General features: G+C 45.7%; 1 protein-coding gene across 6 annotated transcripts; it reads right to left on the bottom strand.

The window, feature by feature from the left end:
• Window positions 1-74,292: 74,292 nt before the first annotated feature.
• On the bottom strand, window positions 74,293-143,228 carry PRDM15 (PR/SET domain 15). 6 transcript variants are annotated; one of them, XM_040423033.1, is made up of 25 exons: window positions 143,117-143,228; window positions 139,770-139,815; window positions 139,404-139,497; window positions 133,856-134,009; window positions 133,027-133,279; window positions 132,812-132,931; window positions 118,856-118,954; window positions 117,727-117,954; window positions 114,891-115,065; window positions 114,454-114,629; window positions 113,151-113,245; window positions 109,344-109,431; window positions 102,252-102,419; window positions 99,837-99,955; window positions 99,107-99,238; window positions 98,892-99,026; window positions 98,020-98,183; window positions 97,723-97,802; window positions 97,517-97,636; window positions 97,197-97,337; window positions 85,785-85,868; window positions 84,792-84,967; window positions 83,355-83,429; window positions 77,257-77,463; window positions 74,293-75,103 (listed from the first exon to the last, which is right to left on the bottom strand). In XM_040423033.1, the coding sequence occupies exons 2-25, from the start codon at window positions 139,804-139,806 to the stop codon at window positions 74,594-74,596; spliced, it is 3,630 nt and encodes a 1,209-aa protein (XP_040278967.1). In that variant the 5' UTR covers window positions 139,807-139,815; window positions 143,117-143,228; the 3' UTR covers window positions 74,293-74,593. The 6 variants fall into 6 exon arrangements, with proteins under 6 accessions (XP_040278967.1, XP_040278971.1, XP_040278968.1 ...); XM_040423037.1 differs by having other exon boundaries at window positions 97,206-97,337; XM_040423034.1 differs by having other exon boundaries at window positions 143,130-143,214.
• Between the last annotated feature and the right edge of the window lie 951 nt (window positions 143,229-144,179).

The following is a 144,179-nucleotide window of genomic DNA, read 5'->3' as shown; positions in this document are numbered from 1 at the left end:
GACATCACCAGACGCTGGGTTTCATCCCTGGTGATGCTCTGCCAGGCCTCAACTGCAACTGTCTTCAGTTCCTGCTTGTTCTTGGGGCATTTTCCCTTCAGTTTAGTCTTCAGCAAGTGAAATGCATGCTCAATCGGATTCAGGTCCGGTGATTGACTTGGCCATTGCAGAACATTCCACTTCTTACCCTTAAACAACTCTTTGGTTGCTTTTGCAGTATGCTTTGGGTCATTGTCCATCTGTACTGTAAAGCACCGTCCAATGAGTTCTAAAGCATTTGGCTGAATATGAGCAGATAATATTGCCCGAAACACTTCAGAATTCATCCTGCTTTTGTCAGCAGTCACATCATCAATAAATACAAGAGAACCAGTTCCATTGGCAGCCATACATGCCCACGCCATGACACTACCACCACCATGCTTCACTGATGAGGTGGTATGCTTAGGACCATCAGCAGTTCCTTTCCTTCTCCATACTCTTCTCTTCCCATCACTCTGGTACAAGTTGATCTTGGTCTCATCTGTCCATGGGATGTTGTTCCAGAACTGTGAAGGCTTTTTTAGATGTCGTTTGGCAAACTCTAATCTGGCCTTCCTGTTTTTGAGGCTCACCAATGGTTTACATCTTGTGGTGAACCCTCTGTATTCACTCTGGTGAAGTCTTCTCTTGATTGTTGACTTTGACACACATACACCTACCTCCTGGAGAGTGTTCTTGATCTGACCAACTGTTGTGAAGGATGTTTTCTTCACCAGGGAAAGAATTCTTCAGTCATCCACCACAGTTGTTTTCCGTGGTCTTCCGGGTCTTTTGGTGTTGCTCAGCTCACCGGTGCGTTCCTTCTTTTTAAGAATGTTCCAAACAGTTGTTTTGGCCACGCCTAATGTTTTTACTATCTCTCTGATGGGTTGTTTAGTTTTTTCAGCCTAATGATGGCTTACTTCACTGATAGTGACAGCTCTTTAGATCTCATCTTGAGAGTTGACAGCAACAGATTCTAAATGCAAATAGTAAACTGGAAATGAACTCTGGACCTTTTATCTGCTCATTGTAGTTGGGATAATGAGGGAATAACACACACCTGGCCATGGAACAGCGGAGAAGCCAATTGTCCCATTACTTTTGGTCCCTTAACAAGTGGGAGGCACATATGCAAACTGTTGTAATTCCTACACCGTTCACCTGATTTGGATGTAAATACCCTCAAATTAAAGCTGACAGTCTGCAGGTAAAGCACATCTTGTTTGTTTCATTTCAATTCCATTGTGGTGGTGTATAGAGCCCAAAATGTTAGAATTGTGTCAATGTCCCAATATTTATGGACCTGGCATATATATATATATATAATTATATACAGTCATGGCCAAAAGTTTTGAGAATGACACAAATATTAGTTTTCACAAAGTTTGCTGCTAAACTGCTTTTAGATCTTTGTTTCAGTTGTTTCATGTTATGTAGTGAAATATAATTACACGCACTTCATACGTTTCAAAGGCTTTTATCGACAATTACATGACATTTATGCAAAGAGTCAGTATTTGCAGTGTTGGCCCTTCTTTTTCAGAACCTCTGCAATGCGACTGGGCATGCTCTCAATCAACTTCTGGGCCAATTCCTGACTGATAGCAACCCATTCTTTCATAATCACTTCTTGGAGTTTGTCAGAAATTGTTAATTTCTAACGATAATTTGTTTTCCCTTAGTCCTAACAGCAGCACAGATGGGGTTAACTGCCCCTGTGGACTGGTAGGACCGGCAGAATTTTTAATGAGCCCAAGAACCAATAAACGATCTTCAGCTCCCTGAAAGGGAGGAGATCACCCCCCAGTCCACCGTGTTTTTAACAAGCATAATGTATTTAGGGTGGGATATTTGTGTGCTGCTGTTAGGACTAAGGGAAAACAAATTATCGTTAGAAATTAACGATTCCCTTACGTCCTACCAGCAGCACAGATGGGGAGATAGCAAGAAGAATCCCCTAGGGAGGGTCCTCATGCCTGGCAGAACTAAGAACTGTCTGCCCAAAAGCCGAAAACTCTGCCATCCTAGCATCTATCCTATAATGGGAGATGAAGGTTGACTCAGAGCTCCAGGAGGCCGCCTTACAGATCAACTCTAATGGGAGAAGTCTTCTCTCCGCAACAGAGGTGGAGACAGCCCTAGTAGAATGGGCTCTCACAAACTCCGGAGGATCTAGGGATTGGGAGACGAAAGCCTCCCTAATGGTCTCCTTGATCCAGCGACTAATGGTAGCTTTAGACGCTTTACGGCCTTTAGACTTACCAGCAAACAGGATGAGGAGATTCTCATCTATCCTGAACTCTCTGGATCTATCCACATAAACCTGGAGGCACCTTGAAATATCCAGCGGGTCTCTTGCTGGAGTATCAGAGGAGGAGGCTGAAAACAAAACTGGTAAAGAGATTACCTGGTTGATATTTTGGAAGGTAGGCACCTTAGGCCTGAAGTAGGGTAAAAACTTCAGTAGTACTCTGTCCTGTAAGAAGATAATATAAGGGTGAATTGCAGAAAAAGCCTGCAATTCAGAGATCCTTTTGGCTGAAGCTACAGCCAGAAGAAAAACCATCTTTAAAGTCAAAAATCTGAATTCCACCTCCTCCAATGGCTCGAAGGGGGGAGATGCTCGCCCCCTGAGCACTACTGAAAGATCCCACTGGGGAATAGGTTTCAGTATAGTAGGCTTTAGTCTTTCAGCTCTCTTCAGGAAGTGTTTGATGAGTTGGTCCCGAGAATGTGGCCTGTTGAGACAGGCCGAGATGGCACAAATTTGTACCTTCAAGGTAGCTGGAGAAAGACCTCTATCTAATCCATCTTGAAGGAATTGTAGTATCGCAGGAAGGGGCGGACTGACTTGGAAAGCCCTTCTATGTTGGGAAGGGACTGATCAACCTCCAGGCTGTCAGGTTGAACCTGTGCAGATCTGGGCAGAGGTGAGTGTCCCACGACACCAGGGTCTGCTCCAGGGGGAGTCTCCAGTATTGTCCCCGACTTATCTGAATGAGCTAGGTAAACCAGGATCTCCTGGGCCAGAACGGTATGATGGCTATTACCGAGGCCTGATCCTGACGGATTTTCATCAATACCCTCGGTATCATGGAAAACGGAGGGAAGATGTAAGCCAGCCTGAACCTCCACGGTATCGACAGAGCATCTATCGCCAGGTGGTTGTCTTCCCTGTACAGGGAACAGAACCTCAGCACCTTGGTGTTGAACCTGGTTGCCATGAGATCCACCTCTGGCATACCCCATCTGTGAACTAACTGCCTGAAGATCTCCGGATGCAGAGACCACTCCATGGTCGGTAATCCTCGACTTAAGCGGTCCACTATCATATTGAGCGAGCCTCGAACAGGAGTGGCAGATAGATGGGAAAGGTTCGTCTCTGCCCACCGAAGAATTACCCCGATCTTTGACAGAAGGGGCAATGATCTTGTGCCTCCCTGCTTGTTTATATAGAGAACCGCAGTCATATTGTCTGACTGGACTTTCACTGCTTTGCCCCGGATTTGAGGGGCGAAGTGAAGGAGGGCTAGCCGGATAGCTCGCATCTCGCGAAGATTGGAAGAGAGACGTCGCTCCAGAGGAGACCAAGATCCCTGTACTGGGGATCCGTCCAGGTGAGCGCCCCAGCCTACAAGGGACGCGTCTGTAGTCAATATGACCCAAGCTGGTTGGGTCATAGACTTCCCTGCTGGTAGCTGAAACCACCATCTGAGGGAATTCCGGGTTTGACCGGACAGGGAGCACAGGGAATCTAGCCCCGCAGGGCTGCCGTTCCAAAAGTGTAAGACCTCCGACTGAAGAGGACGGAGGTGCCATAACGCCCAAGGGACTGCGTCCGCAGCCGCTGACATGAGCCCCAGCATCTTCATGAGAGTCCGGATAGAGACTCGACGAGGGACAAAAAGGACTCTTGCTAGGTCCTATATCCGTGCTCTCCTTTCTAGAGTCAACCAGAGGGACATCTCCACAGAGTCGACCACGAATCCTAAATAATGGATTGAAGTCGATGGGCTCACATTCGACTTCTGACAGTTGATAATCCAGCCCAGGCGGAGGAGAAAGGAGATTGCGATCTGAAGATGGTGGGTAAGGACCGGAACTGAAGAGGCTATGAAGAGCCAATCGTCCAGATAAGGAATAATAGTCAGTCCTTGAAGTCTCAAAGCTGCCACCACCGACACCACCACCTTGGTGAAGATAAGGGGGGCGGAAGAGATTCCGAAGGGAAGCGCGGTGAACTGAAAGTGCCTGCGAACCCCTAAAATCTGGACCGCGATCCTGAGGAATTTCCGGGAAGCGGAATGGATCGGGATGTGAAGATACGCATCCTTGAGGTCCAGAGTAGCCATGACGTCCCCAGGGTTGAGGATATGGCTGACTGACCTTATGGTTTCCATCCGAAACCTGGTTTTCCTTATAAATCGATTGAGGAATCTCAAGTCGATGATCATCCGGAGATCTCCCGTCTTCTTGGGAACCAGGAACACTGGAGAATAAATCCCTAGGCCTCTCTCCCCTGCCGGCACCTCCTCCAGGGCTCCCTTGGAGATATAGTCCTGAATATAAGACTCTAGGATCTTTTGTTTGGCAGACCCGAAGTTTCGCGTGGCGATGAATCTCTCTGGGGGGAGGGAGATAAGATCTACCCGGTACCCGGCAGAAATTATATCCTGAACCCAGGGGTCTGCGATCAACTGGGCCCAAAAGTTTTTGAAGTGGGAGAGACGGCCCCCCACGGGAATCTGGGGGAGGGGTACGGGAAAGTCTAGAGGAGATACTGCAGGGGCAGCAGGGCTTATCCAAGAGCCTCGAGGAGGCCCATAGTCAGGAGGGTTTTGCCTCCCTGGTGGGTTTGCTGGAGCGTCTCGAGAATCTACGAGACGCCCCCCCCCCCCCCCCCCCATCTCTGCGCCTAGCCTGCTGTCCTGAACGGCCTCTGCCCTTCTTATCCTGTCTAGGGCGTCCCCGAAAGGGCTGCTGGGGGAGACTCTTCCCTTTCTTGTCGGAGAGTCCCTCCATGATCTTGTCCAATTCGGACCTGAACAGCCTATCCGGTTCAAAGGGGAGCCCACATAGATTAAACTTGGACGCGTTGTCCGCGATCCATGGTTTCAGCCATAGTGGTCTACGGGCAGCTGAAACTAGAGCCATAGTTTTGGCGGCCAGTTTCAGCTGCATCTGGGTGGAATCACACAGGAAATCCATAGCCAGATTGACTGACTTAAAAGTTGTCAAGATGTCGTCTCTAGAAACGCTCTGATCAAAATAGCAGAATTAGAAGCTACCCACAAAAGCTCCTTGACCTCTGATGTCTTCAAGGAATTGACTGATCTGAGGAATGAATTAAAATCTGTTCTGAACATGAAAGCAGCTCAAGCCTATTTACGACTCAGGCACAAACAATATGCCCACGGTGATAAAGGCAATAAGCTCATGTCTACTCTAGTAAAAAAACAGATCCAACGTTCCTTCATCAGTCAATTGGTTGATGATAAAGGTAAGAAGCATACCTCATCCTCTGGAATAGCTGGAGTCTTTGCTGGATTCTACCAATCCCTCTATAACATTAGACCAGGAGATCGAGAAAGGGATAATACTCTTAGATCCCAATCAATGTAAGCCTTCCTAGATGCTCTTGATTTGCCGGTAATTCCTGAGGATGCCAAAACTTCTTTAGTAGCCCCAATCACCTTGGAGGAACTGAGCAGAATTTTAGCCACTGTCCCCAAAGGCAAAAGCCCGGGCCCTGATGGGCTACCTGTTAATTACTACAAGAAATTCTTTCCCATTATAGGTCCCCATTTAGTTAAGTATTTTAACTCTTTGCTTTCAGGAGCCCTACCAGCGAAACAAAATTTAGAAGCTTATATAGTGGTCATACCGAAACCGGATAAGAACCCCGAATCTCCAGCAAGTTATAGACCGATTTCTCTGCTTAATGCAGATTTGAAGTTGTGGGCAAAGATCCTAGCCCATAGGGTGGCTCCGTTGTAGCCTGAATTGGTGTCTCCTGAGCAGACAGGCTTTGTGGGGGGTAGGGAGTGCAGGGACAGCACATTTCGAGTTTTGCAAGCAATTGATTATGCTCTGAAAAATGGGACCCCTCTCGCTCTGCTCAGCACAGATGCTGAGAAAGCATTTGACAGAGTGGATTGGGGTTTTATGCAGGCCGCCCTTGAGAGGTTCGGCTTTCCCCAGATCTTCATTACTGCTGTGCTCTCTCTGTACTCCTCCCCCCATGCAAGAGTACGTGTTAATGGGATATTATCCAACTCATTCCCTATAACTAATGGGACTCGGCAAGGCTGCCCACTCTCCCCTTCGCTATTCATTTTATGCCTGGAGACGCTGATCCAGGCAATACGACAGGAAGAGACAGTGGCGGGACTACAGGTTGGACCGGTGTCGCATAAAGTGGCGGCATTTGCAGACGACATGCTCCTACTATTGTCTAAGCCCACTGAAGCTTTCCCAGCTTTACTTGGTCTGTTGGAGACATTCAGGGACATGTCTAATTTTAAGATAAACTTTACCAAATGCAACGCTCTCGCCATTAATCTCCCCCAAAGTACCGTTTCTAATTTAGCCGCTAGTTTCCCCTTTAAATGGGCTACTACACACATTAGTTATTTGGGAATTAATATCACCTCTAAGCCCTCGCAGCTTTGTGATCTTAACTATACCCCTATCTTGACAGAGGTTAAAAAACAATTAGAGGAATTGCGTATTCCTTTCATGTCCTGGCTGGGGAGGGTACACATGATTAAAACCTATGTGCTCCCTAAAATACTCTATACTATACAGACACTCCCGGTATATATTCCCGAACAATTCTTCATTACTTTGCGCAAAACTCTCTCTTCCTTTATCTGGAAAAAAACCAAACCCCGAATATCTCATAATATACTGACACGCCAGAAACATAAGGGTGGAATTGGATTGCCAGACTTTAAATACTATTATCTATATCCTCCTTCCTTCGATTACATTCAGAGATATTAAACCCTAATAATCATAAATTAGGTTGTCAAATAGCGAGACTGGTTCTCACCCCTGCTGAAATAGCTAAATTATGGAAGGGCAAGACGGCCACTGTCTCACCCACACAATGTAATCGCTGGGTCTTCTCCAATTCTTCACCTTTCTACCAAGGGTTACTTACAGCATGGCAGAAACTGTCGTATCTGTTTGGTCTCCAGTCACACCCCTCGCCTTTAATGCCGATTAAACTCCTACCATATTATATGCTAAATGGTTATTCGGACACATATAACATGTGGCCGCGACTAGGTAACCATACTACGGGTGACATACTTAAAGACAAACGTGTACCACATGAAGATGATATTCTGGTGCCGCTCAAGTTGGATAGCTGGTCCACATTACATTATGCCCACTTTAGTTTTTTCTGTAGGAGATACCTAGATATGACCCACACTGACTATCTCCCCTCCTGGTACGATGTCCTATTGACTTCAGTTTCACCAGTGAAAAAAGTTCTGTCGTTTATATATAACAAAACTCTGGAACCTGGCTCCGAGACCACTCCATCTTTTATTTCTCAATGGGAGAAAGATATGGGTGCCCCTCTAGTGGCATCGGACACAGTGGAAATCCTCCGTCACTCCCACAGCTATTCTAGATGTGTCCGTATACAGGAGAACTCTTACAAATTAGTAACCCATTGGTACCGAGCCCCCGCTATATTGCACAAAATGGATCCCACCGCTTCCCCATTTTGCTGGAGATGCCACAATGATGTGGGTACTAACTACCACGTGTGGTGGACATGCTCGGGAATCACTGGGTTTTGGGAAATGGTGTCAAAGGACATTGTCTATTTGTTCTATAAGCACTCCTTTGACTCCCCAAACAGTCCTCCTGAACATACCAACTAAAGATTACCCTCTTTCCAGGATTTCGCTGATTCCGCATCTAATAGCGGCAGCTAAAGTCCTTGTCCCACGTCATTGGCTCTCTACCGAGCCTTCGTCTAGGAGAGAGTGGTTAGACAGAGTTAGAGAAATATGCAGATTTGAGGAGCTGTCCAGCTGGGAAACTTTCACCTACGATAGATACCTTAAACAATGGGCGCCTTGGTTTACCTGGTGTGTCTCGAATGGGTAAAATACATAAATCTACCCTACCGCTGTGGTCTTCCGATAGCTTTAACAAATGTGCTCCTATATATTGTAACCGACCTACCCCTTCTATGTCTTGGGGACATTGCTCTGCTAGCTTCACCTTACCAATTGCAGAGATCCTGCTTATCCCATACATAATGTGATACAAGTTGTGTGTGTTTTGATTTTTGTTTATTTTATGTTATGTTTGTTTGTTTGTTTGACCAGATGTATCGGTATACGTTGTGTAGGGTAATAACATTATCTTGCATGATGATGCATAGACACGCTGTATGTACACAAACTTGACTGTATACCATGTAATTACTTGCTTGCCTCAATAAACAGAGATTTGAAAGAAAGAAACGCTCTGATCCACGTCTGTCTGGATCTGATTAAGTTTAGAGCGTAAGAAGGAGGCTACTTCCGTGGCCGCAATGGATGTCGATGCGGAGGCAGCAGCCGCCGCGTAACCCCTTCTAAGGGTGCACTCTGCCCTCCGGTCTAGAGGGTCCTGCAGACTAGACCCATCGTCTGCAGGGACCAGAGTGCGCCTGGACAACTTGGCTATAGCCATGTCCACCTTGGGAACGGAACCCCACGATTCCACCAAGGGTTTAGCCATCGGGTACATGAGCTTAAACTTCCTGGTAAGGACTGGGCCTTTTTCAGGCTTTCTCCACTCTGTGCGCATCACAGAGAGAAGGGTCTCATCCGCTCTAAAGACATGCTGTGTCCGTCCGGCGGGATCGGAGGACTCCCCTATGTCAACATCCTGGTCCCCCGACCTGATGGACTTCAGCAACTTCTGCGTTTTCTCTGGAGGAAAAAAGCAAGAAGTTAATTCTTCTTCCTCAGAAGAAGAACCCACCGAACAGGGAGTAGGTCTCTCGACCGGTGCAGCCACTTCCATGGGAGTCTGAGAGCCTCTCATTAAGCAGGCGCACCACTCCCTTAATGGAATCATCCACGTAGGTCTTTGTCCACTGGAACATCTCTTGCATCGTGGGTTCCGTGGATGCCTGTGTGCGACAACTCTCACACCTTGAGTAAGGGCAGTTGTTGTCCAAAGGTGTGTTACAATCGTAACAGGCCAAATGCTTCCTTTTGGCCCCGGACTTCCGCTGATCAGAATCCTTAGGGGAAGCCATAACTGTAAGAAAAGAACAAACAGGTCATAACACCTACAAACACCAGGTGGAGGTGAAAACGAGACCATATGGGCGCCCACCAGCACTGAAGAAATAGAGCTGTTAAGAGAAAAAAAACCAAGCCAAGCAATATATTACTAGAATATATCAAAGCACAGGGAACTCTGGAGCTAGCTTGTGAAAGCGGTGCAACCAGAGCAATGAATGACAGGCTCTGGGCGCTTAAAAAGAGGAAGCCCCGCCCCCTGGTGATCAGAACCAGCCCAGAGAAGTAATAGAGCCTATATCAGGCTCAGCTTGACCCTATATGTCTCCCCAGGCTATCCTGAACATTCAGGATGTTTATAAGGAGAAGAAGAATCGAGCAGTGAGATTTAGAAACCCCACCGCATCGGATACGAAAAACCGGAAGTGACGTAGCGCACCTGGTGCGCGTCACTTCCGGAAGATGGCGGCGCCCACGGTGCCGCACACATGCGGCAAGGAGAGAACGGGACACCGCAGAGACGCCGAAATCCAGGCGGAAGAAGAGGGGAGGGGAGCCACCCCCCCGACGGTACCCTGTACAAAAAATAGCCGCGATAACGCCTAAAATAAAGGCAACAAAGATTTCCTAGATTTAAGGAAAAAAAGAGCCCCTCAGCACTCTTCAGCTCCCTGAAGGGGAGCGACACGCCAGTCCACCTGTCCAAATGACAGAAAAAAACACTGTGGGCTGGGGGGTGATCTCCTCCCTTTCAGGGAGCTGAAGATCGTTTATTGGTTCTTGGGCTCATTAAAAATTCCGCCGGTCCTACCAGTCCACAGGGGCAGTTAACCCCATCTGTGCTGCTGGTAGGACGTAAGGGAATAGTGGGTTTTTGTTTGTCCACCCGCCTCTTGAGGATTGACCACAAGTTCTCAATGGGATTAAGATCTGGGGAGTTTCCTGGCCATGGACCCAAAATGTCAACGTTTTGGTCCCCGAGCCACTTAGTTATCACTTTTGCCTTATGGCACGGTGCTCCATCGTGCTGGAAAATGCATTGTTCTTCACCAAACTGTTGTTGGATTGTTGGAAGAAGTTGCTGTTGGAGGGTGTTTTGGTACCATTCTTTATTCATGGCTGTGTTTTTGGGCAAAATTGTGAGTGAGCCCACTCCCTTGGATGAGAAGCAACCCCACACATGAATGGTCTCAGGATGCTTTACTGTTGGCATGACACAGGACTGATGGTAGCGCTCACCTTTTCTTCTCCGGACAAGCCTTTTTCCAGATGCCCCAAACAATCGGAAAGAGGCTTCATCAGAGAATATGACTTTGCCCCAGTCCTCAGCAGTCCATTATCCATACTTTCTGCAGAGGATCAATCTGTCCCTGATGGTTTTTTTGGAGAGAAGTGGCTTCTTTGCTGGCTTTCTTGACACCAGGCCATCTTCCAAAAGTCTTCGCCTCACTGTGCGTGCAGATGCGCTCACACCTGCCTGCTGCCATTCCTGAGCAAGCTCTGCACTGGTGGCACTCCGATCCCGCAGCTGAATCCTCTTTAGGAGACGATCCTGGCGCTTGCTGGACTTTCTTGGACGCCCTAAAGCCTTCTTAAAGGGTTTCTACCACTTCATTTTCACATAATTAGCTTTCAGACACTAACAATCCTAATATAATAGCTTTTTGTGCAGCTGTTTCGCTAAAAAAAGAACTTATATTGATATGCTAATGAGCCTCTAGGTGCTATGGGGGTGTCATTAGCTAGGTGCTATGGGGGCGTCATCGGTATACCTTCACAAAATGCCGCCGCCCAGCGCGTCCCTCCAGCCCGCCCATCTCCTCCGGAATGCGATCGTCCCTGTGAGCCAGCGGACGAATTCTCGCGCATGTGCCGTGCGCGTCTGTATTCGGCGCATGCGCAGTGAATGTCTGACCGCTTCCCTGCTCAAACATCTCCACTGCGCCTGCGCCGATGACGTCATAGTGCTCCGAGGAACAGGTGCAGTGGCGATGTCTGTGCAGAAAGCGGTCAGACATCCACTGCTTATGCCCATAATACAGACGCGCACGTCGCATTTGCGAGAATTCGTCCGCTGGCTCACAGGGAGGATCACATTCCGGAGGAGATGGGCGGGCTGGAGGGACGCGCTGGGCAGCGGCATTTTGTGAAGGTAGACCGAGCCTCTAGGTGCTAATGACGCCCCCATAGCACCTAGAGGCTCATTAGCATATCAATATAAGTTCTTTTTTTAGCAAAACGGCTGCACAAAAAGCTATTATATTAGGATTGTTTGGTAGAGCAGACACTAGCGGATTGCTAGTGTCTGAAAGCTAATTATGTGAAAACTAAGTGATAGAAACCCTTTAACAAGAATTGAACCTCTTTCCTTGAAGTTCTTGATGATCCTATAAATTGTTGATTGAGGTGCAATCTTAGTAGCCACAATATCCTTGCCTGTGAAGCCATTTTTATGCAACGCAATGATGGCTGCACGCGTTTCTTTGCAGGTAACCATGGTTAACAATGGAAGAACAATGATTTCAAGCATCACCCTCCTTTTAACATGTCAAGTCTGCCATTTTAACCCAATCAGCCTGACATAATGATCTCCAGCCTTGTGCTCGTCAACATTCTCACCTGAGTTAACAAGACGATTACTGAAATGATCTCAGCAGGTCCTTTAATGGCAGCAATGAAATGCAGTGGAAAGGTTTTTTTTGTGATTAAGCTAATTTTCATGACAAAGAAGGACTATGCAATTCATCTGATCACTCTTCATAACATTCTGGAGTATATGCAAATTGCTATTATAAAAACTTAAGCAGCAACTTTTCCAATTTCCAATATTTATGTAATTCTCAAAACTTTTGGCCACGACTGTACACACACACACACACACTAATATATATATATACACACACATACACCCCTTGAATGACCAGTAGGCAGGTCCCAGTATATATATATAATCAGATAGGTATGTATGCCCCTGTATTTACATACATCTGTAATTACAGCGCCGGAGATACGCGGTCACTTCAAAGGCTGGAGGATCAAAGCGATCCTCCGCCTGGAAGCGCAGGCTGGTGCTGTGACGTCATATCACCGCGCCAGCCCACATGTACTTGCCTGCAGTACAGAAAATGCTCGGGGGCGAGCGCAGCCGGATTTAAATAGTCCGGTGGCATAGCGCTCAGGAGTTGAGCCAAGCAGCCCCAGCAAGAATCATCCTCTTGAAAATGGGAATCCATAAGCAAGAATTAACCCCTGGAGGACGAGCATAGAAGCGAGCATTAATCCCTGGCTGGCTGATTAACCCTTTCCCTACCCCCTAGACCAACGAGCATTAACCCCTGCATTATCTCCCTCTTATCTCCCACTACCACCAGTCCCTGCCATAATCCCACTTCAGTACCACTAATACCTTATCCCTGCTATACCCCTGTATCCCAGTTTACCCCTGATTGCATTTAACCCTTTCTACCCTGTACGGACAGCTTTTAGTTAGGTTTAGGAGGGTGCTGCTATTATGTGTGTGTGAGAGTGTATGTCTAGATAGATTTTGGGGTGGAATTGTATAGTGTTAGTGTATATAAGTTGTATTATAGTGCTGTTAGTGTATTACCGTGTGCATGTGTAAATATATCATAAATAATTGACTGTAGACTTGTAATTATTTAATAAATACCTTATTGTTCGAGCACGGTTTTTAGTTCTTTTATCGCCGCCGTAATTCATCGCACGCAGATCAGGAAAAAGAAGAGCAACCAGGAAGTTTACAAAGAATAAATAGGCGGAGTCAACAATAAATGATTTACGCCTATTTATGAATATTGATATCAAAAATATTAATAATCCGGCATTGCAGTATAATTAATGCCGGATCCGGCACTAATACATTTCAATGTAAATTAATGCCGGATCTGGCATTCCGGCAACTGAGCCGTTCAGTGACTGAACTGATGATATCCTGAATGGATTTCTCTCCATTCAGAATGCATGGGGATAAAACTGATCAGTTATTTTCCGGTATTGAGCCCCTAGGACGGAACTCTATGCCGGAAAAGAAAAACGCTAGTGTGAAAGTACCCTGAAAGAGGTGGGCCTTCGTACCTGGATATTACTTACTCAGAACAGATAGGATCTGGTGTAGATTTCAGGTATAATGAATAAATGTACCCAGCTGACATGGGGCTGCACCGTCGTCCACTTTTCTGTAAAGTGGCGAGTGCTGTGTAAACCGTACAAAAAGTTGCAAATTTTGCAAGCTTCTGAAGCTAGAAAGCTGGGGTAATAGAGGTGGGCCTTTGTACCTAGTAGAATACTTTGCTGCCCTCTGGTGGCGGTGACATTACTGTGCAGGCCCATGAACCAGCATTTTACTGACATCTAGTGGTGAATTTAGTTGTTACACATAATCCTAAATACCAGTGACAATTCATGATATCGCACCTTGGGATGCTGGGGCTCCCGCCAGATACTTATCGCCCAACACACAGTGCTCGTCATGGGACAATCACTCTCAGGAGGAAATGTTGTGAATGGCCATTTATACAACTATGAGGTTTTCCCTCCTTGCGACCAAGGAGCTCCTGTTTTGGGCAACACCAGGAAACCAGAGACTGATCCCTGAACGTCACCTCTGTGATCGGCTTAGTAAGTCTCTTTGCAATCAACATGGGTAACGTTCAGGGGTAGGAATCACAGAAAGGAACAGTTCATTAATACATATTCCGTAATGACAGGGATTCTACATTAACATCAGAAAATTCTGGATACCAGCAGCCCCCACTATGGGATGCTCACTGAATACACAATTATATTACTTCATTGACAATCCATATGCAGTGAGCTCCCCCTAGTGGTGGCTGCAGGTATCCAAAATTATTGTATTTAGCTACGAGAAGAGAAGCAGCAGATGTAAAGCTCTGGCCCCCTTTGAAGACATTTTAAAGAGGACCTGTGTAATGGTGCAAAACCCCAAACAACCAGACAGAGGTTAAACAATAGTGGATTTATTAAATAAACAGCAGTACAGTCCAAACCAGTAAGCATATACAGGTAACCAACCCGAATAATAACCTGTGCAGGGAAACACCAAGGGGTCAGCCAGCGACCAGGCCAAAGTTCTTATGCTCAGTATTAGTCTGTGTAACGTGGTACCTAGGGATGAGACGTCAGGATTTCCAGGGTCCGATCCAAGGTCATACACGAGACAAACTGTTCAGCAAAGATGAGGTATCCAGAGGCAGTCTCTAGAGATAAATCGAGGAAGGCCGAGGTCATGCACAGGTAAGTCTGGGAGAATATGAACCGCAACATGGGAAAACAACAGTGGGCACTGACCAGCCAGGGAGATCACCTGCAAGGATTTTTGCCGCCCTAGGCAAGATAAAAATTGCCGCCCCCCCATATCAGATGATCTGCCCATATCATGACATCACATATGTTCCACCCCTTTCTCAGCATTTAAATTAAAAGTGAGTTATATGTTGCAATAAAGCCCCCTATTAAGAATGGTGGAGAATAAATACCATAACTTAAGTCATAGCTAAAGAAACAAGCCTGTGTATTAGATTGTTCGCTTACTCGTAAATTTGGCAACTTCATGGTTTCTTACCCAAATTAAGTTCTTTAGTGCAAACAATATTACTGATTTGTAAAAAAATTATCTACATCAGTTATGCTTTCATTTAAGCTACTTTGACCTTAAATTTAAAATTCACTTTTAACCCTGTAGTTTTTGGTTCAAAACACTGACAAAATGCACTAAAGGCCATAATGTAAAATAAAGTGCAAATTTAAATTGTTTAATACATAAACATTCAAAAAAAAGTGCAATACAACATAGAGTTAAGAGAAAAATACATGCCACACATTTTTATTATAGTGGCATACTTGCATAGTTTAAGTGCAACAATAGAAATGGTATGGTCATTCAAATAATTCCAAACCCTTAGCAAAATAAATATATAAATGCAGCATACAATATAAGTGCTAAACAACTTTGTAAACAGCTTCAACAACTTAGATAACTTAAATAGCAGTTATTCTATCTAAAAAAAAATTAACTTATTCTTGCTTTGGCATTCGCAAAGTCCTTCAGTAATGATTCAAAGTCAATCTCCTGTGCCGTCCGATCCTCAATTGATATCATGGCAAGTCCCACAAGCCGTTCTTGGGACATTGAGGACCGCAGATAATTTTTTAGAATTTTTAGCTTCGAAAAGCTTCGCTCACCTGTGGCAACAGTGATTGGCAAGGTCAACATAATACGAAGTGCAATTGTCACATTTGGAGCAAATCCATTCCTTACTGCATAGGCCAAAATATCAACAGGTGTCATCGTAGGTTTTATCACAGGAGCCAAGACTGCAAGTTCTTTACACAGTTGCCTTCCATCTACATCAGACTCCGTTGATTTTTCATTGGTTAAGACATTCTGCAATTCCATACAGAACTTCAGGAGTTCTTTTTGCACATCTTTTAGCTTGCAAATGTCATACAAAAATTGAAAATGCGTGGAATGAAATTTGAGCTGTTCATATCTTTCATGTACAGATTTTATTGTTGTGTCTAATATTGTGAAGAAACATTCCACTTTAAATTTATTTTTAGGATCTAAGATAGGGTCATCTGGAACCTCATACAAAAACCTCCAAAAGAACCACACCGTCTCAGCAATCAGGTACACTGTGAGAATACAAGATAAAAACAATGAATACAAGATAAAAACAACAAACACATAATAGGATAAAAAGCACAATTTATAGAAAAGACTTGAAGCTAACAGTCTCATTGAGACCTTTAGGGATCTCACTCTTAAGCAGAACAATCCACTTGGTCTCCAATTGCAGGAGGCACTTCTTGATATCCCCACCACGACAGCCCATGGACACCCTATCAATACCCATACATTGTAACCCACGAGGGTCCCCCCTGTGGTGGTCCCTAAAGTGCAGGGCTATGGGTTGAAACTGGGTCAGCTCATCCTGTGCAGTGGTAGCTGCCTGGCGAATTTTGCTTGCGTGTTCGAATACCCTAACACGCAGCTCCCTGGTGGTCATTCCGACATACAGGAGCTTGCAAGGGCAGGTGATCAAATATATCACAGATGCAGTCCTGCATGTGATATGTTGCACAATGTGGTACTCACATCTGCCCTCGGAATCCCCAAATGTGGAAGACCGAACCATGTATCTGCATGCCTGGCAGTTATTGCACTGGTAGGAGCCCCATTTTGGCCTTACTTACTACCAAAGATGTACGATGGCGAAGGGGATACATAGTGACTACTGGTGAGCAAGTCACCAAGATTTTTTGAACGTCGCCATGTCACCTGAGGATAGTCACGAAGCGTGGCCCGCAAATCATTGTCTGAAAGCAGTATAGGCCAATGTTTAGTGAATATTTCACGTATTTTTCGCCACTGCATGTTAAAAGGGGTGATGAATCGACAGCTGTTATTGTCAATCTTAGGTCTATTACTGGTCAAAAGAGAGCCCCTATTTACAGACTTGGCACGTTTATAGCCCCTCTTAATGTCAACCTGATTGTAGGCCCTATTACGGAACCTCCTAGACAACTCCCCAGACTGCATCTCAAATTTCTGGTCGCTGGAGCAAACCCGTCGAAGACGCAAAAATTGCCCCACCGGAATGGCCCTCACTGTCAGTGGATAGTGTTCAGATTTGGCATGTAGCAAAGTGTTAGTGCAGGTGGGCTTCCTATATAGATCCGTGGGGACCCGGCCGTCCCTCTCCCTACAGATAAGTATATCCAGGAATTCCATCCTGACCTGGCTGTAGTTCCATGTAAGCCTGATGTTAAGGGTGTTGTTATTAAGTTGCTGGAGGAAGGACTGAAGCCGGCACTCCGTGCCCTGCCAGATGAAAAGGACATTGTCGATATACCGCGACCATGAGACCACAGAGCCATATTCCGGGAGATTCTGGACAATCTCTCTTTCCCACAGTCCGAGGAACAGGTTAGCATGAGAGGGCGCACAAGTCGCCCCCATCGCTGTTCCCCGGAGCTGTAGGAAGAGGCGGTCCTTGAATGAAAAATAATTGTGTTTCAAGATAAAGTCCAGAAGCTCAATCACAAACACAATAATGTCCGGATCTAGATTAGCCATACGTAAAAACTATTGGCAGGCCCTGATCCCGTGGTCGTGGCATATCGATGTGTACAGGGCCTCTACATCGCACATAACCAGCCACATGTCCCCCTCTAGCGACACTCCATTGAGTTTCCTCAATACATCAGAGGTGTCCCTGACATAGGACGGCAGGGTCTCCACGCATCCCCTCAAATAGAAATCCACAAATCTGCTGACACGTTCACAGAGACTTCCCACCCCGGACACGATAGGGCGCCCGGGGGGGGGGTTTGTAACGGTTTGTGGATTTTGGACAGCAGATACAGGGTGGGAGTCACTGGATGATCCACCACCAAGCCCTCCTTGAGTCGTACTGGCAGAATGGTTTTTTCTACCCCGGAGTCTAGAATGCAATCTAATTCGGCCTTAAACTTGGTGGTGGGGTTGCTATCTAAACGTTTATAGCAATCCTTGTCTCCCAACTGTCTAAAAGCTTCTTTTTCATACATCTGTGCAGGCCAGATCACAACATTTCCCCCCTTATCCGCAGGTTTGATCACAATATCCTTCAAATCACAGAGTTCTTTTATGGCCCGGTTTTGGTCATAGGTTAGATTTTTATGGCCATGATAGCCCACCAGCTGTTCAAAATCATGCTTTACCAGCTTGACAAAAATATCAACATTTGGGCACAGATATTTTTTGGGGAAATATTGTGATTGGCGGCACAGATGCAGAGGTATTTTGCTGGCAGATGGTGGTGCCTCTTGTTCATCTAGTAAGGCCTATAAATCACTGAGTGCCTGTTTCTCGGCCTCAGTGGTAAATTGGGCAGTACTATCACCTCTGCCAAAATACTTTTTAAAGAGAAGCTTCCTACCAAACAGCTCAAGGTCTTTCACAGCCGTAAAATAATCAAACTTGCCCGACGGGGCAAAAGTAAGTCCCTTTTGGAGGACCTGGACCTGTGTGTCAGTGAGCCTATATGTAGAGAGATTGATTACCTTTAGTTCTTCCTGTATCGTTTGCCTGTCGCCTCCATATTTCTGGTTCTCCTTTTTGGTCTGGGGGTGCTTGGTGTATGTTGGTTTCCAACTCGGTCTGTGCCGCCCTCCAGCACCCCCCGTGTTCCTAAAAAAGGATCTCCACATGTCTCGTCAGAGGTAAGTGAGATTCCTGATAGGGATGCTGTCACCGACCCGCTCCTATCCCGCCTTTGTTGCCACCCAGAGGTCACGCTACGTTTTTTCTGGAAGAGTAAAAATACTCCTCTTAACATTTTTGAGGAGTATTTTCAGCTGAGGAGGAGTACGAAAGTTGCGGTACTTCAAATACATTATAAATAGGCTTATATAATGTTATAAGGTGGCTATTTATGCAGGGAAACCATTACTAGTGTACTCTGGAGCTGTATTCCATGCATAAAGAGCAAAATTAGACAATTTTACATTTACCAAGCAAGGCTGACATCATACAGTAAATATAAAATGTAATGAATTTCTACCTTTCTTGAAACTCCAAATTCGTCAGAGACCTGAGCAGTACAGCATGCAAAACTCAACCGACAAAAGAACTTGAAGTAAACATCTTGAATTGTGGAACTTTAACTCAAGGCTGAACTTGAACTTGAACAGGTTGCTAAAGTCTCAGTCATAGCAAAAATTACAGGTTTGCCCTCCGTGATTTTTTTCTTCCAGAGTGCTACTGCTGCCTGAAAGTCAAAATTGCATTCCTGTGTTAAGGCAATTGGAGGTGCTTCTTCAGAAATTCTTGAGAGAGCTTCAAGATGTTTATCTGTTAATCTACTTCGTTTGCTTGATTGTATCCTGTTTTGTGTGGAAAATCCACGTTCACAGCTTGCAGTGGATAATGGTAGAGTAAGAGCTATTGAAGCCAGAGCGCAAAATTCTGGATACACTAGCACATTATCTACTTTATAAGAAAAGAGAAGCTGACAAAAGTCAGCCATTTTCATGGCCTTGTACCTTTTAAGAAGGTCTAACACTTCCACCCATTCGTTTCTTAAACTTTCTTCATTTGGAAGCTTCTGCTTCCGGTACACAAAACTTTTGAACAATATTGTTCAATGAGTCATCTTTTGAAATGACATTGGGAGCAGACATTGGGTTTAAAACTTGATCCAGATCAGATAAAATAGATAAATCTGTTAAATTGAATCGCTCACTCAAATTGTGTAATAAATTATTAAGAAACTTTTCCTTAACATTTTTTAATTCCACTTCAGATGTACTGCGAATGCTAATTTTAATCTCTCTGTAATAGCCTTCATTTGCAGACATTTGGGACATAAACGCTGAAAGATGCTTTCCTGGCGTCCCTTTCATATTTTCTAGTACAACTGTTACTGTCCTAAGTTCACTAAGTAAAACAGAAAAGTTAATGTCCCCTAACTGAAACACTCTGCTGGCTCTATTAATTACCTCCAAAACATCTCTAAGTAGACAAAGAATGGCAATAAAACCGTATTCTGAGCATCCTTTAAGTAATCCAGGTGCTCGGTCAGCTACTACACTGCGTTTTTTGGTAGCCACCAAATCAGTCAGAACTAAAATGACAGCATCGAAGCTGTCACGTAGAGCGTCAACTGCTCTTCCTAGAGAAAGCCATCTTATTGAGTGAATTTCTTTAAGCGAAATTTGATTCTGCTCTAACACTTTCTGCATTTTGCGTCGTTTTTCATGACGTATTGTAGAACTATTAAAATAGCAATAAAGCGCAGCAATGAGATGTTGCTCATTTGCCAACTGAGGAATCCCCTCCGATGCCTGTGATACAGCAAGTGCCAACCGATGCGCTATACAATGAAAAGGAAACATTATAGGAAACATTGCCTGTAGTTTTTTTCCTACACCATTGTGCCTGCCTACCATCACTGCTGCCCCATCAGTGGCAAGGCCTATGATTTTAGAAACCGAGACACATTTTGTCTCCAGAAACACTTTTAAGATGTTAACAATTGCATCCGATGAACCCTCTCCATGTAGTTCTAAATTGGCCCAAAAATGTGTATGTGGCACACCACTATTTATCGTTCTGACATAAAGTATCATTTTATGACGTACTGCAATATCGGTAGATTCATCAATTAATAAAGCAATACATGGACTTTTTTTTACTTCATCATCTATGTCGGATGCAAGTGCATCTGACATGACCAACTCCATCTCTGTAAGAGTATTAGGGTGCAGATTAATGTGCTTTTCTTTGATATCATTATTTCCTAATGATTTTATTAATGTCATTAGAGGTTTGAATTTTGATTGAGGCGTTTCTTCTTTTGCCATTGTATAAAGTGTCTTGAATACTGCCTCTTCTCCGGGGGTTACTTCATTGCATGCCACCAGAAATGGTTTTGCCACTGTATGTTTTTGTGAACCACCACACAATAAAGATGCTTTATGCTCTACTGTCTCTTCGTGGCGTAAAAATGTTGATCGCTGTAAGTTAACAGCACCACTTGTTGCCATGACTACTTTCATTTTTGCTTTCCTACAATTTTGACAGTAAGCACGTCTGGTTTGTTCATTATATTCAAGCCGGGCGAATTCACGTCTCCACTTATGTAAAAATTTGCTATGCATTTTATTTCTATTAAGCTCCACAACATTGCCACTTCCAGGCTCTGTGGGACTAGGACTCACTATACTACAGTCGTGGCCAAAAGTTTTGAGAATGACACAAATATTAGTTTTCACAAGGTTTGCTGCTAAACTGCTTTTAGATCTTTGTTTCAGTTGTTTCTGTGATGTAGTGAAATATAATTACACGCACTTCATACGTTTCAAAGGCTTTTATCTACAATTACATGACATTTATGCAAAGAGTCAGTATTTGCAGTGTTGGCCCTTCTTTTTCAGGACCTCTGCAATACGACTGGGCATGCTCTTATCAACTTCTGGGCCAATTCCTGACTGATAGCAACCCATTCTTTCATAATCACTTCTTGGAGTTTGTCAGAATTAGTGGGTTTTTGTTTGTCCACCCGCCTCTTGAGGATTGACCACAAGTTCTCAATGGGATTAAGATCTGGGGAGTTTCCAGGCCATGGACCCAAAATGTCAACGTTTTGGTCCCCGAGCCACTTAGTTATCACTTTTGCCTTATGGCACGGTGCTCCATCGTGCTGGAAAATGCATTGTTCTTCATCAAACTGTTGTTGGATTGTTGGAAGAAGTTGCTGTTGGAGGGTGTTTTGGTACCATTCTATATTCATGGCTGTGTTTTTGGGCAAAATTGTGAGTGAGCCCCCGACACATGAATGGTCTCAGGATGCTTTACTGTTGGCATGACACAGGACTGATGGTAGCGCTCACCTTTTCTTCTCCGGACAAGCCTTTTTCCAGATGCCCCAAACAATCGGAAAGAGGCTTCATCGGAGAATATGACTTTGCCCCAGTCCTCAGCAGTCCATTCACCATACTTTCTGCAGAAGATCAATCTGTCCCTGATGTTTTTTTTGGAGAGAAGTGGCTTCTTTGCTGCCCTTCTTGACACCAGGCCATCTTCCAAAAGTCTTCGCCTCACTGTGCGTGCAGATGCGCTCACACCTGCCTGCTGCCATTCCTGAGCAAGCTCTGCACTGGTGGCACTCCGATCCTGCAGCTGAATCCTCTTTAGGAGATGATCCTGGTGCTTGCTGGACTTTCTTGGACGCCCTGAAGCCTTCTTAACAAGAATTGAACCTCTTTCCTTGAAGTTCTTGATAATCCTATAAATTGTTGATTGAGGTGCAATCTTAGTAGCCACAATATCCTTGCCTGTGAAGCCATTTTTATGCAACGCAATGATGGCTGCACACGTTTCTTTGCCGGTCACCATGGTTAATAATGGAAGAACAATGATTTCAAGCATCACACACCTTTTAACATGTCAAGTCTGCCATTTTAACGCAATCAGCCTGACATAATGATCTCCAGCCTTGTGCTCGTCAACATTCTCACCTGAGTTAACAAGACGATTACTGAAATGATCTCAGCAGGTCCTTTAATGACAGCAATGAAATGCAGTGGAAAGTTTTTTTTAGGGATTAAGTTAATTTCCATGGCAAAGAAGGACTATGCAATTCATCTGATCACTCTTCATAACATTCTGGAGTATATGCAAATTGCTATTATAAAAACTTAAGCAGCAACTTTTCCAATTTCCAATATTTATGTAATTCTCAAAACTTTTGGCCACGACTGTACACTCAGTAATAGTACTACTGCTACAGCTGCTGGTGGTATCATCTTCAGCTAATGAATCAACGAGGCTATCATCATGTAACAGTGAGGGTGAGATCTGTGAGGGTGAGGCATTACTAGAAGAATTAGCATCCTGATGTGAGCTGTCTTGCTCTGTATCCTCATTCCTTTCACTACTTCCATTTAAGTGGGAAACTCGAGTGTTGCCTGCTGCACTCTTGTTAAAATATTTGAACAAGTCCACTTGCTTTTTTTTTTTGTGGAACTGGAATCCATTACAGTCAGATCTAAAAAATACATAAAATATGCTATCAGGCAAAACTTCTATCTAACTAAGTGTGCTACACCCCAATTGACTGTTCACTAACCTAGCAGAGGTGGTGGCAGTGGGTGAAGTAGGTGATGCCTCAGGGGGCAGCAGCAGCACTCTGGAGTGGAAATGGAACAAGGCAGAACCCGGGGTGACGGGCAGCAGTCTGAAAAACAAAACCAACCACAAAGTGGCATTAGTGATAGCGTGGGATACTCACATTATGCTATGCGCTATACACCCCAATTGACCTTTCACTAACCTGGCAGCAGTGGTGGCAGTGGGTGAACCGGTGAAGTAGGTGATGCCCGGCCGGGGCGGCAGCAGCAGTCTGAAAAACAAAACCAACCACGAAGTGGCATTAGTGATAGGCTAGGGGACGGACGGCGGTACTCACATTATGCTATATACCGCAATTGACCATTCACTAACCTGGCAGGCGGCAGTGGTAGGTGAAGGAAGGTGGGTGATGCTCCAGGCAGCAGCAGCAGCACTGTGGAAGGCGGCCAAACCACGGGGTGGCGGGCTGGAATCAGCAGTGGGTAGAACTCTGGCTAGTAGCTACTGGTAGCACTAGCGGCAGTGGATGGCACACCGAAATGGAAGATGACAAGGTCAGGTGGCAGAGGGTACTGCAGTGGTGGCATCAGATGGCACTCCAAAAAGGAAGGTGAAAGTGTGAACTGGTAGCAGGTAGCAATGGCACTCCGAAAGGGAAGAACACACGGTGGTCTGGGGGCAGGCAAGCAGCATAGATGATCTGGTAGGTGGCTTGGTGGTGATCTAACAAAGTGACGTCACATCCAATGATGAGTGGAAAGTTTCAACTCAGAGTACTACACATCTAAGCAAACGGATGCTAAAAATGGGTAGGAGTCGGACAATATGGCCTTTTAAAGGTTAATAAAAATTACTTCATCCACTTGCACACACAGAGCAGTGAAAGTGGATGAGGTTATTTTTATTTATTTTTTCTTACTCTAAGAAGACGCGTCACAGGCTGCAATAACCGCTGTGTGGACTGGCACAGGATTCCTGGAGCATCTATTCTTATGACTTTATGTTGCACAATTCCTCTGTTATTCCTGCTATTAGTTATGAAAGACTTGCTGGCAGTTTTCAGTGAAGGTCCAGATGGGGGTGTCACCGCACAGCCTGACATTATTCAATCAGTGCTGTCAACAGGTAACATCCAGCTGGACCCTTACTGCAGACTACTAGCAATTCGTTCATAAGTTCTAGTGGGAATAATAGAGGAATGGTACAATATAGAGTCACAAGAATTGACTCCCCATTCCCCAAGTCCCCAGAATTGTTATTGCATGGGAAATGCAAGTCGTCGTTACAAAAAAAAGACATGTCCCCTTCAAGTACATGATCGCTGGGGGCCCCACCTTGGTTACCATGGTCTAGTGTTCTCTGGGTCAAGTATGGACAGGTAAAAAGTGTTGATCTTGGGACAATCCCTTTAATTTTTGCTGCTGTTTCTGTGCCGCTGGTCTCTGGGGGGTTTGCCATCCATCACGTGGCCATTGCTGCCCTCCAAAGTTACGTCCTTGTAGATGAGCTCTCAGGTGGGTATGTCTGTGCCACCGGGGCTGTTTGTAGACTCTGAAGAGACCTGAGGCACTGGCGGAGCAGGACACAGACACAATGGGTGGTGGTGCATGCTGGTGCCAAGGGCACAAGTGAAAGGGCCGGGCACATACCTTGCACGGCCACAGTCACATGTTATGGATCTGGATGATGTCATCACGCAGTGATAACCACTGATCTAGGGAGCAGCAACCTTCGGCACTCCAGCGCTGCTGTGAAACTACAACACCCAGCATGCACACTTGCTCAGCTCAGATGTTCTTGTAACTCCCAAAGAAGTGAAAGGAGGATACTGGGAGTTGTAGTTTCAGCACAGCTGGAGTTCCAGAGGTTGCTTATCCCTGATCTAGAGGCTGTCATTTTGTTATGCTTGATCTTGCTATAATGGGGAGTTAGTTCGTCTTCCATGACCCTGTTGCCCTATCTCATGCCACAAAATTGCCACCACCGCTGTGGTTATTAGATTATACAATTTTATATCGAGTTCATGCACTTGGCAGAGGGACTGTATGTCCTGGACTGGAGGCTGTAAATGGCCACGTGCAGTCCTTGTAGCACCATGTGCCGCATTACAGAAGAAATCCTTATAGCAAACAATATCCCTAGTTCAGCGTCTGATGGAACATGCTGCAATAAATCCTTGATGGATTCATAAGCTGACAAGTGACATAGGTAGAGCGGGAGCCAGAGGTCTACAGGTGACAGGTCTCCTGTCAGTTATGGAGGTTGTATGGAGGTCTCCTGTTGAGTTCTATAAGCAGGCGTCTGAAGCGCTCAGCCACTTTGAGTGAAGACTGTCCCCCTAGACCTTCTATTGAGGCCGTCTTCAGTACCGCACCCAGCAGGGAGGAGAGACGGCGCTCGGCTGAGCGCTTCAGACTCATCATTAGAGAGGAAGGCGCTCAGATCCGGGACCCCCACTAAATTTCACAGCAAGGCCACTTACCACGCCACTCCGCCAGTAAGGATCGCGCGCCTCCTTCCTTCCTTCAGAGCGCGGTGTGCCATAAGCTCCGGCAGCCCACTCAAACTGACCAATAACAAAGCTCCTTACTGTAAGTAGCCTTGTTATTGGTTGTTTCAGGCATCATCGCTGCGCTGCCTGTGCCGTTCACTCCGCTCCCTGCGCTGATGAATGTGGGGAAAAAGTCTAAGGCGTATCGGTACGCCTTAGACTTTTTCCAGGGAGTAAAATGACCTGAACAGGCATCTATGACGCTTGTACAGGCGTTATTGCGACCTCTGTTGCCACCTGTACACTCTATTAGACTGAAAGTCCGTGAGGTCACGCTGGAATTTCTTGGATTTCTGTTCCTGGATATTCCTTTCCCAGGTGTCCAGATCTGACCCAAGTGTCAAAGTTATCAAAGTCCTGTTTATTGAGAATCTCTTGTAACTTCGCCTTAACTGTGTCAATTTCTTTCTCTGTCTGCTCAAGCGTCCCGCGGTCAAGCCCAATCAGGAGCTCTATCAACGTCCTAGAGCATTTATTAAGGGAATCTTCCCACCTCTCTGTGAATACCGCGTCAGTGGTTTCCAGGGTAGGAAAGACCTTGATCTGTAGACCCCTGGGAATGATGTTGCGACTCAAATAGTTTTCCAGGGCCGCCTTGTGCTTAATGCGCCTTTTGAGAAGATCCCTCATTTTTTGCTTCAAGTCCTTTACATTACGTGCTTCCGAGTCAGCAGCAGTGCCTTCACTAAATACGGAACCCAGTTTGGATATCCGTGCTACATCACGGTTTTTGTAGTCCATGAATCCTGAGAGTTAGACCAACCTATAAGAAAAAACTCACATACAATTTATAGATAACACTGGGGTCTAGTATACTATACTGAGCCAAAAAAAGAAACCAAACCAATAACCCATATTCAAATAACAAGAAATATATGACATAAGGCACATGGATAGAGGAGGGAGGGAGACCTCAGGTAATGGGGTCATGTACAACCTCCCTCACAAAAACCCAACTAACAGGGAAAAAGGGTCGCAGCCCTGGGTATAGAGCAGCATAGATATGTGAGAAGTGTGGGTTCACTCAAAGTGACATATAATAATAATAATATGTATGCTGCATGCATGTAAAAGGTAAGTATGATCGCACATAGCAGACTTGCCCACCCGGGGTGACTGGGATGGTCGCATGGAAATGCGGGTAGCCAGGTAGCTATAGTGCAGGCAATAACATCAAAGTAACAAACTAGCCGAGCATGGCACCAGAACATAAATTACCCATAGTATGCTGGACCCAGAGCCTGCGACCGGAGCTGCACCTCGACGCACGTTTCGCCTGGAGAGGCTTCATCAGGAGGTAAAGTAACAGACTGAGTTCGTCCTTAAATGGTGTGGTCCACCCTCGTGGGTTACAATGTATGGGTATTGATAGGGTGTCCATGGGCTGTCGTGGTGAGGATATCAAGAAGTTCCTCCTGCAGCTGGAGACCAAGTGGATTGTTCTGCTTAAGGCCTCATGCACACGACAGTATTTTTTCACGGTCCGCAAAACGGGGTTCCGTTGTTCCGTGATCGGTGTCCGTTTTTTCTTCCGTTGTGCCTCCGTGTGTCAGTTTTTTTTGCAGTCCGTCAGAAAAAAAGGTATGGTGAAAAAAATGAAATTTGATTAACTCCACCCAGGATACTGGTATAAATGAAGGGCACCTGAGTTTGGTTCTGTGGCCATTTTCTGTAGTCTTTCCAGAGTACAGAGGTTCATTTGGTTGCTTCTCTTTGCTGTATCACCATGTCGGATTCAGAGGAAGAGGTCTTACTGCATTGGCTTGTTTCTCGGCGATGGGGACAGCGCACTCCTTTGTTGGCTGAGGAACCCAGTAGAAGGCAGCGATTTTGGGTCCATCCGATTGTTTCTCAACGTTACCGGAAAGGACACTTTCATACTCTCTACAAAGATCTGCGGCTGCATCCTGAGAAGTTTTTTTTCCTACTGTCGGATGTCAGTCACTACATGTGATCGCTTGCTGTCGTCTCTACGTACTGTCCTTACCTTCATGGACACCAATATGAGGCGCAGCATTTCTCCAGAGGAAAGGCTCATCGTCACGTTGAGGTAAGCAATATTTTATGTTTAAATTTTCTTAAGTAATGTGCACTGCTTCCGTCAGGAGGAACATGTGTTAGAAAATGGCTGCTGTTAGACATGTGCTACTGTTTGCTGAAGTAACCTTTCTTTGGCCATAATGTTTGGTGATTTTTTTTATTTTTATTTTAAAACCGTTAATCCCTGACACATCACATCCCAATATTGAAGTTTGTTATTTCTTTTGTGCAAGTTTGAAACTTTAGGTCAGCTTACGTCCTAGAGACACTCCAATAATCCTCAGCACTCGCCAGGAGTTTGAGAAAAATGGTGATTTAATTAGTCAGTCAGCTAGGTTACAGCAGGCTGTAACCTGCCTGTCTGAGTGAATAACTCCCAACAAACTACTGGTGACTGCTGGGGATTATTGGAGTGTCTGGAAGAATTGGGACCCTCAGTCCAGATCCCTATCTGCGTGCACCACCCGGCTCGAAGCCTATATACCGGTCTGTATCCTATTTTGTCGGACTGTGGTGCTGCCAACCCTTGTGTTTTTCAGCGAACATCATCATCAAGCATAAAGTTCACATAATTCTGAAGTTGCACATAACTTTCTGCATTTCAAAGGGGCAAAACACAGTTGTTGCCACTTAGTTGTGTTAGTACTGCCCACACCCCACTAGCTGCAAGTGTTTTGCTCTTAGACCGAAATTCTAGATTTTGATTTTGGTTTAGTCAACAATGGACATAAGGCAGTGATGGCTCGCCCTTTACATAGTGAGTTTCAAAACTTCAACCCAAAACCCACATATTTCTGACTAAATGGCAACAAGGCAATTTAACAAGAATACTATAGTCCAATATCGTTTTATCTTCCATGATATTTAACATTTAACTATAATAGTCTGTCTACATTCAGTGCTGCCTGCCTGTTCATAGTGTGCCCTGTGCTGATGAATGGTATAAAAAGTCTAAGGCCCCTTTCACACGAGCGAGTTTTCCGCGCAGATGCATTGCGGGAGGTGAACGCATTGCATCCGCACGGAATCCTGACCCATCCATTTCTATGGGGCTGTTCACATGAGCGGTGATTTTCACGCATCACTTGTGCGTTGCGTGAAAATCGCAGCATGCTCCTCTTTGTGCGTTTTTAACGTAACGCAAGCCCCATAGAAATGAATGGGGTTGCGTGAAAATCGCAAGCATCCGCAAGCAAGTGCGGATGCGGTGCGATTTTCACGCATGGTTGCTAGGAGACGATCGGGATGGAGACCAGATCATTATTATTTTCCCTTATAACATGGTTATAAGGGAAAATAATAGCATTCTGAATACAGAATGCAAAGTAAAACAGCGCTGGAGGGGTTAAAAAAAATAAAAAATCATTTAACTCACCTTAATCCACTTGATCGCGATGTCGGCATCTCCTTCTGTACCCTTTACTGAATAGGACCTGTGGTGAGCATTAATTATAGGTCAAGGACCTTTGATGACGTCATCACATGGTACGTCACATGATCTTTTACCATGGTGAATCACCATGGTAAAAGATCATGTGACGTACCATGTGATGAGCGGAATGATGTCACCACAGGTCCTGTTGCTGCACAGAGATCAGATGAAGACAGAAGGAGATGCCGGGCCGCGAACAAGTGGACTAAGGTGAGTTAAAAAAATAATTAATTTTTTTTAACCCCTCCAGCGATGTTTTACTATGCATTCTGTATTCAGAATGCTATTATTTTCCCTTATAACCATGTTATAAGGGAAAATAATATTATTTACAGAACACCGATCCCAAGCCCGAACTTCTGTGAAGAAGTTCGGGTTTGGGTACCAAACACGCGCGATTTTTCTCACGCGAGTGCAAAACGCATTACAATGTTTTGCACTCGCGCGGAAAAATCGCGGGTGTTCCCGCAACGCACCTGCACATTTTCCCGCAACGCCCGTGTGAAAGAGGCCTAAGTTATATTGGTACACCTTCGACTTTTTCTAGGGTGCGTGTGCCCACAGACAGGGCCCTGAGTGCCGCCTCTGGCACCCGTGCCAGAGGTTAACCACCACTGACATAGGGTGTTTGAAATCATACGTGATTGATGTATCTGATGTTCCCTTTGTTTTTTTGCTGATTTTTTTTTATTTCCTTTTAACACAGATTCCTTGCAACTGGGAACTCTTTTGCATCCCTGCATTTTGAGTTTCTTTTAGGAACCTCAACGATTTCTCGGATTGTACGTCACACTTGTCAAGTCATCTGGCTGCAACTCCAAGAGACAGTGATGCCGCAGCCCAAGGCGGACGATTGGGTTCGGATCGCTGAGGGCTTTCAAATTTCAGCGCAGTTTCCAAACTGCATCGGGGCAATGGATGGCAAGCATATCCGTGTGAAGAAGCCTCCTCACTCAGGGTCCCGATTCTTCAATTATAAACATTATTTTTCGGTAGTGCTGATGGCTGTTGCTGACAGTAACTACCGGTTTATAATGGTTGATATCGGGGCCTATGGAAGCACTGCTGATGCTCGCATCTTTAGTGCTTCTAGAATGGGTGAGCGGCTTCGTGCCAACCAGCTTGCCCTGCCCGGATATGCAGGTCCGCCGGCTCCATTTGTCATCGTGGCGGATGAAGGGTTTGCATTAACTCCCCATGTTATGCGGCCCTTTCCAAAGCGTGGTTTGGATGTCAGGAGGTGTATTTTCTTTTTTTTTTTTTAACAATAGTTTTTATTGAAAAGGTTTTCATAAAAATAGGTTACATAATGAATGAATAACAATCACATGTACATATTTGAAACAAGTAAGATTAAGGCAAATGTGAAGCTTCCAAAGAATTAAAAGTTATTTCGCAGCATATGACAGATAATATTAAACCATGTAAAGGGAAAAAAGCTAGACAGGTACATATAAAAAGAGATAAGTACTTGTATAGAAGGCATATAAGAATGAGAAAAAACTTATAGTCTAATGGAAGCACTAGGAGGTAGTTTACAACTGCTATGGTTTAACCATACCTCCCATCTCTTTAGAAAGGAAGACTTCATATTCCTAGAAGATGCCCACAAACCTTCATATAAGCAGCTATTATCTAGGGATCTGAAAATTCTATTAATATTAGGAAGATTCCCAGATTTCCAACAAGCAGCAATTTTTAAACGGGTTATGAATATTAGGTGGCTAGCTATAGACCTAAAGTGACAAGGAAGGTCTATCAATCCGATAGACAAAAGAGCCATCTTAGATGAAGGTTTAATAGGGTAACAAGCTAACGATGAGATGAACTTAAATATTGAATCCCAAAGAACTTTAACACTCGGACAGTCCCACCACAAATGTAGAAAAGAACCTGGAGCCTGGCCACATCTCCAACACTCAGGAGAAATCTCAGGGAAGATTTTATTTAAGTACCGTATTTTTCGCCCTATAAGACACACCGGCCCATAAGACGCACCTAGGTTTTTGGGGAGGAAAATAAGAAAAAAAATATTTTTAACCAAAAGGTGTGCTGTGTGTTTGGTGGGTTTGGAACTAATGGTGGTCTGTGGATGGCTGACACTGTTATGGGGGGGATCTGTGGATGACGGACACTGTTATGGGGGGGATCTGTGGATGACGGACACTGTTATGGGGGGGATCTGTGGATGACGGACACTGTTATGGGGGGGATCTGTGGATGACGGACACTGTTATGGGGGGGATCTGTGGATGACGGACACTGTTATGGGGGGATCTGTGGATGACGGACACTGTTATGGGGGGGATCTGTGGATGACGGACACTGTTATGGGGGGGATCTGTGGATGACGGACACTGTTATGGGGGGGATCTGTGGATGACGGACACTGTTATGGGGGGGATCTGTGGATGACGGACACTGTTATGGGGGGGATCTGTGGATGACGGACACTGTTACAGGGGGATCTGTGGCTGGCACTGTTACAGGGGGGGATCTGTGGCTGGCACTGTTACAGGGGGGGATCTGTGGCTGGCACTGTTACAGGGGGGGATCTGCGGATGGCACTGTTATGGGCTGGGGGGATCTGTGGGTGGCACTGTTATATATGTGCCATCCACAGACCCCCCAGCCCATAACAGTGCCATCCACAGACCCCCCCCAGCCCATAACAGTGACATCCACAGACCCCCCCAGCCCATAACTGTGCCATCCACAGATCGCCCCCAGCCCATAACAGTGACATCCACAGACCCCCCCAGCCCATAACTGTGCCATCCACAGATCGCCCCCGCCTCCTTCCCCCCCCGCTGCCGCCAGTATACAAATATAAGATGTTCTATTCATTTATTGGTTATTAAACATGCCCCCTCAGTCCTATTACTACCTTACATCCTAATCGCTTCTGTAGAATTCAGGCAGCCCAAGCCGGGCGGCCGGCGCGTCTCTCACTGACGTCACTTGCCTACGCCGCCGGCTTCATTCAGGCACATGACAAGAGTTACGCTGCCGCCCGCCTGGCCTGCCTGAATTCTACAGATGCGAATAGGATGTAAGGTAGTAATAGGACTGAGGGGCCATGTTTAATAACCAATAAATGAATATGACATCTTATATTAGTATACCGGCGGGGCGGGGCTATACTACACTGACTGCACCGCCCCGCCGCTATTGCCAGCCCCCAGATCCTCCTCCCAGTCCCTCCCCGAGTCCCCGCTCGCTCCTACATCGCAGCTTGCGATGTAAAACGGCAAGCATTCGCCCCATAAGACGCAGGGGCATTTCTCCCCCATTTTGGGGGAAGAAAAAGTGCGTCTTATGGGGCGAAAAATACGGTATATAGGGGTTCTGTACCATCTATAAAGTATTTTCCTTGCCCCTTCTAAATGGTCAGAGCATTTAGACAGTTTGGATACGGAGGTGAAGGCTTCTGTCCAATCTGAGTCTGTGAGGACAGAGCCCAACTCAGAATTCCAAAGGTCCAAGGTATGTTGTAAGGGGTTTATGCATGACTCTTTCAAGAGTAGATAACCCTTAGTAATGCCTTTGTCCAAGTTTTGGGACATATGGATCCATTTTAGAAATGCTTGGTTATTGGTGTTATGGATAAAAATTCTTGGAGATTTTAGTAAGTGTCTTAACCTTAGATATTTATAAAAATCTGAGTTGGGGATATTAAAATCTTTATGTAATTGGGCAAATTCAACAAAGATACCATCCTTCCATAGTTGTTTAACTTCAGTAATGCCTGAATCTACCCAATTATTTAATCGTATGTCTGGAATGGCAAGTTCACATATTTTCAGAGGCATTGAAGATAATGAGGTAGGAATTAGCTTATCTATTCTAGCAATGGAGTACCAGGTGTTCAGTATTGCAGTCAAAGTTGATAATGGAGAGTTATTTTTGATACCAAAGGCCGCTGAAGCGGAAAGACGTAAATTTATGTCATAAGATCCCATAATATTTTTTTCTAATGAGACCCATTTTTTTGAAGTGTCGTCATTAATCAAATATCTCAATTGGTCAAGTATAGATGAGGCATGGTAATGTTTAACCACCTCAGCCCCCAGTGCTTAAACACCCTGAAAGACCAGGCCACTTTTTACACTTCTGACCTACACTACTTTCACCGTTTATTGCTCGGTCATGCAACTTACCACCCAAATGAATTTTACCTCCTTTTCTTCTCACTAATAGAGCTTTCATTTGGTGGTATTTCATTGCTGCTGACATTTTAACTTTTTTTGTTATTAATCGAAATTTAACGTTTTTTTTGCAAAAAAATGACATTTTTCACTTTCAGTTGTAAAATTTTGCAAAAAAAAACGAGATCCATATATAAATTTTGCTCTAAATTTATTGTTCTACATGTCTTTGATAAAAAAAAAATGTTTGGGTAAAAAAAAATGGTTTGGGTAAAAGTTATAGCGTTTACAAACTATGGTACAAAAATGTGAATTTCCGCTTTTTGAAGCAGCTCTGACTTTCTGAGCACCTGTCATGTTTCCTGAGGTTCTACAATGCCCAGACAGTACAAACACCCCACAAATGACCCCATTTCGGAAAGTACACACCCTAAGGTATTCGCTGATGGGCATAGTGAGTTCATAGAACTTTTTATTTTTTGTCACAAGTTAGCGGAAAATGATGATTTTTTTTTTTCTTTCAAAGTCTCATATTCCACTAACTTGTGACAAAAAATAAAAGGTTCTATGAACTCACTATGCCCATCACGAAATACCTTGGGGTCTCTTCTTTCCAAAATGGGGTCACTTGTGGGGTAGTTAGACTGCCCTGGCATTCTAGGGGCCCAAATGTGTGGTAAGGAGTTTGAAATCAAATTCTGTAAAAAATGACCTGTGAAATCCGAAAGGTGCTCTTTGGAATATGGGCCCCTTTGCCCACCTAGGCTGCAAAAAAGTGTCACACATCTGGTATCTCTGTATTCAGGAGAAGTTGAGGAATGTGTTTTGGGGTGTCTTTTTACATATACCCATGCTGGGTGAGATAAATATCTTGGTCAAATGCCAACTTTGTATAAAAAAAATGGGAAAAGTTGTCTTTTGCCAAGATATTTCTCTCACCCAGCATGGGTATATGTAAAATGACACCCCAAAACACATTCCCCAACTTCTCCTGAGTACGGAGATACCAGATGTGTGACACTTTTTCGCAGCGTAGGTGGGCAAAGGGGCCCATATTCCAAAGAGCACCTTTCGGATTTCACAGGTCATTTTTTACAGAATTTGATTTCAAACTCCTTACCACACATTTGGGCCCCTAGAATGCCAGGGCAGTATAACTACCCCACAAGTGACCCCATTTTGGAAAGAAGAGACCCCAAGGTATTCCATGAACTCACTATGCCCATCAGCGAATACCTTGGGGTCTCTTCTTTCCAAAATGGGGTCACTTGTGGGGTAGTTATACTGCCCTGGCATTCTAGGGGCCCAAATGTGTGGTAAGGAGTTTGAAATCAAATTCTGTAAAAAATGACCTGTGAAATCCGAAAGGTGCTCTTTGGAATATGGGCCCCTTTGCCCACCTAGGCTGCAAAAAAGTGTCACACATCTGGTATCTCCGTACTCAGGAGAAGTTGGGGAATGTGTTTTGGGGTGTCATTTTACATATACCCATGCTGGGTGAGAGAAATATCTTGGCAAAAGACAACTTTTCCCATTTTTTTATACAAAGTTGGCATTTGACCAAGATATTTATCTCACCCAGCATGGGTATATGTAAAAAGACACCCCAAAACACATTCCTCAACTTCTCCTGAATACAGAGATACCAGATGTGTGACACTTTTTTGCAGCCTAGGTGGGCAAAGGTGCCCAAATTCCTTTTAGGAGGGCATTTTTAGACATTTGGATACCAGACTTCTTCTCACGCTTTGGGGCCCCTAAAATGCCAGAGCAGTATAAATACCCCACATGTGACCCCATTTTGGAAAGAAGACACCCCAAGGTATTCAATGAGGGGCATGGCGAGTTCATAGAAAAAAAAAAATTTTGGCACAAGTTAGCGGAAATTGATTTTTTTGATTTTGTTCTCACAAAGTCTCCCTTTCCGCTAACTTGGGACAAAAATTTCAATCTTTCATGGACTCAATATGCCCCTCAGCGAATACCTTGGGGTGTCTTCTTTCCAAAATGGTGTTATTTGTGGGGTGTTTGTACTGCCCTGGCATTTGAGGGTCTCCGCAATCATTACATGTATGCCCAGCATTAGGAGTTTCTGCTATTCTCCTTATATTGAGCATACAGGTAATGAGATTTTTTTTTTCCGTTCAGCCTCTGGGCTGAAAGAAAAAAATGAACGGCACAGATTTCTTCATTCGCATCGATCAATGTGGATGAAAAAATCTCTGCCAAAAAAAGAAAAAGGAGGGGAAAGGCGTCTGCCAGGACATAGGAGCTCCGCCCAACATCCATACCCACTTAGCTCGTATGCCCTGGCAAACCCGATTTCTCCATTCACATCAATCGATGTGGATGAATAAATCATTGCCGGGATTTTTTTTTTTATATATACAAAGTGTTTGCCAAAAGTATATGAACACCGCCACCTCCTCAGCTCATATGCCTCGGCAAACGTATCTTTTACTGCAGAGGAGAAATCTCGTCTTGCAGCGCCGCATACACCGACTTGCGTGTAATCTGACAGCAGCGCAATGCTTCTGTCCGAATGCACATCAGTGCTGCAGCTGGTCGATCGGTTGGTCCACCTGGAAGGTAAAAAAAAAAAAATGAAAAAACCAGGCCGCAACGCAATAACTTTATTAACTTTAGAACAGAACATATTAACTTTTTTTTAAACTTTTTTACTTACCGGTAATTTTTTTTTTGTTTAGTTTTTTTGACCTTTATAGAATAAACCTCTCCTTCCCCATGGGACAATGTGCAAAGCGCAAATCGCCCAAAGATGTGGCAAAGTACGTTATGCACTTTATCCCAGGTGAAAGGAGAGGTTTGCAGCAGCTGTGAGTAAAAGGGCCCTAATAGCCCTGTGTGCCTGTCCTGTGAGATGCAATCCCTATGCTAGGTGTACCTGTGTGTGGTACTTCCGGAAACACTGACCAAAGCATAGGGCAGGGTGGTCAGGACAGTCAGGACAGAAATAGCGGGTGTCACGCCTTATTCCACTCCTGCTACAGACACAACATCTTTTTCGGGGTGACGGTTGGGTTGAGGTACCAGGAATGACACTGGGGAAATGTCGCTCGTGTAGACGGCTAACTACACTGGTGGATGGGGCCACGGAACCTCCTGGGTAAAGGAGGTTCTCGATGATCTCTTCCTGGAATTTGAGGAAGGATCCTGTTCTCCCAGCCTTACTGTAGAGAACAAAACTATTATACAGCGCCAATTGAATTAAATATACAGACACCTTCTTATACCAGCGTCTGGTTCTGCGGGAAACTAAATACGGAGACAACATCTGGTCATTGAAGTCCACCCCTCCCATGAGCGCATTATAGTCGTGGACACAGAGGGGCTTTTCAATGACACGGATTGCTCGCTCAATTTGGATTGTCGTGTCTGCGTGAATGGAGGAGAGCATGTAAACGTCACGCTTGTCTCTCCATTTCACCGCGAGCAGTTCTTCGTTACACAAGGCAGCCCTCTCCCCCCTTGCAAGACGGGTGGTTACAAGGCGTTGGGGGAAGCCCACGCGACTAGTTCGCGCAGTGCCACAGGCGCAAATCCGTTCTAGAAACAAATGCCTAAAGAGGGCCACACTTGTGTAAAAATTGTCCACATAAAGATGGTACCCCTTGCCAAATAAGGGTGACACCAAGTCCCAGACTGTCTTCCCACTGCTCCCCAGGTAGTCAGGGCAACCGACCGGCTCCAGGGTCTGATCTTTTCCCTCATAGATCCGAAATTTGTGGGTATAGCCTGTGGCCCTTTCACAGAGCTTATACAATTTGACCCCATACCGGGCACGCTTGCTTGGGATGTATTGTTTGAAGCCAAGGCGCCCGGTAAAATGTATTAGGGACTCGTCTACGCAGATGTTTTGCTCGGGGGTATACAAATCTGCAAATTTCTGGTTGAAATGGTCTATGAGGGGCCGAATTTTGTGGAGCCGGTCAAAAGCTGGGTGGCCTCTGGGACGGGAGGTGGTGTTGTCGCTAAAATGCAGGAAACGGAGGATGGCCTCAAATCGTGCCCTGGACATAGCAGCAGAGAACATGGGCATGTGATGAATCGGGTTCGTGGACCAATATGACCGCAATTCATGCTTTTTTGTCAGGCCCATGTTGAGGAGAAGGCCCAAAAAAATTTTAAGTTCGGAAACTTGGACTGGTTTCCACCGGAAAGGCTGGGCATAAAAGCTTCCCGGGTTGGCGGATATAAATTGTGTGGCATACCGGTTTGTCTCTGCCACGACTAAGTCCAAGAGCTCCGCAGTCAAGAACAGCTCAAAGAATCCCAGGGCCGAACCGATTTGAGCCGTCTCAACCCGAACTCCAGACTGGGCGGTGAAAGGGGGAACTAATGGTGCGGCTGAAGTTGGTGACTGCCAATCAGGGTTTGCCACCACCTCAGGGATTCTAGGGGCTCTACGGGCCTGTCTGTGCGGTGGCTGCGACGGGGTAACTACTGCACGTGCCACCGTACCAGATTCAACTGCCCTTCTGGTGCTCGCCACGTCACCATGTTGTACGGCAGTGCTGGTACTAGGTCCAGGGAGGGCTGCGCTGCTGGTGTATGCCTCACCACGTGATCCGGCAGCGACAGCCCCACTCTGCTGCTCTTGAAGCGGATCCTGCATAACCTGTGGTCTAGCGACACGGGGCCGGGTACGCCTGGTGCTGCCAGGGACCTCAACCTCCTCGTCCGAACTTTGGGTCAGTGTCATGACCCGGGTTGTATTCGAACCGGGATCTTCCTGGTCTCTTAAACCATAGCCTTACCTGTTGTGCTACAGAAGAAATCTAGACTTTGGGAATGTCCTTACCGTGTTCAACACTACATCATACTCTCTAGCTCCACCTGCTGCCAGCTGTGGACAATTCTCAATCTGGACAGCCTTTAAATAGGAAGTGAGGTCATCACTCAGTGCCCGTTTATTTGGATTTCTTCCCTGGGTGTTTTGACTTCTGTGATCTTCCTTGTATTGAACTCCTGCCTGATATCCCGACTATTCTACAGCCTGCTGATTTTGTACCTTGCCGCCAGATCGTGAATGACCTTAGCCTGCCTGACTCTTCTCCGGATTTTGATTGTGAACTATTTGCCTGACGACGCTTTGCCTGGATCTCAAGCACACTACTTCCACTTCGGACACTACCTTTTACAGGTACCTTACATAATAAACGGGCCACAATGGCAGTGGACCCTGCTGAGATTGTAAAGGCGATTACACGTCAGGGACAATTGATCGGAGCTCATGAACAGCATCTTTCTTCCCTGGACGCCAAGTTAGATGAACTTTGCACCCTGCTCAAATCTTGTTTGCCTGGTTCCTCTGCAACGGTGCCGACTCCGGATCCTATTCCTGCTACGGTCCAACCCGCCTCTTCTCTACCACCAAAACTTCCCTTGCCTGACAAGTTTGGTGGTGATACTGAGGACTGCAGAGGCTTTTTAAATGTTTGCCGTTTGCATTTCCGCAACAACCCTGCAACTTTTTGCACTTCGTCTGCCAAAGTGACTTTTGTAATTTCCTTGTTAAAGGGGAAAGCCCTGGCCTGGGTCTCTCCTTATTTGGAACGCAACGATCCTGTACTCCAAGATGCTGAAAAATTTCTGGCCTCTCTCCAGACTGTATTTGACAAGCCAGGTAGAGTTTCTGCAGCTGAGTACTCCCTCTTGGACATACAACAAGACACCAGATCTGTGGCACAGTATGCTATTGAGTTCCGTACCCTTGCTGCTGAAACAAATTGGGACTCAAGGGCATTACGTGCAGCTTTCCGAAAAGGTCTTACGGATCGCATCAAGGACGAATTAGTCTATAAGGATCTCCCAGAAGACCTTGAGAAATTCATAGAGCTGTGTGTTCGTCTGGATGTCCGGTACCATGAAAGGTGCCAAGAGAGACTTAGAACCCGCAAGTTTCCTAGGCCAGTTTACCGTTTGGCCCCTAACTTCCAAGCACCACCTCAGCCAGAACCTGAAACCTCTGTTGAACCCCAGACACCTGTGGAACCCATGGAGGTGAGCCGTCTCCACCTAACTGAGTCCGAGAAACAAAGGAGGCGTTCATTGGGCCTATGCCTGTACTGCGGACTTAAAGGACATTTAGTATCTGTCTGCCCCTCTCGTCCAGTAAAAGGCAGGGTCTAACCAGTGTTGGAGGAGCTGGCTTAGACCTTACAGGTAGATCCTCCAAGACCAAGATTACTGTTCCGGCTACTATCCATTTATCTTCTAAGCTTGTTTTCTGTGAGGCTTTTGTGGATTCCGGAGCTGCGGGTATATTCTTGGACTACACTTTTGCAAGAAAGAACAACATCCCGTTTGTTCCTAAGTCTAGACCCCTGAACATTACCACCCTGAATGGACAGCCCTTGGGAGATGGTATTGTGAAATTCGAGACTACGACAATCACCCTGCAGGTAGGCCTCCTCCACAAAGAGGAAGTCGTCTTGTCTCTTATTGATTCTCCGCTTCTGCCTATCATCCTTGGTTACCCATGGTTACAACTTCACAACCCCTCTTTTGATTGGGAGAATGGAGAACTAACCTCCTGGGGATCGTCCTGTCGTCTTCGCTGTTTGTCTCAACCCAAAAGACTTTCTGCTTGCATGTTGGCTCCTGTGACTATCCCACCTACCTTGCCTCGTGAATACCATGACTTTGCAGACGTATTTTGCAAACAAAAGGCAGAGGTGTTACCCCCACATCGTCCTTTTGATTGTACAATTAAATTGATTCCCGGAGCACCTCTTCCCAAAGGAAAGACCTACCCCCTGTCTCTGCCCGAACAAAACTCTATGGAGGAATACGTAAGAGACAACTTGGAAAGAGGTTTTATCCGACCCTCTTCTTCTCCAGTAGGAGCAGGTTTCTTCTTCGTTGAAAAGAAAGATGGGGGCCTTCGACCATGCATAGACTATCGGGGGTTAAATCAAATCACCGTAAAGGACTCCTACCCTTTGCCACTCATTCTTGAACTATTTGATCTACTTAAGGGGGCTGTTATATTCTCCAAGCTAGACCTACGAGGGGCTTATAACCTGATTCGAATTAATGAGGGGGACGAGTGGAAGACAGCATTCAACACTCGTAATGGACACTTTGAATATTTGGTCATGCCATTTGGCTTGTGTAACGCACCGGCTGTCTTTCAACGTTTCATGAATGAAATTTTTCATGATTTCAGCAACCGTTTTGTGATCATCTACTTGGACGACATTTTAATCTTTTCCAAGACTCTTCCCGAGCACATCTCGCATGTGAAACAGGTATTACAACGGCTTAGAGAAAACCGTCTTTATGCAAAAATCGAGAAATGCAGTTTCCATCAAAGCTGTATTCCTTTCCTTGGGTACATCATAAGTGCTGACGGTTTCCAAATGGACCCTCAAAAACTTTCCGCTGTCTTGCAATGGCCCCAACCGACCACTTTAAGAGGACTCCAAAGCTTTTTAGGATTTGCAAATTACTACAGACGCTTCATTAAGAGTTTTGCCTCCATTGCGGCACCCCTTACTGCCATGACTAAGAAGGGTACAAATTGCAAGGCGTGGTCTTCAGAAGCAAAATCAGCTTTCCAGCGATTAAAGGACATGTTCAGTAAAGCTCCAATCCTTCAGCATCCAAATCCTGACCTCCAGTACATTGTTGAGGTTGATGCCTCTGAGGTTGGAGCAGGTGCCGTACTCTCCCAGAGACAGCCAAAGTCTGGTAGAATCCATCCAGTAGCTTTTTTCTCTAGAAAGTTTTCTCCGGCAGAGATGAATTATGATGTTGGGAATCGAGAACTACTGGCCATCAAATTGGCATTGTCTGAATGGCGACATCTTCTGGAAGGGGCTTCCAAACCTTTTATTATCCTCACTGACCATAAAAACCTACTGTATCTTCAGACTGCTAGACGTCTGAACTCACGTCAGGCTCGATGGGCTCTGTTTTTCTCCCGTTTTAATTTTGTCCTTTCTTACGTTCCAGGGCATAGAAACAAAAAAGCCGATGCTCTTTCCAGACAGTTCGCTTCCTCTGAAGAAGATCAACCAGCCGAGCAGTATATAATCCCACCTCACAAAATTGTCGCACAGATCTCTACGGCCCTTTCCCAACAGCTACAAGAAGCCCAGAATCGTGTTCCCCAGGGCTTGAAGATACCACCAGGTCGCCTGTACGTAGCCCCTAGTCTCAGAAAACCTATACTCCTCTGGGCACATGATGGCGTGTTATCCGGTCATCCTGGTGTCACCATCACTCTTAAGACCTTGCAGCGTCATGTCTGGTGGCCTCGTATGAAAAAGGATGTTACTGACTATGTGGCTGCCTGCCCAACTTGTGCTGCTAATAAAGTACCCCGCACATTACCTGCTGGACTGTTACATCCACTTCCGGCACCTCGCCAGCCTTGGACCCATTTGACCATGGACTTCATTGTAGACTTACCCAAGTCCGAGGGCATGACTGCTATATGGGTCACAGTGGATCGCTTTTCCAAAATGGCTCATTTTGTGTCGATTCCGGGATTACCTACAGCGAAAGCACTGTCCACTCTTTTCCTTTCCCATATTGTAAGACATCATGGCATACCTACCAATGTCATCTCAGACCGCGGATCCCAGTTCGTTTCCCGATTCTGGAGAGCGTTCTGCAAGAAATTGGGAGTAACGCTCTCACTCTCTACCTCACATCACCCTCAAACTGATGGTCAAACCGAACGTATGAACCAGACCCTAGAAACCTACCTTCGACATTATGTCAATGCCTTACACTCCAACTGGTCTGAGTATTTGCCTTTAGCTGAGTTCGCCCTAAATTCCCGTTGGCACAGTGCTCTTCATACCACACCATTCTACGCAGCCCTAGGCTATCACCCTCAGACTTTTCCCCTACTTCAGCCTTCTTCTGGTGTACCAGCAGCAGATCAGCGGGTGAAAAATATTCTACTACATTGGAAGAAGATTCGTTTATTACTACGGAAGTCAGCAGGCAAGTACAGGCTTTTTTCCAACAGACGAAGACGTCATATACCTCCATATGTGGTGGGGGACAGAGTTTGGCTATCAACCAAGTATGTGAGACTGAAACAACCTTCTACCAAATTGGGCCCTCGATTCATTGGCCCTTACAGGATCATTGCTCGAGTTGGACCAGTTTCCTATCGCTTAAGATTACCTTCTTCTCTCCGGATACATCCCGTGTTCCACGTTTCACTCCTCAAAAAAGCTATTTTCAACCGCTACTCCAGATCACAACAGCTACCTCCTCCTGTTCTTGTTGATGGACAAAACGAGTTTGAAGTCTCCAAGATTCTTGATTCCAGAAGACAGGGCCGTGGCCTTCGGTATCTGGTTCATTGGAAGGGTTATCCTGTCACAGACTGCTCCTGGGTTCCAGCCAAAGATCTGCATGCCCCTTCTCTTATACGAGACTTCCATACCTCGTTTCCCACTAAGCCCCGCTAGGCCCCCGGAGGGGTCCATTGGGGAGGGGGCCCTGTCATGACCCGGGTTGTATTCGAACCGGGATCTTCCTGGTCTCTTAAACCATAGCCTTACCTGTTGTGCTACAGAAGAAATCTAGACTTTGGGAATGTCCTTACCGTGTTCAACACTACATCATACTCTCTAGCTCCACCTGCTGCCAGCTGTGGACAATTCTCAATCTGGACAGCCTTTAAATAGGAAGTGAGGTCATCACTCAGTGCCCGTTTATTTGGATTTCTTCCCTGGGTGTTTTGACTTCTGTGATCTTCCTTGTATTGAACTCCTGCCTGATATCCCGACTATTCTACAGCCTGCTGATTTTGTACCTTGCCGCCAGATCGTGAATGACCTTAGCCTGCCTGACTCTTCTCCGGATTTTGATTGTGAACTATTTGCCTGACGACGCTTTGCCTGGATCTCAAGCACACTACTTCCACTTCGGACACTACCTTTTACAGGTACCTTACAGTCAGAGAGCCACTGCTTTCCACAGGTTCATATTCTGACCCGCTAGATTCGTCAGATGAGGGTTCCCACTCCTCATCCGACTGGGTCAGAATCCTGTAGGCCTCTTCAGAAGAATACCCCCTGTTTGACATTTTGGACTACTAAATTTAGGGGTATTCCCTGAGACTACCCAAGAAAAAAAGCAAACCTGTCTTACAAAGGGGAGGCTAGCGAAGTACCGGAGGCTGCTGCGGTTGATAAAAAATATCAAAACAGATTTTTTTTATCGCCGCAGTGCGTGTAAAATGAATGTGCAGTGATCAAAAAATATATATTTTTTGTCACTGCGGTGGGGCGGGCAAACACTGCGTTTTGGGTGGAGGGCGAGCTAAGGTGACACTAATACTATTATAGATCTGACCGTGATCAGTTTTGATCACTTACAGATACTATAAAAGTACAAATGCTGATTAGCGATACGCTAAACAGCGAATAAGTGACTGCGGTGCGGTGGGCTGGGCGCTAACTCACGCTAAACTACCTAACCAAGGGGCCTAAACTATCCCTAAAACCTAACAGCCAATACTAGTGGAAAAAAAAAAGTGACAGTTTATCACTTTTTTTCCTTTCAATAGTGATTGACAGGGGCGATCAAAGGGGTGATCAAAGGGTTAATTGGGGTGCAGGGGGGTGATCTGGGGCTAAGGTGTAGTGTTTGGTGTACTCACAGTTCAGTCTGCTCCTCTGCTGGATCCAACCGACGAAAAGGACCAGCAGAGGAGCAGACAAGCCATATAACAGATCATATTTACTAATATGATCTGTTATATGACTTTTGATTGGATTTTTTGAAAATCGCCAGCCTGCCAGCCAATGATCGTTGCTGGCAGGCTGGTGACGAACTTGTTCTTTTAATTTTGCCGACCTGCGATGCGCATGCGCGGGCCGGCTTTGAGCGAAATCTCGCGTCTCGCGAGATGACGCGTATATGCGTGATTGTGCGCAGCGCTGCCACCTCCGGAACGCGAATCTGCGTTAGGCGGTCCGGAGGTGGTTAATAGAAGGAACATTAAGACCTCCTGTTTTGAGTGGTTTGTTAAGGATAAGTGCTTTCACTCTGGGTTTAAATTTTCCCCAAATGTTGCGGTTAATTAATGATTGAAGCTTGGTTATATATCCAGTGGGAATGGAAATTGGAATATTGCGAAACATGTAAATAATTTTGGGAAGAATGACCATTTTCAGTGCAGCAATTCTTCCTAGCCATGAGAGGGAGTCCATCCTTAGGTTATTTAAAGAGTCGTTAATTTTATTATATAAAGGCCAGAAGTTAACTTTGAATAGTTTGTTGGTAGGGAAAGCAAGTTGAATGCCCAAATATGTCAAAGACTCATCTGCCCAGGGAAATTTATATGAATTGGAAATTAAACGCTTGGAAGCCGGGGATAAACCTAAATCCAGTATTTGGGATTTATTAATGTTTATTTTATAGAAGGATGCTTTGCCAAACATGGAAATAATATCATTAATAGCAGTTAATGCCGTAGTTGGATTTGATGTTATAATTAAGACATCATCTGTGAAGAGACCTATACGATGATCTACGTCTCCTACTGGTATCCCTTTAATAAGCGGGGAGGATCTGATATGTTCTGCAAAGGGTTCCATTGCAAGAGCAAATATCAAGGGTGACATAGGGCAGCCCTGTCTGGTTCCATTCTTGATATTGAATGGGGCAGAGAGAAAACTAGACGAATATATAGAGGCACTGGGATTAGAATACAAGGACATAACTGCAGATAGGAAGAATTCCCCAAACCCAAACTTTTTTAAAGTTGCATAAATATAAAGTGTATTCTATCGAATGCCTTCTCCGCATCTAAGGATAGAAGCAGAGAAGGCGTCCGGGTGGAATGTGCCACATCTAATAGATCTATAAACCTTCTAGTACCGTCTGATGATTGCCTATTAGGAATAAATCCAATCTGGTCATTAGAAATTAAAGAAGGCAGAATGCTAGATAACCTTTTTGCCAGTATTTTCGCAAAAATCTTTATATCAGAATTTAAAAGTGATATGGGTCTGAAATTAGCCGGATTATCTGCAGGTTTACCAGGTTTTGGAAGGGTTATGATCAGTGCATTTAACATGTCTTTTGGAATTGATTTTTGTGCTGCTATTAAGTTAAAGGTTCTATTCAGGAAGGGGTTTAAAATGTGCAAGAAGTTCTTATAATATTCATTTGTAAGACCGTCTGGTCCAGTGGATTTGTTATTCTTGAGGGAATGGATTGCATCAGAAATTTCTGAGTGTGTAATTTTAGAATTGAGGGTTTGATTTTGGTTTGGCGTTAGTGATGGAAGGGAGATGCCACTAAGGAAGTCATTGATATATTCAGTATTAGGTTGGACAGTGTCAGCTGAACTTTCTAAATTGTATAGATTTGCATAATAGTTGGCAAATTCCTCTGCTATATGTTTGGGGTTAAACATTTTTTTTTTCCTTGAGTGTCATATAGAAAGGGAATTCTTGTTTTGACTTCTCTTTTTTTTACTCTATTTGCCAGGATTTTTGAAGCTTTGTTACCTTGTGAATAATGGTCTGATTTAATTTTACGAAGATGGAACTCATGTTTTTCATGAAGGTGAAGATATAGGTGATGTCTGGCTGTTTTTAATTTGCTAAAAATTTTTGGGTCTAGAGAAGATTTAGGAGATTCCTCTAGGGACTTAATGTCAGCTAATAATTTATACAAGGTTTTCCCTCTATTTTTTTTTTGAATAGCCGCATGTTTTAGTAGTACCCCTCTAATGAACGCCTTGTTCGCGCTCCATAATGTGGTGTCTGATATCAAATTATTATCATTAGTCATAAAATATTCTTTTAGTGAGTTCTCCACATCCGTACGAATAGAGGAATTTTGGAGTAATGAGTTGTTAAGTCTCCAAGGGGAGTATACTCTATTGTTATACATGTCATCTAATATGAGAGTTATAAATGCATGATCAGACCATGTGATATTGGAAATAGATACATCTAATACTTTTTGAAGAAGCCACTTATCTGAAATAAAGAGATCAATTCTAGAGTATGTACTATGCGGATGTGAGAAAAAAGTAAAATCTTTTTCATTTGCGTGATGAACCCTCCAAATATCAAGAAGTCCTTCCTGAAATAAAAAGTCTTGAAGGTGCGAGTTTTTATGAGAAGGGAGAGGGGCTGGGAGCCTATCAATTGAAGAATCAGGGCACATATTAAAGTCACCGCAGATCAACAGGGATCCCTGTTTGGAGTCCTGAGCCAATTTAATGGTGCGCTTGATGAAATTTATCTGATCAGAGTTTGGAGCATAAAGATTCACTATTGTGTATCTAGAGTTGTTTATGTCACAAATAATGATAATATATCTACCCTCCTTATCTGATATTATATTATGGCATTGAAAGGCAATAGTATTTTTAAAACCTATAATCACACCACTCTTTTTTTTAGTAGCTGGAGACATAAAAATGTGCGGAAAGGAGGGGTGACAGAATCTGTGGGAGTCTTCCTCATTAAGGTGAGACTCTTGAATGCAAATAATGTCAGCTCTCTGTCTTCTCACCTCATTCCAGCATGTGGAACGCTTGAAAGGGCTATTTAGACCCTTAACGTTTGCTGAGAGGATCTTTATACCATTACTAGCCATTTTAAAGCTTCAAAAAAACCTGCTAGAGTTACTAACCTGAATGCATACAAAAAAACAAGTACTAAAGAATAAAGTACCCAAATGTTACCGTTTGATAATTGAGGGGACCGTGGAATTGTACCTTTGTTTTCAGATATTTGATGAGATAGGGGTAGATCCCTTATATGTAACCTTGTAAAATAATAAGTTAAAACCATAAAAAATAAAGTAAGTAATAAATAACAATAACATAATAAGGGTCTAACAATGACCACAAAACTGTGATGTTTATCATTTAGTATGAGAGGCGTAAAGGAAACAGTGGATTAGGGAATATGAACACTTAGGTGGAATATGTGTTCTGAGAGGTAGAGCAGCAGGGTGTGGAACCCCGTAAGACTTGTAGAACTTAGCAATAAGCTGGAAAAAAAAACTATAGTTACTGTCCCGAACGGAAATCATGGAGGGTTTCTTCCTACTTTGGTCCATTCTGGTGTTAGGTTGAGATGCTTCTTATCAGGAGAGGATCTATTGGAAGAAGAGTTCATTGCTTTGTCTTTGGTCAACTTTAAGCAACATTTTGCAGGATTTTTAAATATGCTTGTAAAAACCTTCTAATACCTCTTTAAAATAAAAATTTCGAGGCAATTATGTAGCCTAATAAAGTGTCCGTACTTTAATTATTGTGTGTTTATCTGTTGTGAACAAAACTGGTAGAAGTGATCCAATGTGTTGTATAATAAAAAGAACATAAGTCTTTTTTTTTGGATTTTTTTTTTACTGTAAACCAATAAACCATCTTTTGATAAATAACTTTGTATGGCAGATTAATCAAAATGCCCAAAAATGCTTTTGTTAAAATTAGAAGAAAATAATAAATAATTACAAATCAAACAAGTCTCTCGTGAAAGAGCCAGGGGCGTAAGAAGATCCAGGCCGAACGTGGACGGGTTCTGGTGCACCAGCAGAAAACATGCCCACATTCATGGACTGGGCAAGGGGAGTGCTGTGTTCTTGGGACCCCTGGAAAGTTGGTCCGGCAGAAGGTGGACCATGGGTTCTATGTGTCGCCTGTTGAAAGGTGGTAGGCTGCTGAGTTGAAGCCAACGTAAGTTTTTGCAGCAACTGGTTAACTTCGGAAAGTATGTCTCCCTGGTATGGGAGTGAAAACATTTTAAAAACCAGTGCAACGGAGGCGATACAATGATGATGGTTTTGTGGGGGAACATGCCTCATAAGTGGCGCAAGCCCTCTTAACATTGTTTCTTCTTGTCCATCAGTCCTCCTCTGAGCTAGGAACTCGATGAGTCGGGCATCTATCATTTCCTGAGTTACTAGCTCAGAGGCAGACTGACGGACATTCCTCCTTCTCCTGGGCTCCTGAGATGTTTGGGGCCTTTCGTGTTCCCCGCCACCCGTTGCCATGGGTGGTTCAGTTGGCTCCACTGCTGTCGTTTCTTGTGGGCTTGACTCCGGTGAAAAAACGGCTGGCGTTTCTTCACCCCCCAAATCGGAATCGTCAGTGTCCTCTAAATTGTCCACACTCCTGTAGATTTCAAAAAAAGTTTAAATTATATAAATGTTTTTGGAAATATAACCAAAATACAACATCCTATTAAATTTGATATAGATTGATATGCCTACTATATATAAGGCCATGCAACATATATCCAAAAAGGAGTCCGAAACAAAAATTACCCAAATTTTATTAACCATTGATAAACTTTTGAGTTGGACTGTGTGGCAATAGCCTTTGTTTTTTTTTAAAAGAAATTTGGGGTGCTGGTTGGTAGGCTGCTTATAAACTTGCAGGTTACGAGCGAACCAACTGCAGATATTCTGTCCTTCTAGATGTGACCTACTCAAACAATGTGCCTCCATAATTTTGAAAAATCTAACTCCAAGCATGTCCTAATAGCTGGAAACACTCCAGACATGCTGGTAGTTGTAGTTTTAACGCAGCCTGAGTGCGGCAGGATGGATATGCCTGACGTCATTTAATCTGCCTCCACAAGAGCCGGGAGGAACTTATATTGTTTAAAAAACTAGAACAATGCTGGGAGTGCAACCCTGGTTTAAGTTACAAGTGGCTAATGAAATTGCCTTTTTTGGAGAATAATTTTAAAATAAAATTTTGTAATAATGTGAAAATTTGAATGGTGTGCCAAAAAGAAAACCCATATTTGAAAGAGTTAATCAGTACTGGAAAGATATAAAAACTCTGTTATATGTAATATAAAAATCATCTCTGGTACATCTCCAATTGAACTATAGAAATTTTAAAGGTGAGTTTCAAAATTCGCACACAATATCGCCTTATTGCTCGGATATTGGCACATTATCTGATTAGTGTGTGTCCCAACGCTCCAACGTCAAACTATTTATGGTGGACAGAGCACGGAGTGCTGTTTCCGGAGGAACACATATTTTACAGGGGCCATTCACCACCGTGCACTATTCCCCGCCTCTACCATAGAAGTGAATGGGAGGGTGGCGCACATGCACGACCCATGCCCCCCTTCATTTATATGGGTCTGACGCTATTAGTGGAACATGCACACAGCTATTTTAGGCATCCCCATAGAAAAGAATACAGGGATTTTGCGCAAAAGCAATGTGGCCTCCTTCTCTTTCATGGCTACGGTTGAAATATAGGTGCAACTCCCAGCGGTTAGACGTGGACCTGAAAGACAATGGCTGCATATCCTATCAATATGGTCCCATTTGATGAGATGAGTAAAAGCCTTTGGCAAACTTCTTCAAATTAACTTAATACAATGTGTCTGCATCATTTTGACATTTGGCACAAAAAAGGAGTTTCAACAAAGGTGAGTTGAGTTTTCAGACATAATTTGCAGATACATTGGTAGATCATGGCATCCTGTCTAAAAGCACCACCAACAAGCCAGAAATACTCCAGCAACATCATATCTAGCAGAACACACTTTGAATAAAGGTCTAATATACACTCACCTAAAGAATTATTAGGAACACCATACTAATACGGTGTTGGACGCCCTTTTGCCTTCAGAACTGCCTTAATTCTCCGTGGCATTGATTCAACAAGGTGCTGATAGCATTCTTTAGAAATGTTGGCCCATATTGATAGGATAGCATCTTGCAGTTGATGGAGATTTGAGGGATGCACATCCAGGGCACGAAGCTCCCGTTCCACCACATCCCACAGATGCTCTATTGGGTTGAGATCTGGTGACTGTGGGGGCCATTTTAGTACAGTGAACTCATTGTCATGTTCAAGAAACCAATTTGAAATGATTCGAGCTTTGTGACATGGTGCATTATCCTGCTGGAAGTAGCCATCAGAGGATGGATACATGTTCTCATTCTGTTTACGCCAAATTCGGACTCTACCATTTGAATGTCTCAACAGAAATCGAGACTCATCAGACCAGGCAACATTTTTCCAGTCTTCAACAGTCCAATTTTGGTGAGCTCGTGCAAATTGTAGCCTCTTTTTCCTATTTGTAGTGGAGATGAGTGGTACCCGGTGGGGTCTTCTGCTGTTGTAGCCCATCCTCCTCAAGGTTGTGCGTGTTGTGGCTTCACAAATGCTTTGCTGCAGACCTCGGTTGTAACGAGTGGTTATTTCCGTCAACGTTGCTCTTCTATCAGCTTGAATCAGTCGGCCCATTCTCCTCTGACCTCTAGCATCCACAAGGCATTTTTGCCCACAGGACTGCCGCATACTGGATGTTTTTCCCTTTTCACACCATTCTTTGTAAACCGTAGAAATGGTTGTGCGTGAAAATCCCAGTAACTGAGCAGATTGTGAAATACTCAGACCGGCCCGTCTGGCACCAACAACCATGTCACGCTCAAAATTGCTTAAATCACCTTTCTTTCCCATTCTGACATTCAGTTTGGAGTTCAGGAGATTGTCTTGACCAGGACCACCCCCCTAAATGCATTGAAGCAACTGCCATGTGATTGGTTGACTAGATAATTGCATTAATGAGAAATAGAACAGGTGTTCCTAATAATTCTTTAGGTGAGTGTATATATTCACATTGTGTGCAATGACATATACCGTTAAATAAATTTTTGGCAAAATAAAGACGACTTACGGTCTCATCTCCATCACAGGACGTAAAAAACGGAGCTGTTCGGTATAAATGTATGGCCTTTTTTTCGATGACCCATCTCCACTGTTCCCTCCGGAACTGGTCTCTGCAGCTATTCCACCGAACTTTGATGTTTTTAACTGTGAAAACAACCATCAAAAGTTATACAAGATTTGCTTGTCAAAAAAAAACAAAAAAACTAAACCTAAGTGTTCCTAAAAATATAACAATAATAAGACAAAAGAATACTGGACAGGACAGAGTGCAGTCGGGCAGTTGTGGGTGTAAGATAATGGTTGACAATTACTGGAAGGCGGAATTTATTTGAAGATTGTCTTTAAAGAATTGTATTTTCTGATATTGGAAGTAGACAGATGTTTCATCATCTATTCCAACATGGCACATGTGTCCAAACCTCCAAAAAAAAAACAGGCACAGTATACATTACAACGATGGCCAGTAGGTAAGGTCAGAACAGACATTAAAACATGGTGTGGCGTTGAAAAAAGGTCATGGAATTTGGAAAAAACATAGACACAGTGGCATACCGAGAAATGACTGGCCACAATCACAAATGTTAAATGGAGGCCCCCGTACCACAGAAATTTTTTGAAACACCTTCCTTTCAAGCCGCCTCCAGTCCTGTGGCTAGTAATGAGCACTCTAATATCTCTGGCCGCAGTTTCTACATGTTTACACACTGTCTATACTGTTACTGTATATATGAATGTGCTAAAACTGTTGAGGGGTCCCTGACAAAGTATTTAAATCCTCCTCGTCCTCCTCCCGGATAGGCCACTTCAGGGTGATGGTCAAAATGTAGCTGCTTCACCGGCTTCCCCTACATGTACATACCGCTAGAGCAGGGGTGCTCAACGTGCAGGCCTACAGCAGGGGATGGTGGGAGTTGTTGTTTAACAACAGCTGGAGGGCCGCATGTTGAGCATCCCTGCAATACACAATTAAGCCTTGCCTCAAAAGGAACATGATTCGGCAGTCTCTGAAGTACTTCACTATAGCATAAGGGACAACACAACAATCAAACCACAAAACGACATTGCTTGCACGTACCTAGTTCTGCACGACCTCGGTGATCCGCTTTATCCCATTCTCGTGGCTTGAAGCGACGGGCCACTTTCTCCCACGAAATTTCCTTCCGCACACGGTCCTGATACGCAGGGGACCGTGTGTCCCATAGCTCAGGCCTTTCATGGACCATAGTAATAAGTTTGTCCACATTCCTAGCTGTCACGGTGAACTTTCCAAAATATGACAGGGGGAAAATAGGTCTGTGCCAAATCACCTCACAAACAAGGCTTGCCAATCGTCTAGTTTGAACTTCCTGTCTTTTTTTTTTAATTGCTCAAAGGACTTGGAGACAGGTTTCCAGGCAACCGATCCGCAAAAAAAACGGACGCGGATGACCAACGGAAGGCTTAAAATGTGCATCCGTGATTTTTGCGGACCCATTGACTTGAATGGGTCCGCGAACCGTTCTCCGTGAAAAAAATAGGACCGGTCATATTTTTTTCACGGAATGAAATCACGGTCGCGGATGACAAACGGTGCCTTTCTACGATTATTCCACGGACCCATTGAAAGTCAATGGGTCCGTGAAAAAAAAAAAGAAAACGGAACAACGGCCGCGGATGCACACAACGGTCGTGTGAATGAGGCCTAAGAGTGAGATCCCTAAAGGTCTCAATGAGACTGTTAGCTTCAAGTCTTTTCTATAAATCGTGCTTTTTATCCTATTATGTGTTCGTTGTTTTTATCTTGTATTCTCACAGTATACCTGATTGCTGCGACGGTGTGGTCCTTTTGGAGGTTTTTGTGTTTTAACCCAGAGCAGAACATCTTTTATGGAGCAATGGACTTCGACTGTTTATTAACATCATAATATCTATCCCACAGTATGGGAAATAACTGTTGTTTCTTGTGTTCTGCTCTTTTAATAGGTTGATCATCCGTGCGGTCATATTAGTGGGTGGCTTTATGGCTCTATTATGGGTTTATTTTCTCTCGGCTCTGTGGCTAATCCGCTCAGGGCCTAATTGCACTATGCACTTTAAATGGTCCCATCATTTTTCATGATCATTATGCATTTTCACTTATATGGATTAATATTGCATTTATATTTATTTATTATTAATTTTGTGCACATGTCAGTATATGAAATATGGTAATATTATTATGATTGTTGTATTGATCACATGAATCTATATAATAGGGGTATGGGAGATTATCTCTCTCTTTTGATGCTTATGCATCCATACTCCTATCTTATTTAGCTATATTTATTTATTTTTGCACTCACATTATTTAATATTTTCACATTAGTAATATATTTTTGTTTTCGCGTAGCGCCATTACCCCACACACGGCATGGGTTATTGTTGTTATTATGATGATCCATATCTATTAAGGGACGACCGCATGGGTCCACCTTTCTGTTAATATGCCATTAGAGTATATTTACTTATATTATATTACTTTATTATATTACTTTTCAGGCTATATCAATATAGGGTCACCTATATTTAGGGCTCTGTATGTATTTTCAATGGAGAGTGATAGAAGTGGCATTATACTGCTCATCAAATATTACCCCGATATGCTGTACCCTTGAGTAGACACCATGCATTATTATTATCTTGCGCTCCTTACGTTCTCCATGCATTACCTCCACCTGGCACATGCGCATCGCACCGGTGCGCTGTTCGGGCAGCATCATGTGGGCGCTCCTATACCTGGCTTTCTGTGGGCCGGCTGACGCGCACCCGCGTGTCATGTGATCGGTAGAGATGGCCCGAACTATCCGACGGCGAACAGTTCCCGGCGAACATAGCTTGTTCGCGTTCGCCTCTGCCGGGCGAACACATGCGATGTTCGGTCCGCCCCCTATACATCATCATTGAGCAAACTTTGACCCTGTACCTCACAGTCAGCAGACACATTCCAGCCAATCAGCAGCATACCCTCCCTCCCAGACCCTCCCACCTCCTGCACAGCATCCATTTTAGATTCATTCTGAAGCTGCAGTCTTAGTGAGAGGAGGGAGACTGTAACTGCTGCTGATTTAATTGGGAAATCGATAGCTAGGCTAGTGAATTCAGTGTCCACTCCAGTCCTGAAAGACTCATCTGATCTCTGCTGTAAGGACAGCGTCCTGACAGCACCCCAAAAAGCCCTTTTTAGGGCTGCAACATTAGTCTGCTTTTTTTTTTTCCTTTATATACATATTGCAGTTGCCTGGCCTGCCTGTGTGTGAGGAGCTGCAGGCCCACAGACTGTAGTGTGCCCACTGCCAGTGCTCACCCCTGTCATTCCGTGTGGCACAGGACTTTGCTTAAAAAAAGGCACTTAATTTTTACACTTTAATCTAAGGTTAGTTGCCTGCCAGTGTGTGTCAGGCTGACTTCCACTGACTGTAGTGTGCCCACTGCCAGTGCCCACCACTCATACCGGCTGGCACAGGACTTTGCATAAAAAAGGCATTTAATTTTTACACTTTAGTGTAATTTCAGCTGCTTGCCTGCTGCTAGTGTGTGTCAGGCCGACTTCAACTGACTGTAGTGTGCCCACTGCCAGTGCCCACCCCTGTCATCCCGTGTGGCACAGGACTTTGCTTAAAAAAAAGGCACTTCATTTTTACACTTTAATCTAAGGTTAGTTGCCTGCCAGTGTGTGTCAGGCCGACTTCAACTGACTGTAGTGTGCCCACTGCCAGTGCCCACCCCTGTCATCCCGAGTGGCACAGGACTTTGCTTAAAAAATAGGCACTTAATTTTTACACTTTAATCTAAGGTTAGTTGCCTGCCAGTGTGTGTCAGGCTGACTTCCACTGACTGTAGTGTGCCCACTGCCAGTGCCCACCACTCATACCGGCTGGCACAGGACTTTGCTTAAAAAAGGCATTTAATTTTTACACTTTAATGTAATTTCAGCTGCTTGCCTGCTGCTAGTGTGTGTCAGGCCGACTTCAACTGACTGTAGTGTGCCCACTGCCAGTGCCCACCCCTGTCATACCGAGTGGCACAGGACTTTGCTTAAAAAATAGGCACTTAATTTTTACACTTTAATCTAAGGTTAGTTGCCTGCCAGTGTGTGTCAGGCTGACTTCCACTGACTGTAGTGTGCCCACTGCCAGTGCCCACCACTCATACCGGCTGGCACAGGACTTTGCTTAAAAAAGGCATTTAATTTTTACACTTTAATGTAATTTCAGCTGCTTGCCTGCTGCTAGTGTGTGTCAGGCCGACTTCAACTGACTGTAGTGTGCCCACTGCCAGTGCCCACCCCTGTCATACCGAGTGGCACAGGACTTTGCTTAAAAAATAGGCACTTAATTTTTACACTTTAATCTAAGGTTAGTTGCCTGCCAGTGTGTGTCAGGCTGACTTCCACTGACTGTAGTGTGCCCACTGCCAGTACCCACCACTCATACCGGCTGGCACAGGACTTTGCATAAAAAAGGCATTTAATTTTTACACTTTAGTGTAATTTCAGCTGCTTGCCTGCTGCTAGTGTGTGTCAGGCCGACTTCAACTGACTGTAGTGTGCCCACTGCCAGTGCCCACCCCTGTCATACCGAGTGGCACAGGACTTTGCTTAAAAAATAGGCACTTAATTTTTACACTTTAATCTAAGGTTAGTTGCCTGCCAGTGTGTGTCAGGCTGACTTCCACTGACTGTAGTGTGCCCACTGCCAGTGCCCACCACTCATACCGGCTGGCACAGGACTTTGCTTAAAAAAGGCATTTAATTTTTACACTTTAATGTAATTTCAGCTGCTTGCCTGCTGCTAGTGTGTGTCAGGCCGACTTCAACTGACTGTAGTGTGCCCACTGCCAGTGCCCACCCCTGTCATACCGAGTGGCACAGGACTTTGCTTAAAAAATAGGCACTTAATTTTTACACTTTAATCTAAGGTTAGTTGCCTGCCAGTGTGTGTCAGGCCCTCTTCCACTGACTGTAGTGTGCCCACTGCCAGTGCCCACCACTCATACCGGCTGGCACAGGACTTTGCATAAAAAAGGCATTTAATTTTTACACTTTAGTGTAATTTCAGCTGCTTGCCTGCTGCTAGTGTGTGTCAGGCCGACTTCAACTGACTGTAGTGTGCCCACTGCCAGTGCCAACCACTGATACCGGGTGGCACAGTAGCTTGCCGATAAATAAGGCATTTAATTTTTAGACAGTAGTCTAAATTCAGTTGCTTGCCTGCTGCCAGTGTGTGTCAGGCCCGCTTCCACTGACTGTAGTGTGCCCACTGCCAGTGCCAACCACTGATACCGGGTGGCACAGTAGCTTGCCGATAAATAAGGCATTTAATTTTTAGACAGTAGTCTAAATTCAGTTGCTTGCCTGCTGCCAGTGTGTGTCAGGCCCTCTTCCACTGACTGTAGTGTGCCCACTGCCAGTGCCAACCACTGATACCGGGTGGCACAGTAGCTTGCCGATAAATAAGGCATTTAATTTTTACACTTTAGTGTAATTTCAGTTGCTTGCCTGCTGCCAGTGTGTGTCAGGCCCGCTTCCACTGACTGTAGTGTGCCCACTGCCAGTGCCAACCACTGATACCGGGTGGCACAGTAGCTTGCCGATAAATAAGGCATTTAATTTTTAGACAGTAGTCTAAATTCAGTTGCTTGCCTGCTGCCAGTCAGTGTGTCAGGCCCTCTTCCACTGACTGTAGTGTGCCCACTGCCAGTGCCAACCACTCATACCGGGTGGCACAGTAGCTTGCCGATAAATAAGGCATTTAATTTTTACACTTTAGTGTAATTTCAGTTGCTTGCCTGCTGCCAGTGTGTGTCAGGCCCGCTTCCACTGACTGTAGTGTGCCCACTGCCAGTGCCAACCACTGATACCGGGTGGCACAGTAGCTTGCCGATAAATAAGGCATTTAATTTTTAGACAGTAGTCTAAATTCAGTTGCTTGCCTGCTGCCAGTCAGTGTGTCAGGCCCTCTTCCACTGACTGTAGTGTGCCCACTGCCAGTGCCAACCACTCATACCGGGTGGCACAGTAGCTTGCCGATAAATAAGGCATTTAATTTTTACACTTTAGTGTAATTTCAGTTGCTTGCCTGCTGCCAGTGTGTGTCAGGCCCGCTTCCACTGACTGTTTTTCATAAAAGGCAATTCCTGATATGGGACGTAACAGGGATTAAACTGATGAGAATAATACTACAGAAAATACCACTCATATCGGTGGAGGGAGCCAGCGTTTTTTTAACCATCTCCCCGTTCAAAAAATCTATTTAATAAATGGCCCCCAGATTGGGGATGTTAGAGGGATTAAACTGATGAGAATAGTACTACAGAAAATACCACTCATATCGGGTGTGACAGTAAATTGCACGGCGCAGATGCAGTCACCGTGGTTTAAAACAGAGTGGAGGGAGCCAGCGTTTTTTTAACCATCTCCCCGTTCGAAAAATCTATTCAATAAATGGCCCCCAGATTGGGGACGTTAGAGGGATTAAACTGATGAGAATAGTACTACAGAAAATACCACTCATATCGGGTGTGACAGTAAATTGCACGGCGCAGACGCAGTCACCGTGGTTTAAAACAGAGTGGAGGGAGCCAGGTTTTTTTTAACCATCTCCCCGTTCGAAAAATCTATTCAATAAATGGCACCCAGATTGGGGACGTTAGAGGGATTAAACTGATGAGAATAGTACTACAGAAAATACCACTCATATCGGGTGTGACAGTAAATTGCACGGCGCAGACGCAGTCACCGTGGATTAAAACAGAGTGGAGGGAGCCAGCGTTTTTTTAACCATCTCCCCGTCCGAAAAATCTGTTTAATAAATGGCCCCCAGATTGGGGAGTCGGGGACGTTAGAGGGATTAAACTGATGAGAATAGTACTACAGAAAATACCACTCATATCGGGTGTGACAGTAAATTGCACGGCGCAGACGCAGTCACCGTGGATAAAAACAAAGGGGAGGGAGCCAGCGTTTTTTTAACCATCTCCCCGTTCGAAAAATCAATTCAATTGACCTTTCGGGGACCCTTGGTGTTGTACGTGGCTGGGTGGAGGAAGAAACCTTCAATGACATCACCGGGACGTGGCTAGCTTGGTATCCAACCTTGTGCAAATGGGGAGTTTGCGGTTGTGCAAATGAACTGTTTGCGGTGCATTAAAAGGGGAGTTTGGTCTGTCAATGTCTGTGATGCGGGCGTAACCCTTACACTACCTGATCGATACAACATCATACCTGATCGTATACACACACTGGATGTTTTAAAGCACGTTATTCCAAACAATTTAGGAATGTTAGTTGATTTATGCCCTTTATGGATTAAAACCCGACTCTGCGTCCACTACGTAATTTTCCATGGGAGTTTTGCCATAGATCCCCCTCCGGCATGCCACAGTCCAGGTGTTAGACCCCTTGAAACAACTTTCTCATCACTATTGTGGCCAGAAAGAGTCCCTGTGGGTTTTAAAATTCGCCTGTCTATTGAAGTCTATGGCGGTTCGCCCGGTTCGCCAGTTCGCGAACATTTGCGGAAGTTCGCGTTCGCTGTTCGCGAACTGAAAATTTTATGTTCGCGACATCACTAGTGATCGGACTGGCGGGGGGTGTGGCTGCGCGATGTTTGGTGCGGCTCCCTCCTCCCGGTCTGGTCATGTGACGCGGTGGGGGCGTGCCTCGCCCGGCTTTGGATGCTGGGTGGCGCGCCTTTATGATGTCACGCCCTGCAACACTGGGCGGATGCGCTAATTATGTGCCGGCTGTGGACCACACCATTTAAGGACGAACTCAGTCTGTTACTTTACCTCCTGACGAAGCCTCTCCAGGCGAAACGTGCGTCGAGGTGCAGCTCCGGTCGCAGGCTCTGGGTCCAGCATACCATGGGTAATTTATGTTCTGTTGCCATGCTCGGCTAGTTTGTTACTTTGATGTTATTGCTTGCACTATAGCTACCTGGCTACCCGCATTTCCATGCGGCCATCCCAGTCACCCCGGGTGGGCAAGTCTGCTATGTGCGATCATACTTACCTTTTACATGCATGCAGCATACATATTATTATTATTATATGTCACTTTGAGTGAACCCACAGTTCTCACATATCTATGCTGCTCTATACCCAGGGCTGCGACCCTTTTTCCCTGTTAGTTGGGTTTTTGTGAGGGAGGTTGTACATGACCCCATTACCTGAGGTCTCCCTCCCTCCTCTATCCATGTGCCTTATGTCATATATTTCTTGTAATTTAAATATGTCTCAATAAATTACATATATTTTATATGTGCGCTTTCTCATCTTTTTTTTGGGGTTATAAGTATAATAGAATAATACTTGGCATCCTTAAGCAACCGCAGAATGCGTCTCTGTCTTTCTTTTGCAATTAAACCAATTAGTTCATTTTGAATGTCTTTTCCTAAATAATGATGATGAATTTCTGAATTCTGTATCTTTTTCAAGTGGTTTTGCATCACACTATCAAATGTTGCCATCATTTCGACAAGTTTCAAGTAATTTCCATTATTTTCAGAGTACAGCGTGTCACTGCTACCCCTGAAGGCCAAGCACTGCTTCCCAAGGTATTAAACAATGGCTACAAGGCGCTGAAGAACCTGCCGCCAGTAATCTTTGGTATGACTGGTCAATAGTACTTCCTGACCCAAGTCTTGTTAACAGTTCTGTCCAGTCTCCCATAGCAGTGAGGTGAGATGGAGAAACTTCATGTGTAGCCAGACACTGGGACACATTTTTCCAATCGTTGTAGCCTCCCGTTGTCAGGCTCATTTGCGTAGTTGTAAAGAGTTTACAACAGAAGCAAAATATTTTGTCCAGTCTAGGAGAATAACTAAGCCACTTTCTCACTTGCACTTCACCATTTCCAAGGCGCCGTCTACAGTGGGTTGATGTAAACCGTCTCTTGGATGCATCCTTAGGAAATGTAAAGTGCTCTTTTGGCTTTGCCGGACCTTTCATAATGATGGTTTCTTTAAGTGAGTTAGTAAGCGTATCGGGCCAGTCAGCTGGATCCAAGAAGTCTACCAGCGTGCTTGATGATGCTGATGTCTGTGAACTATCTTCCTCAGTGTGTGTATCACTTTCACTACCCAAAGAATGTTCGACCACAGTCGAAGTAGAAGGTTGTGGTTCGACATCTACAGCTTCGCGATTCTCTTTAGTTTTGCACTCCAACTCGCTTACAGCTTTTTGTACTGGATCAGGTTTAAAGAACTTATTTAATGATCCAACCATCTTAGAAGTGTCTTCTTCTTGGAGCCGTCTTTTCTTTTGGAAAGCAGCACCAGACAATTTCTTTCGTGCTGGTGGTGCAGACGTCTTGCTCAATTACCAAAATAACTATTGTAGAATAAATGTACACCAAAAATTATTAATATTCAATTAATATTATCTTTGATGATCATTAAACCACAATAATACTTGAAAATCATTTTGAAACCTACTGTAGATATGTGCGCGCACGTGTGTGTGTGTGTGTGTTTGTGTGTTTGAAAGAGGCAAATATGTGTGTGTAAGACTATGGCTTGCATGTATGAGAGAAGTTGATGTAAACACGAAAAAGTAAAAATGGAGAGAGCAAGCGAGAGCTAGCACCCCACATGCACAGAATCACAATCATACACCGTCACAACATAATTACACACACAGTCACATTACAAAGTCACATACAAAGTAATTCAATCTTCTATCTGGATCCATGCAACAAAATGTAATGGCGAGTTACTCCGTGTACCCCCTCCTTCTCGTCACGCAGGGTGAACTATTCCTATCGCCCCCTGTTGACACCCTACTGAAGTGACATTGTTTCAGCCTCAAAATACAGATTAGGCAACAGTACACAAAATAAATCCAGTTTTTAATTTTATGAAGCTTCTTAAAATCACCTATACTAGCAAAAAAACATTGAGATTCAGTTACACCATTAACCGTTACACCAGATTCAGTTACATACATTAAACTGTAGTGTTTCTGGGACTATAGTGTCCTTTCAATGTGAGGCAAATTAGTTTCCAATGTAGTATTAATAACTAAACAATTACCGTATGTTTCGCTTTATAAGACGCACCTGATGATAAGACGCACCTGGGTTTTTGAGGAGGAAAATAAGAAAAAAAATATTTTGAACCAAAAAGGTGTGCTTTTGGTAGGTTTTGAACTAATCGTGGTCTGTGGATGACGCACTGTTATGAGGGATCTGTGGATGCCGCACTGTTATGGGAGGATCTGTGGATGACGCACTGTATGGGGGGATCTGTGGATGACGCACTGTTATGGGGGGGATCTGTGGATGACGCACTGTTATGGGGGGGATCTGTGGATGACGCACTGTTATGGGGGGGATCTGTGGATGACGCACTGTTATGGGGGCGATCTGTGGATGACGCACTGTTATGGGGGATCTGTGGATGACGCACTGTTATGGGGGATCTGTGGATGACGCACTGTTATGGGGGATCTGTGGATGACGCACTGTTATGGGAGGATCTGTGCATGACGCACTGTTATGGGGGGATCTGTGGATGATGCACTGTTATGGGGGGGATCTGTGGATGACGCACTGTTATGGGGGGATCTGTGGATGACGCACTGTTATGGGGGGGTCTATGGATGACGCACTGTATGGGGGGATCTGTGGATGACGCACTGTATGGGGGGATCTGTGGCTGATGCACTGTATGGGTTGATCTGTGGATGACGCACTGTTATGGGGGGATCTGTGCATGACGCTCTGTTATGGGGGGGATCTGTGGATGACGCACTGTTATGGGGGGATCTGTGGATGACGCACTGTTATGGGGGGGGATCTGTGGATGACGCACTGTTATGGGGGGGGTCTGTGGATGACTCACTGTTATGGGGAAGATCTGTGGATGACACTTATGTCATCCACAGATCCCCATAAGTGTCATCTACAGATCCCCCATCAGATGCATCAGTGTGGAGGGAGGAGGCGGAGACACTCATGGTGGGGCCCGGTGCAGTGACTCTACTCTAATACACCGGGCCCCGCCGCAGCTGTTAAGTACATTCAATTTGAATGGGTCCGCAATTACTGTACTGTACTTACTGTAGTACCTTATGTATAGCATTAAGACGGCGCCGACCGGCAGCTCCCTCGGTCATGCGCCGCCTGCCGCAGCCCCCTCCTCATGTGCCGCCTGCCTGCTTATCTCACTTTATGAATGAACAGGCAGGCGGCGCATGAGGAGGGAGCTGCGGCAGGGGGCGCATGAGGAGGGAGCTGCGGCAGGCGGCGCATGACCGAGGGAGCTGCCAGTCTGCGCCATCTTAATGCTATACATAAGGTACTAGTACAGTAAGTACAGTACAGTAATTACGGACCCATTCGGATTGAATGTACTTAACAGCTGCGGGGCCTGGTGTATTAGAGTATAGTCACTGCACCGGGCCCCGCCATGTGTGTCCCCGCCTCCTGCCTCCACACTTATACTTCGCTGGCCGCGCTGTGCAGCATAGCGGCCAGCGAAGTATCCGCAATCCGCTTTATAAGACGCACGGCCATTCCCCCCCCACTTTTGGGGGGGAAAAAGTGCGTCTTATAAGGCAAAAAATACAGTAAATAATAAACATATTGCATTGTCTACTGACTACTTACCACCAGGACAATAAGATGAGCTGGTCTCTGGCTGCAGTCTGGGGAAGAAAAAAGCAGCTGCACCCCAATCCAGGCAGGTAGGAGCCCACTTCTAGTTCTGTCCCAGAAGGAGAAGGCACTGCACTGCCGCACTGGGGGTCGGGGAGGCAAATTGCTGGTGGTGGCCACCGTGGCCGGGGCTGGCTGCTTGGCTGCTGTTCAGTGTGCGGCCTTCTCTTCCTCCTTCGCTCCACCCCTCTCTCTGCATCACGTGCTTAAGGGTGGGAGGGGTCAGGGGGTTCAAATCAAGATCATTCGCTCCTCCTCTGCTCCACCCTCAGCAGCCAGAAGCCAGGTAAGCGTAAGCTAGCAGTTAGAATAGTCACTCAGACCACCAGAGAGACAGACAGCGGTGTCAGACTGTCACTGTCAGTGATAGACTGTCTCTCTGGTCTGCTGTGCCGGTGCGCCCCCGCCCCACCCCCACGTCTTCACTGAGGCAGCGGCTCAGCCTCTAGTCTGCCCTCTGGACTGTCTGGATTCTAAACTGGAGGAATCGGATAGCACAGCGGGACGCCCGGACAATACAAAAAACATGCATCATCTCCGACTTGGCGACTCCGATTCTCCGGCCGCCGGCTCAGCTCAGTGCTGCGCAGCCTGTGTCTGTGCCTGCAGCCTGTGTCTGTGCTGTCTCTGACATGTGCTGCGGCCGGGATTCTTTAGAGCGCTCAGCCGGCGCAGCATGAGGGGCGCCACCGGCCGGCCGCCACTGTTAACTAGTTATAACCAAGGTTTTTTTTTTTTTTTTTTTTTAAACCGCACCAGGCGGCGGGCCCCCTGCTAAATGGCACCCTAGGCGACTGCCTAGTTCGCCTTACTGGTGGCGCCAGCCCTGCCTGCTAGCCAATCACAAAGTGCCATGTGTCTATTCCTCATAGGTTATATAATGATCCTAATCCCTGACACTTGCGTGGCCTAGGCTGGTTCTAGTCACTTAACCCATGCTTGCCCTCTAATCTACTAGAATTTACGTACGGGTATTTTCCCCGTCAGCGGGCGGCATAGCGAATAAGATGCGCGTACGTTCGGCCGCTTATCCTTTTGCGAACCTCCTCTCAAGCGGTCCAGCAGGAATAGATGATCGCGTCGGCGCGGACGCCGGAACGGAACCTGCAGAGAAAACCGGAGACAGGACTGGCCACTGCGTGCCGCCACCAGTCCGGTCAATCTGCCTCCGAGACCCCGACGGTCTTTCCCTCCGGCGACCATGCGGACGCACTACCGCGTCTGCCTGCAAAGGAGTCGGAACCGAAGATTCCCCAGGCGACACGTGTGACCTGTCCCACTACTCCAACAGGGTCCCCCGCAGGCCGAGCCCCACGAGGACCCCTGGGGGCCCCAGTGGATCGCGGAACAGCAGAGTGTCTTACAACCTGTTAGCATGATCATCCCTATACTGCCTGGCAGGGTTGATCCTGCTGATTAACCACCCCCTGGATTAGGAAAAGTGTTTAAATAATTTCAGCGAAAATGTAAATTAGGGCTTTAGTGCACCAAGGGGCAGGCCCCATCCCCAGCAATTCTCTCACCCAGCCCTCTAATTGTACATCAGCTGCACAATTTATGCGCATGCGCAGTAAATCTGCTTTAGCTGAACAGATGCTTACTGTACATGTGCTGAAATTTGAGGGCCAGCTGAGAGGACGCTGATGTCTGGCCCTGTCAGTCAGAGGAGGGGGACATGGAAAGCAGACGTGCAGTGCGGGGTTACCTCCTGCCCCTCGGGGCACTGAAGTCCTGATCTACATATAGAAGAAACGTCTGTTTTCACTGGAACAGAGCAACAGAATTTCCTTGTCCAGGCATTGGTTTAATCAGCAGGATTGACCCAACCAGGTAGTACGTCCAATCCAATTGGGTTGATCCTGCTGACAGGTGCTCTTTAAGAAATGAGCCAGCAAAATTTTGGATATATTTACATACAAAAAAATTGGATTAAACTTCAGTATCAGCATTTTGGAGACTAGAAAATAAGGAGAGGACCCTGCTGCTGATGATACAGAAAATCCGGTAATCCGCCACATCCTGTCACCTGAAGAGATGTTGATGCAGAACCGGTCGCCACTAGTCCATGAATACAGCTAAGAACAAGTACGAGAGGGACCCGGGGCGAGACTGTCCCCAAGATGTGACAGAAATCGTGAGAAAGAATCGTCACCTCCGAGACCAAGCCTCAAAATACAACGTGATGTACACGCTGCAGGGCAGCACAGATCTCAGGCCTGATAGTTTGTTACAGTGTATCAGTGGAGGGGAAAATGTGCCATCTAGAGTCCAGTATACACACCTCAGCTGCTGCAGAACCTCCTAATACACACCTCAGCTGGTGCAGAACCTCCTAATACACACCTCAGCTGCTGCGGAACCTCATAATACACACCTCAGCTGCTGCGGAACCTCCTAATACACACCTCAGCTGCTGCGGAACCTCCTAATACACACCTTAGCTGCTGTAAAACCACCTAATACACACCTCAGCTGCTGCGGAACCTAATTGCTGGATAGGATTTCCCCTTTACTCTTCAAAATGAGGTTCTGCCGCAGATATGATTATTAAAAAGACATAATGTACCCCTTACTATAAATTATAAAGAACAGCATTCACCGCGGAGTTCTGTCACCTGTGTAACTACGGGGGGGCTATATCCCATATATAACGTCCAGTAATGCAGTGTGATGTAGGATTGATCAGATCGGACACAATGAGGTCGCTGCCCGCACGACGCTGCCCACCATCCACCCCCGGCCACGTATGTGTAACTACGTACATGGTGGCTCATGACATCAGTGTCACTTGTAAATCCGGCCACAGGCCAAACGAGGTGACAGATACAACATGAAGGAATGGGCTCCCGGCCAACATCAAAATGTGGCCACCGCTGCCAGCGGTTACACCACCACCTAAGGGCCAGTACATACACGGTGGCCTGGGCCCAGCCCGACCTCTCCATACACCCACTTAGCAGATGTAAGGGCCACCATGGCGGTAGGTACCTGGCATATAACTTCAGTTACAAGGGTTGAGTCCCAGCGCTATAGCAGGTGCCATGTATATGTGGTGTAGGGAATGGGACCGCTGGAGAATCACCTGGATAGTACTTACCCAGAACAGATAGGAGCTGGTGTAGATTTCAGGTATAATGAATAAATGTACCCAGCTGACATGGGGCTGCACCGTCGTCCACTTTTCTGTAAAGTGGCGAGTGCTACAAAACGTTGCAAATTTTGCAAGCTTTTGAAGCTAGAAAGCTGGGGTAATAGAGGTGGGCCTTTGTACATAGCAGAATACTTTGCTGCCCTCTGGTGGCGGTGGCATTACTGTGCAGGCCCATGAACCAGCATTTTACTGACATCTAGTGGTGAATTTAGTTGGTACACATAATCCTAAATACCAGTGACAATTCATGATGTCATAAGCAACCATTACACCATAAAAAAGACTATTACACATAATCAAAGTAAACCAATTTAACTTTATTTACATTTTTGGTACTTAAATGGCCGCGATGCTTATTACGTTTTCAAATTATTATTGATGTATTAACGAACAGAATACCAAATTAACCTTTAACTAACCAAATTAATCAAATAATAACCGTCAGTCCACTCAGAGAGTGACTTAACCCCCAAAGCGCCAAATCGGAAACGAAGTGGCCAACAAAGCATCGCAACCAATTAAGTAACATATCTCTCAATCATATCTTGAAGATCAGAAATAAAGATATCACATCCTATTTCTGAAAGTTGGTCCAAACCAGGACAATAAAGCCCCTTTAAAAAACCTTCAAGTTCAATGTGTCTGTAAGAGAAATGACCAATACTTTGCATAAAAACCTCCATTTTCTTATTGACTCTTTTCCTTATTTTATCCAAAAAGGACAATTCTGAACTTGACCAAGTTAATTTAGGAATAATATCCGAAAATACAAGAACAGAGTTCTGTAATAATTGTCTTATTTTGCTCATCAATTCCTGGAGTTCGTAGATCAACAAATGAGTTTTTATTTTTCCTATATCAAAAGACCCAATGTGTAAGATTACTAAATCAGGAATGTAACATTTTGAGAACAAATAGTCAACTTCAAAAAGAATATTTGAGATTCCGAGGTTAGGAAATGCTCTCCACTCAATACAAAAATCCTCAGAAAAACCTACATTTTTTGTGGATTTCCTGATATTAGATCTTTCCATTACGCATCTAATTAGGTCATCACCAAATATCCAAATATTCCATTTAGATCCTGCAATTAATGAATAAGAAGTTTAGGTCTGATATAAAGCTTGAAACAGTTGGAATTCCATCTACCAATGCGTTTTATAATAGAAGAATCTAAACCTATTTTTGCCGCAAAAGTTGCTGCACCAATGCGAAAAGAATGTGCTGAAATTTTTTGATTTGTATACCCCAAACTTTGTAAACACTTATGTGTTTACAGATAGATTTAGAAGAAAATTTATTAAGTGTAAGCCAATTTGATCAGTCTTAGATTTTTTTATGAATAGTTTAACTTGTTCATTAACAATTAATAAGTCAGAAATGACTAGAGGAGGACCAGAATGTTTATTTTCCGCTGCAATCTCTCCAATTCGGAGAGCGGCAAAAAATGCTAAAGAAAAAGCTGCAGAAAATAAACATTCTTCATAAGCTGAAGAACATACACTGGATAATTGTTTTAACATTCCAACTAATTGATGAACAGATAACGGATTGGTTCTTTCCTTAGGAATTGTAGATCTTTTAATACCTTTAATGATTTGTTTAATTTTAAAATTATTGAATATTGAATTGTGTCCATTCAATTTAAAAAAGAAAGAAATAGCAGATAATCTTTTAGAGATAGATTCAGCTGCTAGTCCTTTTTTCCATAGATAAATTAAAAAAGCGTTGGAATTCTCCAAATTAAATTCCGTGGCTGTTAGTTGACCCATTTCACAGAACTCCTTCCATTCGAACCATGCAGCAGAATAGGCTGCCCATGTATTTTTGGCTAACGAAAAAGTTAACAATTCGTTAGTTATTCTTCTGTAAGACTCCATAAATGATCTGGACAAGGGATTCCTTTCAGAGATGCTTGAGGTGCCATTGCGAAAAATTTCAAGAGCTGCTGACGAGATAAAGCATCAGCAATATTGTTATTTCTTCCTGGAATAAATTTAGCTTTTAACCATATATTAAATTTAAGACAGTGCAATACCAATTTTCGTAGTAAAGAAGATACCAGAGGAGACTTAGATGACAAACAATTTATGGCAAACACCACACCCATGTTGTCTGAACATAATAAAATTTGCCTGTTTTGAAATTCTTTATACCAGATTAATAAAGAAACCATAACAGGGAAGAGTTCAAGAAAAACTAAATTTTTTGAATAATATTTGTTCTCTATCCAAGATTGAGGCCATTTTTCAGCAGACCAGTTATTGTTAAAGAATGCTCCATAACCAATGGCACCTGTATAAAAGGATAGTGTGTCGGAGTCAATAAATTCTTCCTGCCAAATTGTGTGTCCATTGAAGTCCTTCATAAATTGTAACCATATGGTAATATCATCTTTTAATTCCCTTGTTAATCTAATGTGGGAATAAGGAGAAGACTTACCTGCTGTTGCTGCGTAGAGTCTTTTAGAAAAGACCCTTCCCATAGTAATAAAATTTAAGGATCCAAGTAACGACTGTAATTGTTTAAGAGTGTTTTTTTCCTTGCTTACAATTGAAGATAATAGATGAATAGTTTCAGAAATTTTTTCCATAGGAATACTAAATTCCATAGTATCCGTATTGATGAAAATACCTAAAAATTTTAAAGTTGTAGTAGGAAAAACTGTTTTTTCCATAGCCAAAGGTATGTTAAAATAATCAGCCACACCTATGAACTTATGAAGAAGATTCAAACATTCTGGAGTATCCCTATGACTTATGAATAAAAAGTCATCTAGGTAATGTAGAATAAATCCAGAATCAGAATGGACTTCTACTATCCAGTGCAAAAAAGTGGAAAAAGCTTCGAAATAGAAGCAGGATAGAGTAAAAAAAAAAAACATGGGTAAGGCCATATCATAAAAGAACTTATCCAAAAATTTAAAACCAAGAGAATTGTAACCAGTAGGATTTATTGGTAATAATCTGAAAGCAGATTGCTAGCTAAAGCAGATATTAAGAGAGTGTCGACCAGCTTTCTGAAGAAGATTCAAAGCTTGATCAAAAGAAGAATATTTAACACTAGCTTTATTCTTGTCAATTTCATCGTTGAGGGAAGAAAATTTCGGAAAAGATAAATTATGAATGAGGCGATACGAATTACGCTCTTTCTTAGGGACAATAGCTAGAGGAGAAACACGAAAATTAATAAAGGGAGGAGAATCAAAAGGACCCGCTATTCTACCTGCAGAAATTTAAGACCGTATTTTATCCTTAACAATATAGTAACATAGTACATAAGGCCGAAAAAAGACATTTGTCCATCCAGATCGGCCTGTCATCCTACAAGTTGATCCAGAGGAAGGCAAAAAAAAAAAAAAAAACCTGTGAGGTAGAAGCCAATTTTCCTCACTTTAGGGGAATAAAAAATTCCTTCCCGACTCCAATCAGGCAATCAGAATAACTCCCTGGATCAACGACCCCTCTCTAGTAGCTATAGCCTGTAATATTATTACACTCCAGAAATACATCCAGGCCCCTCTTGAATTCCTTTATTGTACTCCCCATCACCACCTCCTCAGGCAGAGAGCTCCATAGTCTCACTGCTCTTAACGTAAAGAATCCTTTTCTATGTTTGTGTACAAACCTTCTTTCCTCCAAACGCAGAGGATGTCCCCTCGTCACAGTCCTGGGGATAAATAGATGATGGGAGAGATCTCTGTACTGCCCCCTGATATATCTTACATTTTTTTTTAACAGAATATGCATTTTCAACAATATCGCAACCCGGACCTAAAAATTGAGGTACATAAAAACCTTTAGAAAAACTATTAAAAAGTAGATTAGCCATCTGTGTGTTTGGATAAGGCTTTAACCACTGGAGCAATCTTTGTAAATTCAGAGGTGTCACCTGGCTTATTTGTATGAAAGTCTCTGATGGAATTTGGAAAATGAATTCCTTGCTTCTTGAAACATTTGTTAACTGGGTGAGGTCCTGCACAGAAGGAACATTCATGGCGATATCTGCAGTTGGATTGCCATCTGCAGAAAGCCTCATTATAGGCAAAACAGATACCTTTTTTGGGATTACTGGGACTTGATTGTTGACGAAAAAGGTAGTTTTTATTAGGGAGCATAAGACTCAACCAAAGCCCAACGTCTTTGTTACCCCAGCTTAAATTCGGATAAACTGCAATCTTCTGACGAAAAGATTTGTCATATGAACACCATCCCATGCCTCCAAAGTTTCTATAAGCTTCTAATATGGAATCTATGTGATAAAAGAGACCGGTACATAATGATGGGTGTTTTTCCCCTAAAACAGCAGCATAGATACAAAATGCCTGGATCCAATTAAGAAATGTTTTTTGTACCGGTTTCTTTTTCTCATCAGATTCGGATTTTTTATCTTTAGACGTTTCATTTTTAACTATTTCATTGGAAGAAGGTAATAAAGAAAATAAATCAATATAGTCCTTCCTCCAGATTTTTTCCTTAATGGCTTGAGGGAGATGAAAACCTAAAGGAGAAACTTGGCAAGCCATGACTTATTTTACTACTGTCTCTTTAATCCCGGAACTGTTTTCTAATTCCGGGACAAAGAGATCAGAAGATTGAAAGGCCCCAAAGGCTGCAACATCTAAGCAAGAGGCATCACTAACCAAACACTGCCATGAAGACCAAGGAACTCTCCAAACAAGTAAGGGACAATGTTGTGGAGAAGTACAAGTCAGGGTTAGGTTATAAAAAAAAATATCCAAATCTTTGATGATCCCCAGGAGCACCATCAAATCTATCATAGTCAAATGGAAAGAACATGGCACAACAGCAAACCTGCCAAGAGACGGCCGCCCACCAAAACTCACAGACCGGGCAAGGAGGGCATTAATCACAGAGGCAGCACAGAGACCTGAGGTAACCCCGGAGGAGCTGCAGAGTTCCAGAGCAGAGACTGGAGTATCTGTACATAGGACGACAATAAGCCGTACGCTCCGTAGAGTTGGGCTTTATGGCAGAGTGGCCAGAAGAAAGCCATTACTGTCAGCTAAAAACTAAAAGGCACGTTGTGAGTTTGCGATAAGACGTGGGAGACTCCTAAAATGTATGGAGGAAGGTGCTCCGGTCTGGTGAGACTAAAATTGAACTTTTCGTCCATCAAAGAAAACGCTATGTCTGGAGCAAACCCAACACATCACTTCACCCAAAGAACACCATCCCCAGAGTGCAACATGGTGGAACTGGGAAACTGGTCAGAGCTGAGGGAAAGATGGATGGTGCTAAATACAGGGATATTCTTGAGCACAACCTGTACCACTCTGTGCCTGATTTGAGGCTCGGACGGAGGTTCACCTTCCAGCAGGACAATGACCCCAAACACACGGCTAATGCTACACTTGAGTGGTTTAAGGGGAAACATGTAAATGTGTTCGAATGGCCGAGTCACAGCCCACATCTCAATCCAATAGAAAATCTGTGGTCAGACTTAAAGACTGCTGTTCACAAGTGCAAACATCCAACCTGAAGGAGCTGGGGCAGTTTTGCCAGGAGGAATGGGCAAAAATCCCAGTGGTAAGAAGTGGCGACTGCTCATAGAGACTTATCCAAAGCGACTTGGAGCTGTGATTGCCGCAAAAGGCGGCTCTACAAAGTATTGACTTTAGGGGGGTGAATAGTTCTGCACATTGACTTTTTCTGTTATTTTGTCCTATTTGTTGTTTGCTTCACAATAAAAAAAAAAATTAAATCTTCAAAGTTGTCGGCATGTTCTGTAAATTACATGATGCAAATCCTCAAACAATCCACATTAATATCAGGTTGTGAGGCGCCAAAATATGAAAAAAGTCAAGGGGGGTGAATACTTTTGCAAGGCACTGTATACAGATGTAGCATCGCTAGCGCTCCTATTTTTTTGCATATTGTTACTTCCCAAGCGCGAGTTCTCCTACTTTTTCCCGAAATGTAACTGCAATACACACCAAGGCCAGTAGATGGCAGCGTCAACCTAAAGTACATAATGACACTACACTATACTATGACCGATCCTCCTCCGCAACCTTCTCCCTGCTCTGGCTATCACCCTCACCGCTTGTTCGTCCCTGTCAGTGTCATGTGTTCAATGATGCCGGTGCAGAGAGTGAACCTGCGGCGGAGGTGGGGAGCCGCACATACCGGACTTCATCCTCCTCCTCTTACCATATACATGTGCTCTGTATATATATATATATATATATATATATATTATACAGTGCTGCCCATAATTATTCATACCCCTGGCAAATTTTGACTTAAAGTTACTTTTATTCAACCAGCAAGTAATTTTTTGACGGCACGTGACATAGGTGTCTCCCAAAAGATAATAAGACGATGTACAAGAGGCATTATTGTGGAAAAAAAAACATTTCTCAGCTTTTATTTACATTTGAGCAAAAAATACAAGATGTTCCGCACTGTGGAAAATCTCAGAGGACGTGGTCGGAAGCCAAAAGTGACACCTGTGTTGGCCAGGAGGATAGTTAGAGAGGTGAAAAGGAATCCAAGGATCACCACCAAGGCCATCCTGGTGAATCTGGGCTCTGCTGGTGGCAATGTCTCAAGGCAGACAATCCAACGGACACTGCACAATGCAGACCAAGGAGGACGCCACTTCTCCAGATAAGGCACAAAAAAGCTTGCTGGGCCTTTGCAAAAGCTCATCTGGACCAATAAGAAGACTTCTGGTCTTCTGTGTTATGGTCAGATGAAACAAAAACTGAATTGTTTGGTCACAATGATGTTTCCTTCATTTGGCGTAAAAAAGGAGAAGCCTTCAACCCAAAGAACACCATCCCCACTGTCAAACTTGGTGGTGGGAACCTAATGCTTTGGGGGTGTTTTTCAGCCAATGGACCAGGGAACCTAATCACAGTAAACGGCACCATGAAAAAAGAGCAATACATGAGGATTCTCACCGACAACATCCGGCAGTCTGCAGAGAAACTTGGCCTTGGGCACCAGTGGACATTTCAGCATGACAATGACCCAAAACACACAGCAAAAGTGGTGAAGAAATGGTTAGCAGACAACAACATTAACGTTTTGGAGTGGCCAAGCCAGAGTCCAGACTTGAATCCAATTGAGAATCTGTGGAGGGAGCTAAAGATCAGGGTGATGGCAAGAAGACCCTCCAACCTGAAAGATCTGGAGCTCATTGCTAAAGATGAATGGGCAAAAATACCTGTGGAGACCTGCAAAAAGCTGGTCTGCAATTATAGGAAGCGTCTGATTGCTGTAATAGCCAATAAAGGCTTTTCTATTGATTATTGAGAAGGGTAGGAATCATTTTGAACTGGACACTTTTTGCTCAAATGTAAATAAAAGCTGAGAATTTTTTTTTTTCCCCACAATAATGCCTCTTGTACATCGTCTTATTATCTTTTGGGAGACGCCTATGTCATTTCCCGTCAAAAGATTACTTTCTGGTTGAATAAAAGTAACTTTAAGTCAAAATTTGCCAGGGGTACGAATAATTATGGGCAGCACTGTATATCAACGCAAAATGGCAGCACAGGCACAAGAGGCATTATTGTGGAAAAAAAACATTTCTCAGCTTTTTTGAGTATTAATTGTTGGCTGCGTGTCCTGTACCAGTGATCTACTGGACTCAGAGGGCCACTACTTGTGGCCGGGGAGTCTCGGTGTGCCCACGGAGTCTCGGTGTGCCCACAATAATGGGTTGTATACGTATCGTCTTATACTGAGACAGACCTCTGCACAGGACAACCACCAAATGTATACTAGGTACTATGCAATAAAACAATATATGTAAATAGGAAAAATGCAAAAATAATAATTTAAAAATTAATGCAAGTTTTTCAAATTGCGCCATATATTGTGAATCCTGTTATACAGTAGTTGCTGATTTAGAGTAGGGATGAGGGTAGCCGGTATCAGGGATGAAGCGGTTCCGTCACCACCGGAGATAATTTGAGCTCCGACAGCGGGAAAAGCATAGGAAATAGTAATGTCGCTATAGTTCCCTCCGGTGACGGAGAAGGGTTAGGCATGCAGTTCCATGCGCCATCTGGTGTTCGCAAACCTGAATTGCACCCTGAATTTTCTCACAAGTCTATTTAAGCACTTCGGGTTTGGTAATGAAATTGGATATCGCTATGCGCTCACGCGAGTCTGATGGGAGCGCCAGCGATGCTACATCTGTATGTGGACCACTAGGTGCTGGACTGGATGCTCCACTGGTCATAGACTGTTTTGTATCCACGCTCTGCAGAGAGATGTGTAATTTATTAGAATAAACCATGTGACGCACATCGGCGACAATAAATAAAATTTCACGTGGTGGAAAAAAATAAAGTAAAAATCTGTATGATAATCATTTGCTCCATGATCAGACCTGGGGGAGAAAAAATAATCACCAGTACATAGAAGATTTGACGACAACCAATATGGCCGCCATTACAGCTCCCATCTTTTCCAGACTTCTGACTTTCCATGCAGATCAGCATTCTTGAAAAGTGTGTGACAACCACTGTGGGATCTGTCATGGCAGCCATACTGGTTGTTACCCAGCTTTTCCAGGATCCTGTCTAATTGTGCATGGAAATCTAGGAAGAGGATCCATACAGGAGTCCATACATGGCTTCCATTACTGTCCCATGATTGGCTGTCACCCAGCTTTTCTAGAACCCAGATCTGCCGATTTTGCACCAATCCTGTAATACCATTCGAGCAGGAGTCTGGGAAAGCTGGGTGACAAACGATATGTATACCATTACATCTTCCATACTGGTGGTCACTGGAGATTTTTATATGTTTATTTTTTTTATTTTTAAAGGGGAAATGTCCTTTAAACGTCATTAAATTTAATACTGAGATTTATTTCATGGTCGTCTCGACCTCTTGATTTCCACAATCTCATGATGTCATCAGGCAAAAAAAAAAAAAAAAAGTCTGATTATTAATTAACCGTTAGTCCAGTTCATAGCTTAGTCGGCGACTAATTGATAGCTTAGTAACTGTACATCTGTTCTTGTGAGTCCGCTTCACCCGCTTGTCCGGTCTGTGCGGGAGAAGTGTGCGGCTCCTGGTCCGTTTGCTCCGAGGCCGGTTCTTCCTCCGTTGGAGGCGGAGTTTCCCCCACAGGTACCGCCCTCCACGTCAGAGGTCCCTCGGTCGCGATCTGCCCTCCCAGCGGTGCAATGGAGTTCACGAAGGTGGTGAGGTTGATGAAGTGGGCGACGGGATGAGGCCCGGCAGCTTCCGGCGCTGCCGTTATTGCCAGCTCGGCTGGCCGGTTGTGAAGCACGGCGCTGTCGCTCACGGCGTCGAAGGTCACAGTCAATATGGAGCTGTCGAGCTGGAGCTGGCGGTCAGGAGCCGTCAAGTGGCCCACCGCCACTGGCTGCAAGCTGGCAAACTGTGCCCCTGCCGTGGTGGTGATAGGAGTGACCGTTATGTTGGTTAATCCCACGGTGCACGATGGGACGGAGACATTTCCGTCGCTGATCATCACCACAACCTAAAAGACAGATATGTTTTTAAAAATAAACGCAAAAGGGGCAGAACTGTGCTGTCTATGTTCTAGAGCGCTAGCACGCCCATTACAATTGTGACCTCAACACCCCCTTTAATTATGCCAGTGTACCTCCTGTTGCCAATGTTGTCAGAGCCCCGCCCCCTGTACATGCTAGTGCAACAATAGTCATCATTGCACCCAAGATCTCAGAGCAATGCTGCAGGCACGAGATTGACCGGGCCTGGGCAAGATGTCTGGCCCTGGCAATCAAAGGGGTGAAGGGGGCCCCTCATCGTTGGTTAACTCTAAGGCCCCTTTCACACGGGTGAGATTTCCGCGCGGGTGCAATGCATTGCACCCGCACTGAATCCGGACCCATTCATTTCTATGGGGCTGTGCACATGAGCGGTGATTTTCACGCATCACTTGTGCGTTGCGTAAAAATTGCAGCATGTTCCTCTTTGTGCGTTTTTCACGTAACGCAGGCCCCATAGAAATGAATGGGGTTGCGTGAAAATCGCAAGCAAGTGCGGATGCGGTGCGATTTTCACGCACGGTTGCTAGGAGACGATCGGGATGGGGACCCAATCATTATTATTTCCCCTTATAACATGGTTATAAGGGAAAATAATAGCATTCTGAATACAGACTGCATAGTACAATAGCGCTGGAGGGGTTAAAAAATAAATAATTTAACTCACCTTAATCCACTTGTTCACGCAGCCGGCATCTCTTCTGTCTTGTTCTGTGAGGAAAAGGACCTTTGATGACGTCACTACGCTCATCACATGGTCCATCACATGATCTTTTACCATGGTGATGGATCATGTGACGGACCATGCGATGAGCGTAGTGACGTCATCAAAGGTCCTTTTCCTCACAGAACAAGACAGAAGAGATGCCGGCTGCGCAAACAAGTGGATTAAGGTGAGTTAAATTATTTTTTTTTAACCCCTCCAGCCCTATTGTACTATGCATTCTGTATTCAGAATGCTATTATTTTCCCTTATAACCATGTTATAAGGGGAAATACAATCTACAGAACCTTGAACCCAAACCTGAACTTCTGTGAAGAAGTTCGGGTCTGGGTACCACAGTCAGTTTTTTATCACGCGCATGCAAAACACATTGCACCCGTGCGATAAAAACTGAACAACGGAACCGAATCGCAGTCATAACTGACTGCAATTGCGTACCTATTCGCGCGGGTTAGCCGCAATGCACCGGGACGCATCCGGACACGCTCGTCTGCAAGGGGCCTAATGAATGAATCGATTCACACATCTCTAATTCTTAACTACAGGTGGTTATACTCCAGTGACATCCAGAGCTGTATTCCCAATTCTGCTTGTGGTCAGAGACATCTCAACAGACCCACCCTGAGAAACTTTGTGGGGCCTCTGGGATGCACCCTGTTGCACTGCATTTTGTAAAATTCAGGTGGGATTTGTAAATGCAGCTCTAGATGCGAATGGAGTAGAAGAAAGGATATAATTAAGAAGTAGTGGAATCCATTAAAAGGACCCTTCAGTAGTCACGTGTTTTAGTAAATACTTTTACTGTTATGGAGCTCTGCTTTGTGCTGTTACTATTAGGCCTCGTTCACATTTCCATGTCAGTGTCACGTCCGTAAAAAAAGAAGAAGAAAAAAAAAAAAAGTATGCGTTTCATCCGTGAAGGATCCGTATGTTCGTTTTTACCCTCCATGTGTCATCCGTAATTCTCTGAAGTTGCTCAGCTCAAAATTAATTTCCAAAGAATCTCCTATCGGTCTTCAGTAAAAAGCGGACGCAACACTGATGCCATCCGTGTTGTGTCAGTGATTTTCATGGACCCGTAGACTTCAAATGGGCGTGCTTGGTCCGCATCACGGATCAAAGTAGTGCACGTGCCTGTTTTTTTTTTACTAACCCACGGTCAGTAAAAAAATACTGAAATGTGAACAAACACATTTAAATCAATGGGTACGGGTGCACACGTCAGTGAAAAACGGAAATGTGAACGAGGCCTTATTCCTCCTGGAAACTCATGATTATATGCACAACTTGGTGTTACCATTCCCCTTATTAATGGGGGGCGTCTCTACACATGCCGGCAGCGTCACCATGTACATCACTTGTATCTCTACCCCAGCACACAGGAGGACAGTCGCTGACCTGTTGCAGGGTCTCTACGGCGGAGCCGTCCTCTCCATTGCCACTGCTGAATTCCACCTCCTTGTTACCATACTGTGTAAACTGGGAGTCCCCGTGCACTGGCTCCTCCACCCCGCCTCTGGCCTTGACATGCTGTGTGTGAGCGGTCACCAGCCGTAGCGGTTTACTCCTTGGCATTTCTTCTTCGTCCTCTTCATCTAACACTGGCTGTGAGGAGACAAAACCATCCACATTACAGTCACCGGGTAAATGGAACAGGGAACACTGAGGAGGGAGCCAAATCCCTGCCATAGACCAAGGTGAATACAATGATACAATTCTAGTAGCCGGCAGTCACCACTAGGAGGAGCTCACTGTACAATACTGTGTTCATTGTATGTATGCAAAGGGCTCCATCTAGTGGTGGCTGAAGGCAGACAGAAATTTGTAAAAAAAAAATATCCCATACAGAGGTTGTGGATTGCTGTGCCCTATAAATATATACTATTTGTGAGATAATCAGCACAGAGCACTGGATTGAGTCAAGTTAAAATGAGTTTCCACCACTGAGCAACATTTAGTTAAAGGGGTTCTCTGGACTACAGATATTGAGAACTTATCCGCCGTAAAGAACATCAATAGTATTGAGCGAATCAAAGTATCCAAATGGACTTCGATCCGAATTTCAGGGAAAATTTTATATTCCACGAAGATAAACAATTAGAACTTTCAGGGGTTAAAAAATAAATAAATCATACTCATCTCATCCATTTGAGCGCAAAGAGGCCGCAGCAGCCATCTTGATTGAAGATAGTGCGTGAAATCTCCGGCACAGGATCTTCAATCAAGATGGCCAAAAAGGCCTCTTCTTCACGATCAAATGGATGAGGTATTATTTTTTTTTTTTTTTCACGATTAACTCCTGAAAGCCCTAATTGTTTATCTCAGATGCCGCGATGCGCTGGATGTTATACAGTGTACAGAGCTAGAGGCAGACAGCTCCATACCCTGCGTAGTGGCCATGCCGGGTACTGCAGCAGACTTTAAAAAAATGCGGGTATTCAAATTTACTATCCTCCACACCGCTGTCTTCTCAGCAGTGTATGGACTGTACACTTTATGAATGGGGCCGCAGAGAACGGAGTACGGGCAGGAGCACATATTGCTGATCCTGCCTGTGCCCCCCCCCATAGGTTTACTAAATCCTGGCATAGCACATGGGTACCCTGTGCTATGCCAGGTTTAGCTGAGCGGAGCAAGCGCCTGCTAAGCCAGGAGTCCTGCATGTGCGCTTTCAGCACAGCGGAGCCGGCACAGGGTACAGAGAGATGAGGTATAATGGAGAGACCCGCACCTGTTCTGTGTTTCTGACCCGCACCTGATTTTGGCTCCAATCACTGATCAAACACTGACTGTGTGAAAGCAGCCTTTCGGAAATTACTTGAAAGAATTCCCCTTTTAAGGTCAGTGTCCTAGGATTATTTAACAAATAAGACGCCTGTCCCAATGCACAATTCTATTTAAAGGGGTCCTGTGGGATTTCCGTATTGATGACCTATCCCGCCAACCAGCTGTATGAGAAGACTGCAGCACTGTGGCCTCCTCACTCATTTTTTCAACCAGTGCAATTATGTCGCATTTTAAAAACGGCACAAAATTTTGCTTTTTGCTGACACAAGCGAGACGTTTTCTCATTTGTTAACACGCCTTCCTGTAACCACCGGTAATTAATTTTTCAGTTTGCTCAGACAATGCCTTTTAAATTGGTCATCCATTGTTATAAAATATTTAAAAAAATGACATTTACAGTGGATATAAAAAGTCTACACACCCCTGTTAAAGTGTCAGGTTTCTGTGATGTAAAAAAAATGAGACAAAGATAAATAATTTCAAAACTTTTTCCACCTTTAATGTGACCTATAAACTGTACAACTCAATTGAAAAACAAACTGAAATCTTTTCGGTGGAGGGAAGAAAAAATATAAAAATAAAATAATATGGTTGCACAAGTGTGCACACCCTTAAACTAATACTTTGTTGAAGCACCTTTTGATTTTATTCCAGCACTCAGTCTTTTGGGTATGAGTCTATCAGCATGGCACATTTTGACTTGGCAGGATTTGCCCACTCTTCTTTGCAAAAACACTCCAAATCTGTCAGATTGCGAGGGCAGAGCATGAATTGCTCCGATGCTCCTGTCAGGGGGTCTGCCGGGGTGAAAATGGAGGTATGTCCGGGTTCAACTCTGTACCCGGACAACCCCTTTAACTAAGGCCCCAGTTCCAGCTGAAGAAGAACAGCCCCTTGGCATGATGCTGCCCCCACCATGCTTCACTGTGGGTATGGTGTTCTTTTGGTGATGTGCAGTGTTGTTTTTGCGCCAAACATATCTTTTGGAATTACGGCCAAAAAGTTCAACCTTGGTTTCATCCGACCATAACACCTTTTCCCACATGTTTTTGGGAGACTTCAGATGTGTGTTTGCAAAATGTAGCCTGGCTTGGATGTTTTTCTTCATAAGAAAAGGCTTTCGTCTTGCCACTCTGCCCCATAGCCCAGACATATGAAGAATACGGGAGATTGTTGTCACATGGACCACACATCCAGGACTTGCCAGATATTCCTGCAGCTCCTTTAATGTTGCTGTAGGCCTCTTGGTCGCCTCCCAGACCAGTTTTCTTCTTGTCTTTTCATCAATTTTGGAGGGACGTCCAGTTCTTGGTGATGTCACTGTTGTGCCATATTTTCTCCACTTGATGATGACGGTCTTCACTGTGATCCATGGTATATCTAATGCCTCTGAAAGTCTTTTGTACCCTTCTCCTGACTGATACCTTCTAACAATGAGATCCCTCTGATGCTTTGGAAGCTCTCTGTGGACCATGGCTTCTGCTGTGGGATGCGACTAAGAAAATTTCAGGAAAGACCAACTACAGACATCCCAACCTGCAAAAACTCATTTCAGGGAGGTGCACTTCTCATTTCAGGGAGGTTTTCTTTTTTTTTCTTTCACAAACTTTTTACTACATTTTCCAGACATATGCAGTATCTGCACACTTTGCTCTATGGTGTGGAGGACGGGGCTCATTACCCTGCCCCAAATTATCATATTTATGTATATGATTAAAGGGATTCTGTCACCACCTATAAGCCCTGTGAGCTAAACATCTGCTCATGTCCGGGGCAGCATTCTGATTTCTAAGGTGGCCTTATAAAAGCTATTTGTGGCTTTATTCTGCGGAAAAACAGGTTTTACTAACCTGTCAATCATTGAATTAAGGTGCCCAAGCAGGGGGGGTCTGTGGATGCATGGTGCCCGGCCACACGCATCGCCGTTCGTGCCCAGCGCCGCCTTCTACTCCTCAGTGCCGCCTCTCCCTCCCCTCCCGCTTTGAGATCCCGCGTGTGCGCCGTTGCGGACTGCTGGCATCAGCTTCTTCTTGCACTGTGCGCACGCGCCGAGAAGGGGACACTGCTACAGGTTGCCGGAAAGGTTTACTGCGAGTAAACTAGAGATGGGAAGTTCGGATCTTTCACATGAATCGGTTCATTCGCTGAGCTGACAAGAAGCAAGTGAACCAAAGCTTAGGTTCGCAATGCGCATGTGCGGATGCTTCGATTCACAGTTGGCTCTTGGTCTGAGTCAGGAAGTTTATTCTTTAAAACCCTGTGTGTAATTATCTACCCCACTGTAGGGAAAAAACAAGCATCCAGGGGGGGTGAATTTAACACTGGGGTAAATAATATAATTAAAATGAAGGGTTAAATGTATTTAAAAAAAAATACATCTCTCTCAATAGTTATGTAGCTACTGAATGAGACAGAAGGAGGGATGCCTTTAACATATAGATCTCCTTGAGAAGCCAATTTCACCCTAAAGGGTTAATTCAACCTGTAATCTAAACTCTGTCCTGTCACTTCTCTTATCTCTCTGCTCTGCTATCAGTAAACCTTTCCCGGGTGTCAGGGAGCCGCTATCTAATAGCGGGAGACTCCCTGAACCTCCGGGAGACTTGAGATCCCTGCAACTAGAGCATCTGAACTTTATTTGGGGTTAATCAGAGGCACTTTACATGATGGCCGGTGTATGCTGACTCCTATGTAACAGGATTGTGAATGTGATTGCTTAATTCTGAACACAGCTACATCCCCAGTTATAAGAGGGTGTGCACACTTATGCAACCACATTATATTCGTTTTTTTGTTTTTCTTCCCTCCACCTAAAAGATTTCAGTTTGTTTTTCAATTGCGTTGTACAGTTTATAGGTCACATTAAAAGGTGGAAAAAGTTCTGAAATTCTTTATCTTTGTCTCATGTTTTTACATCACAGAAACCTGACATTTTAACAGGGGTGTGTAGACTTTTTATATCCTCTGCTGATCCAAGGCTCCCGGCGGTCTTTGATTCAAGTACTGCAGTGATGACTTAACCAACTACTCCCCATGACTGCTGAGGACAGGGACTGGCTGCGGCAGTCACAAGGAGTAGCCTGTGACATCATTGCTGCAGCGGTTGATTAAAAAAATGGCTGCACACCATTATACATACAAACAATAGAGCTGAGAAATGGGGATCATTCTAAATTAAAGTGGTATTATACCTACTATAAATGAAAAAAATAGAAGCTCTTTGCGCGCATTTTTGATCAAACATGTGTCGGGCCCATCTACCAGGCGTCAAGGTGGCTTCCGCAGATGGGTCCCTAACACTAATATACTATATATTAAGCCTACAAATTTCAGAGCAGTGTAGGAACCATTGTCCATATATAATGATTGCATCTACTTTATTAAGTGCATTATTTGCCTTATTTCTGTGATTTTCTTCAATAATGTGGCCAGGGACATCCGCACATTTATATATCATACCGTGCAGGATGTTTTTATCTTTGTTTTTCTGTGATTTTTTTTTAGTCAGTGTAGGAACCAGCTACATTTGTACTCTGCTTAATTTAGAATGATCCCCATTTCTCAGCTCTATTGTTTGTAAGTGAAATGTTGTGCAGCCATTTTTTTTATCAGCCATGTTTGCTTGATGGATATGCACCTGTGACTATGTATATGGATGTGCTAGTCTAAATTTTCTTGTAGTCATTGCTGCAGCTCCAGAAACAAAAAGACCCTCGGAAGTGCTGGGGAAAAGGAGTAAGTATTTCATTTTTTATTTTATAATATTTTTTTTTAGGGTCTCAGAAAACTCCAGGCAAGGATACTTATCTCTTGGCCAGAGTGTAGAGCAGTAATGAAGAGCGTCTCGCGCTCTGGAGGACCCGTCCTGTATTACACAGAAAACCCACCGGTGTGAATGGACACTGTGTAATGCTCAGTTTCCCCTGCGGAGGCGCTGCAGAGAAACTGAACACTTTCTGCCAAGGTCTCCCCACAGCTGATTGTTGGGGGTCACAACAGAGGGAAACAATGTGATCTGTTTATTGTCAATGGAGTCAAGTTCCACTTTAAGTTATTTTCTGAAATGACAGATAAAGGGACCGAGTGAGCTGGAGCCGCCGTTTTCTAGGAATACACACTGATAACCTATCCTCAGGACAGAAGTTCCGACTCCTGGGAGCCCCATCAATCAGCAGGCCTAGTAGTGAACCGTGCATGCATGTTAGCCCCATTCAAGTGAATCGGGCTGAACTGCAGTACCAGGTGTTCATACAGGAAGACCACCGCCCAGCTGCTATAGGACCCCCCATAAAGAATATGCGCTGGCCCTATCCCCTTTGTGCAGTACTTCCTTCTCCAGTAAGGAGGTGGGTGACTAGTGCAGGAGTCATGGAAAGGGGGCAGAAGATAAGAAAAGGTGATAACACCCAACACTATATTGGGGGTCCATTTAGATACTGGGGGCAGTCACATGCTCTGCCAGGAAAAATATAGCCGTGCTAAAGCAAGAGAAGATCAGTGGGGTCCCAGACGTAAAAGCCCCACCGATCACACACTGATGTCCTATTGCAGACGTTTCCGTTTAAAGGGGGTCTCAAATTGGAAGATAACAGCTGGAATCCCGCTCAGAGGCGTCACAATCACTGGTTAGTAGACCACCACCACCACTTAGGAAGAGAGTAGAAGGGATGTATTCGCCCCAGGCGGGCGCAGAGCTTTGTACTGGTTACCTGAACGACTGAGGTTTCGTCAATGGAGGCCTGCTCTTCTAGATCGTTCAAATCTTCTATCCGCAAAGAAAGGACCTGATGTGGATTAGGTTCATCTTATTAAATCTTTACATGGAAGTTCCAGTATCAGGTGCATCAGAGAGAGCAGGTGATGGTCTGTGAGCTGCCCCCCCCCCCCCCCCCCTTCTGATCACAATTAATACGACCACTGCAGCCACCACTAGAGGGAACATGCTGCATGTGGTCTTATACCAGAGTGCAGTGTATACACAGCTCCCCCTAGTGGTGGCTGCAGGAGACAGAATTGTATCATTTAAAGGGGTTATTCCAAGGCTATAAACTGCCCCCCCATATGCCGGGCCCCTCACAATGAATATACTTACCTGGCTCCAGCACCGCCACTGTTGCTTCTACCCGTGCGCGGATAAAAAACATCCGGTGTCGGAAGGGAGCAGCCAATGGCAGGCGGGGACGAGCCTCCATAGCATCGCGGGTGATGCTAGAGCGGCTCGTCCCCCTCCCCCCGACACTAGATGTTTTCATCCGCGCACGGGGAGAAGCAGAAGCGATGGTCCGGGAGCCAGGTAAGAATCTTCAATGTGAGGGGCCCGGGCATATGGGGGGGGGGGGCAGTTTATAGCCTTGGATAACCCCTTTAACTCTATGACTACAGGGGGATTTGGAGCTCAGACTGCGATAGACATATTACGGAATTAGAAGCTGGACGGTCATTTTGAGGCAGAATTTCACATAATTATAGTGTAAACCATATGGTCAATGAGACCTGATGGGGACAGTTCACTTTCAACTAACTAAAACACTTTTTTGATAATGCAGGAATAAGCGTCTGGTCAATGGGGTCTGACTGCGGGCACCCCCACCGGTCATGAGTGGGGGTCGTGTCCCCTCATAGGAATGGAGCAGCGGTCGAGCATGTGCACTGCTGCTTCATTCATCTGTGTGGGACTGACGGAGGTCGCCAAGTACAACACTCCACCATCTTTGTGAGTACTATATAGATGAATAGAGAGGCCGTGGACGTGCTCAGCTGCTGTCGGGACCCTTGGTCTTGTGATCCAAGGGGGTGTCAGCAGTCAGACCCCCAATGATCAGACACTCATCCCCTATCCTCACGGTCCAACCCCTTTAAGAACCTAGAGAATGATCTTATTTTTGCCTCACAGTCTACTTATACAAAGTATGGGTATAGATCCCTGCTCCGCTTCCCCCCCTCCATGCTGCAATCAGCTTTAATTACAGCATACAAGGGGTTAAATAACAGATCAGAGCTTTATCGCGTCAGGATCATGGCCGTATATTACACAATGACAATGGCGTCCCCTGTAGACAATTACAGCACGCATTGTCGAGGGTTAATGACCAGGGCACAGTCAGGAGTAGTTGGTGGCAGGGGGGTGTTGGGAATGGGGGTCTTACCTCGGGGTGCTTGCGCCTCAGGTGGCGGCTCATGGACGCCCGGGTGGAGACCTTGGTTCCGCAGAGATTGCAGCTCTGAGCCTCCACCTTGTCGTGTGTGAGCTGGATGTGCTTCTGGAGCATGTACTCCGTGACGTACTTCTTATCACACACCATGCAGGTCCACTTCTTCCCCACTACACCAGAGACACAGCAGAGCCAAACATGTTACATGCACTTCTATGGTCCTGATCACAGCACACGAACTTACCATATACTAGAAAGCATGACCCGCATTTAAAATGGAAATGGGGAGGGGGGGGGGGGGGGAGACATTCTTGCATCAGTTTGAGTAGAGGAACCTGCTTTATCCACCGTCATATTGATGCGGAGGACCTCAGTGGATATAGACAGGGTGACACCTTCCCCTCTGCACATCTGTGGGAAGGGGCTTCGTCTGGAGCCTCCGTTAGAAATTCACCATCACAGAAACCTGAAGAACCCATGATAAGTCAATGGGGTACATCAAGCGCTGCTGCTGTCTGTCATGGTTTAAATCTTAGATTTTTTTTCCTCTGCTCCCATGATGGAGCAAAAAAATTAATCAAAAATGTAACGGCAATGTGAACAGCGCCAGAGATCTGTGTCCCCCAGTGAAGGAAAGCCTGGCTACGACCCGAGTCCTATGCTGTGTCGTCCAGTGATATAAGGACTTTATGGCTTCTCCCTTGACTCAAAATACATCTCGCAGCTGTGTGCCATTGTAGCAGAGCTGAATTACTCTTTCACAACAAGATGTGACAAACTCTGCTCTGCTACGTCAGTATATAAATATATAGTGACAGACTTCAACCACGTCATACTACAACAGAATTCAAACCTGAACCTTTAACTTTGGGGGGGGCAACAGATGATGAACAGATGTCAGCAGTTTCAATCCAGCAGTGATGGCGTTAAATGGCCTTTACCCCGAGCAATAAGACACCATGGAACATGTGCCAACCACAGACTCACCAGTATGCACCAGTTTATGGGTCTCCATTGTGTTCTTCTCACTGAACGTTTTCCCGCACAGCTCGCACATGAAGTCCTTCATACCTGCAGAAAATACAAGATGTAAGAGGTTCCACACACACAGGAGCCGTAGTATATACAGGATATAGACACATCTACTCAGGAGAGGCCGTGATTGGTGGTGGTGCTGGCGTCTGACCCGCCGTAACGATCAGCAGAAGTGTTAGACACAGAGGTGCCCTCTTGTGTCAGCACCTGGTACTGCAGCTCAGCTGACAATTACTTGAATGTGGCCGAGATGTAGAAACAGATATGGCCACGTGAAAAAGGACATATCTGTGGTCCTGGAAGGGCACGGTCATTCTACATGAGGAGTACCAGAGATGGAGCACCCACATCACAAACTGATGGCCTGTCCCCAGGATTGCAGCCAGTCCTAGTCTACTTCTGCTAGATGGACAGTATGGGGAATAAATACGCATATGCTATTCTATAAGGACTATGGGGGTCATTTACTATCAGAAATACAAATATATCAGGTGTATTTCTGGAGCGGATTGCAGCGTAAATAACTTTTGCGCTGCAATCTGACTTTTCCCTGCTTACACCAGGTCTAAAAAAAATTAAAAAAGTGGACGTGGTGTGGCCAGGCTGACAGGCCCGTCTAATTTATAATTTTCTACGCCTGTTTTAGGCGTAGAAAATGGTTACATTTATAAATTTAAACCAGCAAGGGAGTCGGCTTACATTCAGACTGACAGTGGATGCGCCGAAGTTATGTAGAATTGAATCAAATCTAAAGCCCTTATAGGGACCCTCGGGATGTAATAATCAATGTACTATGCGGTCTATAGACCAAAAAATCCCTTTAGGGGTCTCTAACTGATAATAAAATATACCTTTATTTAAATCAATATTAAAATCTAAGTACCCCACTTCCCCTGACGAAGCCACGCCAGTGGCGAAACATGTCGGGAGGGGTGTAATAGTCTAGCGCTAAGTTTTAGACAGACAACAGTGAGAAGTTACAAAGGAGCAGCTGAGAACCAGTTAGGAACAGGTTAACGGCAGAGTATTAGCAGTAAAATAATCCAAGATCTAGCCGAGTAGGAACTTATGGCAGAGGAAAGAGCTAACAGAATTAAAGGGAACCTGTCACCAGTTTTATGGTGTCCTACATCCAAATCAACAAAGGAATGGCTTCACCAGAAGAAGATTAAAGTTTTGGAATGGCCCAGCCAGAGCCCAGACCTGAATCCAATTGAAAATCTGTGGGGTGCACCATATTTTATTTTTATATTTTTATATTTTTTCTTCCCTCCACCTAAAAGATTTCAGTTTGTTTTTCAACTGAGTTGTACAGTTTATAGGTCACATTAAAGGTGGAAAAAGTTCTGAAATGATTTATCTTTCTCTATTCTTTTTACAGCACAGTAACCGGCCTGCCCTGTGTTCCACCGAACACTTAAAGTTTTGTAGGGAGAGAAACCATCGGGTGACCCGGGCATTCCTGTCCTTGGCCTGGCTCATCCACTTGAGGGGAGTGGTCGGTCACCAGGCGGAATTTTCTCCCCAATAAATAATAGCGGAGAGATTCTAGTGCCCACTTGATAGCCAGGCACTCTCTCTCCACTATACTATACCGGGTCTCGGCTGGGGTGAGCTTACGACTAAGGAAGAAAACGGGATGCTCCTCCCCGTTGACTTCCTGAGACAGTACAGCACCGAGACCTACTTTCGAAGGCTTTGGTCTGTATTATAAACCCCCTTTTGAAGTCGGGCGTCACCAAAACCTGGGAGCCGCACAGGGCCGACTTCAAAGCGGAGAAAGCCTCTTCCGCCCGATCATCCCAGCAAACCATCATTGACTTGTGTCCCTTCAAGAGTCCTGTCAAGGGCGCGGCTAGAGTAGCAAAGTGGGGGACAAACCTCATGTAATAGCCCACCATTCCCAGGACTTTACTTGCCTAGTGGTGACAGGTCGGGGCCAATTCCTTATCGCCTCTATTTTGTTCATTTGGGGTTTGATAACTCCGCTCCCAATGACATACCCCAGGTACTTAGTCTCTTTTAACCCTATCACACATTTTTTGGGGTTAACGGTTAGGCCAGCTTTCCGAAGGGAGTCCACTACGGTGACTAGGTGACTTTCCCAGTCGGCACCATGGATGACAATATCGTCCAGGTAAACCGAAGCGTACAAACGATGTGGACGAAGCACAATGTCCATTAGTCACTGAAAAGTGGCGGGGGCGCCATGCAGACCAAAGGGTAAGACCTTATATTGATACAGCCCCTCAGGCGTGATGAAGGCAGTTTTCTCTTTGGCAGCCTCCGTTAAGGGCACCTGCCAGTACCCTTTCGTGAGGTTCAAAACAGAAAAATACTGGGCTTGTCCTAACCTCTCGATGAGCTCATCCACCCGGGGCAGGCGATACGCATCGAATTTGGAAACCTCGTTAAGTTTTTGAAAGTCGTTACAAAACCGCAACGTTCCGTCAGGCTTGGGTATCAATACTATAGGACTGGCCCTCCGATATGGCTTGTCGCCGAGCCTCGGGTACCTGGTATGGTTTTAAATCTGACTTTTGCCCGGAGCTCATTGACAATGTCATGCTGAATTATGGAAGTGCGTCCAGGGAGGTCCGAGAACACATCCGTGTTCCGACTAACGAACTCCCTGGCCTACTGAGTCTGTTTAGAGGAGAGGCTGCCGCCTCTCTTGCATCAGACAGAGGGGCCGGTGCCTCTTCTCCTAGAAAACCCGGCCGCGGGCTGTCTTCTGTACAGGTTTCCCTATCTTTCCAAGGTTTGAGTAAATTCACATGGTAAACCTGCTCCGGCTTTCGCCGCCCTGGCTGGTGTACCTTGTACCTTTACATCTCCAATTTTCTCGAGTACCTCGTAGGGCCCCTGCCACCTAGCCAGGAACTTACTGTCCACGGTCGGCACCAGAACCAAAACCCGATCACCCGGGTTAAAGATCCGGACCCTAGCCTGCCGATTATAGACCCGACTGGGTAACGTACTCAATGACACTTTTATGTGGAGTGGGTTGTTGTTCCCACGCCTCTTTGGCCACGTCCAAGAGACCAAGAGGGTGTCTGCCATATAGCAGTTCGAAGGACGAGAACCCAGTAGAGGCCTGGGGTACCTCTAGCACTGCGAACATGAGATAGGGCAGAAGGAGGTCCCAGTCCTTCCCATCTTTAGCCACCACCCTTTTCAACATATTTTTTTATGTTTGGTTAAACCGTTCTACCAGACCGTCCGTTTGCGGATGGTAAACGGACGTCCGTAGCGGTTTTATGTGCAGCAACTTACAGAGTTCCCTCATCACCTTGGACATAAAAGGGTTCCCTTGGTCGGTCAGAACCTCTTTAGGTAGTCCTATTCGGGAAAACATCTCCATTGATTCCTTAGCTATGAGTTTGGCCAAGGTATGTCGCAGTGCCACCGCCTCCGGGTACCGAGTGGCGTAGTCTCGAATGACTAAGATGTGTTGATGCCCTCTAGTGGACTTCGGTACTGGGCCTATGAGGTCCATAGCTATTCGGTCAAACGGTACTTCGATAATCGGGGGAGGTACTAGGGGACTACGGAAATGTGGCTGGGGGATAGTTATCTGGCAGGTCGGGCAAGACTTACAAAACTCTTCCACTTCTTTGAATATGCTGGGCCAGTAAAACCACTGTAGAATACGATCCTGAGTTTTCTGCGGCCCCAGGTGACCCCCAAGAAGGTTGGTGGGCTAGATCTAACACAAGCTTGCGATAAGCCTTGGGGACCACCAACTGTTCAATAGGCTCACCCCGTAGTTAGTTTACCCGATACAACATATCCTGATGAACCACAAAACGGGGAAACACCGACTCTGCCCCAGGTTGTTGTGGTTCACCATCTACTATTAACACATTTTACCAGGCGCGGGATAGGGTTGGGTCCAGACGTTGGGCGACACCAAAATTATCCCCGGAGACATTGAGGTCTGCCAATTCAGGACCCGGCGGCAAGTCCTCCATGCCTCCCACCATCACACTTAGCGGGGTTGTCTCCCCCTCTTCCACCGAAGTGGTGGTCACCCCTACCGCTGGCCCTTCGGTCTCAGGTTCCCATGGTTCTGGTCTCCCCCCTGAGCCAGGCCACTCTGCTAGAGTTACCTCTTTCTCATGGGTATCAGTCACTCTGATAGCAGGCCACAGTGCCGAGAAGCCTCTCCCTATTATGAGTTCATAATGAAGATTTCTGGCGACAGCCACCTCGTGTGTCAATCTACTGGCCACCGTGGTTAGAGACACCAGCGCAGTGGGGTAGTCTTTTAAGTCTGCGTGGATGCACATCACCTGACTTTCCAGCCAGTATACTCAGGGGACCGCACCAGGGTAGCCCTTACTAGGGTCACCAGACTGCCTGAGTCCAGCAGAGCCTCCGCCGGAGTGTCTCCCACTTTCACCTGGGACAAGTGATCTAGAGACTCTGGGGTACCTGTTGCACACAGCCTCCTGGCATATATCGACTGACGGTAGCCATAGTTAGTGTCCATGGGCTCAACCCAACGGGGACAGTCAGCCCTTACATGGCCAGGCTCCTGACACCGCCAGCAGACTATCGGAGCCAGGTCCGCAGTGGGTACATCCCGGGCGGGTTTTATCGGCTCAAATCTCCGGGCCTGGGGTGGAGATTTCCAGGGTTTGCCGACCCCCCCTCCCGACAGAACCCTCCTTTAGATTCCTGGTAGCTTCATAGTGTTCCACCAGGTCCACCATCTCAAGGGCATTGCCAGGAGACACCTGACCGATCCAGTGATGGAGAGGGTATGGTAAAGCCCTCCAGAACATATCGGCTAACAGACGATCCAGCATAGCAGTGGGACTCAGCACATCAGGCTGTAGCCATTTTTGCAAGAGGTGAAGTAAGTTATAATACTGGGGTCTTGCAGGCTCAGCCGGGTTGAACCCCCACTGATGCACCCGCTGGGCCCGGACCGACACATTCACCCCAAGTCTTGCCAGAATCTCACCCTTGACTTTCTGGTAGTCGGCCACTTGATCGTCCGGCCAGTCGAAATATACCCGCTGGAAATCGGATGCCAGGAAAGGAGCGACGACCTCAGCCCACTGGGTAGCTTTTCCCTGATGGCCATTTTCTCGTACATCACCAGGTAGGTTTCGATGTCGTCTGCGGGGGTCATCTTAGGAATCACGGCATGGATTGCTTTCCGGGCATCGTGGACGCTTGGGGTTGCTCCTGCTGTCTGCAAAGCCATCATGTGTTGTAGCAGCAACTGGTTAGTCTCCTGCTGATGCAGGTTTGTCTCTCACTGCTGCAGATTAGCCTCCATGAGGGCCTTCACAACAGCCTCCATTTTGTCGTGGGGCACTGGTTGTAATACAGCTGGTTTAATGTACGACATACAACCGTGCCTGAAAAATGCAGCAACCAAAAATACAAGATTACACTCACCGGTAATCACTTTTCCATGAGCCCATGACAGCACCCTTGAGATAGCCCGCCTCTATCCAGGACAGGAAACAGGAACTTCCGTGGAGAGCTTCTTAAGGAGGGACCCGGCCTCTATCCACCAGTTATTTGCGAGAAACTTGTCCTATAATTTATACAAATATCCAACAACTTTCTCTTTTTTTTTTGTTCCATTTTTTATTTTTTTTTATTATTATTATTATTATAAAAAAAAAAATATATATATATATATATATATATATATATATATATATATATTTTTTTTTTTATATTTTTTTTAAATTTATATATATATTTTTTTGGGAGGGAATAATAGCGGGTGCTGTCATGGGCTCATGGAAAAGTGATTACCGGTGAGTGTAATCTTGTATTTCCCTTATGCCCATGACAGCACCCTTGAGAGATGACTAGAATAGAATATAGACTTAGGGAGGGATAACAGCCTGCAAGACTTTCCTTCCAAAGGATAACTGATCCTTGCCGCCTAGATCCAGCCTGTAATGATGGAAAAAGGTAGTAGGTGATTTCCAAGTAGCGGCCCTACAGATTTGTTCTAGGGAAGCTTCGGCTCTTTCTGCCCAGGAAGTGAAGACGGACCTAGTTGAGTGTGCCCCAAACCCTAAAGGGCAGGGCTGCCCTACTGAGGAGTAGGACAAGGAAAAAGCTGCCACAATCCACCTAGAAAGAGTTCTGGAAGTAACCTTATCGCCTTTATTTTTCCCAGCAAACTGCACAAAGAGTCTAGAAGACTTTCTCCAGGGTCCAGTCAGCTCCAAATATCTTAGAAGGCATCTGCTGACATCTAAACAGTGCAATTTCATTTCTTTCTCACTATTCGGCTTTTGGCATAAGGAGGGTAGGACTATGTCTTGTGATCTATGAAAAAAGGAGACGACTTTGGGAAGAAAAGAGGGGTCTGGTTTGAGAATTACTCTGTCATCCAAGATTTTAGTGTAAGGAGGTAAAGTAGAAAGGGCATATATTTTGCTTACTCGTCTGGCCGAGGTGATAGCCACCAGAAAAGCAGTTTTGAAGGATAATATCTTTGCTGGTAGGTCTAGCAGAGGTTCAAACGGTGGCTCATACTGGACAAAACTAGGTTGAGGTCCCATGGCGGAGCGGATGTTCTGGGTATTTGACTAGTATGATTGACTGCTTTAAAAAAAATCTTCTTATCCAAGTATGATTGGCTAAGGGGGAGTCAAAATACGCACTAAGGGCTGAAACGTGAACTTTTAGAGTACTGATTCTCAGTTTTTTGTATAGGCCGCTTTCCTAAAAATCGTGAACCACTGGTATTGGAGGGGGGTCCAAAGGGTCAATTGGGACACCAGAGAATTTTAAGAAGTTCTTCCAAACTTTTAAGTAAATGGACGAAGTAGTGTCCTTTCTACACGACAGGAGAGTATTGATCACATCTCCAGACAGGCCCTTCTTTTCTAGTATGGCCCTCTCAGATACCAGGCAGCAAGGTGTAGGTTGCTTATTTCCGGATGGTAAACTGGCCCCTGATGCAGCAAGTGCTGCGTGTCTGGCAGAATCCATGGTTCCATTATTGAAAGTTTGCGTAGCCAATGAACCGTGACCTTCTGGGCCAGAAGGGGGCGATTAGGATTAGTCTCGTCCTGTGCCGCCTCCGTTTCTGTAGGACCCTTCGAATAAGCCTTATTGGTGGGAAGGCATATAGAAGGTTGTCTGGCCAGGTTTGGGAGAAGGCGTCTATGCCTGTTGGCGAATCCTCCGGATTTAGAGAAAATAATAGATGACATTTGCGATTTTCTTTGTTTGCAAACATGTCTGTCAAGGGTTTGCCCCAGAGACATTATCTGATTGAATACTGTCTGATTCAGACACCATTCTCCCTGATGTAGGCGATTTTGGCTTAGAAAATCTGCTTTTACGTTTTCTGCACCTCTTAAGTGCACCGCTTTTACGAAGCGATGATTATAGAGAAGATCTCTTCTGTAAGTGACATGAGAACTTCGGACCTTATGCTGCCTTGCCTGTTTAAATAGGACACTACTGTGGTGTTGTCTGAATTTTTTTTTAACACTTTTCCTTTTCGCTTGGGGAGAAACGCTACCAGAGCCCGCAGTACCGCTCTTAACTCTCTTGCGTTTTAAGAGTCTCTTTTCTCTTGAGGAGACCATTCTCCCTGAGCGACTTCTACCTGGCAGTAAGCACCCCAACCCATGGGACTGGCGTCTGTTGTAATTGAGATCTGCTCCTGCATATCCCAGAGGAGACCTTGAGATAGATCCATCAAACCTAACCACCACTGTAGGGACTGAATGACGTGGGATGGAAGATGCAGTTGGGCCTCCAAGGGGGATAGGGACCCCTGCCATTCTTTCAGAATTTGCCATTGGAGCTTCCGAGAATGTAGTAATGTCCATTTGATTGTGGACGTCATCCTGCCCAACACTGCCATCCCTTGTCTGATTGTTCTGTGTCTTGATGTAATTAAAGATTGTACACCTTCCAGAATTTTGGAGACTTTGCTCTGGGGAAGCAGGCAGCGTTGGTTTATAGAGTCTAGAATTAGGCCTAGGAACACACAGCTTTTTGATGGAGTTAAGTTTGACTTCTCCCAATTTATCCGCCATCCTAGCTTCCCTAATATTTTGATTACTTCTGAGAGGTGGGAGGACAGGATGCTTTTTGATTCTGCCACGACCAATATGTCGTCTAGATAGGGTATCGCTAGGATATCCTTCTCTCTTATGAGCCATCACCTCCGCCATTAGCTTGGTGAACAGCCTGGGTGCCTGGGATACACCAAAAGGAAGCTCTCTGTAATGAAAATGGTGGCCCTCTCCGTCCATGAGAATCGCTACCCTCAGGAACCTTTGGGAGTCTGAGTGGATCGGGATGTGATAATATGCATCCTTTATGTCAAGAGTTGACATCGCACATTGTGGATTGTATCGATTCCATTCGGAACTTCTTGTACGTGAGGAACTGGTTTAGCTGTCTTAGGTTTATTATCATCCTGAGGTTTCCGTCTGGTTTTGGAACCAGAAAAAGGGAGGAATAGAACCCCTTCCCCCTTTCTGATTCTGGAACTTCTATTAGGACTTTTTTCGCCAATAGGGAAAACACTTCTTGTTTTAAGGCTTGGTTTCTTATAGAGTTCATGTCGAGTTTCGTCATTTTTATCCTTTCCGGTGGGGAAGAGGCAAATTCTAGACGGAATCCGTCGTCTCTTATTACCCCTAGAATCCAAGGGCTTGCGGAAATAGATTCCCAAGCCTGAAGGAAGGGAGACAACCTTCCCCCCTACCGGACTGGCACCGTCATTGTAGTGTAGACTTGGAACGGTTACTGGACTGGGAGCTGAAAAGGAGACCCTTTTCTTTCCTATTTCTGTTATCCCTCCAGTATCTCTGTCTTTTATCTCGGAAATCATTCTTTTTGTTTTTACGAAAAAACTGGCGGTTATTTGTGGGTCTGCTGGAGGGGAACCCTTTTTTGTCACCTGCGGCCTTTTCTAAAAGGTCGTCAAGGACAGATCTGAATAAAAAGTCGCCCTGGCACGGTATAGCACATAATTTGTTCTTCGACCCCGTGTCTCCTGACCATCCTTTTAACCAAACCGCTCTTCTGGCGGAGTTAGCTAAAGCCGCAGATCTAGCGCTTAATTTTAAGGCATCTGAGGATGCATCTGAGATAAAGTCCACAGCCTTTAGGATTGTGGGGAAAACCTCTAGCAGCTGTTCCCTTGGGGTTTTGTTTTCTATATGCGTTTCCAGGTTTTGTAACCATATCTTAAGGGATCTTGCTGTGGAGGCAGCGGCAATGTTAGGTTTAAGTGCCTGGGTGGAGGCTTCCCAGGCGTTTTTAAGAAACAATTCTGCCCTTCTGTCCATAGGGTCCTTTAGGCCCCCCAGGTCCTCAAATGGTAACGCAGATTTTTTGGACATCTTGGCTACCGACGCATCTATTTTTGGTGGTCTATCCCAGTTAGAGCATTCCCCTTCATCAAACGGATATTTTCTTTTACCGTTTTTAGGGACGAAATTTTTTTAATGTTTTTTCCATTCTTTTTGTATTAGAGACTTTACATTCTCATTTATTGGGAAAACCCTAGATTTTTTGTGACCCAAGTCACCGAACATGATCTGCTGCACTGTCCTCTGCTCTTTGGTCTCCTCCACCTTCATTGTAGCTCTAATGGCTTTAAGTAAGGAGTCTGTGTTCTCATGCGAGAATAGCGGTTTACCCGCTGACTCCTCTTCAGATGATGAATCTGAAGAATCTCGGTTCTCCCCCTCTTGTGCTTCATCCTCAGAAGAGTCTGAGTCTGAGAAGCGACTGGTGCGACTCTGTCTGCCTGGGGGGGTAGATGGAAGGAGTTTCTTAAACTCTTTTAAAGAATCCGCTATCTCGGATTTCACCATGCTTTTGATGTTTTGCATGAAAGATGGAGATTTTTCCTCTAGCATCTTATCAATACAACGCTGGCAGAGCAGCTTAGGCCAGGAAGGGGTTAACTTCTTCCTACAAGTAGCACACTCCTTCCCACGTGTCTTAGCGATAGCCTTCCTGGGGCTCTTTTTTATATTCTGGGGACAAATAACAGAAAAAAAGACCCTCTTAATATAAAATATAAAAAAGGTTGGTGATTAACCCCCTTACTCCACCAGGAGTACCAATCTGGAATCATGGTTGTCCTGGTTTTCAGTGCGCTGACCACCCTCTTCTTCCATGGTAAGGTCCAAGGATGGAGGTTTTTCCCATATATGGGGTCTGCAGACGTCCTCTTGCTGGCTGGCACCCTTCCACCTGCGTACTGAGCGGAGTTAAATACTCCCGGTTCGGTCCTCACCACCATCCACTCTGCGGCCTGCAGCACTGACTTCTGGGATGCCGTGCGTTCCAAACACCGGAAGTCGCACATGCGTCACTTCCGGTTCTCACGGCACGTCTGCCCAAAAGGCTCTGCACCGCCTCCCCCTCTGTAATCTTACCGAGGATGCTGCATGCCAGGGAGAACAGGCCCCGGACCTCCCAAACACCGCCAGGAGGATCCGGCGTGACAGCGGTACCTCTCGGTACCGCCCGAACTGCCAGCAGATGACGATGTAGCGCCAGCCAGGATCGGGAAGGGTGTACGTCCAGACTTAGGGAGGCTCCAAGAGGAGACTTACGCCGCACCAGGTAAACCCTATGGTTAAATTCAAAAACCGGCGGGGCCTGCAGCCATTAAAAGCTCTCCAGAGAAGCGTCCTATCCATAGGACAGGAAACAGGAACTGGTGGCTAGAGGCCGGGTCCCTCCTTAAGAAGCTCTCCACGGAAGTTCCGGTTTCCTGTCCTTGATAGAGGCGAGCTCTCTCAAGGGTGCGGTCATGGGCATAAGGGAAATATCGGCGTTCACGCCAACCTCACTGCTCTTGCCAGCATCTTCCACCAATTGTGGGGTTTCGCTCTGGTAGACAGGATTAGCGGACGCGGTATAGAGGCAACAACAAGTTCTTTGGATCAAACAGTTCAGTGTTTTATTCACACTTTAGGCAAGTGACAAAACAAGCAGTTATATTCAAACAAAAAAAAAATCACCTTGCGGTGTTGGTGGTAATTCACACCATGCGGCAATTCTGCCTCAACCTGTTTTCACGTCAAACAGGTAGCAAACCTTCATCCAGACACAAGGCTCCCAGATCCAAACACAGAGACCTGGCTTCTGAGCCCAGCTGCCTATTTAAGGAAAGCCAGGTGCTGCAAAAACCAGGACCGGCACTTAAAATCCGGTCCGGTATTTGACCTCATCTGGCTGTAAATCAGCCCAGCAGCACATGCTGGGAGGAAAAAAAACAGTTTTCCCAAACCAAACCTCTCACTGTGTCACAATATATTTGATACAGTATACACACACATTGTTCTAAAAACTATATATAGGTTGTTATATAAGGACTGTATATGTACACACCATTCTCACCTGTGTGCCGCTTGTAATGCTTCAGCATGTTCACCTTCTGTGCAAACTTGCGGTGGCACTCGAGGCACTCGTACTCTTTAATCCCCTTGTGCAGCTTCATGTGATGCCGCAGAGCGTGCTTCGTCTTCATCCCTGCGGAAAGAATGGGGAGAACTAGAACCAGGAGATCCCACTGATTTATCCACTTTTGGACTTCAGAACCACCCAATTCTTTTCGGTTTTGCCTTACAGGAACCATTCTCATGCGGTTAGGGACACATCTGTAACATCAAGCACAAATACGTGACCCGTATACACATCTCATCCAGTACCTTTCCCGCACTCAGCGCACAAGTATTCCCGGATGTCGTCGTGGACTCTCATGTGTTCTTTCAGCATGTCCTTCCTGGCAAAAGATTTCCCGCACTGCTCACAGCCATGGCTTTTCACCCCTGAAAGAGAAAATTTTTGCGAGTGACCTCTGCGTGCCCGGAGCCTCCTCAGGGGACAATAGGATGCAGGGTTTCCTGTAAGTTACCTGAATGTATGAGTTTGTGTCTTTCCAGGTTTCCTATGCTATTGAAGATCCTGCCACAGACCTCACACGGGTGAATGTACCTGCAGAGAAACATACAGAGCAGTCGTGGATAGAGGTGAATGGACGGACGTGCAGTACTGCTCCATACATTTTCTGGTTTAACCCCTGAAAGACCCATACTGCCAGCAGTTCATATGGGATACCAAATGCCCCAAAGATGGAGGAAAGAGCAGAACTAGACAGAACCAAAACCGAAGAGCGAGATGGGTGCAAAAGGGTGTAATAATACGCACTCACTTCTGCACCTCGGGATCCGGTAGATTCTCCCGATGGATCACCATGTGTGCGTGGTAAGTTGCCTTGAGTGCAAATTGCCTGTGACATATACTGCAGTCATAGCCATTCTCAGCATGGACATCCATAATGTGCTTTAGGTATTCCTTACCCCGAGCAAAAGAGATCTGTAAAACGTACAGGACATGAGAATTCTGCCGATAAACTGATCTCAGATGTACCCCCTCCAACCCACAAATATAATATCACAAGGACCTATTGCGCCACCAGCAGAATAGTGAGTGCAGCTCTGGAGTATAATACAGGATGTAACTCAGGATCAGTACAGGATAAGTAATGTATGTACACAGTGACTGCACCAGCAGAATAGTGAGTGCAGCTCTGGAGTATAATACAGGATGTAACTCAGGAACAGTACAGGATAAGTAATGTAATGTATGTACACAGTGACTGCACCAGCAGAATAGTGAGTGCAGCTCTGGAGTATACTACAGGATGTAACTCAGGATCAGTACAGGATAAGTAATGTAATGTATGTACACAGTGACTGCACCAGCAGAATAGTGTGTGCAGCTCTGGAGTATAATACAGGATGTAATTTAGGATCAGTACAGGAGAAGTAATGTATGTACATAGTGATTGCACCAGCAGAATAGTGAGTGCAGCTCTGGAGTATAATACAGGATGTAACTCAGGATCAGTACAAGATAAGTAATATATGTACACAGTGACTCCTCCAGCAGAATAGTGAGTGCAGCTCTGGAGTAAACACGTAATGTCTGTACACTGTGATATTCATTCTACACAAACTTATGCATGTGATTTTGCTATGACCACTGCTCCGATAGAATTTGTTAACCATTAAGGATACCTACCTGGCACCTCTTACAGCTGTACTTGTGGGGCTCAGAGTCAACGCTGCCGTCTGAGTTGTCATCATTGTCTTCAGAAGAAATGCCAATCTTCCCAATGAACTCTTCCCTCTGCTGGTCGTTCATCAAAGCAATATCCTAAACATGAATGATTGGCATTAGGAGCAGTCTGTGCCCTCAGGTAACACTCGGGGCAGATGACCGGACAGAACAGATACCTTGAAGTGAATGTGTATGTGATCTCGTAGAACATCCACCCTGAAGAACCTACGGCCGCAGATCTCACAGGTGTATTTTTTATCTCCGTGTGTGAGGAGGTGTTTGTTCATGTTGCTCCGGCATGAGAACATCTGTGCATGAAACAGAAGAGTCATAAGCAAAATTCTGGAGTGCGCCAATTCATTTCAACACGGTAACCATTCTTACTTAAAGGGGTTGTGCAGTGTCAGATATTGATGGTGTATCTTCAGGATTGGATCTTGAGCGTAGGCCATAAGTATCTGACACTGCACGGTCCCTTTAAAAAGGTAATTTCTAGCTTTTATCACCATTTGTTTTTTAGTCCAATACAGAGTTTTTCTAATCCAGAGCTCTAAATTCCCTGCACAGCCCTGGAGGAAAATGATAAAATGTTCCCACCACTAGGGGGAGCTGAGGAGCTTATTGCATACGGTTTAAACAGTGAACCCCATAATGTAGTATGCAGTCAACTCTTATGCTCCTCATAGTGGGGACTGCCGACAGACAATGTTATCATGTACATCTAGGTCTATGCAGGCGATTTGGAGCTCTGGATCAGATAAAAGGAGCTCTAACCGCTATGAAAATATATTAAGAAATTAATCTGCACAGAATGTTGGACCTGTTCTGATCAAAAGAAGAAAATTATGTCCAAGGGTGGACGTGCATTTTACACAATCCTTCACAATACAAATAATTTTAACTTACTTTCCCGCAGACCGGACAGGCCGACGGCTCTTTCTTGTACTTGATGGAACTGTCCGTAGCCTGCTGAATGGCCGACTCCCGCTTCACTCGTCTCACTCCTGTAGGTGGCGCCAATGAGACTGAGAATTTAAAAGTAATTATTTTCCCAATATACAGTGGTGTTCAAAAAAAAAGTGAATAAAGCTCAAAATCCTTCTAATAGCTTTTATTTCCATACACACAAATTCATTGGGAACACTACACATTCTATTCCGAATCCAAACATGAAGAAAAATATATCAAATTTGTGTTTTTACTCTAAAAAAAAAATTTAAGAAACATGAATATTAGACTGTTCTAAAAAAATAGCAGTGTTTGTATTCTTCTTTACAAACTCAAACATTCACTATATAAACTGAAAAGGATGATTGGACTACATCCCACAGTTCTTCTCTGTTTCTTGGTTTTGCCTCAGAAACTGCATTTTTGATGTCGCCCCACAGGTTTTCTATTGGATTAAGATCCGGGGATTGGGCTGACCGCTCCATAACGTCAATGTGGTTGGTCTGGAACCAAGATGTTGCACATTTACTGGTGTGCTTGGGGTCGTTGTCTTGTTGGAACACCCATTTCAAGGGCATTTCCTCTTCAGCATAAGGCAGCATGACCTCTTCAAGTCTTCTGATGTATTCAAACTGATCCATGGTCCCTGGTCTGCGATAAATAGGCCCAACACCGTAGTATGAGAAACATCCCCATATCATGATGCTTGTCCACCATGCTTCACTGTCTTCACACTGTACTGTGGCTGAATTCAGTGTTTGGGGGTCGTCTGACAAACTGTCTGCGGCCACGAGACCCAAAAAGAACAATCTTACTTCCATCAGTCCACAAGATGTCTCTTTAGGCCGTCAATGTGCTCTTTGGCAAATTGTAACCTCTTCAGCACGTGTCTTTTTTTCAGCAGTGGGACTTTGCAGGGGGACTTCCTACAGATAGCTCGGCTTCACATAGGCGTCTTCTCAGTGTAACAGTACTCACAGGTAACTTTACACCTTCTTTCATCTTCCTGGAGCTGATTGTTGGCTGAGTCCTTGCCATTGTGACTATTCTTCTATCCATTCGAACGGTAGTTTTTCGCTTTCTTCCACGTCTTTCAGGTTTTGGTTGCCATTTTAAAGCATTTGCGATCATTTTAGCTGAGCAGCCTATCATTTTCTGCACTTCTTTATATGTTTTCCCCTCTCCAATCAACTTTTTAATCAAGGTACGCTGTTCTTCTGAACAATGTCTGGAACGACCCATTTCCCTCAGAATTTCAGATAGAAATGCACTGTAACCGGCATGTACTACATTTGCTGCCTTCCTTCCTTAGATAAGGACAATAATTGCCACCTGTTTTTCAAAGAATAAATGACCTCACTCATTGAACTCCACACTGCTATTATTTTGAACATGCCCCTTTCAATTAGTGATTGAATTACAGAGAATCAGCAGCATGCATGGCATGACTGTTGGATTTCTGTTACTCTACTACACCTGCTAGTAAATTATTTGCCGTGTAGAAATATCATTTCTACCAAAAACAGTGATTGATCAGGTTAGTGATGTCTGACTGCTATTATTTTGTACACAACTGTATATGTCACCCCATCTCCTAGTGCTGTGCTGCCATTCACTGAGGGTAATGTAGTGCTTGGGCTAGTTTCACACTTGAGATCCGACAGGGAACAGACGGACGGATCTCTTTGTATTCCGTAAATGTGTAAGTCTCCGTCTGGCCCCGTTAACTATAATGGGGACCGGTGGAGATCAGGCGCACAGTAGTTTTCTTCCAGCCGATCCTCTGCATATTTGCCTGAATGCGGCCGATTCTCCGCCTGTCCCCATTATAGTTAACAAGCACGGACAGGAAATGCAGAGAGATCTGTCCGTCTGTTCCCTGCTGGATCTCAAGTGCTAGTGTGAAACTAGCCTTAATACTGCATCATCACTAAGTTCTGCAACTTTCCAGCATGCTTTCCACTGCATTGCCTTACCATTTACACAACGTCTGCTTGCTGTAAGTGAATGGGAATGTAACCTATTGCTAGAGGATGAACCCTGTACAGACCAAATACTGCTCACAGCTGAGGGTCTGTTATAATTGTATCCAGTCTAGACAATCATTTGTGAGATAAAGACTCATGATTGGTACACTGTATCAACTTTTAATTATGCTGTTTCAATAGCTCTGCTTGCTGTCAGTGAATGAACACAATTACATTTTCATTCAAATATAGTAATATTTTCTATATGCTACTAAATCAGAAGTTAGAGCAGCCGATTTTAGAGTCTCTTAAAGCTTTCTTATAAAATGTATTACCCTGGGCGATGGCATATTTTTTTCGTATGGCACAGATCCATTATCTGAGCACTATGGGATCAGGTATGTACCTTCTAGATGTCTGCGGTGATGTTCCAGCATCACATCCCTCCTGTAGAAGAGCTTATTACAGATCTCGCAGGCAAACTTCTTCTCGCCGTGTTTCTTCTTGTGCTTGGAGAGGTTGCTGTTGGTGGAGAAGGATCGGTAGCACATCTCACACTGGAACGACTTGTCGTCTGTCCATTAAGAGAAAATTAAAGTGATGTACTACAGAGGATGCGTCACACCAGCCTAATGTCAAACCAGATCTGATGTGGCTTCATATGATCATTTAGGCCATTAAAGGGCCAGTACACCCGATGCTAGAGGTATATGGATGTAAACAGAAATGGAGCATATGACATAAAGCAGAGATCATGGGAGTGTGGAAAGGAGTTGAGCTGCAATACCAGGCATACACCATGGACAAGGGTGGAGCTATTGCTATTAAATCTCATGATCCCCCCCTTGAATAGGTCATACAGGATTAGAAAAAAAAGATTTTTGTAAAACTTACCAGTAAAATCTCTCTCGCTCTTCATTGGGGGACACAGGAACCGTGGGTATAGCTATGTCCTCTAGGAGGCGCTGACACTAGTAAAAGCTGTTAGCTCCTCCCCTGGCAGCTATACCCCCTCCAGCCTGGAGAGAGAGCTTCAGTTTGTGAGAAGCAGTAGGAGAAGCAAGTAAACCAATGAAAAAACATGGAACACCAACCATGTCAAAGGACCCAACGGGGTTCTAACCAGCAACCACCACAACTGTGGTCGAACAACAACACCTAAGGGCAGAACCCTACCCCGGGCGCGGTATGCCTCCGCAATTGCAGCCCGAATCCAACATGTGATTGCCACCTTGGAGGCCGCCAATCCCTTGCGAGGACCCTCCGGAATGACAAAAAGGGAGTCCATACGCTGGAAGGGACCGGAGGCCACTAAATAAATCTTCAGAGCTCTGACAACATCCAAATGGTGTAACTCCCTTTCCTTAGGGTGTGAAGGACAGAGACACAGTGAGGGAAGGACAATTTCCTCGTTAATATGGAAGTCAGGGACCACCTTCGGGAGAAAGGAAGGAACGGGCCGGAGAACTGCTTTATCCTTAAAGAACCAGGAAGGGTTCTCTACAAGAGAGCGCCGCCAACTCGGACACCCGTCTAAAGGATAAAATGAAGAAATTCGTGGCACACCAGAGTTAATTTGATGCAATTTAATTATTGGTTGATGTTCTACATCATTTCATATTTTCATACATATAATCAATACATCCGGATAGGAGCAAATTAAAGTTGTGTAACGTGTCCCAACGTTTCGGCCATATGTCTGGCCTTTGTCAAGGGATCAGTGGAAGAGTCAAGGGCCGGGTCCATCACTAAGTTAAAGTCGCCACCTACGATGATCGGGGAACCATCTGCGAATTTAGCCACTTTCCTCAAGACCTTAGTCCCGAATGCAGATTGACCTGGAATAAGTAAAGCAGGTCGGGACTAAGGTCTTGAGGAAAGTGGCTAAATTTGCGGATGGTTCCCCGATCATCGTAGGTGGCGACTTTAACTTAGTGATGGACCCGGCCCTTGACTCTTCCACTGATCCCTTGACAAAGGCCAGACATATGGCCGAAACGTTGGGACACGTTACACAACTTTAATTTGCTCCTATCCGGATGTATTGATTATATGTATGAAAATATGAAATGATGTAGAACATCAACCAATAATTAAATTGCATCAAATTAACTCTGGTGTGCCACGAATTTCTTCATTTTACTACGTGACGATCCCTCGTCCTCCGTGGGCACCCATTACCCAATAGGGTGTGCGGATCTCATTATCTCCTATACCCGTCTAAAGGATGTGATAGCTACAAGGAAAACTACCTTCCAGGACAGGAGTCGGAGAGAAATCTCCCGCAAGGGCTCAAAGGGAGAAGCCTAGAGCGCTGAGAGGACTAAATTTAGATCCCAAGGCGGTAAAGGAGGACGGTACGGAGGAACCGTATGTGCCACTCCCTGAAGGAAGGTTCTTACAGGCCCCAGGGGGAGCTGAAAAAGGATAGAAAGCGCCGACACCTGACCCTTCAAAGAACTAAGGGCCAAACCAAGGTCCAACCCTGATTGAAGAAAGGACAGGACCGTGGGGAGAGAAAAACAAAGTGGGGGAATATTCCGACTTTCACAGAAACCCAGGAAGGACCTCCAGCTCCTGTAATAGATCCTGGACATTGCAGGCTTCCTGGCCTGAATCATAGTGTGGATGACATCCGCCGAAAAACCTCTTTGCGTCAGAATGGTGGTTTCAATAGCCACGCCGTCAAATGAAGAGACCTTAAATGCTGATGGAAGACCGGTCCCTGCGAAAGAAGGTCGTCTCTGAGTGGCAGTGACCAAGGGACGTCTCCTAGAAGGAGAACGAGGTCGGCATACCACGCGCGACGGGGCCAATTCGGGGCTACTAGGATCGTCGGAATGCCCTCCATCCTGATTTGCTGTAGAACCCTGGGTAGGAGGGGGAAGGGGGGAAACACGTAAAGGAGGGATAACCCCTGTCAAGGGGAGATCAGGGCGTCCACACCGCAAGCTTCCGGATCTCTTGCTCGGGAGAGGAAGGTGGGAAGTTTCCAATTGAGTCTTGAGGCCATCAAGTCCACGTCCGGGCGACCCCAACGTAGACAGATCGCCTCGAATACCTCCAGGTGGAGGGACCACTCGCTCGGATCTATTGTCGTCCTGCTGAGGAAGTCCGCAGTCCAGTTCTCCACACCCGGGATGTAGATTGCTGAAATTGCCGGTACGTGGGCCTCCACCCACCGTAAGATCTTGGCAGATCCTGCATCACCGCGAAGCTGCGCGTTCATCCCTGGTGGTTGATGTTCGCCACCGCCGTGGCGTTGTCTGACTGGACTCTGACCGGGGGCGACCCCTCAGGAGGGGGGTCCAGTGCTGAAGGGATAAAAGAATCGCCCTGAGCTCCAGGACATTGATCGGAAGCTTGGACTCTGACCGAGACCATGTGCCTTGGACTGTCCTGGGAGGGAACACTCCTCCCCAACCATGCAGACTGGCGTCGGTGGTAACAACCGTCCAGGATATTGGAAGGAAGGACCTTCCCATAACTGGAACCGACGGTCAACAGATGGACGACCTCACTTGAGGAGAGAGGCGGATGGGATAGTCCAGACTCTCGGACGATTTGTCCCAGGAGGACAGGATCGCTCTCTGGAACGTGAGAGAGTGGAACTGGGCAAAGGGAATCGCCTCAACAGGCGACCATCTTCCCTAACGTCTTCATGCAGAGGCGAATGGACGGAAGCCTGGAGACGAGAAGAACCCTCACCGAGCAGTGTAAGGCCAGTCGGTTGTCCGGAGGAAGGCGAACTTGTGCCGCTTCCGTGTCCAGCATCATACCCAGAAAGACCAGTTGTCTGGAGGGAGTCAGATGACTTCTGAAGATTGACCAGCCACCCGAAACGTGGAAGGGCTTCCAGCGTGATCTTTGCGCTGCTCGACGCCTGAGCGAAAGAGGGAGCCTTGATGAGGATATCATCCAGATAAGGCATAAGGAAGATGCCTCTGGAATAGAGCAGGGCGAGAAGAGGGGCCAGAATTTTTGTGAAGACCCTAATGATAGTCTCCAATTGCAAACCTCAGGAAGCGCTGATGACTCCGCGCGATGGGGATGTGGAGGTATGCGTCCTGGATATCTACGGCCGAAAGGAATTCCCCCCCGTTCTAGAGAAGCAATGATGGAACGAAGGGATTCCAATCAAAACCGCTGGAGACGGAGGAACCTGTTCAGAAGTTTGAGGTCCCGGATTGGGCGCAACGGGGCCCTCCTTTTTGGGGACCACAAAAAGGTTCGAGTAGAACCCCTTGAACCTCTCTGCTGGGGGAACAGGAGAGATGACTTCTCGATCCAGGAGGGACTGAATGGCCTGGGAGAAGGCGGCTGCCGGCTCGGGGTGCCGTGGAGGACGGGATTGAAAAAACATGTCTGAGGAGAGGGACGAGAACTCGATCGCGTATCCTGAGGATACAATCTCGAGTGCCCAAGCGTCGGAGACGTGGGTCCGCCAGACGTCCTGGAAGAGGAGGAGGCGGCCCCCCACCCTGTTGGGTGGGGGCGCACCCTCAGGCTGAGGATTGCTTAGCCGCAGAAGGTCGAGCGGCCTGAGTCCTGGGACGCCAGGAGGGCTGTGCCCGAAAGGACAGCTTTTTGAGTCGATACTGGGAAGTAAACCCGCTCCCCCCACTGCGGAAGAGCTCGCCGGGGGGCGGGAACTAGCGAATCGACGAAAGGGCCTACCACGTGAGGAACCTGACCTAGCGTGAGAGGCATACTTCGCTCTAGGTTGTGGGAGATGGGTGCGCTTGGCCTCGGAAATAATTTCGTCCAGCCGGGTACAAAAGAGACGGGCCCCGGCGAAGGGGAAGTCTGGTTAGAGAACGCTTGGAAGTCGCGTCCGCTGCCCACACCTTCAGCCAGAGCTCGCGGCGTAAGGTGACTGCAAGCACTGAAGAGCGCGCAATGAGGGCGTCTGCGTCCAAGGACGCTTTGCAGAGGAACTTCCCCGCCTGGGTGATCAGCTGTGCCAAGGATCGGAGATCCTGAGCAGGGACTTCAGATACCAAGTCCTGGTCCAGCTGGCTGCCCCACTCAGAGATTGCCTTTGCCACCCACGCAGAGGCGAACACGGGCCAAAGGGCTGACCCTGTAGCTGCAAAGAGGGACTTCGTCAAGGACTCCATCCGACGGTCTTCAGGGGTTTGAAGGGAGGATCCATCGGCTACAGGAATAGCCGTATTTTTGGCTACCCGTGCCACTGGTGGGTCGACCTTAGGAGGGGATGCCCACGTGGACACACAATCCGCTGGGAATGGATATAGAACATCCAGCTTTTTAGGGGTGGAAAAACGCATGTCTGGATGATCCCAAGCCTTAGAAACCACCGCTGAAAAATCATTATGGCGAGGAAACACCTTTGAGGCCTGTTTTGGATGTAAAAGGGATACCCCCTGTTGGTCAGTGGGAGGGGGGGGGGCATAATCCTGCACCTGGAAGGTGTCACGGATAGCAGCAATGAGGCTATCTACAGTAGAGGCCAACTTAGAAGTCTGCTTCGTATCCATGTCCAAATCAGAATTCTCTACCTCTCCTTCAGATGGCACGTCCCCAGGAGAAGAAAAACCTGAGTGAGATCTTACACGGGGTGGAGAGGGAGACGCGTCTGAGGAGGAAACATGTCCTGCTCTAGGACGCTTTTGTGATTGTCGTGTGCTGACGGATTCACCAGAGGGAAGTGACTTGGGGGGGGGGGTCACCCGAGCAAGAAGCTCTGGAGGGTGCAACCGAGGGAGGTGCAGCCTGCGCTGGTGGCGGATTCTTAACCAAGCGACCCACTATAGATAGGGTGGATTGGGAGATTTTAGAGAGGTTTTCTACCGCCTGAGAGAGGGTCCTGGCCCAATCCGGCAACTTAGATGCCAGAGGGGAAGGCAGCAGTACGGGCCTGACAAGCAGTGCAGACCGAATCTGATGGCCACAAGAGAATTTTGCCTGACACATGGAGCAGGCATAATGGACAGCTATGGGCAGCTTAGGATGAGCACCCGTGGGATCAGACATGATGGTTACCCAGGGAAGGACACCCTTGAGGCTGGAGAGGGTACAGTGACCTGAGGAGAGAGGGGACAAGAGTTCCTACCAGAGCCAGGAGCGAGCGCCGCTGTAGGAGGATGTCCCCTGAGAAGAGCTTCCTGAGTGCTGTGGCGAGAAGAGAAGGTCCCGCCCCCTCAGGTCCAGTGATCTCCCGCTCCACCTCTGCCGCGGAGGTGCGCATGCACCGATCAGTAACCCCCGCAGCGCCGCCCAAACTGTAACCCCCGAAGCGCCTGAATAGTTTGCGACGGCGCTCCGCCAGCAGGCTGCCCCAGGAGAGCCGATGTGGAGTGCCGCCCGTCCTGTAAGTGGGAGAGGTATGCGTCCCGGACCGGAGCACCCGAGATAAGTCCCACCCCCGTCACAGTGGTGGCAGGCTCAAAGATGTCTAATAAAGATCACCCCCCGTGGGTCGAGTCACACAGGAGACCGGAGAGTGACGCTTCTAGGGGGGGAGGGAGGGGGGGTCGAAGGCCTGGAGCAGGCATTACTTATCTGTCCTACCGCCATCTTCACCCTTCTTCTGCTCCAGCAGGGTCACCTCTTCAGTAACTGGCACCGTAGTGGCAGGATACTGGAAGAGGGACTTGGATGGGTAACCCTTCCGCTGGCGGGATGCAGGGGAGCGAGGCTGCCCTGGTCCACCTTGTCTTCTTGTAGGGGGGAAGGCAGTGTGGCGGGCCAATGCTGGCATGCTCCCCCGGGAGAACAGGGAGGCGAGGCGACCACTGTTTCCCATCTGAAAAAGAAGGGGAAAAAAAATAAAATTAAAATAAAATTAAAAAAAATCTCTTCAGGAGCTAGGGAGGTCTTGCCTCCTATTGACACTAGAAAAAACTGAAGCAGCTTTTACTAGTGTCAACGCCTCCTAGAGGACATAGCTATACCCACGGTTCCTGTGTCCCCCAATGAATATGGGCGAGAAACATGGCTGCTTTCTTCCAAAAAGGAAAAAAAAAAAAGGATCCGTCCATGGGTTGTGTCTGGTATTACCTTTCATTTCCAATGAAGTGACTAAGATTGGGGAGGCTATGCCTGCAATGGTGAGGTGAAGATTTGGCCATTTTATAGCTTTAAAGGGGTTGTCTCATCTCAGACATTGTCAGAGAGGTGGGATCTGCACCCATCTCCTGAAGGGGCACCCCAAAGGGAGTGAAAGCGTACTGTGCATGCGCAGCATGTTCTCCATTCATTGCTAAAGGAGTTCCGAAAATAGTAAAGCACTGGCTCGGCTATTTCCGACAGTCCCCTGGGGGTGCATGGAGGGTGGTCATACATGTGCTGTGCGTTCGCCTTCACACCTCTCTGATACCAATGTCTGAGATAGATTTACCCTTTAAACTTCAAATGAGTTTAATGATCCCCACACTCTTCTTAAAAATGGCGAGAGGAGGACATGGCGTGCCCAGTACTTTGCACATTTTAATGTCACAAATCGAGGAATTCTTTAACAAGACACTGCTCCTACCTGTCCTGCAGTTGTGGAACTCCAGAAAGGCCTCCACCCTGAACGCCTTCTCACAAGTGGCGCAGCGGTACCTGTACTCGCCGTCGACCTGGAGATCACAAAACCTTTACTGAATAACATACAGGTTATATTCTGCCTGTTCCATAGCTCCTGTGCGGTGCTTTGCAGGGATTTCTGGCTTACGGCGACACACTGTCACAGCGCGGGGGGAGGGGGGGCTCAATAAAACTACTGCCAACTGATTTCATTGTGAGACATATAACCATCATATTTCAATGAAAACAGCCAGAAGAGCCCTAGGAAGGCATTACAAGGACTTGCATTTAGGGTACATTCACACGTCCGCAAAACGGGTCCGTATCCATTCCGCAATTTTGCGGAACCATTCATTTTCAATGGGGCCGGAATGTGCTGTCCGCATCCGCATTTGCGGATCCGCACTTCTGTTCCGCAAAAAAATAAAAATAGAACATGTCCGGTGATGTGCGGTCCGCAAAATGCGGGAATGCACATTGCCGATGTCCGTGTTTTGTGGATCCGCAAAACACATACGGACGTGTGAATGGACCCTAAGAGTCATAACCCAGCAGCATGTAATGCCTAGGATACAATTACGGCATGTGTGTACTAGTAGATCAGCATAAAGACACGATTGGGGGGGGGTGATGGGTGATCATGATCAATCACTGCTCAACACCTGTTTTTGGTGGCAAGAGGTCACAAACTTTGTCACAAGTGCCAGTTTGTGACATCTTCACTTTCTCCGACACCCTCACCACCTTTCCAAAAAGTGGGTGGGAGAAGGTGGGCAGGACCTCTTCGGCCCGACTTATTGAATAGCACCAGTAAATATTAAGAGGAGGCCCGACATGTGCCTCATTAGGCTTGCTTTTTACGCCAATGTTTGATTGCCACTGCGCTTGGAGGAAGCACCTAATTTATAAGGGGCAGGCCTCATCATAAATTAAGACGCATCCTTAATTCCGGAAGTCTGTTCTGTCGGGGGAACACACTGCCGGAATTCACTGCATCTGGCATACATGCCGGCCCTCGGCTGGGCAAAAAAAATGCTACATGTGATAGAGATGTGCATGTATGTATGGCTCCCATATCCTGTTGCTTGAAGCCAAGAACAAAGGACAGCATAAGGGTCTCAGCCCATCCTGGAAGACCCCTCTTCTGGAGGGGTCATTTGTGATATACGTTGTACCACTACTGACCAATGAGGACATTACACAATGTACTCCTACCCCTCCCCCACTATGTATAGGAATGTGCGGTGTAATAAAGCTGAGAACTGAATGGACCCTGATGGTGTCAAGTCATTTCTTCTGTGCAGACAAAATCCTAGAATTAAGCAGCAGAAGCAAACGTTATAGCTCTGATTAGAGCATCTTTAACACATGCAACATTTTTTAGTCCGGCTGAAAGCTGGCACATATGCCGGTAACCGGCCGAATCCTATTAGGCCGAGTTCACTCGGGCGAGTATTCCGCGCGGGTGCAATGCGTGAGTTGAACGCATTGCACCCGCACTGAATCTGGACCCATTCATTTCTATGGGGCTGTTCACATGAGTAGTGATTTTCACGCATCACTTGTGCGTTGCGTGAAAATCACAGCAAGCTCTATATTGTGCGTTTTCCACGCAACGCAGGCCCCATAGAAGTGAATAGGGCTGCGTGAAAATCGCAAGCAAGTGCGGATGCGGTGCGATTTTCATGCACGGTTGCTAGGAGACGATCGGGAGGGAGACCCGATCATTATTATTTTCCCTTATAACATGGTTATAAGGGAAAATAATAGCATTCTGAATACAGAATGCATAGTACAATAGCGCTGGAGGGGTTAAAAAAATAATAATAATTAAAAAAAGTTAACTCACTCACCTTAATCCACTTGATCGCACAGCCGGCATCTCTTCTGTCTCCTTCTTTGCTGATTGCAGGAAAAGGACCTGTGGTGACGTCACTCCGGTCATCACATGGTCCGTCACATGATCTTTTACCATGGTGATGGACCATGTGATGACCGGAGTGACGTCACCACAGGTCCTTTTCCTGCAATCAGCAAAGAAGAAGACGCCGGGCTGCGCGATCAAGTGGATTAAGGCGAGTTAAATTATTATTATTATTTTTTTAACCCCTCCAGCCCTATTGTACTATACATTCTGTATTCAGAATGCTATTATTTTCCCTTATAACCATGTTAGAAGGGAAAATAATACAATCTACAGAACACCGATCCCAAGCCCGAACTTCTGTGAAGAAGTTCAGGTTTGGGTACCAAACATGCGCAATTTTTCTCACGCGAGTGCAAAAAGCATTACAATGTTTTGCACTCGCGCGGAAAAATCGCGCATGTTCCCGCAACGCACCCGCACCTTTTCCCGCAACGCCCGTGTGAACTCAGCCTTACAGTGAATGGGGATCTGGCAGGGGGTGGTGGTATCCGGCTGTGCCGAATATGGTAAACTGCAGCAGTCTTTTCCTCCGCAGGAACAGACTGCCGGCGACAAAACCACAGATGTGAACCCAGCTGTAGAGCGGACACAGAAAACGTCATGGAACGTTTTGCACCAGGTCTGTTTTAGATCTGCACCTGGTCTTGGCTGACAATCACTGATGGAAATCACTGACCAAACACTGACTGTGTAGATAAGACCTTACAGGGTCTGGAGACTGCAGTCTTGTAAATATAAATTTTACTCTGACTAATAAGGCTACTTTCACACTAGCGTTAATATTTTCCAGTATTCAGATGCGTCATAGGGTCTTAATACCGGAAAAACCGCTTCCGTGTTATCCCTATTCATTGTCAATGGGGACAAAACGTAACTGAACAGAACGGAGTGCTACAAAATGCATTCCGTTCCGTTCTCATACCGGAAAGCAGTTTGCTTTCCGTCCTGGGATGTGGAGCAAGACAGATCGGTCATGACCCACAATGCAACTCAATGGGGACGGATCCGTTTTCTCTGCCACAATAGAAACTGGATCCGTCCTCCATTAACTTTCAATAAAGTTCATGACGGATTTGTCTTGGGTATGTTGAAGATAATACAACCGGATCCGTTCATAACGGATGCAGACGGTTGTATTATCAGTAACGGAAGCGTTTTTGCTGAACCGTGCCGGATCCAGAAAAAACGCCCGTGTGAAACCAGCCTAAGAGCTCATGCATGTGTCGTATTACAGTAGCTGCACTGTCTCGCTGAAGCCCTTTCTTTCCTCAAACCCTGGGGCACCGCAGGGAACATATACTAGTGGGGATGAAGTGCCGGCTCCTGATACGACTATTGATCCTTGTTGTCTCTGCTGACAACTCATAAAAATTATTACTAACTAAAATAGCGTTCTTGGTACGTCACTAGTCATCAGGGATCTGCAGGACACCTTAGACAGTTATTCTCTTGGGTTGAGCACGCGGTGGACGCTTTTCCGCCATTTCATAACTCATAATACTGTCTTATTATATGGATTCAGCTGTAGGAATGACCGCGCAGACCCACAAAAGGAGTATTCCTGTAACCTGAAATTCACCTCTTTACACAGGATATACAGTAGATCAGTGGGGTTTAGGGATGAGCAAACATGTGTTTTCAAGTTCGGCGTACAAGGTTCAGGTTATCTAAGAATCCCATTATGGATTCTGCTACCACGGACCATAAGTTATGGTCCGTGGTCGCACGTACGAGATATGCAGAGCTGCATTTTCTTTAACAGTCATTTAAAATAATAAAACGGAAAAGCAGCAGAGACCTTATGGTCCCATCCCCATATAACTAGGACATCAGTGGTCTTCTCACCTCGTTCCTGCTGTGCTTGTACGACACGTGCTGCTTGAGACTCTCTTTACGGCTGAAAAGTTTTGCGCACTCCTCGCATTTAAAGAGCTTGTCCCCTGGAGGAAAAAAAAACAAGAGCGCGCTCTAGAGTCAAACTTAAGCTGATGTGTGTGATGGCAGAATGGCACATGGCCGTCGTGACATTTTCACGTAAGGTTGAGACTCACAATGAGACATTTAATGCGACAACCCTCTTCAGGTCACATGAGACATCACCGTGTAGACCTAGCTGTACTATAAACTTAGGTCCAATATTTCACACAGTTCTCAAACTCCGAGGACAAGATGTATTGTTTCCGTTAACTCCTTCCCAACCTCTGCCAAATAAGTTTTTCCCCGAGAGCACCGTATACCTGGGAGCCTCCCCCGGTTTATTAGCTGTGGCAGCCTCAGGCCTTCAAATTGCTCCAAGGCCAGCCACAGTGATGTTCCTAAAGAGCCATGCCTGTTACAGGGCTCCAAAAGAAATATAATGAATCTTTTTGGACAAGCAGTCTGTTGATTGCATGTTAAAGTCCCCTAGTGGGACCTAAAAAAACCTAAAAAGTAAAACGTTTTTAAAAATATATAAAACGGCTAATCACCCCTTTTCGCCATAATAATAATAAAAATAAAATAATAATTATAATTTGCACTGCCACGTCCCAAAATGCTGAACAGTGAATGAGTAATGGGAAAAAAATTATAATAATAATAATAATAATAATCAAAATGGTCAATTCGCTGTTTTCTGTTTTTCGTTGCTTTACCTCCAATAAAAAAGAAATTCATAAAAAGATCAAGAAGTCATATGGCATCAATAAAACCTACAGATCGTCCCGCAAAAATAATAATAACAAATTTTAAAAAAATGCGCCCTCAAACAGCTCTGTAGGTCAGAATATGGCGATGCAAAGTTTTTTTTTTGTTGTTTTTTTTAAGGGTTTTTCTGACATTAAGTGATGACCTACCCTCTAGATAGGTCCTCATTATGTGATCCGTGGCTTTCTCGTAGCTTCCCTTGTAATGTCACGTTCATTGGTCACGTGGCCTAGGCGCAACACAGTCCCATTCAAGTCAAGGGCACACAAATGATCTCCGCTACTTATGATCCTTTGTTCCCCAGTTTACACGAGGGATGTGCTGCCAACAAATGATCACTTTTATGCACACATAACAGATGTGACCGGTTGGGAAACGAACATTCGCTCGTTTCCCAGCCGATTGCCGGACGTCTGTGATCATTCTCCCAATCCTCTGCCCCTGTAAGTAAAGGTCCTCTTACCGTGGGATCGGACATGTCGGCTCAGGTTGCTGCTGTTCCGGAAGACCTTGCTGCAGATATTGCACTGAAAGACCCGCTTGTGGTCTCCGAGTTGGCGCACAAACTTTCTTTTCATGCCGTGGCGGGGCCCTGACAGCAGCCTCTTCATGTTATTGTTCCCCTGGTGAAAAGCAAATCTGTACGGGACAAGCAAATGTGAGAGTCAGGACCTCAGTACCAGGCAAAAAGTAAATCACCGCAACATGCTCAGAATTTCTCTCACCAGTGCCTTTCACCCATAGGAGGATCTCCCATCCTACCTGAATGACGCCATCCCCAAATTAAAATAAATCTGCCATTCTGTCCTGCAGTTTCCTAGTTATATCTGCTTCGGGCCAAGCAATATGGATGCCACAGATGTATGGTGGAGGTTCAGGAGACGGCATTCCCCCACTCACTTGGACACTGGTGATAAGTTGCTGTTGGTGGCGGCCGGTAGTTTTCCCAACATCAGTTCCATGAACTTGTCATCGGAATCGTGAGGGAGAGGAACGTCGTCAGGAGGAATCTCCGTGATTATTTCCGCCACGCGGTCTGGTGGGAAGACTGGACTGTACAGGATGGGGTGGTGCGCTGGGAAAAATATATATACGACAGATTCGAAGGTAAACAGGACGTGGAATGGTGGGTAATGAAATACACATCCGCTTGCTGCCATTGAATGACAACCCATGCAGAAGCTGAACTCTGTCCCGATCCAGCAGTCCTCCTGTTGACCGATATATTCTTCCTGGCCTGATGCACTGTAACAAGACTGGCGTGCAACCATAACAAAGCCACAGAAGATCTCTCTATGTTGTTAGTCTTCATGCCTCTGATAATGTGTATTCTGATTCATTGACTGCAAGCTTAGATACTGAAAAGTATGAACTCAGTAAAAAGGTCATTAGAAAGCTGAAGAACACTTTTCTAGAATTATTAACCTCCTAACAGTCCCGTTAAAATTGGAAAAACCCTCCCAAAAAGTAGTCACTTTTTTTCTTGTAGATATTTAAAGGGGTTCTCCGGGAATTAAGAAAATAAAAATACTTTATTAATATATTCCCTAATACCTTACATTCGTTAGAATGGCTCGTTTTGTCTAGGGAGCAATCATTAGGAAAAATAAAATGGCTGCCGTCCTATTAGTGCACACAAAACCTGTCCTAATCACACAGCAGGACAAGTTACTTCAGACACTGAGCTAAAGAGCTGCCTCAGCCTCCTCTCTACTTGTCAGGGATTATGATCCCGAATACAGATGATAACATCTTTAGCTGAATCTCTGTAGGAACGGAGTTCATGAGCAGATGTGGCTAATGAGCAGCACTTGTATGTAGTCTCTATTACCACAGTCTGTCCTGTCCGTCCTCTCTGTACTTCATGTCTCCTGATGAGCTCCATTCCCACAAAGATTCAGCTAAATATCATATTAAACTGTATTCAGGATCATAATCCCTGACAGTCAGAGCAGAGAGGAGGATGAGGCAGCTCTTTAGCTCAGTGTTGTGAAGTAACTTGTTCCCTGTGTGATTAGGACAGGTTTTGTGTGTACTAACAGGACGGCTGCCATTTTGTTTCCCCTGATGATTGCTCCCCAGACAAAACGAGCCATTATAGCTAATGATAGGTATTTGGGAATATACTTATAATAAAGTAATATTTACGTATTTTCATTTTCTTAATTCCCGGAGAACCCCTTTAATGTGTGTCTGTAGTAAATCTTGTTGGCGCACAACTCAGGGGAAGCTATTGCATTTTTAACCCCTTAGTGACATCATTCATTAAAGCCAAAGAATGTTTCCCCTTTTGTGTTCTAGCAGTCATAACTTTTTAATTTTTCTTCTAAATTTTTATTTTGCTGGATTAGTTGTAGATTTTTTTAGGAACCATTTTGGGGTACATATTCTGTATTAAATATATTATTAAAATTTTAGGGGGAAAGATAAAAAACAGCAATTTTTATATTATTTTGTGTATTTTTTTACGGCATTCACCGTGTGGTAAAAATAATATGATTTTATTATCTGGGTCACTACAATGATGATAATGTCACAATTCTATATATTTTTTTACCGTTTTTTATTCTCCTCCTGCAGCCCGTCAGCTGCTCCCTAATTCTCTCCCAGACTGATGGGAAGGGGGGGGGGGGGTCTGCTTTATCTGGTTTGGTACCAGCTAGAGATATTGTTTGAAAGCTGACATTCCAAGCTTTCAGACAATACCAGAATGACAGCAATATGTTCAGTACATGGGAAGATATCACTGATAGAAATCGGGATGCAGTGAAAGTAAAAGCAGGTTTTACCAGCGACTATTCCCGACTCGATTAAGGGATTTCTCCTCTGTTGCTTGGACTTTAGCTGCCATTTCTTGTATGAAAGCCTGGAATGTCAGCTTTCAAACAAGACCAGTGTCATGTTTCTAGCTGCTACCATTCAGGAGATAGCAGCATCTAAAGCAGCCCTCACCCGTCCTCTTTCTGCTCGAGCTCAGCTCCTGCCGAACAGTCAACTACTTTTCCTACTGCCCGAGCTGGACTCGGGCAAAACAGTTAGGTGGTTAAAGGGGAATTCCAGCTTTTTGATATTGATCACCTAGCCTCAGGATAAAACGGTTAAAGGGGTTATCCCACAGTTTTCTAATCAGCGCCTGGATCTGAATTCTTTTATAATTGCATGTAATTAAAAGTTCTAAATGGCCAGTGAGTTACTCAATAAAATGTATCTGTATAGCGCCACCTGCTGTTAGTGTTTGTTTCTTATTTCTTTGTCCTGCTCACTGAGGTGGTCGCACATGCTCAGTTTCATCCTTCAACTGCCTCCTGAACTGTGATAGGCAGAGCATGGACACGCCCCCTGAGCAGCAGCAGAACAGACACTCCCCTGAGCTGTCAGCTTGATATAAATCTAGCAGAACAATGAATGTGGATATCTCTGGATCCATGTGAGGTACAGGGCTGGTTCTAGCTTTGTTAGAAAGAGGTTGTCATGTACTATATGATGTCCAATTATTATTATTTTTATAATAATCATGGGAAAACCCCTTTAACAGAGCTGGATGCAGAAGGCTCTGTCCACTGTGTAGTGACTATGCCAGTAGCTGCTGAAAACTGCTGATTAGTGGCGGTGCCAGATCTGTGGGACGTCCACCAATCTGAAGTATAGGTCATCAATAAAACATAAAGGGGAATTCAAGCTTATTATAAAAATGAAAAACCCCATCAATATAGGATGGGAGCAGCGGCGCCCTCACCTGGCGGGCTATCATCCTCCACAATCACTAAGGGAATGTCGCGCTTCACAGCTTTCGACTTGCGGCTCCTCTTCGGCTTCTTTTTCAGCTCTTCCCCGACAGCGGGGGTATTGCAGTCCACGGGCTGCTCAGATGGAGCCATCACTGTGCCCCCCTCTACATATGTGGGATCACATTCTTCGGAGGGGGGAATCCCTTTTGTTTGCTCCAGGTGACTTAATAAATGCTCTGAAATATGAAGAAACATCACAGGGAGAAGGAAAGGAAAAGAAAAGGAAAAGGAAAGGATTGTGCTGAATATACAGGTTAGACAAAGCCTAGAAAATCTACTATTCAACATACAGATGTAGCAGTGCCGAGTCTGTCGTCTGTCCATGTTTTGTGAAGCACTGTAACGTAGCATATTCTCTGCGCTGTAAACATGGCCGGGAGTCGCCCCCCCACCACCGCTTACATACCGGTGACCTATCCTGAGAATAGTTCATCAGTATAAGGGAGCATTCACACAACTGTGTGAAGCCAGTGACCGTATTGCGGACCGCATTTGCGGATCCGCAATACACAGGCACCGTTCCGTGTGCATTCCGCATCACGGATACGGACCCATTCATTTCAATGGGTCCGCAAACCGGGGAGATGCAGAACGGAAGCACGGAACGGAACCTTACGGAAGCACTACGGAGTGCTTTCTGAGGTTCCGTTCCGTGCTTCCGCACCGCAAAAAGATAGAGCTTGCTCTATCTTTTTGCGGAATGGAGGGAATCGCGGACCCATTCAAGTAAATGGGGCCGCGATCTCTATACGGCTGCCACACAGCAGGTGCCCGTGCTTAGCGGACAGCAATTTGCGGTCCACAGCACGGGCTTCACACGGTCGTGTGAATGCTCCCTTAAAGAGTCTTGAATTCTGTGTTACAAGAGTTCAGTAAGATCGTGAGCGACTCCTAGTGGCGACTGCAGGTAGCCTGCATTTTATAATCCATGTCTGTGCAGGAGGTTTGGAGCGGTGTATCTCTGACCGCCAGAAATAATCTAAAATTAATCAGCACAGGACTTCTTCAGATAAGAAAATATATATAAATGGTGTTTGAGAGGTGGACAACGCTGAATCACGTGTTCTAGGCCCGTACCTGTTAGCAGACTGGGCTCCATGAAGGTTGTGCTGCACACTTTACACGCCCACTCGCAGGTCTCCACGTGTATAATGTCGCTGTTCTCCTGGCAGCTCACTGAAGTAGGCAAAAAAAAAAAAAAGGATTAAAGCCGTACTGAGTATTAAAGAGGACCTTTCATCAATTTTTTTTTTAGCACAGGTTTAATGAGACGCACAGGACTGAGGAAAAATTTGGACGAGGTGCTACCAGTAAAAGAGGATCCGCCCTTCCTCTAACGTGAATAAATAATGTTAAAAATATATACTGGGCACTCTCACCTACGTAGAATCATATATTTTATTTAGAACATGTAAGGTAAAGTACAATCAATTATTTTAAAAACACATATAAAATACAATCAAGCAATATATGAACACATGGATACAATAAAATGTATAAATATAAAATAAACAATAATAAGCCCAGTGGTGGATAGGTTGGGGATGGTAAAAAATCAGTCCATACGGAAGTCTGAAAAAATAGAAGTATAGCCCAGCTGGTGGCTTGAGCTAATATAGTAGCTAGCTTCACAAACTACTATAAGGTTCACAGTCCTGATTCGCTGGAAGAGGATAATGTAACTGTGATACAACAGAATTCACTTAGGTGAGTATACTTGCGGCGTCCCGCTAATACTCACTGTGCAGTGCGGACCCTTATGCAGGTAAACTTGGAAACAAATTGTCGTTATCAGCTACTGATATAGCAACTGAAGGATACTGTGTCTTTTCTCTGTGCCCTTGCGATCCTCTAGCTGCCGCTCCGTAATGACAAGAAGCCGGTCAGCGCTGGGACTCAAAATGATTTTCCCCTCGTCGGTATATTTATGCGACACACTCCTCGTGTGTTGGCGCTTGTAAGTCCCGGCGTATCAGGGGTTTGGTAAGGCACGGAGTTCTCAAAGACTTTAAATTGCCGCACGGCTCTGGATAGTTCAAGCACGTACTCCTTAGGGTTGTACCGGGGGGCTCCTCACCAAACGCGTTTCGGGGTACTTGCCCCTTCTTCAGTGGACCACTGAAGAAGGGGCAAGTACCCCGAAACGCGTTTGGTGAGGAGCCCCCCGGTACAACCCTAAGGAGTACGTGCTTGAACTATCCAGAGCCGTGCGGCAATTTAAAGTCTTTGAGAACTCCGTGCCTTACCAAACCCCTGATACGCCGGGACTTACAAGCGCCAACACACGAGGAGTGTGTCGCATAAATATACCGACGAGGGGAAAATCATTTTGAGTCCCAGCGCTGACCGGCTTCTTGTCATTACGGAGCGGCAGCTAGAGGATCGCAAGGGCACAGAGAAAAGACACAGTATCCTTCAGTTGCTATATCAGTAGCTGATAACGACAATTTGTTTCTAAGTTTACCTGCATAAGGGTCCGCACTGCACAGTGAGTATTAGCGGGACGCCGCAAGTATACTCACCTAAGTGAATTCTGTTGTATCACAGTTACATTATCCTCTTCCAGCGAATCAGGACTGTGAACCTTATAGTAGTTTGTGAAGCTAGCTACTATATTAGCTCAAGCCACCAGCTGGGCTATACTTCTATTTTTTCAGACTTCCGTATGGACTGATTTTTTACCATCCCCAACCTATCCACCACTGGGCTTATTATTATTTATTTTATATTTATACATTTTATTGTATCCATGTGCTCATATATTGCTTGATTGTATTTTATATGTGTTTTTAAAATAATTGATTGTACTTTACCTTACATGTTCTAAATAAAATATATGATTCTACGTAGGTGAGAGTGCCCAGTATATATTTTTAACAATTTTTTTTTTAGTTTAATTAAATACCTTTCCTTACCAGGTACCCATTTTTTTTTTTTTCAAATATCGTCTCCTTCTCCCTGGCTGTGCCGCGGTCCAATCGCAGCGGGGAGCGATATTTGAAAAAAATAAATAAAAATAAAACAGGCAGGGTGGCAGCATCAGCGGGGTGTACCTCGCAAGGAAAGGTATTTATCTGAACTAAAAAAAAAAATCCATGAAAGGTCCTCTTTAACCACTTAAGGACCACAGGTTTATAACCCCCTAGTGACCAGGCCCTTTTTACAAATCGGCACTTCACAACTTTAACGGTTTATTGCTCGGTCATGCAAATTGGCACCCAAATTAATTTTACCTCCTTTTCTTCTCACAAATACAGCTTTCTTTTGGTGGTATTTGATTGCTGCTGAGATTTTTCATTTTTCTGATATTAATCAAAATAGACTGCAATTTTCTCAAAAAAAGTGTATTTTTAACTTTTTCTGGTAAAATTGTTCAAATATAATTACAGTTTCTATACAAGTTTGTGTCAGAATTTATTGTGCTACATGTCTGATAAAAAAAATTCCAATAAGTGTATATTTATTGGTTTGCGCAAAAGTTATAGCGTTTACAAACAATGGTACAAAAATGTGAATTTCCGCATTTTGAAGCAGCTCTGACTTTCTGAGCACCTGTCATGTTTCTTGAGGCGCTAGAATGCCAGGATAGCATAAATACCCCCCAAATGACCCCATTTTAGAAAGAAGACACCCCAAAGTATTCGCGGAGGGGCATGGTGAGTTCATGTATGATTTAATATTTTTTTTCACGAGTTAGCGGAAAATGACACTTTGAGGAAAAAAATAAAATAATAAAGTTTCCATTTCTGCTAACTTCTGGCAAAAAAAATAAAAATCTCCCACGGACTCACTATGCCCCTCAGTGAATACCTTGGGGTGTCTACTTTCCGAAATGGGGTCATTTGTGGGGTGTGTTTACTGTTCTGGCATTTTGGGCAGGGCTAAATTGTGAGCAACCCTGTAAAGCCTAAAGGTACTCGTTGGACTCACCATACCCCTCACGGAATACCTTGGGGTGTCTTCTTTCTAAAATGGGCTCACTTGTGGGGTATTTATACTGCCTTGGCATTTTAGGGGCCCTAAAGCGTGAGAAGTAGTTTGGAATCCAAATGCGTAAAAATGCCCTGTGAAATCCTAAAGGTGCTCTTTGGAATATGGGCCCCTTTGCCCACCTAGGCTGCAAAAAAGTGTCACACATGTGGTATCGCCGTACTCAGAAGAAGTAGGGCAATGTGTTTTGGGGTGTATTTTTACATATACCCATGCTGGGTGTGAGAAATAGCTCTGTAAATTGACAACTTTGTATAAATTTTATTTTAAAAAGTTGTCATTTACAGAGATATTTCTCACACCCAGCATGGGTATATGTAAAAATACACCCCAAAACACATTGCCCTACTTCTTCTGAGTACGGCGATACCACATGTGTGACACTTTTTTGCAGCCTAGGTGCGCAAAGGGGCCCAAATTCCAATGAGTACCTTTAGGATTTCACAGGGCATTTTTACGCATTTGGATTCCAAACTACTTCTCACGCTTTAGGGCCCCTAAAATGCCAGGGCAGTATAAATACCCCACAAGTGACCCAATTTTGGAAAGAAGACACCCCAAGGTATTCCGTGAGGGGCATGGCGAGTTCATAGAAGAATTTTTTTTTTGGCACAAGTTAGCGGAAATTGATTTTATTTTTATTTATTTTTCTTACAAAGTCTCATATTCCACTAACTTGTGACAAAAAATAAAATTTTACATGAACTCACCATACCCCTCACTGAATACCTTGGGGTGTCTTCTTTCTAAAATGGGGTCATTTGTGGGGTATTTATACTGCCCTGGCATTTTAGGGGCCCTAAAGCGTGAGAAGTAGTTTGGAATTCAAATGCGTAAAAATGCCCTGTGAAATCCTAAAGGTACTCATTGGAATTTGGGCCCCTTCGCCCACCTTGGCTGCAAAAAAGTGTCAGACATGTAGTATCGCCGTACTCAGAAGAAGTAGGGCAATGTGTTTTGGGGTGTATTTTTACATATACCCATACTGTGTGTCAGTGGCGGATCCAGGGGGGGGCAACAGGGCAAATCCCCCCCCCCCCCTCCCCGAGCTGGCGGCGGCGGGGCACAGGGAGATGAGCGCTTCCAATGTGTAAGCGCTCATCTCCATAGTCATCTGTATCGCCGTCCTCAGGACAGCGATACAGATGGCTGTGCTGATGCAGGGGAGGGATAGGCGTGTTTCCTTTTCCCTTCCTCTGATAGGCTGCAGGCTGCCTGCAGCCTATCAGAGGCCGGCGCAGGCGGCGCGATGACGTCATCGCGCCGCCTGAGCCGTACAGCGAGGGACACAGGCCGGAAGAGTCCTGCATCGCATCGCTGACATGGAGGTAAGTATGTGTTTTTTTTTTATATATACAATACTTTTACTGGCACATGGGGGGGGGGCTGTTATTAATACTGGCACATGGGGGGGCTGTTATTAATACTGGCACATGGGGGGCTGTTATTAATACTGGCACATGGGGGGGCTGTTATTAATACTGGAACATGGGGGGCTGTTATTAATACTGGAACATGGGGGGGCTGTTATCATTGGCACATGGGGGGGCTGTTATCATTGGCACATGGGGGGGCTGTTATCATTGGCACATGGGGGGGGGCTGTTATCATTGGCACATGGGGGGGCTGTTATCATTGGCACATGGGGGGGCTGTTATCATTGGCACATGGGGGGGCTGTTATCACTGGCACATGGGGGGCTGTTATCACTGGCACATGGGGGGCTGTTATCACTGGCACATGGGGGTCTGTTATCACTGGCACATGGGGGTCTGTTATCACTGGCACATGGGGGGCTGTTATCACTGGCACATGGGGGGCTGTTATCACTGGCACATGGGGGGCTGTTATCACTGGCACATGGGGGGCTGTTATCACTGGCACATGATTGGGGGCTGTTATCACTGGCACATGATTGGGGGGGCTGTTATCACTGGCACATGATTGGGGGGGCTGTTATTACTGGCACATGATTGGGGGGGCTGTTATTACTGGCACTCTATTGGGGGCACTATAGGGGCATCTACTGAGGCCACAAAGAAGGGGCATTTTATATGGGGGCTCTGTACAGTACAATTTTATACTGGGACACATTATGGTGGGTACTATGGGGAAGGGGGGAGAGGAGTACTATGGGGTCATCTACGGGGGGCACTAAGAAGGGGTATTTTATACTTGCAAATGATGGGGGTCACTGAGGGCATCTACTGGAGAATTTTATACTGGTACATTATGGGGGGCACTAGGAGGAAGGGGGGAGAGGAGCACTATGGCGGCATTTACTGGGGGCACTATATAGGGGTATTTTATACTGGCACATTATGGGGGCACTATGGAGACATTAGCTCAACTGGGGGCATTACAAGGGGGTATTTTTTGCACATTATAAGGAGAATTATTTCTACTGGGGGGGGCATTATGGGGGGCTTTATTACTCCCCCATGGTATGACCCCCTAGTAGCAGCACCAGCCTCTCCCTGCTCTGCTATCCCTCTGCCCCTTCTCCAAATCCTTATTATGAAATCTTTCTCATTAGGATAAAACACAACATCAGCTCCGCCGAGCCCCCGGCCAAAGTGTGGAAGTGGTGTCCGAGATCCCCAAGGGTCAAGCCAAGTAATTGTAAGTTTCCATGTGAAATATGTTTGTTATACACATATAGCATACCGCTACACTGTGCCCCACAATATACAGTATACCGCTACACTGTGCCCCACAATATACAGTATACCGCTACACTGTGCCCCACAATATACAGTATACCGCTACACTGTGCCCCACAATATACAGTATACCGCTACACTGTGCCCCACAATATACAGTATACCGCTACACTGTGCCACACAATATACAGTATACCTCTACACTGTGCCCCACAATATATAGTATACCGCTACACTGTGTAGTCTGTTCTATAAGCACCATTGTTTTGTGGCGGCGGACAGAAAATAATCTGGAGGTGCCCCTCTCGAGACCAGGCTCTGGATCCGCCACTGCTGTGTGTGAGAAATATCTCTGTAAATGACAACTTTTTCCATTTTTTTATACAAAGTTGTCAATTTACAGAGATATTTCTCTCACCCAGCATGGGTATATGTAAAAATACACCCCAAAACACATTGCCCTACTTCTTCTGAGTACGGCGATACCACATGTGTGACACTTTTTTGCAGCCTAGGTGGGCAAAGGGGCCCAAATTCCAATGAGTACCTTTAGGATTTCACAGGGCATTTTTACGCATTTGGATTCCAAACTATAATACTATAAAATATATTTTTTCACGAGTTAGCGGAAAATGACACTTTGAGGAAAAAAATAAAATAATAAAGTTTCCATTTCTGCTAACTTCTGGCAAAAAAAATAAAAATCTCCCACGGACTCACTATGCCCCTCAGTGAATACCTTGGGGTGTCTACTTTCCGAAATGGGGTAATTTGTGGGGTGTGTTTACTGTTCTGGCATTTTGGGCAGGGCTAAATTGTGAGCAACCCTGTAAAGCCTAAAGGTACTCGTTGGACTCACCATACCCCTCACGGAATACCTTGGGGTGTCTTCTTTCTAAAATGGGCTCACTTGTGGGGTATTTATACTGCCTTGGCATTTTAGGGGCCCTAAAGCGTGAGAAGTAGTTTGGAATCCAAATGCGTAAAAATGCCCTGTGAAATCCTAAAGGTACTCATTGGAATTTGGGCCCCTTTGCCCACCTAGGCTGCAAAAAAGTGTCACACATGTGGTATCGCCGTACTCAGAAGAAGTAGGGCAATGTGTTTTGGGGTGTATTTTTACATATACCCATGCTGGGTGAGAGAAATATCTCTGTAAATTGACAACTTTGTATAAATTTTATTTTAAAAAGTTGTCATTTACAGAGATATTTCTCACACCCAGCATGGGTATATGTAAAAATACACCCCAAAACACATTGCCCTACTTCTTCTGAGTACGGCGATACCACATGTGTGACACTTTTTTGCAGCCTAGGTGCACAAAGGGGCCCAAATTCCAATGAGTACCTTTAGGATTTCACAGGGCATTTTTACGCATTTGGATTCCAAACTAATTCTCACGCTTTAGGGCCCCTAAAATGCCAGGGCAGTATAAATACCCCACAAGTGACCCAATTTTGGAAAGAAGACACCCCAAGGTATTCCGTGAGGGGCATGGCGAGTTCATAGAAGAATTTTTTTTTTGGCACAAGTTAGCGGAAATTGATTTTATTTTTATTTATTTTTCTTACAAAGTCTCATATTCCACTAACTTGTGACAAAAAATAAAATTTTACATGAACTCACCATACCCCTCACTGAATACCTTGGGGTGTCTTCTTTCTAAAATGGGGTCATTTGTGGGGTATTTATACTGCCCTGGCATTTTAGGGGCCCTAAAGCGTGAGAAGTAGTTTGGAATTCAAATGCGTAAAAATGCCCTGTGAAATCCTAAAGGTACTCATTGGAATTTGGGCCCCTTCGCCCACCTTGGCTGCAAAAAAGTGTCAGACATGTAGTATCGCCGTACTCAGAAGAAGTAGGGCAATGTGTTTTGGGGTGTATTTTTACATATACCCATACTGTGTGTCAGTGGCGGATCCAGGGGGGGGCAACAGGGCAAATCCCCCCCCCCCCCCCTCCCCGAGCTGGCGGCGGCGGGGCACAGGGAGATGAGCGCTTCCAATGTGTAAGCGCTCATCTCCATAGTCATCTGTATCGCCGTCCTCAGGACAGCGATACAGATGGCTGTGCTGATGCAGGGGAGGGATAGGCGTGTTTCCTTTTCCCTTCCTCTGATAGGCTGCAGGCTGCCTGCAGCCTATCAGAGGCCGGCGCAGGCGGCGCGATGACGTCATCGCGCCGCCTGAGCCGTACAGCGAGGGACACAGGCCGGAAGAGTCCTGCATCGCATCGCTGACATGGAGGTAAGTATGTGTTTTTTTTATATATACAATACTTTTACTGGCACATGGGGGGGGGCTGTTATTAATACTGGCACATGGGGGGGCTGTTATTAATACTGGCACATGGGGGGGCTGTTATTAATACTGGCACATGGGGGGGCTGTTATTAATACTGGCACATGGGGGGGCTGTTATTAATACTGGCACATGGGGGGGCTGTTATTAATACTGGCACATGGGGGGGCTGTTATTAATACTGGCACATGGGGGGGCTGTTATTAATACTGGCACATGGGGGGGCTGTTATTAATACTGGCACATGGGGGGGCTGTTATTAATACTGGCACATGGGGGGGCTGTTATCAATACTGGAACATGGGGGGGCTGTTATCATTGGCACATGGGGGGGCTGTTATCATTGGCACATGGGGGGGCTGTTATCATTGGCACATGGGGGGGCTGTTATCATTGGCACATGGGGGGGCTGTTATCATTGGCACATGGGGGGGCTGTTATCATTGGCACATGGGGGGGGCTGTTATCATTGGCACATGGGGGGGGCTGTTATCATTGGCACATGGGGGGGGCTGTTATCATTGGCACATGGGGGGGGCTGTTATCATTGGCACATGGGGGGGCTGTTATCATTGGCACATGGGGGGGGGCTGTTATCATTGGCACATGGGGGGGGCTGTTATCATTGGCACATGGGGGGGCTGTTATCATTGGCACATGGGGGGGCTGTTATCATTGGCACATGGGGGGGCTGTTATCATTGGCACATGGGGGGGCTGTTATCATTGGCACATGGGGGGGCTGTTATCATTGGCACATAGGGGGGCTGTTATCATTGGCACATGGGGGGGCTGTTATCATTGGCACATGGGGGGGCTGTTATCATTGGCACATGGGGGGGCTGTTATCATTGGCACATGGGGGGGCTGTTATCATTGGCACATGGGGGGGCTGTTATCATTGGCACATGGGGGGGCTGTTATCATTGGCACATGGGGGGGCTGTTATCATTGGCACATGGGGGGGCTGTTATCATTGGCACATGGGGGGGCTGTTATCATTGGCACATGGGGGGCTGTTATCATTGGCACATGGGGGGCTGTTATTAATACTGGCACATGGGGGGCTGTTATTAATACTGGCACATGGGGGGGCTGTTATTAATACTGGAACATGGGGGGCTGTTATTAATACTGGAACATGGGGGGGCTGTTATTAATACTGGAACATGGGGGGCTGTTATTAATACTGGAACATGGGGGGCTGTTATTAATACTGGAACATGGGGGGGCTGTTATTAATACTGGAACATGGGGGGGCTGTTATTAATACTGGAACATGGGGGGCTGTTATTAATACTGGAACATGGGGGGGCTGTTATTAATACTGGCACATGGGGGGGCTGTTATCATTGGCACATGGGGGGGCTGTTATCATTGGCACATGGGGGGGCTGTTATCATTGGCACATGGGGGGGCTGTTATCATTGGCACATGGGGGGGCTGTTATCATTGGCACATGGGGGGGCTGTTATCATTGGCACATGGGGGGGCTGTTATCATTGGCACATGGGGGGGCTGTTATCATTGGCACATGGGGGGGCTGTTATCATTGGCACATGGGGGGGCTGTTATCATTGGCACATGGGAGGGGCTGTTATCATTGGCACATGGGGGGGGCTGTTATCATTGGCACATGGGGGGGCTGTTATCATTGGCACATGGGGGGGGCTGTTATCATTGGCACATGGGGGGGCTGTTATCATTGGCACATGGGGGGGCTGTTATCATTGGCACATGGGGGGGCTGTTATCATTGGCACATGGGGGGGCTGTTATCATTGGCACATGGGGGGGCTGTTATCATTGGCACATGGGGGGGCTGTTATCATTGGCACATGGGGGGCTGTTATTAATACTGGAACATGGGGGGGCTGTTATTAATACTGGAACATGGGGGGCTGTTATTAATACTGGAACATGGGGGGGCTGTTATTAATACTGGAACATGGGGGGGCTGTTATTAATACTGGAACATGGGGGGCTGTTATTAATACTGGAACATGGGGGGGCTGTTATTAATACTGGCACATGGGGGGGCTGTTATCATTGGCACATGGGGGGGCTGTTATCATTGGCACATGGGGGGGCTGTTATCATTGGCACATGGGGGGGCTGTTATCACTGGCACATGGGGGGGCTGTTATCATTGGCACATGGGGGGGCTGTTATCATTGGCACATGGGGGGGCTGTTATCATTGGCACATGGGGGGGCTGTTATCATTGGCACATGGGGGGGCTGTTATCATTGGCACATGGGGGGGCTGTTATCATTGGCACATGGGGGGGCTGTTATCATTGGCACATGGGGGGGCTGTTATCACTGGCACATGGGGGGGCTGTTATCACTGGCACATGGGGGGGCTGTTATCACTGGCACATGGGGGGGCTGTTATCACTGGCACATGGGGGGCTATTATCACTGGCACATGGGGGGCTATTATCACTGGCACATGATTGGGGGGGCTGTTATTACTGGCACTCTATTGGGGGCACTATAGGGGCATCTACTGAGGCCACAAAGAAGGGGCATTTTATATGGGGGCTCTGTACAGTACAATTTTATACTGGGACACATTATGGTGGGTACTATGGGGAAGGGGGGAGAGGAGTACTATGGGGTCATCTACGGGGGGCACTAAGAAGGGGTATTTTATACTTGCAAATGATGGGGGTCACTGAGGGCATCTACTGGAGAATTTTATACTGGTACATTATGGGGGGCACTAGGAGGAAGGGGGGAGCGGAGCACTATGGGGGCATTTACTGGGGGCACTATATAGGGGTATTTTATACTGGCACATTATGGGGGCACTATGGAGACATTAGCTCAACTGGGGGCATTACAAGGGGGTATTTTTTGCACATTATAAGGAGAATTATTTCTACTGGGGGGGGCATTATGGGGGGCTTTATTACTCCCCCATGGTATGACCCCCTAGTAGCAGCACCAGCCTCTCCCTGCTCTGCTATCCCTCTGCCCCTTCTCCAAATCCTTATTATGAAATCTTTCTCATTAGGATAAAACACAACATCAGCTCCGCCGAGCCCCCGGCCAAAGTGTGGAAGTGGTGTCCGAGATCCCCAAGGGTCAAGCCAAGTAATTGTAAGTTTCCATGTGAAATATGTTTGTTATACACATATAGCATACCGCTACACTGTGCCCCACAATATACAGTATACCGCTACACTGTGCCCCACAATATACAGTATACCGCTACACTGTGCCCCACAATATACAGTATACCGCTACACTGTGCCCCACAATATACAGTATACCGCTACACTGTGCCACACAATATACAGTATACCTCTACACTGTGCCCCACAATATATAGTATACCGCTACACTGTGTAGTCTGTTCTATAAGCACCATTGTTTTGTGGCGGCGGACAGAAAATAATCTGGAGGTGCCCCTCTCGAGACCAGGCTCTGGATCCGCCACTGCTGTGTGTGAGAAATATCTCTGTAAATGACAACTTTTTCCATTTTTTTATACAAAGTTGTCAATTTACAGAGATATTTCTCTCACCCAGCATGGGTATATGTAAAAATACACCCCAAAACACATTGCCCTACTTCTTCTGAGTACGGCGATACCACATGTGTGACACTTTTTTGCAGCCTAGGTGGGCAAAGGGGCCCAAATTCCAATGAGTACCTTTAGGATTTCACAGGGCATTTTTACGCATTTGGATTCCAAACTATAATACTATAAAATATATTTTTTCACGAGTTAGCGGAAAATGACACTTTGAGGAAAAAAATAAAATAATAAAGTTTCCATTTCTGCTAACTTCTGGCAAAAAAAATAAAAATCTCCCACGGACTCACTATGCCCCTCAGTGAATACCTTGGGGTGTCTACTTTCCGAAATGGGGTCATTTGTGGGGTGTGTTTACTGTTCTGGCATTTTGGGCAGGGCTAAATTGTGAGCAACCCTGTAAAGCCTAAAGGTACTCGTTGGACTCACCATACCCCTCACGGAATAGCTTGGGGTGTCTTCTTTCTAAAATGGGCTCACTTGTGGGGTATTTATACTGCCTTGGCATTTTAGGGGCCCTAAAGCGTGAGAAGTAGTTTGGAATCCAAATGCGTAAAAATGCCCTGTGAAATCCTAAAGGTACTCATTGGAATTTGGGCCCCTTTGCCCACCTAGGCTGCAAAAAAGTGTCACACATGTGGTATCGCCGTACTCAGAAGAAGTAGGGCAATGTGTTTTGGGGTGTATTTTTACATATACCCATGCTGGGTGAGAGAAATATCTCTGTAAATTGACAACTTTGTATAAATTTTATTTTAAAAAGTTGTCATTTACAGAGATATTTCTCACACCCAGCATGGGTATATGTAAAAATACACCCCAAAACACATTGCCCTACTTCTTCTGAGTACGGCGATACCACATGTGTGACACTTTTTTGCAGCCTAGGTGCACAAAGGGGCCCAAATTCCAATGAGTACCTTTAGGATTTCACAGGGCATTTTTACGCATTTGGATTCCAAACTACTTCTCACGCTTTAGGGCCCCTAAAATGCCAGGGCAGTATAACTACCCCACAAGTGACCCCATTTTAGAAAGAAGACACCCCAAGGTATTCCGTGAGGGGTATGGCGAGTTCATATAAAATTTTCTTTTTTGTCACAAGTTAGTGGAATATGAGACTTTGTAAGAAAAAATAAATAAAAAAATCAATTTCCGCTAACTTGTGCCAAAAAAAAAAATCTTCTATGAACTCGCCATGCCCCTCACGGAATACCTTGGGGTGTCTTCTTTCCAAAATGGGGTCACATGTGGGGTATTTATACTGCCCTGGCATTTTAGGGGCCCTAAAGTGTGAGAAGTAGTTTGGAATCCAAATGCGTAAAAATGCCCTGTGAAATCCTAAAAGTACTCTTCAGTGGAATACCCCTTTTTTGACATTTTGGGCTAACTAAATTTAGGGGGTATTCCTCTGAGACTACCCAGGAAAAAGAGCACACCTGCCTAGTGAAAAGGAGTGCTTGCAAAGTAAAGCTGCGATCGCTAATAAAGATCTGAAAAACTCAAAAGTGATCTTTATAGCAGCGCAGCGATTTTACGGTGTTTTTGCAGTGATCAGAAAGAAAAAAAAATTCTATCACTGCGGTGGGGCGGACTAAACGCAAGTGTGCGCACAAAATCAGGCCTGCTCGGGCGAACACTGCGTTTTTTGTAGAGCCTAAGGTGACCCTAATGTACTGATATAGATCTGATTGCGATCAGTCTTGATCACTTACAGATACTATATAGTACTAGTGCTGATTAGCGACAGCGATGACGCTAATCAGCGACTATTCAGTGACTGCGGTGCGGTGGGCGCTAACTACCTAACAAGTAGCTAACTGGCGGTGATAAGGGACCCTTACAGGGGGGTGATCAATGACAAGGGGGTGATCAGGGAGTCTATATGGGGTGATCAGGGGTTAATAAGTGACAGGGGGGGGGTAATGTGTGTGTGGTGCTTGGTGCTACTTACAGAGCTGCCTGTGTCCTCTGGTGGTCGATCCAAGCAAAAGGGACCACCAGAGGAGAAGGTAGCAGGTATAATAGACGCCATTTACAAAATAGAGTCTGATATACCTATTTGATTGGTTCTTTTAAAAATCTACAGCCTGCCAGCAAATGTTCAGCGCTGGCAGGCTGTAGTTAAACTTGTCTTCTGCGCAATCCTGTGAACGCGCGCTCCTGTGAGCGCGCGTTCACAGGAGATCTCAGGTCTCACGAGATGACGCCAATAGGCGTCACTGAGACCTGCGAGCGCTGCCGTCCGGACGCCTATCGGCGTTACCGTGATGGCAAGTGGTTAAATACTACCTGTATAAACATCCCACTCTGATGTCAGGACTATACAGAGATGAGCGTCACTGCATCAGTGCCGCTTATCTCTCCCTGAAAATGTAGTCTGTCACTGATCACTTTTGAGGATGTGCCTCAACTGACTATAGTGCCATTTAAAAAAAAAAAAAAAAAGGGGTTCTTCAGCAGCTGCAGAGTTATAAGGTCCAGTGCCCCAGCGGCCGCAGAGATTTCTTTTACAGGTCAGAGGGCGGCTTACCAGAAGTGAACGCTGCCGGGGGACGGATAATTTTCATCTTCTTGGAGGTCACCGAGACAAGCTGGTTGGATTTTGAAGAGGTCGGGTTGACTTCTTTCTCAGGTGTCAGAAATCCCACCTCTGAAAGGAATAGAAGTAAATAAATGACCCCCTCCGTGCTGCCACCTGCTGGCAATGCCGCCCCCCCCAATACAGCTCACCGACTATTACATTACCATTGTGAGACGGCATAGGAGGCTTTAACAAAGGCTTCTCCATCTTCCTTGCATAGAAGGCTGCGTACCACACCCGCATCTCCATACCGGCGGCGATGTCCCGAGAGGTAGTGAAGTAGATGTCATTACCCTGCTGGAACGCCGTCAGGTTCTGGTGGGTGAAGTCCGACGCTGGTCTGACCAGCATCATCCAGTTACACTCATCCTCGCTGGAGGTATCATACAACACGACCAGCCCATCCTTCTGGAACACCTAAGATGAAACGAGACAAGTCCAGCAGACTAGTCGCCCCTCTTCCCGCCAGCAAATATTTAGAACCCTCCTCATTCACCAAAAAGTCCATCTGCAGCAATACAGTAAATAGTAGGGGAGGAGGGGGATGCAGCTGCAGTTTCTCTCTGAGACAGCATGCTGCGAGAGGGGAGAAAGAGAGGAAGTGACATCTAACTAGCCCAGCAGCTAGGCAAAGGGCCGGCACAATCTACAAGTAAGGCCTCATGCACACGACCGTTCCGTTTTTTTTGCGGTCCGCAAAACACGGGTGGCGTCCGTGTGCATTCCGCAATTTGCGGAACGGCACGGACAGCCTTTAATATAACTGCCTATTCTTGTCTGCAAAGCGCGGACAAGAATAGGACAGGTTATATTTTTTTTTGCGGGGCCACGGAACAGAGAAACGGATGCGGACAGCACACGGAGTGCTGTCCACATCTTTTGCGGCCCCATTGAAGTGAATGGGTCCACATCCGAGCCGCCAAAACCCGGCTCGGATGCAGACCAAAAGAACGTCCGTGTGCGTGAGGCCTTAGACACAGAGGATACGCTTACCTTCAGCAGAAAGACCGGATTTTTCTCTAGCTTGTCAGTTCTCTTACATTCGAATGGGCCAAACTGAGTGCGCTTGACAAGCGGGGTGACTGCAAACACCCCCTCTTTGCCATCTCCTATGTGTCTGATCTCCAGATTGGTGGGAAGCGACGACCTGAAGAAAGACCAGCCATTAGTAAATGAACAGGATCGGTAGGGAAGTTGGGGGCGGGGCTACTGAGGTATGGAGGCGGAGCCAAAACACCAGTGCAGTAATGTCCCGTCCCAATATTGAGACGTTACTAACCGGTAGAGGAGCCATCGCTGACCGATCGCTCTCTCTAGGTGTGTGAAGACAGCTGAAGCCATGATGGATCTGCTTTAACCTCTTCATCATCGACAATACACCGGAGCAGCACTCGGCCATCATTTACCAGTCCAGCTCCTGACCTTACAGTCAGTGGCAGTAGTGCCATAGCAGTGATCTCACGCCACTACACTGCGGACAGTGCTGTGCAGCTCCAGCGCTGACGTCTGGGGTGCGGACCCATTCATTTTCTATAGGGACGGAATGGATGCGGACAGCACACAGTTTGCTGTCCGCAGCCGCATTTGCGGAGCGCAGCCCCGATCTTCAGGTCCGCAGCTCCGCAAAAGATAGAACATGTCCTATTCTTGCAGCTTGCGGACAAGAATAGGCATTTCTATAGGGGTGCCGGGCGGGTGTGTTGCGGATCCGCAATTTGCGGGTCCGCAACACACCACGGACGTGTGAATGGAGCCTTAGTAAGTGATGGCCTATCCTCAGCTTAACATTTAGGTGTTTGATGCGCCAAGTTGTGGCCCTCAGCCCCTCGGAGCACCAGATCTCCTGTGCTATGCACTTTTTACCACTACCCCTCCTCTACATAGCCTGGGCCAGGTCTCACGACTGCAGCATAGTCCACACCATCAGTGCATTCCCCAGCAGCGCACATGACTACTGCGCATGCGCCAATGACACTGTCCTCCATAGGAACAAAGCGAGCGTCTCCTCTTTTGGGTGGGGGATGACATCACCGGTGCACGCTGCACTGCTGGGGAAGCAGAGGCTAATGTACTGCACAGCACAGATAGTGTAATCTACAGCGCAGGCGCGAGATTACAGAAGCGGGCTAACTGCACAGCTGTACAGTGTGTGCACCCTCAGTGCACCGAGTGAATAACTTACATATTAATAAAGTGAATTTGCTCATAACAGATTGTTTTACTCCGGAGGATTAACCCTACCAGCCAACAAGCCTGGCTTAATAGGGATGATCCTGCTGACAGGTGCTCTTCAAGAGGATTAACATGATTATTTCCTTATTAAGTCTCCACATGACTATAATAATCTGAAGAATTGATTTACTATTAATAAAAAATTATATATATATATTAATAAAAAAGTAAAAAAATAAATAAATAAATCTAATTAAAAAAATTATATATATATAAAATGTAACTCTTTCACTACCAGCACCGTACATGGCGCTGAAGCGATGGGCAAAAATGGTGCCCGCTCGCACATGCAGCAGGCACCATGGCCGGCGGGTCTCCACTGTTTCAAACGGCTAATGAAAGCAATCGGCATTAGTTGCCGATTGCGGTCATTAACCCCTTAAGGACTGGGCTCATTTTCACCTTAAGGACCAGGCCATTTTTTGAAAATCTGACCAGTGTCACTTTAAGTGCTGATAACTTTAAAACGCTTTGACTTATCCAGGCCGTTCTGAGATTGTTTTTTCGTCACATATTGTACTTCATGACACTGGTAAAATGAAGTCAAAATTTTTTATTTTTTTGCACGAAAAAATACCTAATATACCAAAAATTGGGAAAAATTTGCAAATTTCAAAGTTTCAGTTTCTCCACTTCTGTAATACATAGTAATACCCCAAAAAATTGTGATGACTTTACATTCCCCATATGTCTACTTCATGCTTGAATTATTTTGGGAATGATATTTTATTTTTTGGGGATGTTACAAGGCTTAGAAGTTTAGAAGCAAATCTTGAAATTTTTCCGAAATTTACAAAAACTCAATTTTTAGGGAGCAGTTCAGGTCTGAAGTCACTTTGCGAGGCTTACATAATAGAAACCACCCAAAAATGACCCCATTCTATAAACTACACCCCTCAAGGTATTCAAAACTGATTTTACAAACTTCGTTAACCCTTTAGGTGTTGCACAAGAGTTATTGGCAAATGGAGATGAAATTTGAGAATTTCATTTTTTTGCCTAATTTTCAATTTTAACCCATTTTTTCCACTAACAAAGCAAGGGTTAACAGCCAAACAAGACTGTATCTTTATTGCCCTGACTCTGCTGTTCACAGAAACACCCCATATGTGGCCGTAAACTACTGTACGGCCACACAGTGGGGCGTAGAGTGAAAGGTGCGCCGTATGGTTTTTGGAAGGCTGATTTTGCTGGACTGGTTTTTTTGACACCATGTCCCATTTGAAGCCCCCCTGATGCACCCCTAGAGTAGAAACTCCATAAAAGTGACCCCATCTAAGAAACTACACCCCTCAAGGTATTCAAAACTGATTTTACAAACTTTGTTAACCCTTTAGGTGTTGCACAAGATTTAATGGAAAATACAGACACAATTTCAAAATTTCACATTTTTGGCAGATTTTCCATTTTAATATTTTTTTTCCAGTTACAAAGCAAGGGTTAACAGCCAAACAAAACTCATTATTTATGGCCCTGATTCTGTAGTTTACAGAAACACCCCATATGTGGTCGTAAACTGCTGTACGGGCACACGGCAGGGCGCAGAAGGAAAGGAATGCCATACGGTTTTTGGAAGGCAGATTTTGCTGGACTGGTTTTTTGACACCATGTCCCATTTGAAGCCCCCTGATGCACCCCTAGAGTAGAAACTCCAAAAAAGTGACCCCATTTTAGAAACGGCAGGATAGGATGGCAGTTTTGTTGGTACTAGTTTAGGGTACATATGATTTTTGGTTGATCTATATTACACTTTTTGTGCGGCAAGGTAACAAGAAATAGCTTTTTTGGCACATTTTTTTTTTTTTTGTTATTTACAACTTTCATCTGACAGGTTAGATCATGTGGTAATTTTATAAAGCAGGTTGTCACGGACGCGGCAATACCTAATATGTATACAATTTTTTTTATTTATGTAAGTTTTATACAATAACTTCATTTTTAAAACCAAAAAAATGTTTTAGTGTCTCCATAGTCTAAGAGCCATAGTTTTTTCAGTTTTTGGGCGATTATCTTGAGTAGGGTCTCATTTTTTGCGGGATGAGATGACGGTTTGATTGGCACTATTTTGGGGCGCATATGACTTTTTGATCGCTTGCTATTACACTTTTTGTGAAGTAAGATGGCAAAAAATAGCTTGTTTTACAGCTTTTTTTTTTTTTTTTTACGGTGGTCACCTGAGCGGTTAGGTCATGTGATATTTTTATAGAGCCGGTCGATATGGACGCGGCGATACCTAATATGTATACTTTATTTTTATTTATGTAAGTTTTACACAATGATTTCATTTTTGAAACAAAAAAAAAATCATGTTTTAGTGTTTCCATAGTCTAAGAGCCATAGTTTTTTCAGTTTTTGGGCGATTGTCTTGAGTAGGGTCTCATTTTTTGCGGGATGAGATGACGGTTTGATTGGTACTATTTTGGCGTACATGCGACTTTTTTGATCACTTTTATTACCTTTTTTGGGAAGTAAGGTGGGCAAAATTTCAATTTTCTCATAGTTTTTATTTTTTTGGCGTTCACCATGCGGGGAAAGTAACTTGACCGTTTTATAGATCAGGTCGTTACGGACGCGGCGATACCTAATATGTGTAGTTTATTTTATTTTTTTAATTTTTATTCAGTGATAAATGTTTTTTTTTTTTATCTTAACTTTTTTCACTTTTCTTTACATTTTTTTGACCCAGACCCACTTGGTTCTTGAAGATCCAGTGGGTCTGATGTCTGTATAATACAGTACAGTACAATATATATTGCACTGCACTGTATTTTACTTACACTGAACAGATCTATGCCTTTCAGCATAGATCTGTTCAGCACCATGGACAGCAGGACGCCTGAGACAGCGTCCTGTTGCCATGGGAACCTTCCCCGTCTGCCACAACTTCGCAGACGGGGAAGGGTAAGCACAGGGCTGAGGGGGGCTGTCGGGGGGCTCTCTCCCTCTCCATCGGGGGGCTGCAAAGGCACAGCAGCCCCCTGATGGAGAGGGAGGGAGCTCCCTGACCGATGACAGTTAACTTTTTCCATACAGCGGTCCGTACGGACCGCGGTATGGAAAGGGTTAAACGGCTGACATCTGCACAGATGTCAGCCGTTTATACCAGGGTGCCAGCAATGTGCTGGCACCCTGGTATACCCACTAGAAGCCAACGATCATTCAAGGGGAGGCGGGCGGGGGATCGCGATCCCGCCTGCCGCACCGCCCGCCTCCCGCAACGCCCCCACCGCCTGCGACACCCCCCCCGCCGGCATCAAATCGTGCACGGGTGCAGGGGGTGGTGAAAAATATTGATTTTAGGCACTCTAAAGTTTCTGATCCGCGGGGATCAGAAACTGCAAAAAGCGCCGCAAACCGCAGGTCTGAATTGACCTGCGGTTTGCTGCGATCGCCGACACGGGGGGGTCACATGACCCCCCCTGGCGTTGTGACAGGATGCCGGCTGAATGATTTCAGCCGGCATCCTGTTCAGATTAACCCCTGGGGCGCCGGAATGCCTATTTAAAGTTAGGACGTACCGGTACGTCCTTGGTCCTTAAGGACTCGGGAAATAGGGCGTACCGGTACGTGCTTCCGTGCTTCTTACCGGCATCCTCTGCGGCCAGTGAGGATGCCGGTAATTGATTTCAATACGCTGGGTCTCTCTGAAAAGACCCAGGGTATTGAAGCTACAAGGGTTAAAATGGCCAATTTGCCATTTTTTCATTGCTTCTCTTACAAAAAAATAAAAAATAAAATGTAATAAAATGCGATCAAATAGTTATACACACTACAAAAGTTTTAATTAATTTTTACACTATTTAGACATAAAAACCTATACATATGTGGCATCGTTGTAATCATACTGACCCAGAGAATGAAAGGCATGGGTCAGTTTTGCCGCAAAGGGAACGCCGTAGGGAGAAAACCCATAAAACGTTCAAGGAATGGCGTTTTTTTCCAATTCCACCCCATTTGGAATGTTTTTCCGCTTACCACTACATTGTATGCCATATTAAATGGTGGCATTAGAAAGTACAACTTGTCCCGCAACAAAATAAGCCCTCATATGGATATGTGAACAGAAAAATAAAATAAAAAAGTTATGACTCAAGGAATATAGGGAAGAAAAATGAAAACACTAAAACGAAAAAAACCTACAGTATCCTAAGGGTTAAATAAAAATATGTGCACACTACAGAATTTCGGAATCTCTCCAGGGCACGCTACAGGGGGCGGCAGAAAAACTGCACTGAGAATTATGCCATTTTTTAAACCCTGTTCAGTACAGGACTGCAGCGTGTCAATGCGCTCATACGGTCCCGCTCACCTCGCTCTGCTCAGCACAAACGAGTCCTGGACGGTCACCACGGGGCCCAGCTCCGGACACTCAGAGTCATGATACTGTCCACAGTCCTCACACCCTGCAAACGACGAACAGGCGGTATAAGATTAGAAAAATACTGCTGCTTTCTTCCTAAAACAGCACCGCTCCTGTCTACAGGTCGCGTGTGGTATTGCAGCTCAGCTCCATTCACTTCAATGGAGTCGAGCTGCAATACCGGATATAACCTGTGGAAAGGTGTGACGCTGTTTATGGTGGGAGGTTCCAGCGATGCACAGGAGACACAATCACAGGCTTTGGCGCGGCGTCCAATCCCCCCCCGCGTGATTACATGAGGATGACGAAACTTACATATAAACACTGACTCCTCCATCTCTTCTTGTGCCATTGTTCACACCTGGAACGAGAAGAGGAACGGCAGGTAGATTACAGAGGCAAGATGTGGCTATCTGTCGGCCATATTGGCTTTTACAACGGTGATTTCTTCATCCTAATGTCACCCAGCCCCGTCCTCTGCTCCCCCTGGGGAAGCAACAAGTATTTACACGGTTAAGGAATGGCAATGGAGGGTCTACATCCAGAATGTGAAAACTGTGTGTTAAAACCTTACTTCTAAGCTGAGATATGATCACTTGAAGTTAAAGGCCTGAAGCCTGAGGCTGCACTACTGAGAGTTTGTAGTGACACTCCCTTTCTGCCACATCTCGTGTGCTTTAGTGAGTACAATGTACATCGATACGTTTGGGGCCACACAAGGTCTCCATGACACAAAATCTGACAGGAACAGGATCACTTGAAGTTACAGGGCCAAAACCTGAGCCACGTCTGATGACACGTCCCCGTTCTACCCGCTGTTGCCATGGAAACCTTGTATAAATCCACCATCCTATATGGTAATCTGTGTATTTGTGAGGAAATCTGTCCGTTTGGTCTCCATAATAACATGACACCTGACAGGAAAAAAAAAAAAAAAAGAAGAGGATATGCTGTCCTAGTGCAGCCTCAGGCTTCGGCCCTGTTACTTCAAGTGATCACATTCCGGCCGATATTCTTATGCCTGTCAGGTGTAGGGTTATTATGGCGACCAAACCAACGTATTTCCTCACAAATATACGGATGACCGTGCCTGGTGGTGGATCCACACAAGGTCTCCACGGCAAAAGCTGACAGAAAGGGGACATGTTATTACAATCTATCAGTAGTGCAGCCTCAGGCTTTCGGGCCTGTAACTTCAAGTGATCCCATCTCGGCCTGCATTCTTATTCCTGTCAGTTTTTGTGCGTCTCCTAACATATTGATGTACTCAAAAACGCACACACAAGGTGTGTCTACAGAAAGTGTCCATGGGACTGTCAGTAGTGCAGCCTCAGGCTTTGAGCCTATGCCTTCAAGTAATAATTGCTAAGCCTCTATTCATATTCCTGTCAGGAGACCTTGGACCCCAATACATTGATGTCCTCACATAGACACATCCCAGTACAAGATGGTGGATAGACACAAGTCTCCATGGCAACAGCTGACAGAAAAGAGGCATGTCACCGAAATCTCTAAGTAGTGCAGCCTCAGGCTTTGAGCCTGTATCTTAAAGTAATATCTAAGCCTATATTCGTATTCCTATCAGGAAACCTTGGACCCTGATGTCCTGACATATACACATTAGGCCTCATGCACACGACCGTTGTTTTATTCCGTGTCCGTTGTTCCGTTTTTCTGCGGACCCATTGACTTTCAATGGGCCTGTTGAAAACTCGGCCAATGCACCGTTTGCCATCCGCGTCCGTGATCCGTGGTTCCAGTCCGTCAAAAAAATATAACCTGTCCTATTTTTTTCACGGAAAACGGTTCGCGGACCCATTCAAGTCAATGGGACCGTGAAAAAACACGCAGGCACACAAGATTGTCGTCCGCGTCCGTTTTTTTTCCTATCATTTGCATGGCAAACTTGACTTAGATTTTTTTTTTTACTTTCCTTCATGTCTGGTGATCCTCCAAAAATAAAGGAAGACGGAAACGGAAACGGATCACGGAACAACGGAACCCCATTTTGCGGAAGGGAACACAACAACGGTTGTGTGCATGAGGCCTTACAGTACTAGATGGTGGATCCAATGCAAGGTCTCCATGGCAACAGCTGACAGAAAGGTGCCACCAGAATCTCTCAGTAGTGCAGCCTCAGGCTTTGAGTAATAATATCTAAGCCTATATTCTTATTCCCATCAGGAGACCTTGAACCCATGGATCCCAATACATTGATGTCCTCACCCATATACACATGACTATATAAAATGGTGGAATGATGCAAAGTCTCCATGGCAACAGTTGACTCCAGTAGTGCAGCCTCGGGGTTTAGGCCTGTAACTTATATTTCTGACTAGAATTACTGGCCCACAAACACAGCTTCTGTCCATGTGCTGCTAAAGTCAGGATAGAATCCTTTGGACTCCATTTGCCCCCAGAGAAGTGAAAGTATCCACCGCATTATTCGCCCGAATACCAATTTCGGGTATTGAGACGTATACCCCTGGTGGAGAGCCCCGTGGCAGTGTGATGCCAGCCTGCCATCTGGTCCAGCACGGGAGAGGGGGGGGGGGGCAAAATGGCTGCCACTGGGCTGCGGTAAGTTGGAGGGAATGGACGACCTACAGATCTTATGTGTATGGGGGGCATGCCGACCCTCTCCCGCCAGATGGGGGTAAGGAGGATCAGTCAGTTGGATTTAAACATGCCCGATCCTTAGACGCTGGCTTATTCCCCTCTTCCCCATTCAGAAGACATGCATGCTCGGCCATGCATAGGCGAGAGGAATACATGCTGGCAGAGCAGCCAAATGGTTAGCACTGTGCTGAGAAGAAAGACTCACTCAGCTCTGCTACATCTGCGCGCACACGAGAACAGCGGCACTAATCACTGACATAGCAGTGCATATGGCGGTACTGTTAGAAAGCTACAATACCGCCATATTGGTTACCTCCAATATTATGGCTGCCCACCCCCCCCCCCCAAGAGTAACCTGCCATATAACACAGACTTTGTGTTTCCGTTTGTCACCTTTAAGACTTCTGCTTGCTGTTAGTGAATAGAACCCATCACGCATCAATCCAAAGAGTGGAGAACCAGTGTTCAGACCCCACACGTCTCACAGCAGAGGGTTTGTTGCATTGCCCACCCCCTTGTCTTGTTCCTTACAGTGTATCAGCCAGTCGGGACTAGATACAGTTGTAACAACCCCTCAGCTGTAAGAAAAGCCTCCCAGGCTCTGGCTGTCAACAGCTGTTCTGTTGTTCTGTTCCCATTCGCTGACAGCAAGCAGAGATCTTGACAAACAGGAAGCATACTAGGAGATGGCAGAGTTTTCCAGGCTTTATTTACATAACACACTTATTTGCTGTCATCCCTATCGTGACATAGATTACCACATGACTCCGCTCTAGGTTTATATCGCAATATGCGGGCGACACATGACCCCGGGGATCTGAGGTCCGGGCAGGTGGCTCCGGGATCGGCCGCCACAGCCGGGTTTTGCCAGCGATCCCGGAGCTGCGGGGAAGCCGCCCCCTCCGGCTGCTGCAACAAAGAACAGGCGGCCTGGCAGCTGGAGCGGGGAGAGCGCAGACTGCAGCCTCCATCCCGCCCGCTCCACACCCTAACCCCCGCCGGGCCCGTCGCTTTCCCCCTACTCCTTCCTTCCCTGCACCCACCTGCACCCGGTACCTGCTCCGGGGAGGGGAACCTGCAGGTATGGTGGGGGGGGGGAACCGAATCCAGACTCCGGGTTCCGATCCGTTCCGGAAATCACGCAGAACCGGAAGCGGCGCTCTCAGCGCGCAAGGCCTGCTGGGAAATGTAGTTTTTGTAGCCTAATGCGCACCTGGCGGCTTTATCATACAGATGTTGGGCGATTAGGTGTCCGACCCGCGACTTATAACGGGGCTCACCGTCACGTGATGGGATCACGTGACAGATAAGGCTGAAATCGGTTGTCACCCAGCTTTCCATGAGTCTGGGTGACAACAGGTGTCAAAGTGAATGACCTATCGGCTTCTTCTGCTGGGTGACAACCGCTATAACCAGCATTACCACCCCCAGGGGTTGTCAGCCAGCTTTCCCTGTGCCTTGAAACATATATGGGGGGGACTGGGTCATCGCCATATTCTAAGGTTTTTTATATTTCTGTCTACAGAGCTGGGTGGCGGCGTGTGTTTGCAAGCTGTAGGTTTTGAGATACATCCAACTCCTAATTTTTTTTTTAAGGAGGGTAACGAGGCGATCAGGGATTCAGCAAAAAAAAAAATTTCTGTTACGGCGTTCACTGCGCTGGATAGATATTTTTATATTTTAATAGTTTGGTGGTTTTCTGAGGCAGTAATACCAGTGCTGTTATTGATTATTTTTTATAGTTAAAATTGGGAAAGGAGGAGGAATTTGAATATTTATATCTTGTTTACTCTTGTTTTATGTCCCTCTAGGGGGCTTAAACATGTGATCATTTGATCGCTTATATCAGGGATACCCAACCTGCGGCACCCCAGCTGTGGCAAAACTACAACTCCCAGCATGCCCAGACAGCTTACAGCAGGGCATGATGGGAGTTGTAGTTTAACAACAGCTGGAGGGCCACAGGTTGGGCATCCCTGGCTTATATCATATACTCAGGGGCTTAACTAGCGTCGTAGCAGCTGTAGCTCCTGCTACGTGTCCCTGTGGCCAGCACGTATACCCTACAGTGGCACTGGCACAGTAGATAGACTCGTGCCGTATACA

The sequence above is a fragment of the Bufo bufo genome, chromosome 3, assembly GCF_905171765.1.
Source record: "Bufo bufo chromosome 3, aBufBuf1.1, whole genome shotgun sequence".
Lineage (NCBI taxonomy): Eukaryota > Metazoa > Chordata > Amphibia > Anura > Bufonidae > Bufo > Bufo bufo.
The sequence above is the reverse complement of the archived record's forward strand: the minus strand, read 5'-3'. Positions and strand labels throughout refer to the sequence as shown.

What these genes read in the sequence shown, in the direction of transcription:
- PRDM15 (XM_040423033.1), bottom strand. Translation starts at nt 139,806, where the DNA reads ATGGCACAAGAAGAGATGGAGGAGTCAGTGTTTATAT. An exon ending in GTGCGCTGAGTGCGGGAAAG is followed by an intron (nt 97,338 to 97,516) that starts GTACTGGATGAG and finishes TTCTTTCCGCAG; the next exon opens with GGATGAAGACGAAGCACGCT. An exon ending in GCGGCACACAGGTGAGAATG is followed by an intron (nt 85,869 to 97,196) that starts GTGTGTACATAT and finishes TATTTTCTGCAG; the next exon opens with GTATGAAGGACTTCATGTGC.